Here is a 144,179-nt window from a genome sequence, read left to right on the forward strand (position 1 = left end):
GATATTAAAAAAAATCAGAAATGAAGAATACAATACTGGAAATGAGAAATTCACTAGAGGGACTCAATAGCAGAGTAGAGGAAGCAGAAGAACGGATCAGCGAGCTAGACAAAAGACTAGAGGAAACCACCCAAGCAGAACAGAAAAAAGAAAAAAGAATTAGAATGAGAACAGTCTAAGGGAACTCTGGGATAATATCAAGTGTTCTAACATTCAGATTATAGGTGTCCCGGAAGGAGAAGAGAGAGACAAAGGGGCAGAAAATTTATGTGAAGAAATAATAGATGAAAATTTTCCTAATCTGAGGCAGGAAACAGACATCCAAGTTCAGGAAGCACAGAGAGCTCCAAACAAGGTAAGCCCAAAGAGGCCCACACCAAGACATATTATAATTAAAATGTCCAAAATTAAAGATAAAGAGAGAATCCTAAAAGCAGCAAGAGAAAGGCCACAAGTGACATATAAAGGGAAGCCCATCAGGCTATTAGTGGACTTCTCAGCCAAGACCCTACAGGCCAGAAGAGAATGGCACGATGTATTTAAAGTGCTAAAAGGAAAAAACCTACAGCCAAGAATACTCTATCCATCAAGGTTGTCATTCAGAATGGAAAGAGAGAGAAAGAGCTTCCCAGACAAGCAAAAATTAAAGGAGTTTATCAACAAGAAAGTAGTTCTACAAGAAATGCTGAAGGGACTTATTTAAGTGGGAAAGTAATGACCACAAATAGAGATGAAAAAAAAATTATCATCAAAAACAACAACAACAAAACAAAACAGGCAATAAAATCACTTGTAAAGGTAAAAATATAGTAAAGGTAGTAGATCAACCACCTGTGAAGATGCTATGAAGGTTAAAAGACAAATGTACTAAAATCACCTATTTCAATGATAAGAGGGTAATGGATAGACACACACTAAACAAGAGACTATATACGATTTGAAAAACATAAAATGTGGGAGGAGGGGAGTGAAAAAATAGAGCTTTTAGAAAGAGATCAAGCTAAAGAGTCTAGCAACTCGATATAGACTGTGACATATGTAGAATATTAAATAGGATCCTCATGGTAATCACAAATCATAAATCTATAATAAGCAAGCAAAAAAGTAAGAGAAAAGAAATCAAACATATTACTAAAGCTAGCCATCAAATCACAAGGGAAGAGAGCAAGAGGAAAAGACAGGAACAGAGAAGAACCACTAAAACACCAAGAAAAAAAATAAGTAACAAAATGGCAATAAATGCATATTTATCAATAGCTACTTTAAACGTCAATGGTCTAAATGCTCCAATCAAATGCAATAGTGTGGCCAACTGGATAAAAAAACAAGACCCATGTATATGCTGTATACAAGAGACACACTTCAGACCTAAAGACACTCACAAACTGAAAGTGAAAGGATGGAAAATGGTATTCCACGCAAATGGCAAAGAAAAGAAAGCGAGGGTAGCAATACTTATATCAGACAAAATAGACTTTAAATCAAAAACTGTAATAAGAGACAAAGATGGGCATTACATAGTGATAAAGGGAACAATCCAACAAGAAAATATAACACTTGTAAATATCTATGCACCCAACATAGGAGCATCTAAATAGATAAAGCAATTATTAACAGACATAAGAGGAGAAATAGACAGTAACACAATAATAGTAGGGGACTTTAACACTCCGCTTACACCAATGGATAGATCATCCAAACAGAAGATCAATAAGGAAACACTGTCCTTAAAGGACACATTAGACAAAATGGACTTAGTAGGTATATACAGAACATTCCATCCAAAAACCACAGAATACACATTCTTTTCAAATGCCCATGGAACATTCTCCAGGAGTGATCACATTAGGCCACAAAACAAGTCTCAATAAATTAAAGAAGATCGAAATAATACCATGCATCTTTTCTGACCACAAAGGTATGAAACTTCTGTAATTTTAAAAAATCTAATAAAGTACATTTCAAGAGGGTTATTTATTCATAGGTCTTAGACAGTCTGAAATGCTTTTATCTATCCTGACAATGTCTGGAGCCAGAACATTCTCTTAGCTGGTCACCTGTGACTCTGACAAAGGACCAATCCCCTATCACACAACCCCATCTCCCGCACTCTAAGTGGGAGAATTAGAATGCTACAGCCTGATTCCTAATTTAAAAAGCAGTCGCCATAAATCCACAAAGGACTGAATTTAATTTCACAGCTATGATGCTCCTGCATAGCACTGGCAGAGCCGGACACCCGGCTGCCTTTTATGGATAGTCCTTCTGTCACATCTTACCCGCTCGATAATGGTTCTCAAACTAGGGTCTATTTCATGTTTCTACTCACTCAAGGCCTGCCATTTCCTGAAAGCCCAGATCTCTTCAAAAGTGCCACATATCACCCAGACAAAAAAAGGCTGCACATGCTGGCGGGATGGCAGCTGTTAAGACTGAGCGCACTGGCCTCTGTAGAGCTCCTCAGCACAATCTTTTAATACCATATTACATGCCAGTGGGAAGACTACAAAACGCCTTCAAGTCTTTCTGGGAGGGCAGCAGTAGTTATGACTATTCTGCGGTTTTATATCATCACAGTTGTCATGGTTGAGTTGATAGGATTGTGGGCATCCTGACACTGACCTTGGGCTAGGATTTGGGAGGTTGTGGGGAAAAGGGATACTGGCAGCTTCAACTTAGGAATTTTTACTAGATCATTCACTTAGCACATATTCTGTATGTTCTCTTCAAGGGATACTTAGCAATGAGGTTAAGAGTAGGGGCTCTGAGGCCACAAAGAGTTAGGGCTTCGAATCTTAGCTCTGTGATTATGAAGAAATAATTTAATAAATGGGATTCATAATTATATGTATCTCAAGGTTACAGCAAGGATAAAGTATGACATATCTTATGTAAAGTACTTAGCACAGTACCTTGCTCATAAGGAGTGCCCACTACATTTTAGTTTCTATACACTAAGCACTGAATAACCAGTAGAAAGTAGAACATTTAGCTGGATCTGTAGGTCCAAATGGGTGGTCTAAATATGCTTTACTCTGTTTGGTGTATGAATGCAAAGACAAAGCTTTTAGTGGAATAACTGATTTCCAGCTGGAGAACCCTGAGACAGCTGTCAGATATAAACAGGAGACCATAACTCAGAGCACCATCCTCTCGCCCAGACAAACCAAGACAAGAAAACACAGAAGAGGGAATAAAACCTCTAAGAGTAAGAATAAGGGACTCAGGGGCCTGCCCGGTGGCCTAGTGGTTAAGTTCTGGGATCTGCTTTGGCGGCTGAGGATTCCCAGGTTCAGATCCCAGGGCGGACCTAGAGCCTGCTCATCAAGCCACGCTGCAGCGGTGTTGTACATACAAAAAATAGAGGAAGATTGGCACAGGTGTTGGCTCAGGGGCCAATCTTTCTCACGAAAAAAAAAAAAAGACTAAGGGACCCAACTCAACCAAAAGAAAAATTAACAAAGCAAGAACATTTTGAAAAGGATTTTAAAATTAAAATATTTCAACAGTTTTTTTAAAAATAATTTTAATTCAAGAGTAGATTTGAAAGAAACAAATGAAATTTTTAAAATGAGAATTATATAGACAAATTAAATCTTTAATATGCAGTTAAAAAAATAGAAAATCTCAAGAGAGAATTTACCTAGTCAAGATAATCTGTGTTGGGAGAGAATTCTCCATGAATTTAATCACATCTCGACACATCCAGACATTAACAGCCCTTGTGTTCCAGGACTATCTTTTCAGGAAAGCTGATACAAGCAGGCAGCCCCGGAAAGACGGAGACAGAAACTCACCTCTAGAGAAAGATTATTGACATTTTGGATAAGTAAAGATAAAGACAGTGGCTCCTTCTGGAGAGATCTCTCCCTGGGCATATTCCAGAACATTAAACCTGGAGATAGTTCCTTCCCTCCCCAGAGACATTTGCTTTCCTGCAAAGGTGCTAAAAATCATGTCTCTCTCTAGAGGTGAAGAAGGGCATTTTGGCCAGCAGCCTCTATATAAGATCAGTCTCTTCAAATTAAGATTTCCCTCCTGTAACACAGCCCCGCTGCATATGCAGGTGTTACTCGTTCCTCCCCAGACGCCGTAAGGGAGTTGGGGCTTGTCAATCCAAAATTACAATGTCATTCTGGCTGTTGCTTTTGCTGTGAGTAACAAACTTCCTTTGTCTCTGACCCAGAGGTCTTCTGTTTTCCTGCCAGTGTGTACATAAAACTTGACAAGCCAACTTGATTGCAAACAGTGTAAAATCTCAGACTCTTCACAGTTCTTCAGATAGCAACCTCAGGGCATCCTGCAGAACGTAGCTCAGAGCTGTAAAGAAAGGAAAACTACAAGAAAGATATAGAGGCGTTATGAAGAACAGATTGAGGAGATCCAAATATATCTAAAAGGAGTTCTTGGCCAAAGAAATGAAAGAATGGGGCAGCGATGACGTTCGAAGACGTAATGCTTTAGAACTTCCCACACACGAGTCTTTAGATGGAGAGAGTTCAAGTCTTGAGAAAGATTTTTTTTAAAAAACAATTCATTTCAGTGAAACTGCAGACCATCAATGCAATAGTGGAAGTTGATGACACATGTTTCTGATGTAAGCTCTAATTTTATGTAGCCAGGATTCAGAACTTAGTGGAGTTGAGGTGGTCCCATCCAGTTACGCGAATTCAGCTTTCCCCTTGGCTCTGGGTGACACAAAGGACCCACAGCACAGGTGGCTCTCTCCATGTGGAGAAAGTCCTGCTAACCTGAGGAGGAAGGAAAACCTGGTACCCCTTTGCATTTTTACACTTAGTTTCACACCATATGTGAGTGCTAGAATTATAACCTATATTAACAATCCCTGCATTTGTGTTCAATGGTTACAAACACGAACGACTCTCTAGGTCCCAGTCTAATACGCAGGCACAGAAAGCTGAGTCAGTGCCCAGATATCACTTAAGGGTCATTCTGACTCCAAAATGTTTCCACTTATAGACTAATGGCTCCACTCCTGGACTAATTCAATCCGACTGTCCCCAAATGCTTCTAACACTACTTTGGTCCAAGGACCTAAATTCATAGAGGTACAGACTGTGTTTATAGATAGGAAGAATAAACTATCATAAATATATCCTTTTATCCCAAAGCAATCAATAAAAATAATGAAATATCAAAAAAAAGATCACCATAGGGGGCCGGCCAAGTATGTAAGTTCTGGCGCTCTGCTGCAGCGGCCCAGGGTTTCGCTGGTTCGGATCCTGGGTGGGGACATGGCACCGCTCATCAGGTCACACTGAAGCGGTGTCCCACATGCTACAACTAGAAGGACCTACAACTAAAATATACAACTATGTGCCAGGGGGGTTTGGGGAGATAAAGCAGGAAAAAAAAAAAAGATTGGCAACAGTTGTTAGCTCGGGTGCCAATCTTTAAAAAAAAAAATCACTATAGATTTGATGTGTGTGTAAAGTAAATAGCTGATTCTAAAATGTGCATAGAAGTTAAGAGCCAAAAATAGCCGAGCAATTTTGCATTGGAGAAAGAGAAAAGAAGGATGAGGGAACTATTTAATCTGATATCAAGGCATTTTGAAGAAGTTGAAATTAAAAGAGTTCAGTATGTTATAGGAATAAACAAACTGACATGTGGGGCAGAATGAAGAACTCAGAAACAACCCACTCGCACAAGGAAACTTGGCATGTGGCAGACTTGGCATTGCAGGTCAGAGATGAAAAATGAGCAGTTCAATAAATGACGTGGGGAAAAGCTGCTTACTTTTTTGTTTTTTTAGGAAGATTATCCCTGAGCTAATGCTAACATCCACCACCAATCCTCCTCTTTTTGCTGAGGAAAACTGGCCCTGAGCTAACATCTGTGCCCATTTTCCCCTACTTTATATATGAGATGCTGCCACAGCATGGTTTGATAAGCAGTGCCATGTCCGCACCTGGGATCTGAACCAGCGAACCCCAGCCCACTGAAGCAGAATGTGCAAACTTAACCACTGTGCCACTAGGGCCAGCCCCGAAAATCTGGTTATTTTTATGTGAAAACAAATATAAATAGATTCCTGTCTCATACTACAGAGAAAAAAATATTAGATGGATTAAAGGCTGCAATTAAAATGCTTAAAAATTTAGATAAAATAGAACAATCTATTTTAGATAACTAAGATAGAATAACCTTTACTAATCAAGGATAAGAAATGAATTCTTAAGAAAAATTCTAAAAGTGAAAATTATAAATAAAATGACTAAAATATAACTACATTAAAATTAAAATGTTCTGTGTGAAAAATTCACTATAAACAAAATTGAAAAGCAATCAATAGAGTGGAAAAAATTATTTACGACCCACATACACATAAAAAATCAGAATTCATAAAATATTTTTTAAAACTTGCCAATTATTTTTTAAGTTAAACAACTCAGTAGAAAAATGGAAAAAGTATATAAACATCCAGTTTACAACAGAAGACACTGGAAAAGTGATAATTAATCTTCTCAACCTTTCTTGTATTCACAGAAAACATAACTTGCAATAAAATTAGATACAATTTCACTCCTCTTCAAGTTGGCAAAAGTTTAAATCTACAAAAACAATTATTTTTTAAAATGCAGGGAGTCAGGAACTCATACTACTGGAGGGATAAAGAGTTTCAAATATGTTGGAGAATAATTTGGCAATATCTAGTAAAGTTGAATATGCACCAAACGATACAACCCAGCAATCTGACTTCAATGAAATAGATCGGAAACTTTAATGAACACAAAGGAAATATGTCCAATATGTCCATTGCTGCTTTATTTGTGAGAGAAAAAAAGTGAGCATAACTTTAAAGTTAAGTTGTGTAGGGAGGGATAAATATAATTTAAAATATTCAAACAATAGAATGCAGTATAGTAAGCAAAATAGCTGAATTGTGTCTATCCATGTATCTATTCAAATCATCATGAGTATTTCTTGGAAACGTATGAGAAAGACAACTTCAGAATGCTATGTCAACGTGATTCCATTTAAATAAAAGTTTAAATCACATGAGAACATACTACAGCCTGCTGACAGGTGTGCAGACAGGGCCAGCACGTAGGATTGTGCCCATGTTGGGCAGCAGGCTGAAGAAGTGATCAGCGGACAAAATTTAGCCCCTATCCTGCTTGCCAAGCCTTGTCCCGTCTCAGTCTCAGAGCTTCATCTGCCTGGAGGATGCAACACCATGTTACTTACTTGAAGATGCTGTCGCTCATAAAGCTATCCGCATTTGGAGGTGTGTCCACCTAGAGGAGCACCTTTTTACCAGTTTGCACAAAGGCACCATGATAGACTGGAGGAGTCTACAGACATAGCATGGTATATGTGGTCTTCAGGGGTGGATTTGCTATGACTCTAATGGAAACTTCACCTTCGGTCTTCTCCGTTATGGGCCCCTTTCGAAATCCTGGGAGGAACTCTAGCAGGCTATTCTTATGGTCATATGCTTTTGTAAATTTTGCAAAATTCAGATATTTTAACTGTACCCAGTTAAGACCATTATCTCTTTCCACTCCTCTTTTCCTTTCATCACATTTCCTCTGGAGCCACTGACTTGAGAATGGCCATGAGAAATTTTAGGATCCACTAAGGCAAAATTAAATTGGAAATGTATTTAGTCTGGGTTTAGAGAAATATGTTTTTGTGGTTCAGTCACTTCCCTGTATACATATTGCCATGTAAGGATGGCTTCCAGGAGCACTCCTACCACCCTCTGTGCTAACTCACCTGGCATCGGGACATAGACGTGTAGAGCCAGAGGTCATATGTGAATAGGAATGTCTCTCAAGGCATCAAGCACCAGAAGGCATGGGTAGTAGATTAATCAGTGTCATCAGCTTAAAACTAGTCACTACACAAAAATACTTGCTTCACCCTGAAATATTACGCCTCATATATGACAGAAACTTAATCAAGTTTTCCCCAAATTGGACAACAATCCCCCAAGTTTACAAGACATTACTATGACAATATAAACGTTAAAGAAATTATTCTTAAGTATGAATAACAAAGAAACAAGTTTTAATCAAGTATGGTGAAGAAAAGATTTAATTCTCTCTCTGTTCTCTCCATAGAAAATGGTATTTACAAAAGCATTTCAATTTGAAGTGTCAATCAAAGTATATGCAGGCAAAACTGTAAGGAAAAAGTATTATAGAGGTGAGTCGATAAAATATTATGTTATTTTTCTGCATTTTGTCATTTATGTAACATTTGTCAGTTTAAATTTTTTCAATTGTTTTAAGTTTCACTTTCTAAATAAATATAAACTTTGGTGCCTAACTTTGAATTCTTAATTTTGTATTATTTTTCTTTAAAAAATTCCCCCCCCCAGATTGCATAACTTTTAGGCTCCATAACAATTGGATCTTTTCCTGGTTCCAAAATTGGAAAGACTAGCTTGGAGAGCTGTACTTCGGTGAGGGGAGGAAAGGAAATCAAAACTGTGAGATATACAAATTGAGACTTCAATAAAAATTATATTCTGTTTCTTGAAAAGCTATCTGAAGCCAATGACAAAATTCACATTTGTTCACTCTGAATATAGTTACATATGTTTTCTATTATTTTCTGAATTTTCTACATGTTTGAAACATTTCATAGTTTTTTAAAGGACTAAAAAAAATGTCAACATACCCACTTCATGGACTGAATGTAAGGAGACTAATTAAGAAGCTATTGTAATGCTGGTACCCTGGGCTAGGGCAAAGGTAATGGGAATAGAGAACAATGGATGAATCTTAGAAATGTGTTGGTAACAGAATCAGACTGATTGTGGGTAGACACTTAGGTATAAGTCCAGGTTGATGCTCAAGTTTCTGGTGTAGACAACCAGGTGAATGCTGGTACCACTGGGAAGTCCTTTGGCCTTAGAATAACAGATTATAGAGATGGGAGGAAAAATAGGTACCATTTGATCCTAGCCCCCTTCTCCACACATTATAGATGGAAAAACTGAGAACCAGAGGAGTGTGGTCTCTCACTCAGGGGATGCTATTTACAGTTTGAGTGCTCTTTCTGCCATGGACTTTTAGAACATTTTAAATATGGAGTCTCTATATAAACCAATTAAGAGTTTAGAGTTATATGGATCTGAGATCCAAGAACCAAATGAGAAACAAATTAGCTATATACCTCTGACACATTGCTTAACCTCTCTGAGCCTAGTTTCTTTTTCTCGATCGTGGCGTTGTGATGCATACCTTTCTGAAGTGCAGGGGAAATTATATGAGAACAAAATAAAGAGCTCAATAGCTGGATATACCTTGAGGTCTCCCATCTTCTTCCTCATACTCAGAAAAATATTTCCAACAGATCTCATTGTTAAAGAATGAATTAGCAGAGAGCGTTGCAAATATGTAATACTCCCAATTCGATGGCAAGCAGTAGGTTATGAACTTCAGATGCAACTTCTTCACTGAAAAAATAGCCAGATCTGATGTTATCCTCATTAAAAATGAATGTAGAATATAAAAGTTTTTGCTAAGTAAGTAACAATCAATTCCTTCCCCATTTATTTTTACCCACATATTTACCGTTTCCAACTCTTAATGCCTTTGGTAGGTTTGATTTTTCATCTAATTTCGTTTTTCTTCAGCTTGAAGAACATCCTCTAATATTTCTTGCAGTGAAGGTCTGCTGGGGACAAATTCTCGAAGCATTTGTCTGTAAATATCTTTATTTAGCCTTAATTTTGAAGAATTTTTATCAGGATATAGAACTCTAGGATGACATTTTTATTTTTATTTTAGCACTTTAAAAATAGCAGTCACTCCCATCATCTTCTGGTTGGCGTTGTTTCTGATAAGTCAGTGAATTTGTTAACAATGTTCCCCTGGGTGTAACATGTCTTTTTTTCTCTAGCTGTTTTAGATTTACTCTTCTGATTATTTTCATTAATTTTATTATAGGATGTGCCATGCTTGAAAGTGTGGTAAAAGCCTGGAAATATTATCAATGTAAGGACATGAGAACTGTGAAATTGTAGATTCTGTGATATCTAGCAGGTCAGAAGTTAACTGGGGGGAAAAAGGGAGGATTTACTTAATCCAACATTCTGATTGACAGAACATGATAACATAGACCACATTCAGATCATTGCTTTTCAAAGAATAAAAGACTCAAAGTTTATATTTGCATTTTTTCTCCAACATCGTAATGGTACAGAGGAGCTTAGAGATCACCTGACACAATTCCTCATGTCATATTGATATTGATAACAAAACTGAGGCATACGGTGACTAACCAGCCAAGTCAGTGCAGCTAATCAGCAATAGAACAGTAACTCAGTTCTCGTTTCGTAACTCCTTTATTACCAACGTTTCTAATCTCAAGTCATTCACATGCCACCATTTTTATCTCTTCCACATCAGTGTACCCACAGGGCAATGGTTGATATTTTTCTTTAAGTTAACTTGAAATCTGCTTTTAAATATTAGTCTTATGTTGAGCAAAAATATCCCTAAAATCATGTATGTTTGAAGTATTGGTAATATTTTTCTAATGTCTGTTAAAATAAAAGTGTAACTGTTCAAATGAGTCTGTTGAGATCATTCTGTGTATTGTGCTGTGTATGCCATGCCGTGCCACCCTGGGCAATGCCAGTCTGCCTCTTCCTGGGGAGTCTGAAGAGTAAAGCATGTTTTCTTTTTCTCCTGAAACCAAGGGGAAAGTCGTTTTACGTAACACTGTATCTTTTCTCTCGCCAGCCTCAGGTTCCCAGACCTAAGGTTTCTAGACGAGTTGGCTTTTGTTCTCTTTTCAACACTAGGATGCCGTGTGGCTTTGATCGTCATTCCATTTTTCTGAACATCATTTTCCTTATGAACAAATCAAAAGTCATTCTTGGAAATGGCTTTCAGATACTGTTTGGATCCTACTTTCTGGGAGTTAACAATGCATACAAGAACAAAACAAATGAGCTGAAGGCAAATATTATTTATATTGTTAATCTGGGTCTGTATATTGTAAATTGGAGGGATTAATAGTCAGACTCAAAATAATATGTATAGAAACAAGGTACCAAAATGAAGACTCTTAATGTCAAAAACAAGAATGCAAAATTGTATCTGTGCAATAGTTTCGATTATAGAAAACTTACGTAAGTATGAAAAAAAGAAAAAAAACCCAGCATGAGCAAATAGAAATTCTTGCTTTATTTGGAAACTTTTTATTGACATTGTTAGGATTGAGACCTAAATAAAAACTTTATTTTTTTGTCTGTTTTAGCAGTCCTTATGATTCCACAAAGACTGAGATGCATTTTAGATCTTCACCAAAACAATAAAGAGCCATCAATAAGCTTCAGTCCTTCAAAATATTTTTGTAATTCAGTCAATTAATTAAGTTCAGAGTAATCAAGTGACAAGAAAATTGAATCTACCTCAAGGAAAAGAAAAGCCAGATCTTTCAGGATTCTTGCTAAAAGAAATTTCTCCAGTGGGACGAGGCACCTGTTCCCCTTGTAGCTCCTGTGGTGATCTCTTACTGATTATTGCTGTCAAGACTATTTTGTCTCTGGAATTAAAGAGTAGTAAGGGAGAGAAAGGGTCATTTTCATGCTCATTATTGGCTTTATCCTTCAATATTATGCTTTGAAGCTTAGCTGAGACAAAATTCTAGCAAGCAGGCAAAATGTTCCTCATATTTCAGCAGATAATAGTAAGACAATAAACAGAAAATCATGTGAAGCTGGTTCATTAGGTTTCCCAGAGAAATTGACTCTCGAATACTCTTGGGTACGATCATTTCCTTGCTCCCAGCCTGCTGTCAGGGGAAGAACACTGGCTTAGTATCTTTATCCAGGATCACACACTCAGAATTCACCCTCTTTGTTCTAGACACAAGAGATTGAAATACAGAGAAAACAGGGAAATCTCATTTCTCATATCACTAGGGTTTGTCTTCTGAGTTATAGGTTTACCCTTTTTAAGAACCTGACTTTCTTCAAGTGATTAACGGTGGAAATTTATGGTGCACTTCAGCAGACTCCAGACTTCCCCTAGGGCCTTCCCAGAGCGCATCAGAGTAACCCCAACATTCACACGAACGGTATCAGAGTATGCATGAAGGCGAGGTGGAGGTGGTTCCAGGTCAACATAGACCAAGAGCTGCTCAGGAGTTAACCCAAGGAAATCTCCCAAATCTCTGGAGTTGGCAGTGCTTGCTTTTTCTTCCAAGTAGACATTGGAAGGAGGTTGTTTCTTGGTAAGATCAGACATGGGTATGGCAGTGGTGAATGCCAATTGGGTTTATTGACAATAGGAGATTGGCCTCACATTTAACATACTGTGGCCTAAGGGACTATAGAGTATAGGAGTAGCCCTGGGAAAGATCAAGGACATGCCTGAGGGAACTGCTTCTTGATCAAGCATAGGCTGCAGGTGTTAGGAATCATATTTCCCCCATCTGGATGGCACCTGGTATTCTGCCATAACAGCATCCTGATTTCTGTTGGCAACTGCAATCTAGGAAGCAAGATCTTGGCCATGGCTGAGGCAAGGTCAAAAGAGAGCTGGGAAAGAAATCACCAGCACACAGCAAAGGTCATGACTATGAGGACTTTAGGACCCCAGACACAATAGTCACTTTCCGCTGCCTGTGATTCAGTTACTCCTTTCAGTGCTCCCTCTCAGCTACCAGGTACTCCCATTGTTTATTTACAGGAGACTACATATTACAGACTCTGACCCATTCCAGATGGTTGGTATCGACATGCCATTAACTTGGGTCTCTGTGGTGTCGTTCTTTGGTTCTTCTCAAAACTCTTTTCTCTAAATTTTTAAAAGATGCTATTTTTCTAGAGCAGTTTTAGGTTCACAGCAAAATTGAGAGGAAAGTACAGAGGTTTCCCATATAGCCCCTACCCCCACATATTCATAGACTTCCCCGTGATCAACATTCCCCACCACAGTGGTACATTTTTTTAACTGCTGTGAACCTACGTTGATGAACCTGCATTGATGCATCATAATCCACCAATGTCTATAGCTTACATTAGGGTTCACCCTGAGTGTCATACATTCTATGCGTTTGGACATGTATCCATCGTTATAGTATCATACAGAGTATTTTCACTGCCCTAAAAATCCTCAGTGTTGTGACGATTCATCCCTCCCTCCTAACCCCTGGCAACCGCTGATCTTTTTCCTGTCTCCATAGTTTTGCCTTTTCGAAAATGTCATGTAGCTGGAATCCTACAGTATGTAGGCTTTTCAGATAGGCTTCTTTCACTCAGTTATACGCATGTAAGTTTCCTCCACGTTTTTTCATCACTTGATATCTAATTTCTTTTTCGCACTGAATAATATTCCATTGTTTAGATGTATGAAAGACTATTTATCCATTCACTTATTGAAGGACATCTTCGGTGATTCCAAGTTTTGGCAATTATGAATAAAGCCACTACAAACATCTTTGTGCAGGTATTTTTATGGGCATAGTTTTTTGGATTCTTTGGGTAAATACCTAGGAGTGCAATTGTTGGATGGCATGCTAAGAGTATGTTTCGTTTTTTAAGAACTTGTCTTCCAATCTATGTGTCTATTCTTTCACCAATACCACGTTGTCTTGATTACTATAGCTTTACAGTAACTTTGAAGTCAGATAGTGTCAGTCTTCCAGCTTTGTTCTTCTCCTTCAATATTGTATTAGATAATCTGGGTCTTTTGCCCTTCCATAAAAACTTTATAATCAGGTTGTCTATATACGCAAAATAACTCGTTGTGACTTTGATTGATTGAGATCGCCCTGAATCTGTAGCTCAAGTTGGGAAGAACTAACATCTTGATAATATTGAGTCTCTCTACTCATAAACATGGTATATCTCTCCATGAATTTATTTTTTATTTCTTACATCAGAGTATTGTAGTTTTTCTCCTATATATCTTTCACATATTTTGTTAAATTTATACCTGAGTATTCCATTTTGGGGGGTGCTAATATAAATGGTCTTTTTTTCAAATTTTTAATTCTACTTGTTTATTGCCAGTATATAGGAAAGCAATTGAGTTTGTATACTAACGTTGTATTCTGCAACTTTGCTATAATTGCTTATTCATTCCAGGAGTTTTTCTGTTGATTCTTTTGGGTTTTCTACATAAATGATCATGTCATCTGTGAAGAAAAACAGTTTTGGGTCTTTCTTCCCAATCTATATACTTTCTATTTTCTTTTCTTGCCTTATTGTATTATCAGGGACTTCCAGTATGATGTTGAAAAGGAGTGGTAAGAATGGGTATCCTTGCCTTGTACAGATCTTAGTGGGAAAGATTCAAGTTTCTCACCATTAACTATGATGTCAGCTGCAGGTGTTGTGTAGATACAGTTTCTGCCTGTGAGTCTCTGCTCTGGTAAGCTATTATCCACTCTATTCTCCTAGGACCTCTCTAATCTTGAGGGCAGTGGTTTGCCTTGTGTCCTCTCCTCTCTTGAGGATCCTAGAAGTGTCATCGATTTTTTTCAGTCTGTTTAGCTTTTTATTTTTTAGGACAAAGTGGTAACTTCCAAGCTCCTTACATGTAGAACTGGAAATGTAACCTTTCCACATTTATTTATATTCTTATTTTTCTTTTTTAAATGACACTTTATGGCTATTTTTCCAAAGTGTAGACACAAGTGCCTCGTAATAATGATAAGATGTTGCTCATTACTTATAACTCCATGTTATTTCTGTATTTGATTGATATTCCAGGGTGAAATTTTGATAAAATACGTCCTTCTGTGGGCTTCCTTAGCATTAGGACTCTGTTAAAAGTTATTTTTACTTTCTAATAATATATTGTCTTGAAAGCAACAAATCATTACCATGGATTTATTAACAAGTGCTTGATAAACAAAATCTGTTTGTACTTATTTTATAGTAGAAATTGGCTTGTTAAAACATGCAACTGAGTTCTTTCAGAGAAAAGTTTGATGAAAAAGCTCCAGGGTTATATATAAATCACAGCTAAACTTTAAATCCTATTTTTATAGCAGTTGACATTTTTCCTTCAAAATGCCATTTTACATGATTCTACATTTCAGAGCTTTAGAGAATAGCAGTGTCCAAAGGAGTATTTAATGAATATTATTTCTGTTTGAAAATTTGTGTTTTCCATTGTTCTATTGTGTCTCATTATACCAGTTAACCTCTCTGATCCTCAGTTTCTTTATCTGTGAGGTGGAGATAATAGTACCTACCTAATTGTGAAAATCAAATAGAATCATGTAAATAAAGGCATTTTATGTATGAGAAATGATCTTACACCCAAGGGATGACCCTATGGAAGTAATTACTATATTTGTTTGTTTTTAATCTTGTTTCTAATCTAGATGAACTGTGGAAATTGCTATAATAGTACTTTGAATTATACTTAAATTCACAATGATGTAAATTACATATCTGCCTACTGTGTATTCACCATTAGGGTAAATATTGTGGGGAATTTTTATAAAGTGATTTTACCTCAAATGTTTACCATCTAGTTATAGAGACAAATCATAGTGAAATAAAACAACTTAAAAACACTTTATTGCAGAAGAGGCAATATTGGAAAGATACTTGACTTTGGAGTCAGACATTCCATTGTTCGAACCCCAGTCCAGCCACTGATGAATAGTGTGAATGCTGGTGACCGAATCCCTGAAACGGGATGAGAAAACTACCTTACAAAGTTTCTGTGGGAAATAAATGACATAAAAATTAATACCCTGGGATGAAGCCAGAGAAAAAAGACACTTCACTCCCCCTCACCCAGCTACCCATCCCCACCCCCAGACGTAGATCAGATAATGTTGCATGGGAGAGTCCTACTGAGAAAGAGTGATCAGGGGAACTCCCATTTTGGGGTCAAATTGTCTTAGTTTGAATATCCAAAAATATGAAGTGGGAAATCTACCCCTAGTAAGAAAGGGAGGAAGCATAGCCTAAGAAAGGAACCAGAGGAGACTGAGGTATGATGCTTGTGTAGCACACTGAAGAAATTGTTCAGACTGGAACAAATAAATACAGGTGAAGGTATGTGCTGTTTGCCTCGCACAGTCCCCGTTTACACTTATTGCCTTGGCAATGAATACATTTTTTAATAGCTTTAATAGCTCCCCATTTCATTCTTTTTAATTTTTAATAGCTCCCCAGTTTTAACAGCCTCCCATTTCATTCTTAAATATATACCAGGTTTGGTGATAAATTATGGGGTTACCCTAGAGAAGATATATAATTGAGAAGGTCCAAGAATAGGGTTGGATAGGTTGAGAGAGGTGAATCATGAGATCCTTTTTAAAAAAAGACAATTAGAGTATGCTGGCTACGTAAGGAGCCATGATTTATTATTGAGTTAGAAGGTGTCCAGATTAAAGATAAACCATGATTTACATTATTTCTATTTGAGCTGTTATTCACTTAACTTGACAACTCATTCAAAAACACGTATTTGTTATTAATTTCAAAACCCATCCCTCCCGCAACTCTGAGGTTAAGGGTCCTGGAATAACATCGAGATAAATGCATTATGTTGGAGTAATATTTGGAGATCTGACCAGTGACATTACATCCATCCTATCATAGGAGTCAGGTTCTCTGAAGGCTAAATTGTCTCTAAATTTTTGAAGTATTACAATGTAATATATTCTCCAATATAATTCCTGCAGCTTTCCCTGTCAACCTACACAATGAATTCTAAAGAATCTAAAATGCCATCAATTGTAGCTTGCACCATCAATTATTTATGTCCAATAAAGAAAAAAGATGTCAATTAAATGACACTACAATGTTTTCTTACCACTTGAAATTTTTATTTTGTATTTATTGAAAGATGGTTTTTTATATTTTAAAGAAATAGGTTTTTATCCAACATCATTCGTGTGCATAAAAACAAAGGACAGAAGTAAAATACACTGGTTAAGTTTCTCCTAAAGTTTCTTCACACTATCTGATTTTTCAAAATCACATTGGGACCCAAGACATTGGAAACAAATTGTTTTCTTCTTGGCACAATCTCATCCTCTTTAACTACTATGTTGGAATTGCAGCATTTCTCCAAAGATGCTCCACTGTTGTTTCTGGAATTTGCTTCCAAGCTGTTGGCACCCCTTCTGTAAGTTTTGATGCGCATTAAGAGGTTGTAAGATCTAAGTCATGACCATTGCCTGGCTGTTAGTAATTTTGAAATCCATTCTAATCCAGAGATGTTACAGTTGGAAAGCGATATGTATCTTCGAATTGATGGACAGGAAGAATAGTCCAAGTGGCCCTTTGGTGTAGCAGCCTTGGCTTATTCATGGCCTTTCACAGTTACATCATGACCAGGATGTGTGACTGTGTTTTAAAGATAATATTAATATCAGTTAACATTAACTGAGTGCTGAGCACCTGCCAGACGTTGTGCTGGATGCTTTTTACATTATCTCCTTATCTTTACAAAAACACCTATGAAGTAAGTATTCATTGTCATTATTTTATTCAGATGAGGACACCAGAGTCGAGGTCCCAAAGTTGGTAAACAGTTCAACCAGAATGAAAACCTGCTAATCTGATGTTGGCAGCTAAGCGCTTAATGGAGAAGCTCCTTTGCCCCTCGAGGTTACTTAAATTTGCATGTGTGTGGAGATGATTCTTCTCTCTGGCATATGGGAAGTAACAGCTGTTTTCTAAAACAATAAGGTGGGACTACAAAATGGATGACCATCAAAGCTATTCAAAATATCAGATATTGAGTGTAGGCAGGAAAATCAGAGTTCTTTATCCCCCTTCCCAAGTTGCTTTCAATTTTACTTTACCATTAAGCATCCCTACGACTAAGAGTTTTGAACTGTTTTTGCGTGTTTTCATAATGTACAGATTATCCTTTCCTTCATTCACTGCATATTCTTTGAGCGCCTACTCTGAGTCAGGCCCTGGGACTAGGGCAGTGAACAAAACAAAATCCTGCTCTCAAAAGACTTATAATTTTGTGAGCGGGTGAGAAAAGAGGGGTACAGTTAAAAAAATAAATATACAATGTGACAAGTAGTGATAAGTGCTATGGAGAGAAATAAATGAAGGTAAGGGGCAAAGGGGCCGGAGGAGGTGAAGGATGCTCTTTTAGACTGGAACTCCAGAAGGTGCTTCTGATACATGACATGTAATCAGACACCTAAAGAACTGAGAATCAAATCCTGCATCATCTGGGGCAGGAGATAGGTTACTGCCTCCTCTCTCAGGGAGGTCCCAAGAAGTGGGCGTAGCCCAGCATCGGAGAATTGAAAAGCAGGTGATTTTAATGTAGTGAACACATATTGAACGCTCACCCCAAACAAGTCACTCTCCTCAGTGCTTCATGTGCATCTCCTCCTTTAAACATCAAAAACTCTGTGCCACATTTAATATTGCTCCCATTTTACAGATGGGAGAACTGACACGGATACAGGATAAGTAGCTTGCCCAAGGTCATCCTGTAGTTGACCCACTTTCTCTCCTTGGAGTCTATTCCCTGAACCACTGTAAATCGTCCATCCCCTAACAAATAGATGGTGACTAATAAATAATAGTAATAAATAATAAAGATGAAGCATACAAGGCACAGTTAATAAGCAAAAAGATCATGACCTAGATGACGAAACATTCTTGGTAAGAGCACTATGTTGTTTTTTCTTCTAGAAAACTCCCTCCCTCTCTCTTTTTCTGTCTCTCTCTCCTTTTCTGAAGCATTTCCTAATCTTTTCATTTTTTGTGGCACCAGCCACAATTTTCTTTTTTCACTTTCTAACCCATTTTCATGACAGACTAAGCAAATATTTTCTGCTGTACATTCTCTCACAGATCAGAGACCTTAGCCATGCACAGGCATGGACACAGAGTAAAGACAGATGCCCCTGGGAGTTGGCATTGGCCATGAGTGCTAATGTCATATTTCTGAGCCAAACAAAGACTGTGTGCAGAGCATTGAGCCTCATGGTGAATAAAGTGATGAACATAGAATTTTCTAAACTGCAGCATATAAATCGTGAAAATGGGCATAGGTTCTCCTAAGATGATATTCCCATAAAAACAATGCCAACACTGACCAAGTGGGAGATTGTATAGTGACTCTTTGATAGTGCTGGGGGAGGGGATTCTGAAAGCAGATAACAGAGCTGGCGACGAGTGTGAGGTCAGAATGAGGACCCTGGCCTGGGAAGAAGGACGGGATTAAGAAAACCAGGCCACTGGTCCTTGAGGTTTAGGAGTGTTAGGCTGTTACTAAGGAATAAATCCAAGCGTGGAAAGAAAAGAAGGCTCCCTAAATGCAACAAGGAATGAAACTGAACTAGGTTTTGAAAATGTGCCATAGATGTGTTCATTCATTTATTTGACTTGTCATAGGTTTATAAGCACCTGCTAGACTCCAGTCACTCAGCTATGCACTTTCATGGATCTCTTTTAATAGTATGCACTTTTCATCTCTTTTAATAGATAAACCAATCTTGAGAGATAAGAGCTATTTTTACTCATTTTACAGATGTGAAAACAGGAGCAAAGAAAATTGGAGCAACACGCCTGAAGCTACACAGTTGCAGAGGCAGGATTTCAACAAATATCAAAACTATGAAAAGGTGAGACTTTTAGTCAGAGAGGCTTGGTGCCCAAATGGGTCCTGGGGCAACTTTGTAGCACATGCAATCCAAGAATCACCTGTGTTATCTGGGACTTGTCAAGAATGCAGATTCTGGGGACCAGGGTCTCAGACACTCCTGTTGGGGGATATAGCGGAAAGGATGCTGGCAATCTGTATGTTTAACAATCTTTTGTTCCTGGGGACCAGGATGAAGCTAACGCAGGATGTTGTGGAGAGAGGTGGCTAAGATCAGGCAAAATCGAGGCTGGGAGAATCTAAGTGACTGACACAAGGGCATGCAGCCACGCCAGGCCAGTCCCGCTGCTCTGTGCACCTGACATTGAGGGACAAGAGAAAGATGATGTAGACACTTCCCCAGTCGCTCTCTTTCATAACACCTGATCATTTATTCTGTAGCCTTTATTATTTGGAGAAATCATCCAGTTGGCTGTTCTCTTGTTTACATTGTTTATATTATTTTTTGACATATTTACATTTATTTTTCCTTAAAGAAATAAAATGTTACAGACATGATTGAATGTTTTCCCATTCCATTTCCATCCCTCCTTCCTCAGAGAACCCACTATCTTTAAATTGGTTTGAATCATCCCATCCAGGTTTTAAAATGATGCATATCTATTTATCTGTCTATCTGAATCTATAACGGATGCTATTATTTTGTGTTCTTAAAACTTTTACATAATAACATACTATATGTATCCTTTCACAGCTTGCTTTTTCAAAGTTTTGTTTTTAAGATTTATCTTTGTTGAAACCTGTATCTAACTAAGTTCATTTGTTGCACCTACTAGATAGTGTCTCTCTGTTTCTGTGTATGTATATACATATACATGTATTACTTATATAGTCTCCTATTGACAGAAAGTGACATAACTTTCTGCTTTGCATCATTTCAAAAGATACTGCCCTGACCAGTGTTGCATATCTGTTCTCGTAGACATGGGCTAGACTTTTCTAGAACAAATTCCCGGAAGTAGAATTGCTTGGTCCTAGGGCATGTGCAGATCTACAATTTTAGAAGACACTGTCAATTACTCTTCCAGGAGATTGTGCCAATTTACATTCTCATTATCTGAGGTTAAGAATTCCCATTTCCTTCCATCCTTAACAACTCTTGGTATTGTCAGATGCTTTGATTTTTGTCAATAAAAAATACTTTCTCATGGTTACCAGAAGGCAAGGGGGTGAGGGGAGAGTGAAAGGGGTAAACAAAGACAATTTATACAGTGACAAATGAAAATCACACTTTTGGTGGTGAACACAATGTGGTATATACAGAAGTTGAAATATAACGATGTACACCTGAAATTTATATCATTTATAAGCCAATGTTACTTCAATTTAAAAATTATGTTTATATTATTTCTACAGCTTCATTGAGGTGTAATTGATACACAAAAAACTGCCCATATTTAACGTATGCAATTTGATGGGTGTGAAGATATGCATATACTCATGTAACCATAAGCATATCCATCCCCTCCAAATTTTACTCTTGCCTCCTTTTTCTGTGTGGTAAGAGTATTTAACTTGAGATATACTCTCTTACATTTTTGTATTGTGTACAAGAGAGCATGGTTAACTATAGGCACTATGTTGTACAGGAGATCTCTAGAACTTATTCATCTTGCATAACTGAAATTTTATACCCTCTAAACAACTCTCCATTCCCCCTTCCTCCCAGCCCCTGGTAACCACCAAATTACTCTTTGCTTCTATGATTTTGACTACTTTAGATACCTCATATAAGTGGGATCATGTAACATTTGTCCTGTGGCTGACTTATTCTACTTAGTATAATGTCCTCCAGGTTCATCCATGATGTTTCATACAGCAGGATTTCCTTCTTTTTTAAGGCTAAATAATATTCCATTGTGTATACCACGTTTTCTTTATCTATTCATTCATCAATGGATATTTCGGTTGTTTCCATATTTTGGTTATTGTGAATAATGCTGCTATGAATATGGGAGTGCAGATACCTCTTCAAGATACTGATTTCACTTCCTCTGGATATGTACCCAGCAGTGGAGTTATTGGATCATATGGTAGTTCTATTCTTAATTTTTTGAGGAATCTCTACACTGTTTTCCATACTTGTGGCACCATTTTTCATTCTCACCAACAGTGTTCAAGAGTTACAATTTATCTACGTCATCTCCAACCCTTGTTATCTTTTGTTCTTTTGATAATAGTCATCCTAATCTTGACTGGAAATTAATCTCCATGAAGACAAAGACTTCCATGAAATTGTTTGCCTCTGTGTTGACAGTGCTTGGCACAGAGGAAGCAATGCATAAATACGGGATGAATGAATCAATGAACAAATAACATCCAGGAGTGTCAAGCTTTTTTTGTTTCTCCCCAAGCCTGATGTTTCTTGTAGGATCTCCAATGACTGAAATACACTTCTCCATTTTACTGTTTCTTCCTCAGAGGAGACAGAGGAATTGGTAAATTTGGGAAGCATAAAGCGGACGTGATCAGCTCAGACCCTCCCTTCTTGCAACTAAACTGTCTGACACCATATCTGCTGCTCCTCCTCCAGGGACAGGCTCTTCTCAGCCCGTGGACGTCTGCCGCCATCCAGAGCTGCCTATAACCCCATGCATAAATTAGCTTAATCCTCAAGTTTAGGCAGCAGGCCCATTAGGCGCTCACTCCAAGCTACGTACTCCAGTTCTGCCTTTATAGTAATGAAGGGGAGAGTTTGGTGCTCTATCAGCCAGGTGTTTGTTTTTCTCCTATCAATTTGTCTAGAACCTGGATAGAGAATAGGGGTGCTATTTATCAGGCATCTGCAGAAAGCTTCGGCATTCTAGGACTCTCAAATAATCTAACAGAGCCCAAATGCTCTCTAAAGAATCCAACAAGTTGGAGAGAGCTAATTTTCTGGAAGCAGCACATGACAGTGGGGAAAGTCTAGGGGTCAAAGTCATGGCCGCCATGCCCAGTATCACCATTTACCTGCTGGGTGGCCCGAAAACAGCATTTGACCTACGGAAGTCTCAATTTCGTGCCTGCTAAAATTGGGATATTCATTCCTGATAGCACTGTTTGAGGAGCAAATAAATCAAGTAGATTTCCATTAATGAAAGCACTTTGTTAAATGAAGAGCCACATATATATTCAAGGAAATTATTATTATTGTTGAACTAGGACAATGCTACATAGTTTCATAATCATTATTGGCTTAAACGCAATGATTAAGTTCTCTTTCCCTGAGCAGACACAGATAAAATAGTGTGCATATTTTACAGGTGTACCTCAGACTTCATAAACTGATTCATTATCATAAGAGGATTATTCCTATTTTTGGATATAGAAGAAGTATATTTTCTGAATTGTCTAAAATGGTGCTATTTTCTTAGTTATGGAATGGGGTTTTTTATCCCGTACTTCAAACTGAATGTTATTTGGATCTTTTCAAATTTCTTCAATATGTGGATTTCTTCTGTAAAAAGCCGTCCATTAATAAATTTGTCCACATCTAACTTCAGGAAGCACAGAGGTGGCAATGAAGACATCATGAGGATTCAAACTCATTGCTATATTGGGCCCATTTCACATTTTAAACTGAAAAAATTTCATTGGGGTCAGTATTTTATTACTTGGAAAGAACATAGGTTTTGAAATTCTGATTTCAATTTTATGACATTTTTGCTGTGTTACTTCAGGCAACTCACCTAACCTCTCAGAGCCTTGGTTTCCTTACCTTAAATGAAGAATAAGGGAATTTAATGAGGTAATGTATTTCAAACCAAAAATAAGGTACATATTAGAAACTCCATAAATATTCACTTAATCCCCCACCCTTGGGCACTGGGTAAAAATCAACTTGTAATAATAAAATTTCTGAATTTCATAGTTTAAGTACATAGAATAAGAAATAGCAAGAGAAGTCTAAATCAATAGAATTGTATTGGCAGGGATCTCTGCGTCATTTGCCAGAATTGTCTAGAGCTGCGTTATTTTGGCACCATTGGGAAGTCATTTTTTTTAAAGTTGTTTTAAGAAGTATTGAGCGATCATTAAGCTTAGTAGATCTATCATTGGTTTTAAGACATAATTAACTAGATACTCCTGGAAAGCCCCAGAAAGTCATTCCAATCAGTTGGAAAGTAATTTTAACTCTTTTAGACAATAATGGGATAATTTTAATTTTTTCACTGTGATTCCCACTATATGGCCAAACCTTATTAATTGTGTAAAATTGAGAAAAGGCCCATTAGAATCCCTCAAAATAGACATCTATGGTATGGTTGGCTGAGGGATAGAAAACCCCAGCCAAGTGGTTCATTACGAGTAAGGTCTACAAACTCAGAGGCATTGTGTGAGGTCATGATCTCTGCCAAGTCAGAGCCCTGGAGGGTGAGCTGTCATAGAAAGGGGAGTGTCTTCGAGGGAGCCTGTGACAGAGCAAGAAACAGAACAGCACTGAAGCGCTCCTTCTGTTAGTTGAGTAACGCGTTCCCTCTTCACGTAAATTAATGAGGAGAAAGTTGAGTGCGGTTGAAAAGGAAAATTGAACGCACGTTTTGGTGTTTGAAGGGGCTTATGAACACTAGTCCTCTCTTTCTCATCCAAGTTCCAAATAAAATAAGATGTAGATACAGGAGTCAGGCAGGTAGAGATGAAAATTGACCTACATTAATAAGATCCAAAAACTCGGTTTAGGGGTGAGGTTAAGAGGGTTTCTGAATACTTTATCTAAAAAGTAAACTTAGTTCCTCAAACTATGGGTCAGTTCTGCAGGGAAAGAAGCTCTGTGCTAACTTTGCTGCGGAGCCAAAAGCCGATGAAAACCTGCGCTGAAGGAAAGCGGGAGCACCCGTGAATGTGCAAGAACACACTCAGTTAACAAGGACAGACCTACGATGCATTCTTGACTCCACCCACTCTATCACCTCCACCCCCCACAGACTAATTGGTCACCCTGTCCTACATCCTAAAATGTCCCCAGTCCCCTGAGTTTCTATTCCTACTATAACTGCCATAGTTCTTGTCTTAGTCTGGACTCCTGCGTCAGGGTCCTCTCCCATTCCTCCTCCTGCCCAAATTGAGTCTTAGCATCCTCTCCTATCATGGCCCCTCTCTTGGCACTTTACTCTGCAGCCGCAGTGAACCAGTTATCATCAGCGAAACACCAACCTGTTTCATGCCTCTGTATCTTTGCACTTGCTGTTCTCTCTCCCTGAAGCACAATCATAGCCTTGCTGTATTCACCTGTTCCACTTCCTTTCTCTAAATGCATCCCAGATGTTGCTTCTTCCAGTTCCTCCTGCTGCACAGACCATCAATCCTTCCTCTGTGCAATCCCTGTACTTTCACGGGCCCATTTCATTGCACTTGCCACGCTGGACTCTAAATCTGTGTTTAGTTGCTTTTCTCCACTATCAAATATTGAGCTTCATGAGGACAGGAATCACGTCTTTTTTATGTTTATATTCCCAGCCTCTAACACAGAGCTCAATAATGCTTGAGGCATTGAATCAAATGGAATGTGTGGTCTGAAGAGTATGAGGCATGGCTTCATTAAGCAAGTATGGGGAGGGTTTCCATCAAGTCTGTATCATAAAAGGAGAGAATTATTTTCTTGCTTCCAAATGCACTGGGGCTATAACCCACCGATTACTGCTGTGCATGAAAACATAAGCACAAGACTTTCAATTCCATTCTGTGGATGTTGCCATATAATTCAAACGAATCCACATTTTGCACCAGCTGTTAATAACCTTCCCATGTTCTTATCGCTTTAACCAAAGGGAGAGACACAGGTAATGCTATGCAGCATGTTGCAAAGGAGCAAACGCGTATCTTACCTCCTGTCTGGGCAAGATTGAGGATTCAGACGCACTCTTCCGTGAAGATTAAATTCACTGTCTCTTCACGGGGAGTTATGAACCTTTTGGGGCGGAAGAACTGAGCACTTGAGACCCGAAGCACTAATGAATTTTTCATGGAACAATCTTCTTTATTGTGAAGGGAAGAGGATGTATAGCCAACTCTGGGTTCTCATGAAGTTCTCATGAATTTCTACAGAAAAGGGGATAACTGGGGAGCCAGTTAAAGTTTCCCTTTAGCTATGAATGTCCTACCGGATCTCAGCTAAATTTGAAGTTTTCTGCTCAAGGACAAACCAAGAAAACTGTGGGAAGTGCAACTGGGTGGTGAGGAGGCATTTTCAGTCCACGTGACTGCAACAAAGCCATCAGCACTAAAGTCAGCACTGCACGCAATGTTAGACATGGAGACCCCTTAAAAGTGATCAAACCAAGTCCATTTTACAGATAAAGAAGTTGAGGCTCAGAGAGAAGTGATATGGCAAGATACAATCTAATTCAAAATTTCGTGATTTCCTCTGGCCTAGAGTATTGCAAATGGCTACTGTAGATGAAGATGCTTGAAGATGCTTTTACTGTCCTTTCTTTTTTTGTTCCCCCGTATGAAAGAAATTCCAACTTCAATTTGAGCTTAAGAAAAAGCTGAAACATATTAGTTGAGTAAATGTCCTGAAGGGTTCTCAGGCATGACTTGATCCAGGCACTGAACATTGGTACCTGTCTCTCTTGGCCCTGCTCCCATATGTGTTGCCTTCTTTTTCAGGCTCCACATGGTGACAAGAAGGCTGCCTTCAACATCAAGCCTATATCCTCCTATACTCAAACCCAGTAGAAAAAGCATGCATCTCACTAAGCAGACTTGGTAAAAATCTTGTGGTCTTTGAATGGCATCTCGTGAACTTTGAATGGCTCCTGTGTCCATCCCTGTGTCCATCCCTGAAATTACTGTGGTCCAGAGTGGGTAGTGCTCTGATTAGCCAGACCAGAGTCACATGCCCACCATTAAAGTGAAATCAACACCAACTAAAGCATGTGGATTGGGAGTGTGAGAAGAGGTGATTTTTTAGAATGAATTGGGGTAGGCCTATCCAAAAGAGAGTGAGTGGATGTAGGGGAGAGAGAAATGCTCTTACACTTTAATCACACACATACAGAGAAGTTCACAGAAAAATGCGACTCAAAGGGGCAGTTAGAATTTGGGGCTTCTATAATATCTCCATAAAGGAAAGGGATGGGGAGAAAGGGCACTTTGGAGAAAACAAATGGCCTTTTGGAAAAACAAATAGGCTCATAGAAGAATAAATGGGAGATAGTTTTGAGATGGTCTGTTTAAGTTTGGTGTGCAGACTCCACCTATCTAAGGATAAGAGTTGATCTTCTCTGCCCACTCTGGGGAGGGGATTGATGACAATTGACTTCTTCAGGCAAGGTGCTTTTAGGAAGATAAGGGATTTCAGGAACTCAAATGCTTTCTGCTCAAAACAATTTTTATGCCACAATGGCATATTCTGGGCCCCCCAATACCCATCCAGAGAGGCTCATTGCCAAAGATGAATCCCAAGTGTACAAAGTATTCCAGGCTCCCCATGACCTTGAACACTCACACAGCCTCTCCATGACCTGGCCTTAGGCTCTTTTTCAAGTTTCATCTCATCTCCTGGCACTCACTTCCTGCCTCATCCACCTTCGTTTTCTCACCAAATCTCATTGATCCTCCTAGGGTCAGCTACAGCTTGATATTCTCCAAGAAATCTGTCTTGAAGCCCAGCTTAAGTTCATGTTTCCAAAGTACCCTCCTCATCACCCTCCATTTTGCTACTCCTTTGCATTGAAATTCTGCTTATGTCTGTGCATCTTTCTGTTCTATTTGCTCATCTAGAGCAAGAGTGTGATTTATTTATCAATAAAGTCCCAGAAACTCAAACAGTGCCTGGCACACTGAGACTCCTCAATCAATGTTTGCTAAATTGATTCTTTATTGAATGATTTGTAAAGCCAGCGTGGTTTATTGGAAAGTGCATAAAGTTCGGAAGCAGGCATGGAAGTGAACTCTGGCCTCCGCTAACTCCCAGTGCAATATTGGGAAAGTCATTTAATCTCTTGGCCTGAGTTTCTTTACCTGTAAAGATGGAACATTTATTCTTTACCTTGAAGGTTTATTGTGAGATCGTGTAAAGCTCTTAGCAGTTTCCAGCATACAGCAGATACTCAAGAAATGTACCTGTGGTGGGCTTAGAACCCAGATCTCCTGAGTCAATTCGCTGTATCCAGCAGCCTTCCACAAGCTCCTCTCAGTGTCTGCCGGTTCTTGTTGTGGCAAATTGGACCCTCACTGACCCGTTTTATTCTGCTATCTTCACTACATGGAAATACCCTTGCTCACTTGACACCAAACAAAGGCCCAGGCACACTCTTCACACAGCTTAACATCTCAACCCAGAATGGGGTGGGCCTTGGTAAGGGGAAGAGCATATTGCTTCATTCTTGAGAGTCCGTGTCTCCACGAGATTCCACTAGTAATGGAAGCCCAGTAAGGGATGGTTAAGTAAAGATGACCATCCTACCTGCACATCAAAGATCCCTGAAATTACATTATATATCTTTGCTATAAATGCTCATTCTACTTTCTGCCTCTTTTTATGTGTTCGTCACAGCTGTAATTGCTTATAGGAATACATGAGCACATGTAACACATGTGAGAATGGTGTTTGACCTATAGTGAGCATAGGATAAATTTTGGTTATTTTAATTTGTCTTAATATTTTAAGACACAGAAGTCTAAATTTTGTGTGGTATAAGAGGCTTTCCAAGAGACTTTAAGAAATGTAGGCTTTGTCCTCAAATAAGCACCTTAACTCCTCACGTTTTATCCATCGAGGAACCCTTTAACTTCCATCTCCTGGCTCTCCTCCTAAGCACTTTCCATTCTGATCACCAAGGGCCCGCTTCAGGCTTCCATTGTCTGCAATAACTTCTTAACTCATTTCCTCACTTCCAAGCTTGTCTCTTACAAATCTTTCCTTCTTGCCACTGGAGAGATGTTTCCAAAACACAGATCTGATCATTCACTCTTGGACTAGCTGAGAGACTCTCAGTGGCTTTCGTAGCTTAGGGATAAGGACAAACTCTTGCAGCACATAGAGTGATCTGTTCCCTTTTCATCTTCCTGGCTGCCTTTCAAACCTCATTTCTTACTCCCTTGACTCTTGTCTTACACTTTCTTGAATGTTCTGTGTTCTTTACCTTTTTGGTTCTGTCATATAATCCCCCCTCTGTTGAGAATGCCTCCATCCACTGCCCTTGTTGAGTGTAGTCCTCAATGTCCAGGACCCTGGGAGGGGGTGTGATGGGAGGGAGGGTTTTTCTGGGTCTAGGGCCATGGGACGTTGCCAAGACCAATCATTGCAAAATATCTCTTCATATAGTTGAAACTGTTTACGGTGTGTCTGATGCTTCACAGTAAAACAGCTTTCTAGAGGGCAGGACCTGGGATCCAATTCTAGGCCTTCCGTTTTCAGGTGCAATACCAGTTTTACAATGAGTCAGGAAATAAAAAAACCTGAGAGAAACAGAGACCGAGAAAGACAGAGAATCAGAATTCTGTACCTGTGTCAGGAATCCCAGAATTAAATTTCCCTTATCTGGGTGGTTCTTCCTTTCCGAGGGCAGAAGGATATATTCTGGATTGAGATGTTTGGAGGCGGATTCTCTGTCACATTTCACACACACTGCAGGAAAATAAAGGTAAATCTGACAAACCTGCTGCTTCTCCTCCTCCCCCACCCTGCCTTTCCTGAAAGAAGGACTCCAGAGGAACACCATCTCCTTCGCTAAGATAAGTCATGGAACCCTCCATGGTATTAGAAGACCCAACTTTCCCTCGACTACACTATAAGCTCCTGGAGAATAGGGAATATTTATTTCTTGCCCATTGTATCTTCAGAGCCTCACGCACTAATTAGAACATGAAGTGAGTCAAAAAAGAATGTTTTTCTAAATGAACGAATAAAAAGGAAGAGTTATATAAGCAGCCACATGTTCCTGGGTTCTTCTCTCTTCCTCTCTGGTTCTTCTGCCTTGCAGGCCTCCAGAAGGTCATTGCTCCCCCTCTTAAAGTACACAACCTTGTTTCTCCTCGGTGCAGCCTGGGAGGCCAGCACTCACTAAGAGAACCTGGTTAAGCACCAACTGGTAACAGAATAGTGCAGAGATGACAGGTAGATTTCTAAGGTCACGTTTCTGATGCTCCTTCTCTGCACTCCAGCTCTGAGGAGATAGAACAGCTCCTCAGTCACTGGCCGAGGTGCTGCCCTTCCTAGAACTCAGCCTGCTTTGGTGTAAACAGTACCGCTTTGTGTCTTTTCCTACCCTGTCCCCACTCCCGGATGTGTTGTCAGGTAACTTGGACTCCATCAAAGGCAAAGCCACAGAAATCAGGCTGCGACTCTCCCTTGCCTCCGTCTTCTACATCTGTGTCCTCTTCTTACCTGTTTCAAGCCTGGAATCTAATATGAAGGAAAGTCACATCCACAGTCCACTGGTAAATATCCCAGGGAATAAATCATCTCTGTGCATCATCTTCTTGTGTGCACCTGTACAAAAGGAGCCTGCGTGGCCGTTGGGTGTGCCATTCAGATCTCCCTTCAAGAGAACTTGCCATGAGAAATGTAACGGGGTGACAGCCTTCTGCTGTTGCATCTTCAAATCTGCTGCCTTCGTCTTCCCATCAAGACCATGCACTGCCTGAGCTGCTCCCAGTTCCCGGGCAATGACTCAGCATGATGGGATTACTAGAGTTCAGCCATTTCTGCCCAGCACAGGACTCCTCTAATGATCAGTCTTTGCTAGAAATCTTTCCATTGGCCCAGCCAAGACTTTCAGAACTGCCCTGGAGTTTGAAGCCACTCCTATCCAGTCATCCTTATTTCCCTCTCCCCTTTTACAGGTATCACACCTACATCTCATTCTGAAGGGTCCTCCTGGCTATTCCTGCTCTCTTGTCCCTTTTTCCTTCATGGGCATTTCCCTCAGTACATCTCTTACACATCTAATTCCATTTGGGTGTATATTTCTCAGAGACCTGAAACTGACACAAAGTATATCATTCAAAAGTCACAATTAGTCCTACATCACAGCAAGGGCAAAATATTCTTTCTGTTTCTTATGTAACTGGAATATTTGGTTTCATATTCCCAGGGAGTAGAATAAAGTCATAAAAACCTGAGATCAAATTCTTTGTCACTTATAAGCTGTGTGACTTTGGGAAATATAGTGAATCTCATAACATCAAAGTAATTCCCCAAATGGGGATGGGAGTAAGAGGGTTATTTTTGTCTGTGGTCCTAAATCAACAGTTAATTGGGAGAAAAATTAGGAAATATGGGAGTATTAGGAAGTAAGAGGAGGTATTAGGAATTAGGAAAATAGATAGTAGATGACAAATCAGTATTTGTTCTCATCTAAGTTTTATCACCAAGTCAGAGTATATGCTCAGCAAGAATGTGAAGAATGCAAAATGTGTGGATCGTGGCCCCCCGGAGCCAGATAGCCTGAGTTCAAGTCCGGATCTTAGCATTTTCTAGCTGCGTGGTCTTAGGCAAGTTGCCTAACTTTTCTGTGCCTCCCTTTTTTATCTGTGAAATGCGGATAACAATAGTGCCTACCTCCTGAAATTGTTTTGAGGGATTAAATGAATTTACAAATGGCAACACTGAGTGCGTGGCACCTGGAAAACAGACGTCAGTGTTCACCAAGGCAACTTGCAAGGCTTTTCGCCCTTCTTTATTTGCTTTCTCATCTTACCATGTCCCTCCTTCCCGACCCCTACCCCCAAAACTACACACAGTAAGTGGTCTTAGCTGGATGCCTTGATGCCAACAGCCACCCCCCTCTCTAAACCCGCGCCCCAGCACACATATTTTTTTAACATTTTGGCCCTGTGGATTGTAAATGATAATTCACTTTATCAAGGTCAGGAAGAAATAAAAAGATATTTTGGATGCAATCGGAATAATGTTGCCCCAGGGTACTTTTCTTAGTCTTTTTTTTAATAAGCACTAGATGTCAGCTCATTTTCTTGTGATTTTCCTCTTTCTCTGCAAATTAGAAGCACGTTATCCTGCTAATTAAGGAAACTGATTAGTTTGGTTTCAGCCTATTGAAGATTTTATTAAACATTGCTCTCAAACATTCAGTTCTAGATAAAATAGTTTCACTTCCTAACTTTCATAGACGATATGAAAATGTATGCAGTCCCTTTAACTGCATTGTCTCATTTAAAATCACAATGTAGGGGCTGGCCCAGTGGCTGTAGTGGTTAAGTTCATGTGCTCTGCTTCGGGGCTCAAGGTTCACATGTTGGGATCCCAGGTGTGGACCTAGCACCACTCATGGAGTGATGCTGTGAGGGTGCCACACATGCAAAGTGGAGGAAGATTAGCACAGATGTTAGCTCAGCGACAATATTCCTCAAGCAAAAAGAGGAAGATTGGCAACAGATGTTAGCTCAGGGCCAATTTTCCTCACCAAAAAACCCCCACAGTGTCCTTAAGAGGTAGGAATTTTTATTTTCATCTCATGCAACTACTGACTTTGCACAATTAGTAAGAGCCACAGCACGGCTGAAATCCTCAGTGATTATTAATAGGCTTGATTATTATAATAAATAAATATTGTTTATTATTCTTGATTCATCCCTGGGTTCAAATTTTACTCATTTTTTAATTTATTTTTGGTAAGGAAGATTGGCCCTGAGCAAACATCTGTCCCAATATTCCTCTATTTTCTATGTGGGACACTGCCACAGAATAGCTTGTCAAGCGGTGTATAAGTCTGTGCCCAGGATCCAAAACCTTGAACTCCAGGCCCCTGAAGCAGTGTGTGCAAACTTAACCACTACTGCAGTGGGCCAGCTCCCAAATTTTATCTTCAATGCTTCCCAGCTGTGTGAGTGTGAGCAAGTTCCTTAATGTCTCTGAATCTGTCAAACAATCCCTCTGGTGTCTCTTCCTCTTCTTAGGACAACAATTCTATCAGATTAGACCCCCAACCCTTGAGTTTACTTAACCTTAATTACCTCCTTAAAGGCCCCATCTCCCAATACAGTCACATTAGGTGTTAGGGCCTCAACAAATATAATTTGGGCTGACCAGGCAGCCATTAAAGGTGAGATGCAGATGTGCATGATCCTGTGTACATGCATGATGTATGTACGTAAATGTGTGTGTGTTATTCTGGAAAGATACACAAGAAGTGAATGAGGTGACTGCTGAAACGTGAGATAGAAAGGCTTTGTTTTAAATCCTTTCTTCTGCTCTATTTTATTACTTGTTTGAATTTATAATTACAACAGAAAAGTCTAATTAAAAAAGAAAAGTAAATTGATAAGAAAATTTAAAGAGTATGCAATTTTAAAGCCAAGTATGTGGAAGAAGTTCTAATATGCAGTAGGCAGTATTTTTTAATTAAATTTTTAATTCTGAGATTATTGTAGATTCCCATGCAGTGTGAGAAATAGCACATCTTGCCAAACTACAGTACAGTATCACCACCGAGATACTGACATCTGGACGGCCACTATCCAGAGCAGTCCCATCGCCACGGGGATCTTTGTGCTGCCCTTTCATGGCCACTGTCACCTCCCTCTCTACCTCCCTCACCCCTGACCTCTGGTGAACACTAATATGCTCCCCATCTCTATATTTTTTTCATTTTAAGAATGTTATATAAGTGGAATCACAGAGTTTGTGAACTTTTGAGATTGACTTTTCTCCACTCAGCATAAGCTCCTAGAATTCATCCCAGTTGTTGCATTAACTTTCTCTTCTTTTTATTGCTGAGTGGTATTCCATTGTATGGCTGTATCGCCATTTGTTTAACCATTCACCCACTAAAGGACATCTAGGTTGTTTCCAATTTTTAACTATTAAAAATAAAGCATCCCCAGGGCCAGCCCCTTAGTGTAGTGGTTTAGTTTGCACGCCGTGCTTCAGCGGCCCAGGGTTCGTGGGTTCAGATCCCAGGTGCAGACCTACACACACTCATCAAACCATGCTGTGTCAGCGTCCCATATGCAAAACAGAGGAAGACTGGCACAGATGTTACCTCAGAGCCAATCTTCCTCACCAAACAATAAATCAATCAATCAATAAAATAAAGCATCCATGTACAGATTTTTGTGTGATCATAAGTTTTCATTTCTCTGGGACAAATGCCTGAGAGCTCAGTTTTTGGGTTGTATGGTAATGGCATGTTTAGTTTTATAAGAAACTGCAAGAGTGTTTTCCAGAGTGGCTGTGCCACTTCGCATTCCCACCAGCAATGTATGAAGGATCCAGTTTTGCCATGTCCTCAGCATCATTTGGTGTTGTCACCAGTTTTTACTTTATCCATTCTAATAGGTACGTAGTGATATCTCATTGTGTTTTAATTTGCATTTTCTCAATGACTAATGATGTTGAATGTCTTTTAATGTGCTTATCTGCCATCTGTATATCCTCTGCAGTGAAATGTCTTTTTATATCATCTATCCATTTTTCAACTTGAATGTTTGTTTTTCTTCACTGTTGAGTTTTGAGAATGCTTTGTAAATTCTAGTCCCCAGTCTGGTTGGTTATGTGATTTGCAAATATTTTTCCCAGATTGCAGGTTTTACGTTCTTTCTCATCATACGGGTTCTTGCTGAGCAAGATTTTTTAATTTTGATGGGGGATATTTTATCCATCTTTATTTTTATGGGTCATACTTTTGACGTCACGTCCAAAAACTCTTTGCTTAGTCATAGATACCAACGTTTCCTCCCATGTTTTTTTCTAAAAGTTTTGTAATTTTGTTTTTTGCATTTAATTCTGTGGCAGATTTTGAGTTCGTTTTTGTTTAAAGTGGGAGGTTTAGGTTAAATTTTTGTTTGTTGGTTATGAATGCACAATTGCTCCAGCATCCTTTGTTGAAAAGGCTATTTCCTTCAATGAATTGCTTTTGCAACTTTGTCAAAAATTAGTTCTCTGTTTCTGGGTTCTCAATTCTCTTCTATTGGCCTATGTGTCTGTCAATTGATCCTTTGCCCAAACCACACAGTCTTGAATACTGTAGCTACTATAGGAGGCCTTAATATTAGATAGAGCGATTCTTCCCACTTCATTCTTCTTTGTCAAGATTGCTTAAGATGTTCTAAGACCTGTGCCTTTCCATGCGATTTTTAAAGTGAACATGTCTTTGTCTACAATTCTCCAATTACATTCCACCTGCAGATAAACTGACAGCTTTCCTATGTATAGTTTTCCAATCCATGAACACAGGATGTCTCTTTGTTTATTGAAGTCTTCTTTGATATCTTTCATCAGCATTTTGTAATTTTCCATCTAGAGACCCTGCACGTGTTCTGTTAAGTTTAAACTAAGTCTTTAATTTTCTTTGGGGCACTTGTAATTGATATTGTGTTTGTTTCTACATGTTCATCGTTAGTACATAGGAATGTGATTAATTTTTATGTATATCCAGGGTTTTTAATTAAATTAATCCATAAAAATATTTGGCTTAAAAGTATTCCCTCACTTTATAGATTCAGACTTCTTTTCTTCTCCAAAACAAGAAAACCTAAATCCTCGCGGCATTGGTTTGAACTTGAACTTGACTCCCTGATGGGGCAGTTGGCCCAGGGACAGTAGGGTGGGAGAGGGAGAAGAGGAGGAGCTTTGGAGTCCAGGAGATGTGGGTGTGAATTCTGGTTGGCCCCCTACAAGCTCTGTGACCTGGAACAAGTTAAGTCAGTCCTCAGAGCCCCATGGCTGTAATAATAATAATGAAACAACAACAGTAATAAGAGCTATTTCAATAAAGCATTTACTGTGAGATAGACTTTGTATAAGAGGTTTACATTTTTCTCATTTAAACCTTGTATCCCCTTATGAAGCAGAAATTAGAGGTCTGCAATGCGTTCTCTGCAATTTGTATTCTACAAGTTCAGAAAAAGAAATCTTTTAAAAATATAAGCTTGAGGGGGCCAGCCTGGCGGTGTAGTAGTTGTTTGTGCACTCCGCTTGGGTGGCCCAGGGTTTGCAGGTTCAGATCCTGAGCATGGACCTAGCACCAACTGTTAAGGCTTGCTGCATCAGCATCCCACAGAAAATAGAGGAAAATTGGCCTGGATGTTAGCTCCGGGCCAATCTTCCTCATAAAAAAAAGAAAAGACAAAAATGTATATAAGCTTGCTGCTAATTCTTTTGGCATAAAAACCTAGCCTGAAGTGATGTGAAACCAGTTATAGCTTATCTTTATGTCACCTATTGCGGATAATGGTGTTTTTACTGTGGAAATATTAATGCTTTTGATTACAGGGTGCTTTTTATTACAGATACGCCTCTCTACTTGCAATGTTACACAAGCTATTCTGTATATATCACATTAGCCTTCAAACTTCCAAAAAGGATTTGCAACTAGAAACATTTCTGGTCTGAAGATGATCAGATAAAGGACAGGTAACCTGTATGATTATCCCCTTGATTTTATGGTTCAGGAAACAGAGACACGGGATGGTGAAGTCCTGCTCATCTCACTCACACATCTAGATAGTAGAGAAGACTGTGAGGCCAGGCTGGCTGATCTCAGAGCTCCAAGTTCTGGTCACCATGCTCTCGGTATCCTTGGGCTTCATGTACTTCATAAAAAGGCCTGGGACAGAGTCCTTAGGGAGAATCCTGAAGAAACCTTTAAATTTGCCTGGAGCTCTTCAGGGTCTGCTCTCAAGGACTGGGAGATGCATAATGCAGGCAATGAAGGCAGCCACTTGAACCCATCAGCAGGGAGCTGGCCTCCCGTGACAGGCAGTTTCACACATTTCAGGAGACCTTTCACAGCTGGTGGTATGATGTCCCTTCGTTGTCTGCAGCCTGAGATTTCCCCCAAAGGTGTAGCTGAGTCAAGCTTCTGACAACTGCACTCTTCAGTTTGTTTACGCTGACTCACTGCCACTTTTCTCCAAACTCGGGTAGACTAAATATTATCTTACCAGTTAGCATCTCCCTTCCAATTATTCATTCTTTATGCAACTGAACACGCTATGTTCCCCCACACCCCCTCCACCCTGACAGAAGTAATACAAAACCTTATCATTTAACTTGGATTTAATTGCTTTTGAATGGGTCTGATTATGAAAACACTCTTGGCTCATTATTTCCTGTGGCCAAGATGAATGATATGTCACAGTGCCACCAACAGTGCTGGAAGAGGTCAGCGCTCAGCTGATACCAATGTCACATTGGCCACAGTGATGCAGGCGTCTGGACTCAGTGCCAGAGAAACTGGCAGGTTGAACGACAGAAGCCACTGGATGCTGAAAGAGATTTTGTAAACACATAAGGAAAATATTTAGAAGTAAAGAACAGAGGAGTTGGAAGAAATCTTAATGATCATTCAACTTTCTAATCTTACAAATGTGGAAACTGAGCCCAAAGAGGGAAAGAGACACACCTAAGGTCATATAGCCAGTTTCTAGAAGAATTGCTTGGGCGGTTACCCAGGACATGAACCCTGAAGTCATCCAAGATTCATCTTTTTAAAGTCACATTGCTTAGCTTTGCCAATTCTATTCTCCTAAGGATTCAATGGATAGCTCAACATTTCAACAGTGTTCATCTCAATTTCCTTTAAGATACTTAAATAGGATGCTTACAATTTCCTCAGATACTTAAAATAAATCAAGGTCAATAATGTATGCTCATCTGGAAATATGACGTTCCTCTTATGTAATATTGCTGCTTCCTTCCCTTTTATCCACTCTACATTACTTTTCCTCTAGCTAGTTATCCTTTAGGAGAAAAATGCATTTCTGTGGCACTAAGGAATCCACTATGATCCGTGATTATCTCTGCAATCATCCATGTATGTGTGACTGCTTTTATATTCTAGTTGAGTGGCTTTAAATGAGCAGAAGATGAAAAACAGCTTGCTCTTACCATCATGCCCAGCACATGTTGTGCCCTCAATAAATACATGTTGAATATAATAGATCGACTTATTAATAAATGTTTGCAGGGTTCAGTTAAAAAAAAACAACAACAACCATAGCATAACTCAGTAAAGAAACTGTTTTCAGGGCAAATTGTTCTTTGACCAAAAGATGATGGGCAGAGATCGAGGGGAGGCCTGAGGGAGAGAGAAGCTTGTCTACCAGCCTAGAAACTGACCTCTTTGGAATTCTATAACTCAGACAGTAAATACTTACTGAGGTTACGTTATTGCCCCGCATTTTCCTACCTCACCCCACTTCCTTGGAGAACGATTATAGATCTGCTCTCGTTGCCATGGGACTTGCAGCGTCCACCCTCACCAAGGAAGGAGTACGGTAGCACGCCCCTTATCCACAGTTCCACTTTCCGCAGTGTCAGTTACCTGTGGTCAACCACGGCCCAAAAATATTAAACGGAAAATTCCAGAGGTAAACAATTCAAAAGTTTTAAATTGCACGCCGTCCTGAGTAGCGTGATGAAATCTCAGTAGACCGGCTCGGTCCCACCCAGATCATAAATCATCCCTTTATCCAGCATATCCATGCTGTATGCTCTACCTGCCCGTTAGTCTTGGTTATCAGATCGATTGTGCGGTATCACAGTGCTTGTGTTCAAGTAACCCTTATTTTACTTAATAATGTCTCCCAGAGCACAAGAGTAGTGTTGCTGGCCAGTCTGACATACCAAAGGGAAGCCACAAAGTGCTTCCTTTAAGTGAAAAGTTGGAAGTTCTTGACTTAATAAGGAAAGAAAAAAAATTGTTTGCTGAGGTTGCTAAGATCTGTGGTGACTTTATTACAGTATATTATTATAACTGTTCTGTTTTATTATTAGCAGTCGTTAATCTCTCACTGTTCCTAATTTATAAGTTAAACTTTATCATCAGTACGTACGTGTAGGAAAGAACATAGTATGTATAGCGTTCACTACACTATCCAATGTTTCAGGCATCCACTGGGGGTCTTGAAATGTATCCCCCACAGATAAGAGGGGACTACTGAATTTCTCTCTGACCCCCTGGTGTTGAGGTTGGCCTTGTGATCTGCTTTGGACAAAGGATGGAAGCTTTGTTAGTCCCACCTGAAGGTAGTGTAATTTCCCACTAGATTTGTTTCCCTTCTCCAGGATAAGGGTATTCTCAAGAGGACCTGCTCGTTCAATCTGGGCCCCAAAATGAGAGGATAATCAAGAAGAGCAATAGAAGCCACCCCATAGCTGCTGACATAGAATCTGAGCGAGAAGTCAAGGCTCCTCATTATAAGTCACTGAGATTGTGGACTGTTTATTACTGTAGCAAAGATGACTAATACGTATATGAAATTTAAACCTTTTCATTCATCAATGGTCACAAATTATGTTTCCAAAGCAAAATGTGTTATGTAAGGAAGACTTTTTTGTTCGAAGTACAGTTATTAAAATTCAGTCCTTATTTACCCTGCTATTTTTATCACACAATTTTTCCCTGACTCATTTTTCTGTAACTGTCCATTCTATCAAGTCATGGGACACATGATTAATTGTTGCCTAATCTTTCAGACATCTTCAATAATTCCAATATTTAAATATGTTTTTCTCTTTATAAAAGTGCACAAGTTTATTATAGGGAAATTACAGACTCATAATGGAAAATGCAACAATGGGTATATTAACTTGGAAAGATCTGACATTGTATCAATAGTCAGTCTTTCTTTTCAACAATATAGTTTTTTTATTGCATTTACTGAAGCTATACTTTCTTGTTGAAAATTTCTGCATATAAGCCCTGAACATTTTCTGTGAAATATATTACTATGTATTTCTTTAAACAATGTTAGTGTTATGAGAATGGGGTTTTATTTATAAAATTTTCTGTCTGGTTATAGCTGTAGTATAGAAAAATGACTAGGTTTTTTATTCTGTATGAAGCCACTGCCTTGAATGTTTTTATTCATTCTAATACTTTTCAGATCACTCCTGAGTTTCCTTACCTCATTGCCTATAAATAATAATAATAATTTTGTATCATGCTTTAAAATATATAAACCTCTATGTTGATTTCATATCTTTGAAAGAAAATTCCCATGGAAATATTTACCAAAAGTGGCAATGCAGTTGTCCTTGCTTTTTTCCTTATTTTTGATAAGATGATTAAATAATATTTTTATAAAACCAAGAACATGTCCTTTTATTCTTAAATAATTATATACATTTTTGTTTCATTAGGAATAGTAGTTGAATTTCCCAAATGTTTTTCCAACATCTATTAAGATAACCATATTTATGTCTTGTATAAGGAGCATAAAACAATTTGCATCAAGTAATCAGACATCCTGTCATGCTGGAGTATTTGAAACGCTAATTTAAAGCCATTTAGAATAACCTGATTGGAACAGAACTGAGTCTTGAACAGACAGAGTCGGGGGTATGGACAGCCTTCCTCCTCCAGTTTACCGACGCTTCCTCCTCTCACTACCCAACCAAAGCAGACCCTGTCCAGTTTCCACTCCTAGATTCAGTCCAAACTGGCATTACTGCCTCCATTCTGAGCTGCTTTCCTGGTTTATTTCATCTGCTGCCTCATAGGAATAATTGCATTCATTTGAATATTGAGTATTACTCTCTTTCCCTAGAATCTAGGATTGATTTTTCCTTCATTCAAGGTCACCTTTTTTCCCCAAGGAATGTAATGTTTTCCTTTTTACCTTCCACCATCACCTTGCCTCTAGTGCCACAACCTTAATAAAGCAGAGTTCCTGCCTTCATGGTACTTAAGTTCTGAAAAGAGAAGACAAAAACGAAAGCATGTGTCAGATGATAAGCATCAAAAATAAAAATAAAGTAGAGGAAGGGGCCAGAGGGATGACACACTAGTGTTAGCAGAGAGCTCTATAAAGTAAAGAGGAAGGACAGAGATGTCTAGTGAAAAAGCATTCCAGACAAAGGGAACAGCTAATGCAAATACCCTGGGACAGGGCATGCTGAGCATGTGTGAGGAACAGCAAGGGGCCATAACAGACAGCTGCATCAGAATGAACAGTTGGAAGGAGCATGGGGATGTGACCTGAAAAACAGCAGAGGTCCAGGTAGCAATGGATCACTTAAGCTACAGTCAGGGCTTGGGTTACTAGTCTGAGCGTGGTGAGTAGCCTTTGGAGCATTTTGAGCAGAGGAGTTATTTAGTTTGCTGTGTGGAGGGTAGACTGGAGTGAGGCAGAAGGAGATGCAGGAAAACCAATTAGGAGACCGTTGTAATAATTCAGGTGAAACATCATGGTAGCCTGGATCAGAGTGACAGTGGTAGAGGTTGAGAGAAACGGTTGGATTCTGTGTATATTTCAAAGTTAAAGCTAAGAAAGTTTGCTGATGAACTGAATGTGGAGAATATGGAGAAAAGAGGAATCAATTACTCAAAGTGTTTCTGAGCAAATAGAAGAGAGTTTCTTTTTCTTGAGATAGGGAGTCATAGGAGGAACAGATTTGGAGTTGGTGGTGCAGGCACAGAGTTTGTTTTAAACATGTTAAGGTTATGATGCTAGTTGGACTTCACAGTAGGGAAATCACATAGTTTAAGTGTAGAATTAAGGGGAAAAGTCAGAGCAAAGTGTATATGATGGTTAATTTTATGTGTCAGCTTGAGGGCGTCATGGGGTGCTCGGATATTTGACTAAACATTATTCCTTGGTGTGTCTGTGAGGGTGTTGCCAGAGGAGATTAGCATTTGAATCTACACTAAGTGAAGCAAATTGTCTTGCTCAATGTGAGTGGGCATCATCTGATCCATTGAGATCCTAAACAGTACAAAAAGACGGAGAAGGGAGAATTCACTCTCTGTGCTTGACTACCTGAGCTGGGACATCAGTCTTGGTCTTCCCTCGCCCTCAGACTAGGACTTACACCATCAGCTCTCCAGTCCCCAGACCTTTGGAACTGGACTGGAATTATACCACGGGCCTTCCTGAGTCTCCAGCTTGCAGACAGCAGATCATGTGACTAACTCAGTCCTTATCATTGTGTGAGCCAAATCCTTATACAGTAGTCCCCCCTTATCCACACTTTTGCTTTCCATGGTTTCAGTTACTCATAGCAACCACAGTTCAAAAATATTAAATGAAAAATTACAGAAATAAATAACATATAAGTTTCAAATTGTGCACCATTCTGAGTACTGTGATGCAATCTCCTGTCCTGTCTGGGATGTGAATCATTCTTTGCTGGATCCTCAACCATCAACATCATCTGCTCCTGACATCCAACCATCAACCTCGCCTTGGCTCGACAACAGCAATCCTCCTTCTGACATATTGTCAGAAGGTCAATAATAGCCTAAAGCTGTGTCACAATGTCTACAGCATTTACCTCACTTCATTTCATCACATAAGCATTACATCATCTCACATCATCACAAGAAGGGTGAGTACAGTATAATAAGATATTTTGAGGGAGAGAGACCACATTCACATAACTTTTGTTACAGGATATTGCTATAATTGTTCTATTTTATTATTAGTTATTGTTGTTAATCTCTTACTGTGCCTAATTTATAAATTAAACTTTATCATGGGTATGTGTACTGTAGGGTTTGGTACTATCTGCAGTTTTGTTCATCCACTGGGGTGTCTTGGACTGTATCCTCTGTGGATAAGGGGGGCTACTGTAATAAATCTCTTTATCTATCTATCTGTCTACCTATCTATCTATCTCCTATTGGTTTTGTTTCTCGGAAGAACCCTGACTAATACAGGTTATAAGTTTGGGAATCATCAGAACATCAATGTTGTTTAAAGCTGCAATATTGGATGGGTTAATTTAGGGTGTGTGTAGAGATGGCCAAGAGGTCAGAGGGCTGAGTTCTGTGGCATCCAGCGTCTGGAGGTCAGAAAGATGGAGAAGACAAAGCAAAGATAACAGAGAAGGAACAGTCATCAGACAAGAGGTGAATCCAAAGAGAGTGGGACCTAGAGGCCAAAGAAAGTATATGTTCCAAATAGACAATGAGGCCACATGCGTTCTCAGAAGGCGCACCCTGGAGAATCCACTTTAACAATTTTAATATTGAAATGTGTTTATTTATTATTTTTTGTGCATAATATGGTCAAGAAAATAAAATCATTCATCAGGTAATTCACAAGCCACATTTTTAAAAGTTAAAGTGGAGCACAATTAAAACATATTCACTGGGGAGCTGCAAAACTAGGTTGTGGTCCTAGGGTTACACAAACCAAGTGTCATCTTGTGCAGAGCACTTCACTTCTGGCTTCAGAGTTTGGATGGTTCTTCATCCAGAGAATGAAAAAGTAGGAGGAGATGGTATCAAAGCTTTTAGCAAGCTACATAACGACTGGTCTATGATGATAGAGAAATAATATGATGATAACGCTCAGTAATAATTGAATAAAATCAAGGAACAAACAAATGTTCTTTCTAACTCCAAGATTTTATAACTAACGTGCCCTTTCCCTTTAAGAAATATGGGTAGAACTGAGTTGAAATGGTAACGGGGCACTTTACAGCTTTTTCCTTTATTCCTAGTGACTTGCCTGTAGAGATGCTTAATTATTTATACTGCCTTTAGGAAGTGCCACTGGGTTCAGCGGCTTTGGATGAGTTTCTATTATTATTCGTCTCAGAGCTATTTCTTATTTCCTCCAGCACAAAGAAGGTGGTGAAATAAGTAACCACACTTCCCTTTTCCAAAGCCCTTGGAGTGCTCAGCTCAGCAGTAGCCAGACTCCTCGAGCATTTAATGAGAACTATGGAAGACCTAATTTCCTTTGTTGTCCTTGGTTCCTGCGACCTCAGATGATCAGATAAGGAGCAGTACAAGAGGATCAGTGGGTTATTTCAATGATTTCTCGACATCATTTTCTGTTCAGGTGCAATCCCAGCATACCTGGTTTTTTTGTTAGCCTTTTTTCAAAACTTACTATACGGTAGCTTTCTCTATCTTTGCTGCAAAAAAACATCTGCAAATGCTAAATATTTGCTTGCTGGATAGTGCTAGGAGTCTTCATTTTTTGTGACTTCTTTCTTTCTTTCTCTTTCTTTCATTTTCCTCCATTTTTCAGGTTTTTTTTCTTTTAATCAGAACACTAATTTAAATTATGGAATGTTCTAAGACATTCCAAGACATTCCATAATAAATGTTTATTTAATAAATGTTTATTGCATGGCCCAGTGCTATGCACAGTGTTTACAGAGGTTAGAAGCACGTAACCTCTATTATGGAGACAAATGCACTCCAGTTTAAAAGGAAATGTCAGCGTATCTGGTATTCAGGAACTGTGATCATGATTTGGTAATAAATTTGATTTACGTAGTATATGTTGAGAGCCTGCTATGTGCAAAATTCGACATTGGTACTAGTAGTAAATGGTTGGCACTCTTTGGGGTCATTAATTAGTGGGAGGTGTGTACATATATGTGTTATTATTTTGTAAAGCTGACAGACATCAGTGTAGATAGTTTTTTTAAAAAAAAAATCAGTACTGAGAGTGAAAACTATTTTATTACAGTTGGAACTTGAGTTAGGATGTGAGGCGAAGGCAGAGCTTCAAAAAGTGCATATGAGTTTGTGAATATTCTAGATGATCTTGGTGGGAAAAAAATACCAGCCTGATAGGCACAAAGGGAAAGTTTTTGAAAAGGCAAGGTAGGTTAAGGATACATAGAATTTCTTTGTATTATTTCTTTCAACTGCATGTGAATCAATTATTTTCCCAAAATAAAATGTTTAACTTAAAAAATGAGTGGGAAATGGTGTCACTGAACGGCAAAGTAATAATGGCTGCCATGCAACAGAGGACTTGGTCCTTCCACCAAATCAACCATTGAGCTGAAAAGAGTGATTGGAATTAACTATATTGGAACTCTGGAACCTGATCTGACATCATGACTAGGACATCGCTTGGTGAAGGGAGAGGCTGATGATCTTTTATGAGTGAGTAGCATAGTGGAACCAACTACCATCTCTCATTCATCAGTTGTCGGCATAGCATCTTATACTTTGGAGTGGCAGGCAGCGGGACCTTGCCCTCCAAAAATTTACAGTTGTGTGTTTAGGTTGGTCTGGGAGTACCCTGAGGGACCTGTGCAGATACTTGCTTTGGTTTTGGCCCTCTTAACAGAAGCAGCAATTCCCAGCAGCATCTATCAGAAGAGATAGTACCCCTTCCTGTTTTCTCTCCCTTTTTAGAGCCAGACATTTAAGGAAATATTTTCAGGTCACTGGCTTATTACAGAGAAAATGGAACAGAAACTTCAATGACCACACACAACATGGAATGCACAATTTGAAAAAATAGTCTGGAACTATTGAAAGCTAAACTATAATTCAAAGCTAAAACTATAATACTCCTGGAAGAAAATACAGGAAAAAATGTTCATGACCTTAGACTTGGCAATGATTTCTTAAATATGACACCAAACCACAGCCAGTTAAAAAATAAATAAATTGGATTTCATCAAGATTAATAAAAGAAAAACTTTTGAGCATCAAAGGACACTTTCAGGACAGTGAAAAGACAACTGACAGAGTGGGAGAAAATATTTGTAAATCTTATATCTGATAAGAGACTAATATCTAGAGTATATAAAGAACTCCCACAACTCAATAACAAAAAGATAAGCGACCAGATTAAAAAGTGGGCAAAAGACTTGAATAGACAATTCTCCAAAGAAGATACACTGGTGGCCAATAAGTACATGAAAAGATGGTCAACGTCATGCGTCATTAGGAAATTGCAAATGAAGACTGTAATGAGGTACGACTTCACACTCACCGATGGCTATTATCAAAGCAACAGAAAATAACAAGTGTTGGCAAGGATGTAGAGAAATTGGAACCCTTGCAAATTGCTAGTGAGAATGTCAAATTGTGTAGCCACTATAGAAGACAGTTTGGTAGTTCCTCAAGATGTTAAACATAGAATTATCATTTGACTTAGCAATTTCGCTTTTAAGTATATACTCAAAAGAATTGAATATAGGCATAAACCAGATACTTGTACCCCAGTATTCATAGCAGCACTATTCATAATAGTCAAAAGGCAGAAACAACCCAAGTGTCCATCAAAAAGTGAATAGATAAGTGGTAAACACATACCTTCAAATATTATTCAGCTAAAAAAAGGAATGAAGTTCCAATACGTGCTATAACATGGATGAATCTTGAAAACACTCTGCTTAGTGAAATAAGTCAGACCAAAAGGCCAAATATTGTATGTCTACACTTACTCGAGGTGTCTAGAATAAGCAAGTTCATAGAAACAGAAAGTAGAAAGGAGACTACCAAAGCTAGGAGGAGGATAGAATCAGGAGTTATTACTTATGGGTATAGTTTCTGATTGGGATGATGGAAAATTCTGGCAATAATCTTGACCATTGCACAACATTGTGAATATACCTAACACTATTGAATTTTACAGTTAAAATGGTAAAATTTTACAGTCTGTATGTTTTACCACAATAATAAAAAATAGTCCTACTCCCGTTAGAAAAATAAGAATGGAACAAATGTAAGTCATTTAAATAAATAAGTGATGATTACAAAACATCAGTCATGGGTCAAGCTGGTTGTTTCTTCTCGGTTTGGCTGGGCTTGCTCATTCATCTGTAGTCAACTGACAGTAACTGGGCAGCTCTGTTTCTGTATGTTAGTTGATTGTCAGCTGGGCAAGCTGGGCACTGGGGCCCAGGTTTCTCATGTGTTCCTATGCAATCATCACCAGAAAGTTAGCCCAGCTCTCTCAGAGCTCCAAGAAGCGGGGAGGAAGTGGGCAAGGTCTCTGGGTGTGTAGGTTCAGAGCCAATACAGTCCCTTCCACCACATTCTATTCGTCAAAGCCGAGTCATAGAGACCTATGGGAAAACAGACTTCACCTTTTTATACAAGAAGTTTCAAAGTTGCATTGCAGGAATACAGAGAAGTGTGGAGATTTGTGACCAGTTTTTTCAGTCCATCAATATATATATGTCGTACAATAAAGGATTGAATAAATGAATGATTGAAATGTTGAAATAATAGCTATTGCAATTTTAAAAAGTATTTAATGAAATGTGGGAAATGCCATACGTAAAAGTAAATAATATACAAAATATTAATATATACACACATAAGTATTTGGTGATGTGTACAGATATATGAATACATATATTTATTCTCTGTATTTTCTAAATTCTAAACTCATAAGTTCTTGTGAAATTAGGAAAAAATTAACTTTCTCAAATTATAGTTTTATTAAATGCACTAGGATTTTTTTAATTCATAAATTCTTGAACTTGAACCTTGGGAACTAGTTTATAAAGATCAAAAATTTTAATATGGCCTTTGTTTTATCTCTCATAAGATTGATCATAAACTATTAGTAATCCAGGATTAATTTAGATCCTACTATACTGGTACTGTTCAAAAGACAATAATGGGTATTTTTAGCATTCTACAATCCACCTTTATCTCAACCTTTATCTTTTAATCTAGATATTCTCTGCTAGAAGCAAGAAGCTTAAATAACCAGGACAACAAATCAGAACCAATGTACTTTCTTGAATCTGACCGACAGGAAGGGAAGAAAAACATCACATTCTACTTTAAGTTCATTTGTTAGTGTTCAAACTTGGTTAAAGTTCACTTCCCAAATAATGTTTTACTTCATTCGGTGCATAAACGCTCACTGAACGGTTTGCCCAGTCCCTGTGTTTGAAGAGTGGAGAATCCAGTGGGAAGACAGGCAAATGAGCAAACTTTTTTTATTGTAGCATCTGCTTATTTGCTAAGCTAGAAGGCAGTGGATCGTGCTGTGCGAAACCCTCTTATTCAGACTTATTTTTGATTTCGTGGGAGAGGGAGGCGCTGGAGAAAGTTTAAGCAAGTTGACCTTTAAGAAGATGAATTTGCATTTCTTCTTTCACCATATATTTAGAGTCTGCCTACCTTGTGCCCACGCTCTATTATGTGCTTTTAGTGGAGCCGTGAACGAAACTAAGCTCCTTCCCTCATTCTGGGCACATTCTGGGTGAGGAAACTCACAGCAAACAAATAAATATATAATATATCAAGTAGTAATAAGCGTTATGAAGAAAAACAAGTGAGAGAAGGAGCTCAGAGAAGATCTAGAAAGTGTTAAAGGCAGAGAGGCAGGGCTCGGGCTGGCCCTGGCCACGCTTCTTTCTGCCTCTCTCCTTCCTCCTGTGCTTTGAGGTACAGGCCTCCCTCCAGTTATCTTCCATTCCATCCAGTATCTGGAGCTGAGATAGTCAGCTTACTCTTCTCTAGGAATCAAAGTTGATTAAGCCAACATAGTCTTTCTCACACATCCTGGTTTCTTCCACTGTCTGAAAGTTTGCTCTAGGCCACGTCGCTTTTAGGAAAGACCTTCATTAGTGCCTGTTTCTGCCAACAGAAAGCGATCCAAAGAGGATTTTCACTTTTACGAAAAAAGGCAAAAAGTGAAAATAGCCTTCAGCATTTGTTTTGCAGAGAGCCCTTACAGAGGCTGGGCAGTGGAGCATACTGTAGTATTTCCTGCCTTCCACATCAGCCACATCAGCCACAGCAGGCAACAAACCTCAACCTTTGACATGGAGGCAGGCAGACAAATAAGGTGTAGAGGTTAGTGATCTGCCTGCCCTGATGGATTCAGACAACGAGGCGATGTTAACAGGTGACCCTCTTCCTCTCTCTCCTACACCCTAGACTCCTGTAACTTTCATCACTCCAAACCTCTGACGACCCAGCCTAACACCCCATCATCACCACCACCACCTCTCAGCCTTCCCGCATGCCTGCTGTCTTCCCGACTCTGGTGAGTGAAACATCACTGTACATACATTATTTCTACTTTAGATAGGCTGTGTGTTTATCATGTCATTCCTGTTTTTAAAATATGTTAGTGTTATTTTAGGTTTCATGTGTCATTTGATATGATTTGGTAGGTTATGTTTTGGATCTAGGAACGCTCAGAATTTTTCCCATATAAATGAATGGTAATTTCTTCTTTGCTTTAAACCATTTCAACTTAGGAAAGTTTCGTAGAGATGCTCTACTTTCAGATAGCAGCGGACACCTGTGCCTGCCAACTCACCCATACTTCCAGGATTTCAATTTAAATATGTATGTGAACCAGATGGATAACACAAACGAGTGAGTTGGGTGAACTATAAAGATGTTACAGGCATTGTGGGACCTGAAGTGTACTGGATATTATGTTTCAAAGAAACAAATGCCCGTATAATTATTCATAAATCACCCCTTTTTGGGGCAGCAGTTTTGGATCCCTTCTATAAGAAATCTTTGACTCTTAAGTGGCTTAATCGAGGCGTGCATTAAATTGCCAAGAATGAATGAAATCTTCAGAGCTGCAGAGACAAATTACATTTGCCAGAGCCAGCGGAATCATTCTTTTGTTATGCAGATGAGAACTTGAGAGAGTAATAGTTTGTGGATACAGAGAATTAATCTCCCTTTAGATGCCTCTGCAGTGAAGAGCATTTGCTCCAGCTTCCTCCACTTCCTCCTGACTCTTCTTTAGGGAAACAACCCCTCCCCATTGTGATGTTCAGGGTGTGGTCAACGACCCAGATCCAGTTCTACTTTGCTCTTCTAACCATATCCCCCACTCTGCAACCCCAGCCCCAGTCAAGGAGTGGGCATAGGATCCAAGGCTATGCTAATAACAGCTTTCTCTCTCCTAGGGTATTCCCCCCTTCCTTTTTCTTATTGTTGTAAAATATGGATAACATAATATTTATCATTTTAACCTTTTTTTTTTTTTAAGATTGGCACCTGAGCTAGCAACTGTTGCCAATCTTCTTTTTTTGTTTTCTGCTTTTTCTCCCCACATACCCCCAGGACATAGTTATGTCGACGAAAATAATCCATAACCAATCTATAAATGAAAATTTGGGTGAGTTTATTCTGAGCTAAAATCTGAGGACCATGGCCTGGGGCCTTTCTTCCTGAAGGAAGAAAGGGCACCAAAGAAGTGAAGTATACAGAGTGGTTATATACCCCCAAACAGGACGTTTCACATATAATTGAAATGTCCCTTTCACAATAGTCACGAGATTGCCCTGTCGGCCCAGCGATTGATGGACACAGCAGGTAGTGGGTCTGCTATTCCAGAGGGCGTAGCAGGAGGCAAGTCTATTGTCTCGAGCTGGGTGGTCACAGGTGAGCGCAGCAGCAATCAGTTCCTAGCCTAAAGAAAGATGCTTAATCATTAAGGAAATGCCGATGTTGAGAGGGGGAGGGAAGTTGCACCTTTATCTCAAGGGCCTTTGCTCTTGCCATAGGGAATATCTAAAGCAGATATACAATGCATGCTCAACGGTCACGGTCAGGCCCTTTTGGAAAAACATGGTCAGGTCAAATTAGGTTTACACCAAATGGCTTCCTCATATTCTCCAATATATCGTATTGCTTGCCATTTCTATTTGTCAGTCGTATATTTTAGTTGTGGGTCCTTCTAGTTGTGGCATGTGGGATGCCGTCTCAACGTGGCCTGATGAGCAGTGCCGTGTCCGTACCCAGGATCGGAACCAGTAAAACCCTGGGCCACTGCAGTGGAGCACGTGAACTTAACCACTCAGCCATGAGGCCGGCCCCATAACCATTTGTGAATGTAGTATTTGTGTCTTGTGAGTGTAGTTTAGTGGTATTAAGTACATTTACAATGTTGTGTAACCGTCACCACTGTCTATACCCAAACTGAAACTGCAGACTCATTAAACAATTACCTCCGCATTCCTCACTCCTCCCAGCCACTGGTAACCTCTATTCTACTTTCCGTCTCTATGAATTTCTACTCTAAGTACCTCGTATAAGTGGAGTCATACAGTATTTCATCTTTTGTGTCTGGCTTATTTCGCTTGGTGTAATGTTTCCGAGGTTCATCCATGTTGTAGCCTATATCGAAATTTCGTTCCTTTTTATGGATGAGTAATATTCCCTGGTATGTATATACCACAATTTGTTTATCCATTCATTTGTTGATAGTCACCTGGGTTTTTCCACCTTTGGCTTTTGTGAATAATGGTGCTCTGAGCTTTGGTGGACGAATATCTGTTTGAGTGCCTGCACTCAATTCTTTTGGAGATATATACATATAGTTTTATCTCTTCGTTTCCAATTTGAATGATCTTTCTCTTAAAGTTTTGAATCTTAATCTTGGAATCTGAAATTAACTGGCACTGAGTTATCCCAGAAGCAATGCTCTCTAGAGACAGCACCTGCCACTCAGATTCACAAGGGTGACTGCTGGCCACATGCTTCCAAAGGCTGGATTTTGCACTCTTTTCTCTTTAATCCTGTGATAATTTTTTTAACAGAGTTTGTTTCTGTTGCTTATAACTCAGGAGCCCTTGTTGAAGTAATACCTCATCCTTACTTCTTTCAAATAAACAGAATTCTTTTAAGAAAAAAACCTAAAGGAAGAAGGGGAAATGTGGCCTAAAATGGGACTGAATTATCATCTCATCCAATTCTCCTCACTAAGTTCTCAGGTTTTAGATTACATCAGAATTTCCCTATTAAATTATTTAAAAGGCGCATTCCTGAACTGTATGACCAGAGATTTTAATTATTACTTTTTAAGAAACATCCCAGGTGATTCTCAAGTATATGAACTGTGCACCACACTTTGCGAACCGCTGAATGTTTTGCAGGGTAGACCTCTATATTTGCCAAATAATGGCCTAGTTTATGACTCAACTCCCCTAGGAATGCTAAACTCTCCACCCCACATAGTGAATCCAGTTTATTTGGGAGCAACGCTTCAAAAACAAAAAGTTTCCCATATTTTTAGTACTATTATACCCTGTATGAAACTGAATCATCGAGTTGTAGAATTTTATGATTATACAGTTATAGAGGATTTCTCATTCCCATTCACTTAACAGGAACAATTTTAAAGAATCAAATGAGCCTGATGAGATGTATATCTTCACATAAATGTTTTCCTCTGAAAAACGTGTTCACTTTTGTTCTAAATAATTTGATTTCACATAAGGATTTGTATAGGTGTCTCCAATGATCTCGTATCCATGGTCAAAAACAGGGTGACTTGCTGGGCAGATCCCCAATTCCCCAAATAGCGATCCTCTTGTTCCCATCAGAGGTTTATTTCCTTAGCTCTTGACGACTTTTCTGCCTTGAAGAGTGAAATCATGCACACCCCCAGTGAGGTGCTAAGCTCTACCAGCTAATGACTTGGATACCAGTGACACCAGGATAAGGGTGCTGAGAGGGAAAATGAAAGTGCTATTGCTGTAACAACTGTCAGATTGTTTTACATTTCTTAATTTCCCCTTATTCCGGATTTTCATTCACTTATCTGTTTCTCCATAATGATCGGTATTCAAATTCTTAAAAGAAAAGCAGCATGTGCTGCTGGAATAAGATGTTTCATTTAAATAAAAGGATAAATGTCTGATAATTTACTTGTGAGTTCGCCCAAAGTTATCAGCATTAAGACAATCAAAGCCTTACACTCATAGGATGAAATTCTTACACTGTGATGGAATGGTTGGTGTCAGCTAGTGTTTGAAATGGGCTTCTTGGTGGGCGTGGTGGGAGGTCAGTCAGGGGTTTTCTGTGTGCTGTCTGAAATCTCTCAAGTTCACTAGCTCGGTGTGCTAGAAAATAACCTAATAAGAGAGAACAGTTTAGCGGAATGAAAGTAGACTAGAATCCGGGACATCTAGCTTCAAATCCCAACGGCATCTCTTTCCACTCCAGGTAAGACACCTGATTCCATTGATTCTCACTTTCTTTATTTGCAAATGGCAAAAACTAAGAACCATTCTTCAATGGAAGAAGTTGATTCAATTCCATTTAATTTGATTAAACAGATATTTATTGAGCACATGCACTGTAAACTGGCCGGGACTGGAGATACAATGGTATTTGAGAGATTCCCCACCTTTGTTCAACTTAAATTTCATCAGGAAAGACAAACAAAAGAGCAACAAAAACAACACACAAGGATCAACTGAAATAAAATGTGTGCATTATACATCAGGGTAAGAATTTTGACAGGTGTGCCACAGATTAAATAAGAAATCATCTCAGTTTTCCTTCTTTCTTTTTACTCTGTGGAGCATGGAAATGGAATAGCAATTTAATAAAATGCCTCCTTAATTCTGATATACTTATTCTCAGAAGGGATTAGCACCAAAGCCTTCAGGGGTGTGTGTGTGTGTGTGTGTGTATGTGTGTGTGTTCTTTAGTCACTATTTTCGTCATCTGTTAAACTGCACAGTTGCACTAACAGTTAGAGCCTTCCTCTGGAATAGATTCTTATTTGAGATATATAAAATTAGCTTCATGACTAGAAAACAAACGAAACCAAAAATTAGACAAGTCAATAGACTTGTATTAGATTGAAGGTGTGAACTGAGAGTCATCAGGTCTACCCACCAGATCTTACTAAAATAGTCTTGGCTCAGGGAAGAGGGCTGACCCACCAAGGTCAATGAGTGCTAAGATGCTTAGCCATGAGTAGAACACTGGTCTCCTGATTCCCAGTCCAGGGCCAATTATGTCAGTCAAAGCCATGTTGTCGGAAATGCCATCTATCCCAAAAGTGAACCCCTTGAGACAGAACCATGACTTTATCTGCAAATAACCTATCTTCAGCCTCATTCCTAGACAAGGCTGAGACTTTTCAACAGGCTTTTTGTCTGACAAGACTGTCCCCAATCCAGAGAGAGCACAGGTGGGGGATCTGTGAAGCAGAAGTGCATAGAGATCTTTGAAAATAGCGGCTTTACTAGACAGAAGAACCCCAAGCTCTCTCTACAGTGCTGACTTGGATGAGTGTTAGCTAAGAGCTGATTGACCCTGAAGGGTTAGCATTTTAGCACGTCCTATCCATTTACCTGAGAACTTTGAGTGCTCTCTTTTCCAAACCAATGAACTCCCTTAACAGCCGCATGGCTCTCCATGGTTTATATCAGGAAGGAGGAAGTCCCAGAGTCCTCAGCTGTCAGTGTAGATAAGTCTTGTTAAGGGAGGGAACGTTGAGATAAGGTCTTTAGGAATGAAGTCATCTTACAATCACAGTCTTTCCTTCTACTCTACACAGTCACTAACTGGGGAAATCAATAAAGGCAGACTTGAGTAAGTCTAGACATTTTTGAGTCTTATTAAATATATGTAAGAAGCATTTGGAGGCAAACCAGAAACGACGATAACATATAAAGAAGCCAAGGAAAAACAGAAAGGATCAAACGTAAGAGCTTATGATGATTTGGAGCTCAAACTCTGACAACAAGCAGTGGAAAGGGGAGTAAAGAATGTTTTCACCGGCTCTCCATTGCCCACACACACGGCTCGAGGCCCTTCACAGGGACCAAGGGCATCCTCCTTCCAACTCTTGTCCATCACTATTCCATTGAGTGTATTGTGTACTTCAACCTTGATGAGCACGATGACGATCATGGGCATCAGGACTCCCTTTTTTTCCCTCACTTCATATGATGAGAATTTACAACCACATACAAAGTTAGAAGAGTAGCTCAAGGATTGGTAAACTGCCTGAGGGCCAAATCCTGCCATGCCGTTCCTCTGTGTGTTGTCTGTGGCTGCTCTGGCACTATAAGGGCAGCACTGAGGAGCTGAGGCAGAGACCTTATGGTCCACAAAGCAGAAAATGTCTATTATTTCCTGTCTTCATGATTTTTTGTAAACGGTATTACCTGTAAAGGTAGCATTTACATTTTACAGAAAAAGTTTGCTGACCCCTGGACTAGCACAATGAACGCGTGTATCTCCCAACAATTGTCAATAATTGTTAAGATGTTATCATGGTTGCTTTCTTTCTCTATATTCATCTATATGTAAACAAATATATTAATATATGTTTTCCTGATCCATATGAAAGTAAGCTGCAGATATCATGACCTTTCTTCTTGGAACACTTCAGCTTGCCTCTGCTAAGAATAAGACATTCTTCTACAAAGCCACAATGCCTCTACCACATAAATAAACTATTATTTCATAATTTCATCTAATAGACGGGTCCTATTCATAGTTCCTCAATTGTCCTCAGAATCTTTCTATACATTTTTTATTTGTTTTAATCAATATCCTTTCAAAGTTTTGTGCATTGTCTTTAATTATTACATTCCTCCAATCTCTTTTATCTAAAACAAACCTATCAACCTTAACTTTTTTTATTCTTTTCCCAACTAACATTGACTTCTGTAAGAGTTCAGGCTTGTGGTCTTGTAGGATATTCTACATCTGTATTTATCTAATGGTTTCCTCCTGGCATGATTAAACATTTTGAGATTTTTTTTTCTTTTTCCTGCCTCCCACACTTTCTATAAATTAAGCATTGATTCTAAAAGGCTTGATTAGATTCAAGTTAAATGCTTTCGGCAAGGCCATACTATATCACAAAAGAAAGTCTTTTGGCATCATGGAATTTCCGGTTTCCCCCCAAGCTTTTTATTTTATGATTTTTGCTTCCCTTGGTGATCAGTGCCTAAATCAATAAAAATGACTCTTGTTTTTTCTAATTCTGCAGTTCCTTCTACTTATTCAAGTGTATATTCTTCTGTATAGAAGAGTTTTTTTTTTCCTCTTTTGTTTTCCTCTCTTCCTCATCATTATAGATTTATGGATTTTTAAAAATTTAATGATTATAGTCATTATTCTGTTTGATGTTTAAACTTCCAAAAACTGGCCAGTAGGAGCCTCTTCCCTCTGCTCCTATGTTCTCTGGGTCTGGTCCACTGGTCTTCGAGTTCTTTCTTGCTTCCTGCTACAAATTATCCCAGGCTTACCTGTACTTTCCCTGTCTCAGACCTGGAATCAGCCATTTCTCCAAGGATGTCTGGCTTTTTATTGGATAACGGTATTCAGAAATCGAGATGTAGGCAATACAGTGCTCGGTACTATGGGGTGCCTTTTTTTCTAGGCTTTTTCAGTGTACACATGTATGGATACATACTTACATAAAATCATGAGTTTATATGAACCACCAGGACTTTTCTGGCTGCAAATGAAAGGCAACTAACCCCAAAGGCTTAAGGCATAAAAGAAGTTAGAGTATTGACAAACCCTTGTAAGAGGAAGTATGGCTTTAGGAACAGCTGGATCCAGGACCTCAAATGATGCTGCAGGTCTTACTTGATGTATTAGATTCATTCTGCACCACCATCACCTCCACCTCCACCTCCAACAGGTGATGGCAAGGTTGTAAAGCGGTAGTTCCAGTCTATTATAAACTGAAAGATTCAACACCTCCAAACCCTGGAGTTCTGTTACCATTACTGGGATGAGGTTCAGCAAAGACCATGAAGGTTTCCCTCTAAGTCTCTTTTGTTCCTCATAACTGATTAACTCCTGATGAAGGAAAGTCTCCACCCGATTTGAGTGTTCTCCAGCATCGCTTCATTGCTTTGATATGGCCCTGAGCCACGATTTTTCTTTCACACTAATTGCCCTATCGTAGTTTTCCATATCCTAGGCTCTGGCCTGTTTCTCTTACCTATAAACCTTTGAGCAGGTGTCTCAGAGCCACAGGCACGTCCACTGCTTTTTGCTGACATCTCTCTTAGAAGAACTTCAGTCTGCTTCTGGTTTAATTACAGTGTCTCTGAGGATCTGCCAGTATTCTTCCATTCACAGCCTGCTCAGTGATAATCAGCTGATTGCTTAATTCCCCCAAATCTCCCGTCATAAAGCTCTTTCCCATCCAAAGCTGTACAGTGTGACTCTTTCTCAGCAAACTCTAGTTACCCAGATAAACTTAGACTATAATATGAGCTCTGAAAGTCACTGTAGGGGTCCGTCTGTCTATTCTCCAATGCATACCATTTTACCTCGAGGAAAGGAGGGCGGGGGCAGGCCTAAGATCAAGCAGTGAATGACTGGAAATCATAGCCCCTAACTTAGGACTCTTAAGTCTTAGCCAGTTTGTGGCCAAGAAATGATATCAAGCAGACCAGTGACCCAAGTGGCTGTGCTATGTGTCGTCCTGAGAGGACAGTCTATGGGGAAGCAGCAGAAGAGGGTCCGAGGACGTGAAGAGAGGCTGGAGTTCTACTGCTGTCTCTGACTCAACCGGTTTTACGACTTCCAACTGTGCAACTTGACCTTCTGTCCATAGAAGGAAATTAGTGATATCCAGCTCATTTTCTCTGAGACCCTGTCTGCACGAGGAACCTTATTGCCAGAGAGGTGACACGATTTTCCCTGTTACCATCATCAGCTCTATGATCCATACTATTAAGAGAACCCCCTGCTCTGAAGCCAGATAGTCCTGGATTAAATCCCATCTCTATCATTATCATTGCATATGTAATTTATCTCTTTGTATCTCAGTTTCTTCATTTACCAAACAGGAATTTCTGTTTTATTGGTAGCAGAGTATGGTGGTGAAAGACGCAGCCTTGGCTTTTCTGTCTTTCTTTAGTCTTGGTCTTTCTGTACCTCAGTTTCCTCGTCTCTAAAATGGGGATAATAATGGTAGCTTACCCATGGTAGGGATTAAATGAGATACTACATGCAAGATGCTTAGAACAGCGTCTGACACATAGTACACACTGAGTAACCATTTATTATTGTTATCATTGTTGTTGTTGCTGAGATATAGGTTGTGTGGACTGTAATGTGCTGTGACTATCTGCTCACCTGTCATCTCCTCTCCTAGACTGTGGGCTCCTCCTGGGCAGAGATTGTTTAACTCACCTCCTTATCCTTAGAACCTAGCACAGGACTAGCACACAAAATACTTGCTTAACAGATGCTAACTATTACTGTTATTGCATGATTGCCACGAGGATTAAATTACACTGTAGATGCTCGTGCTTAGCACAGGACCAGGCACATAATAAGCACCGCCATCAGCACCATCATTGTCATCTTCTTCGTATTCCTCAGAGCAGTCAGCTATTTTGTGGTACCCCAGCAATCTGGCAGAGCTCAAGGTGGAAGCAGGCACTTCTGTTAAGACTGCTCTCCAGAGGGTGACACCCACTCAGGCCAGCAAAGGAATTCGCCTCAATATGAGGAAAATCTAAGCCCTCCTGATACGGCCGTGTTGAAGGAAAAGCTTTGTCACAGGAGTTGAAAGACAGTTCAAATCCTCTCTCTGCCTTAAGTCACCAAGTAAAGTAAGAACAAGTCACTTCCCCCAGTCTCCCCTAATATACCGTGTGTCAGTTTTCTGTCTTGCATAGACTTGATGAACTCAAAGTCTGTTACAACGGAAGGTTGGGCAGGAGGAAGAGGGCAGTGTGGGAAGCACGTTTACAGCAGGAGCAGACAAGTGCAATACTGAAGCCTTCAGGCCAGGAACTGAAAAGAAAATAAATCCTGATTGGTAGTCTTTGCCAATTTCCATGGAGTAAATACTCACAGCATCTTTAAGCTGCTAATGTAAGCTTAAAGGGCTCACAAAATTCTTCAAAATTTTAGCAATCAGTTCTTGTGAACTGATATGAGCCAGTTCCAGAGCATCAGGATAGAGGTAGGAATTGCTATAATTTAGAAATTATAAGAAGTTCCAGAGTCCAACCTTCATACTCCACCTCCTGGGGCCCCATAATCTTAATGAAAGGCTCCTATTCTTTCTTTATTTCTTTTCCATAATTGTTTTTGCACTATGGGCCTCCAGGATTGAGGACACATATTCGTTCAATAAACTTTTGTTGTGAACTTGATGCATGCCAGATATTGAGATAAGCACTATGGAATTGAAATGCTGCCTCCCCTCAAGAAGATAGAGGTAAACAAATGCTTTGTTAGGGTGAGAGATATGGGCAATATTTGTTAGAGGAAGAAGTGTCTCATTCTGCTAGAGGAAGCTGGAGAAAATAAAGCAAATTGCAAAGACAGTAATTAAGAAGATACATAACCTTCATTGACTGTCTCAATGCTCCCTACCACTCCATCACTCAACTCAGTATGTGACTTGGCAAGTCACTTAACCTCTCTAAATCTCCCTTGCTTGACCTAAATATGGAAAAAATAAGCTGGCCTTGTTCCTTATATGGAGAGTATTTGAGGTGAAAGAAAAGATCAGAGAAAAGGACCTTATAAACTCTAGGAGGCTATACACACAAAGCAGACTGTTGTAGCAGAAACCAGGGTCAATCAGAAATCACAGCTAGACGCAGGTGGACAGGAACATCCATCTACTAGAGCTGGGGATTGTGGGAACCTCACTCAGTATTTGCTTCACTTCAAGCAGCTTAGCTAGTTTTACCTAATCCCCAGGTTTTTCCTGTAACATGGAAATCCCAACTCACAAAGGACCAGCTGTGTACGAGAGATTTTTCTTTCTAAAATGGAAATAACTTTATGGTTTTATCTGTTTCTTAAAAAAAATAAACAATTCAGAACAGACAAACAAAAAGAATGGTAAAAGTTACTTGTGAGCCTGCCATTCAAAGATAAGCATTGCTAACATTTATGTATATACCTTTGGGAATTCAGGCAAACAGACAGGCACGCACATGCACGCACACAACAGATTTTACCAAAATGCAGCCATGCTTAACATACCCGCATACATGTCTATAATTTTTTTAAACCTAGTATGTAATGGAGTTATTGCATGTCATAATTATAGATTCTGCATCGTCATTCATTACGTAAGTTATTTTTTGTATCAGACAGCTAAGAAGTGGACTAACAGGTCCAACTGATTAAAAATGAAGATATTAAAAGAGCTATGATTTATTTGGCCAAATTCCAAAAGCATATTGAAACAAAGTAACATCATGGAAAATACATGGGCGTTACAATATGGGACCCCAGGATTTGAACCCCAATACCAAAACTTACACTGTACCTAAGGAGCCTGACCTCTCTGAGTCTTCTTTTCCTCACTCATACAATAGGAATAGTGGTGAAGAAAATCTCCACTTCACAGGTTGGTACGTTATCTCCATTTCCTCCACTATATGCCAGTGTCCACAGAGCTCTGGAGGTACGTGATGAATAAAACTTTTGACTAGTCTTCAAGAAGCACACAAACAACAAAAGAATTGTGATCCTTAAATGATAGATAAGAGAGTCTGGTTTCACATTGCATAGAGCTTAAAAGCATAGTTGAGTTATTTTAAAAGAGGTACCTCAGAAAGTGTCACAGAGAACAAATCCATTCACTCACATACTCCACAGCACTCACAGACTGTCCCTTAGCACATAGGGGAAAAGCACAGTTCCACGGGAGGTTTTAGAGTCAAGCTTCTTAATATGCGCTGTGCTATATAATCTCATGAACCTGCCCAGCTGACTCCTCTTTATTACTGGGTTGTGGCATCACTTCCAATGAGCGACTTGCCCAAATTTCCTCCACTGGAATAAGCAGATAATGAACTAAACCTTCTGTTTGGCTTAAGTACTCTCTGATAACAAGTTAACTCCATAACTCTCCTTCCAACCTCCCCAACCCCTCTCTGAATTATGTCTCCCTTTCCATAGCAAAGATGCACTGTAATAGGCATTTCTCTAGCAACACCCACACTCACCCCACCCACACATAGTCTCGATTGTGCATCCATCCTCTCTGCTCCCAGTCTTCTGTGTTTTCCTCCATCATTACGTAGACTATAATTGTCTGTTTATGGTTGGTTTTCCTCAAAGGACTTAAGCTAGCTGACAAGATTCACATTTTATTTATCTCTACCAGACCCTAGCACTATGACTTGCTCACAAAAACAACTTAATGGTGTTTCTTGGTCTGAATTGGATCTGATGCAAATAGAACCCCAATAAAACTGAGACGCTTTGTGGTCCTTGCACTTCTGAATGATGTTCCATTAAAAATAAACACAAGTTTGGCATCCAAAAGAATTGAAAAGCAATTGAAATATTTACAGTAGTCTCTATTAAAAAAATCAAGAAGAGTCTCCATCACGTGAACTAGAGTAAAATGGTGCAAAATCCTCTTATTGTTCCACCCAACCTGGTGGCACCAGGAACTATCATAATGTGTGCCCAATATGGAAGAAAATTGGAAACATTGAGTGTATTAGTCAGGTATATATGAAATAATGTTGTTTAACAAATCATCACAACATTCAGTGGAGTACGATAGTTATTATCTTGCTCTTATTATTTCTTGCTCTTGTACCTGTGGGTCATCAGAGCTTTGGTTAATCTAAGCTAGGCTTAGCTAGTTTTGGTTCCAAGTTCCAGCTTGGGTCTCAGTCTATTCCGTATGCCACCAATTCTCCTGGATTTACAAATCATAGAAAAGAGACAAGGCCCAAACACATAAGCACATTTTAATACTTTGCGTATATCATGCTCACTAATGTCCCATTGGCCAAAGCAAGTCACTTGGCCAAATCCACTATCAATGGGGTAAGGGTGTCCACTCTTTCTGAGAAAGTAATAGGGAAGGTGTGATTATTTGTTGAAAAATATATAATCTCCAACTGTTGCCCTCTTGTTTCTATGGGGAAAGTGTCTGATATATGGATTTGCATGTAAATAGCTTGTTGGGAGCAATCTCAGGAACAGTTCTGATTAGAGAGGTGGGATGCAGGATTGGATAGAAAGAGAAGATAAACTGTAATGAAGTTACAAAAAAGCCCTCGGTCCGTAGTATGAGGAGCTCTAAGGCTCAGATGGCCCCAAATTGAGACATGGAGGCTAGACTTTTGTACCACTGAATTGACCCACCATTTGGATTGAAGCTGCACACTTGGGTGAGGCAACTTCCTTAGGCTAAGGGAAATTCCTGGGAAGGGACTCAGCTGTGGGTTATAAGTAGGAAAGATTCCAAGAAGTTACAGGAATGGTATCTCAGTCCCGATTGGGGAACTCTGGGCAGCTCAGAACAACACCCAATCCAACCCATCCCTCACACCACACACATCCATTTGCTTCCAGTAAGTTCACTCGTATGGGAATAGGTTCTTGAGAATTTTCGTTCATCTCTCTTTCTGGGGAAACTTACAGAACAAAGTTAATAGGATATACTCTAGCTCCCACTGCCACAGCTGGTCTAAGAGCAGCAAGTGCCATTTTTCATTGCCTTCCTCTACTACTCTTCTGGATTCTCTGTACCCTCAGCTAGTGGTTCTGCTAGTCCAAATGGCTTACCTACTGTAGTAACCCAGACCTTCATCCATGAGGGGTTTCAACTCACAGCCATTCCATCCTTCTCAAACCATGGCTGCTATACTTCTCCATTTTTAGTCAAAGTTGAACAAGAGACAGATCTATGAGTCAGCTGGGTGACAAATGTATGTCTCCCTACCTCCGTTGTCTAGCAAGACCACTGCCTTCTCCTGGTGTTTAGGGTCAATTTCTTCTGCCAGAATGGTCACTCTTTGCCTGATGTTCTCTTGGCATAGGAGTGTGTAGTTACTAAGTAGCAGCCATTGCTTAAAGTCTAATGGAACTCTTATTATACCCCTTGGTTGATTCATTCACTCAATGAGAATGAGGATCTCTGATCTTGCAGAGCCTAGAATAGCCAGGACTGGAAGCACTAATTCCCAAAGTGTCCAATGCTGGCCAAAGTGCTGGGCCACTCCTGTTTGACCTGATTTATAAATATATGTATTCCACCTTTTGGAGACAAAGTACTATATAATGGTTATTGATTCAGAGTTTACACTGCTTCTTGGAGAATGGCACCCTTCATCACAGGGCAGTATTATCTCCAGAATAGCATCTCAGCTATGCTATCACTCTATCAGGCCAACAGGTTTGGGTTGTGTGCAGTATGTAAGAGGATGAGTGGAGCATGTGCCCACTGTCCACTTTCTTTGTTCTAAAGGGGGTTCTTTGGTCCAAGGTGATGTTATGCAGTCTCTCATGCCAGTGGATCAAATATTTTGTGAGTCCCTGGAAAATGGTGGTGACTGAGGTCCTTAAGGAAGAAAACACAAACCCATCCTCAGAATATGTGTAAAGTCAAAATTACTCACTTCTCTTTCCAGGGAAAAAGAGGTCTAATGTAATGTACTTGTCACCAAGTAGTTGATTGGTCACCTTGAGCAATGGTGTCATATGGTATCTCAGCATTGGTATCCATTACTGGCAGGTTAGATATGCGGCAGCAATAGTAGATAAATGAGCTACAGCAAAAGGCAGCTATGCTATTGGGCCCAAGCACAGACTCCACTTCTGCCATCTTGTCATTGTCATTCATGCATCCATTGTGCTGATTGATGTCAACTAGCCGATTTTTCTCTCTACTTGGTTGTTTAGTACTTCTTACACGATGGATGCTTTCTGGTGTGCATCAACATGTGAGAAAAGACTTTTCCCATTTGTGCCAACTCTCATAGGTCTATCCATCTATTGCTTCCTTTGGCCTCCAATCTCTGATCATTCAATCTTTCTCCATTTAGAAACTTGGTGAACCAGCCATTCACCACTGCCAGTGAGTGTGTGGTACATATACACATACTTTAGCTTATTTCTCTTTCCACTCAAGTTGTACTACTTTCACTGAACTTTTCAAATGCCCGAGATATTGAACTTGCCAGTGTATTCCTTCCCACTGCTATCCTACCCCAGTACAGCATTTGCAAAGGTTTTAAAAATTGCACTGCTGCAGCAATCTAGGAGATATCCACACTCCATCTACCACTACTGATTAGGTCCTCATTGTCAGGCAGACGAGGAGTGATCCGAGTCTCAACTCCCATTTTAGATTCTACTTTCTTAGACCACGCTTCACTCCAACTTTATTTGGTTGTATTTCTTGGCCACTGACTATGAAACAGATGTTTTCTTAGGGGAGGTTTATTGGCAGTTCTCTCAGGAATAATGCCTGTGAAAATAAAGGAAGTAGAGTTAGACAGAAGATAAATTGTGCTGCAGTTCAACAGAGACTGCATCTGGATAGCCCTTCAGAGTTGTCCCTGACTGAAACAATGTGGGCTGTCTCAGAGGAGAGAGTGTATATTTGGTGAGGCAGCTTCCCCAGGCTGATGGTAACTCCTTGAAAGAGCCTCAGCTGTGAGCCATCAGCAGGCAATAGTCTGGACAGGAGGGGAAATGAGTACTTTGGTCCTGCATAAGGAGATCTGGGTAGGGTAGTATGTCATCTACTAAAACCATTACTATTCACACCTCTCCCACCTACAAAATACATTGACCCAAACCTAAGATCTCCAAAACTCTATCCAGTCAAGACATCAGTATTGAAGTCCAGAATTGTGTATTCTACATTAAGTCCAACACGAGCTCCTCTTGATACAGTGACTAACGAACAAAAAGACAAGTCATTTGCCATCCTCAGACCCAACACACCATGTTGGAATGTGTACAGGATAAACAGCTTTGAACAGGGAAAGAATAAGAGGTACGTGGTAGCATATGGCTTTTAGTAATTCTGAAATCTCACCGGCCAAATAGTACCTTGTAAAAACTGTTATCTGATTAGGTCCTCATTCTGCTTTCTGGAAGTGGCTTCTCAGTCTACTGTTTACACTGCTCATGGTCCTACTTTGTGGGAGGTCCTCCTCCTTGGTGACTTCTTAAGAAGATGTGCAAGGATACACCCTTTGGTATCTGAGCATATTTCTCAGCCTGCTTCCTCACTGTAGAAATTGGGGGAGTGGAGGTATTTTTACATCTTTAACAATCTCTGTCTCCTTTAGTCCAGTGTGTGTGTGTGCGTGTGCATGTGTGTGTGTGTGTGTGTGTTTTCCAATACAGCTTTCTCAAAACGTTTGTGGATTTTCTGTCTGTTCAATTCCAGGAAATTTCCTGTGCCAAAAGTGTGTTCCACGACTCTTCTTGAAACTTTTCTCCTCCTCTTTCTCCTTCTCCTCCTTTTTCTCCTCTCACCCTCTCTCCTCAGTTGCAGGTATCTGCAACATCAAGATACTCTGGACCATGCTTTTAAGCTTTCTAGGAGCCCCTTTATCCAGCTAAAAAAGATGTGAACACCACATTAATTCCTTCAGAAGGCTTGACAAAACATATTACAGCAATGTCATTGATGTGGTCTTTGTAGACCATGACACGATGGCAGAACCCTCTGTTCTAAGGCTGTACTTTGTTGGGAAACCATTTTAATTTCTAACCATGCAATTCCTAACCCATCTATTTTCCTTTTAAATTATGTTTGTAGTCTAGCTTATACTTTGAAGAAATCATCTCTTTCTTGTAGTGCCTGATAAAATATAGCTAGCAAGAGCCAGTTCACAGACAACATTTTTCTCTGAAATTTATTTGCCTAGTGCAAAAATAAATTAGGTACATTTTCATGTCTTCCAGTTACCACAAGTGACTATTTTACTTAATGGTTTCCCCTACACAATATAAGTTAACATTTTTCCAGCCTCCTTTTCTGCTACTCAGTTCCAAAGCCAATTTCACATAGTTTAGATTTTGCTTATGGCAGTGCTACACATTTAGCTACCATTTTTCGTCTCAGTTCACTATATCCACAATAATGCAGCCTAATCAAACAACCCAAAACTCAGTGAAATGCAACAATAAGAATTTATTACGTGTTCGTGTGTCTATAGGTCAGTTGAGAGTTGGCTGATCTAAGTGGGGTTTGATGGCAGTTGGATTCAAGTTATTGATTAGGTACAGATCTGCTCTATAGGTTTATCTTACTCCTTGGGACTAATGATTACCTAAGCCATGTTTTTCTCACGGCAGAAGACAGGAATGCAAGATAAGAGCCAGACCACATAAGCACATTTCCAGTCTTTGCTTGTGCCATGCCCACCAACATCCAAAGTAAGTCATATTGCCAAACCTACTATTACTGGGGCAAGGAAATACATTTCTCTCCTGAAGGTGAGGGGGGTGAGAGTGAATATTTGCTGAACAATAATCTAATATGCCACATCCATCAAATAACACTAATGACTACTATATTCTTATGTATTTGTTTGTTATTGAGCTCATAATATTTGCCAGACACTGTGCTAAAAATACTGAGCCTATTAAATAGAGAAGGAATTCTAACTTGTTTGCATGAAAGTTAAGTAACTTGTATCAATTAAAATCCAGAAAGAAAGTAATGACAGATATGCTCAGGGAGCTGCAGGAACAAAAACGCACTTTTTGCCAAGGCTTGGAGGAGGGCGAATCAGAGAAACCTTGCCAGAGGAGGTGAATCACAATCCCTGAGCTAAATCTTGAGGGGAAATTAGTTGATAGAATGGCGAAGAAGACAAAGAAAAGCATTCCAGGAAAAGGAAACTGTATATGGAAGAATATGGAGCTGTGAGAGTACTGCAAAATCTCAGAAAATGATAGAAAGGAATTTCTAGAGATGCTAGCAGGATTCAGGTCATGCTGATATTCTAAGCTAGGAAACAACTTGATTTTGATAGACTGAGCATCATTACAGGATTGTCAACACCACTTTATTTATCTTTTTGCTCAATGGATTTCAAGCAACGCATGCATTCTCGCAGGACATTAATGTACTCTTTACTGCTCTTTTGAGCCACATGGGCCCCTACCATATTCACTGTTTATACAATCTAAATTTTGTTTAGATACTCAAGCACACCTAGCCCAGCCTAGTTATGTCACCTCTCCATTGTCTTCATCATCATCATCATCAATTAGCATTTCATTTTATCTTTACAACTCTATGAAATAGGAACTATCATTAATCCCATTTTATAGATGAGAAAATTGAGGCTTAGGAAGGTTGTATCTCTTTCTCAAAGGCACATAGGTAGTGAGTGGAGGAGAAAATAGGATTCACAACAGGTCTGTCTGACTTCAATGCTATTCATTATAGGTGGGAGGAAAGACTCAAACTATGAGATCATATGTTTGGGAAGCATCTTTAACATTGATTAACACAGCGACCAATAGATCAACCTAATAAGGCCATAGAAGTACAAAAGAAGGTTTGTATAATTCAGAAAGAGAGTCACTTATTTCTCGTCAGGTCTTTGAAGAAGACATGAGAGGACAGAGAATGGAATATTTCAACTGGCCCTTGAAGAATGGGTAGACCCAACAAGCAAAGTAGGAATGGAAGAACCTTCCAGGAAGAGGGTTTAGCTTAATCAAAGGCTTGGAGAATGAAAACCAAAGAATATTCTCAAAGAGACTTGAATAACCCTATTCGGATATAAGAAATAGACTAGTGAGACCGGATCCCAGAGACTTCTGAATGTTAGGCCAGAGAACATGTCAATGACAGATATTCATATGCTCTCAGAGCATTGCTCTCTTTTTCTCAGGGTTTTGCTGGTTTTCAAGGTACAAGGCAGATATCCATGACTGATATATATATTCAGCTACATAGAGGTAAAGGAATATCAACAGATAAAAAATGATATAGCTACAACTTTGTAAGTAATTCTTTACAAAGAGAAATGACTTTTAAAAAAATTCTCTCACTGTTCTAGAGGGTATATCAGAGATCCTAATTCATCGATCATATTACTGATGTATCTATCACATATGTAATATATTAAAAATAAATCTGTGCCACCTAATGAACCACTCTTTTAATATTCCACTTGATCCTTGAGAGCAATATGTTGCCATGGAAACCTAAGTCTGTCTAGTCATTAGCACCTTTTTTTTTCCACATAGGAATTTGAGTGTAATGTTATTTTCTTAGCAAGAATTAAATTAGCAATTATTCATCCAAAAATAGCATCAAGAAGATCTAAGCAAACACACGGCACTAATGATTTGTTAAATTCACATAAATTATCTTTGAATTATGCAGTGGTTATAGTAATCTAGTATAACTGGTAGCTACATCAGATGCTTGAAAAGGAAGACAAGGAAGGCAGACTTTGCTATCTTGGGTCAGGAGAGTGCATTTGGCGAACAAAAACCATCTTCTTCATGAATTTTTCCATGACTTTCCCTTATTGGATAAAATCTTCCACTCTATGGGCCTCCCTAAGCACTTTTTTCTGAACCTCTCTTATCCATTGATCACCTTCCCTGAGGCGTGTATCTGATAATCTTGTCTGCCCAGAGTCCATCCCCTCTTCTGGTAGCACCATCTTGGTTTTCCTCTGGAGACCTAGTCCTGGTTAATTCCTGCATCTTAGTGAGAAGGAGGGATGCGAACTTCTTGTAGCAGATTCTATTGATGCCCCTGCCCCACATCTCCATGACCCTTAAGGTTCTCCACTATGGGAGCTCAGTTGTTTGCAAACCAGAGCAATCCAGAAGTATGGGATAGTAGCGCACTTGGGAAAATCTTAAACAATGGGGCTTGGCAGTCTGTGAATAGACCTTTCAGCTTCCCACCCTCCAAAGGGATGATTCAGAAGTTGTTCTATGTGGTTTACCAGAAGATCTTTTCTCCTTTCCCTGTCTCACTATCCCTATTTTCTCACAGGTTTAGTTAGTTCCTGGCAGCACCTCCCAAATAAACTACAAGCACCCAAGTCTTTGACTCTAGATCTGCTATTGGAGAAATCCATACTAGGATGCCTCTTATGGCTTGGATGTTATATGTGAACCACATTCAGCCAGTTTAAACCCTCTCCCACAAATTTAAATCTGGAGTAATGACAAAATGACAGGAATGGTTGGAGTTGGTGACTAACATTGTTTTCCCTCAGACACTGCCCTGTGGTTGCTGCTCCCAACACCTGCAGATTGGTCTCTATCTATAGATGTGCTTTCCAAGATTTGATGAACCAACTTTTCCTTCGAGTATGTGAGGTCCAATTTTTTTTCCAAGAAATTCCTTCTTAGCTTTAGTTAGGTAAAATTGGTTTCTTTTCTTTGCAATCAAGAGCTCTAACTTGCATCTCCTGTATTTCTTGATTCAACAAACATATTCTGAACTCCAACTATGAGCCAAGAAGCTGTGTGTGTATGTGTGTGTGTGTGTCTGTGTGTGTATATACACTAAGGTGGAGCTGGGGAAGAGTAGATGTTTTCCGTGAGATGATGTTTATGGTCTTTATACAAGGAGACTATCAGGCTTTGTGCATGGCTGGGGCATATTGTATAATTAGACACATGGTAAGTGAGGAGGATGGAGACACTATGAATATGTCATGAAAGGTCTGGTCAGCAGTGCTTAGGAGTTTAAATTTTATCTGGTGTTGAAACTGAGAACTATTGGAATGAACAGGAGAGAAACAGGAGGTCGTTCAGATAACCTCTATCTTCTCAGGTTGGTAAATGATCAGGCCTTCTGCTGGGAGGGAGAGAATATAGAGGGGAATTAGCTACTTGAAGAGTATGACAATGGTTTAGGGCAGTCTCTGCAGAGGTGTGATAGGAATCTGCAGTGGGTAGCTAGAAGGCTTCGAGAAGATTACCAATTGTTTCCACTTTACAGTTCTTAATGCTGGCCATAAGCAGTGAATGAAAGATATATAGCTATGTGTGCATCAGAGCGCATCAGAGTCACCTAGAGGACTTATAAAAGCACAGACTGCTGGGCCTCACATCCAGTTTCTGACTCAGTAGGTTCACCTGGGGCCTGAGGACTTGTATTTCTAACAAGTTCCCTGGTAACTCTGATGCTGCTGGTCTGAGAACCACACTTTAAGAACCTCTTATATATGAACCCTGCCCTTGAGAACACTGTGTTCTGATAAGTGGATAAAATAAAGCAATGTAAATCAGGGAGACCTCACAAATTTCTTCAGTAACTCAAGGGCAGATGAAAACGCCAGAGGAGGGGCTGGCCCAATGGCGCAGTGGTTAAGTTCGCACATTCCCCTTCTCGGCGGCCTGGGGTTCACAGGTTCGGATCCCAGGTGCGGACATGGCATTGCTTGGCAAAAGCCATACTGTGGTAGGCATTCCACGTATAAAGTAGAGGAAGATGGGCACGAATGTTAGCTCAGGGCCAGTCTTCCTCAGCAAAAAGAGGAGGATTTGCAGTAGTTAGTTGAGGGTTAATCTTCCTAAAAAAAAAAAAAGGCCAGAGGATATTACCCAGACCCTGTTTGGTTACCAAAGATGGAGTCCTAAATGTCCACTCATTAACTTACCCACTCATTCAAAAAATGCCTAGAGATCTTGCTATGTGGCAGACATCATGATTGATACAGGAGCACAAATACAAACAAGATACATCTCCAGCCTACAAAAATCTCAGCTTAGATAGGGAGGCAGATGCACAAATGATCAAGTGTGACAAAAGGCTCCAGGTACTGTGGTAGCTGTCTATAGAGACTATAGCAAGGGTGTATAGTTGGCAGAAACCAATTCTACACAGGAAAGAAAAGAATTCTCAGGAAGAGTATTATAAGGAAGTGAGCCTTGAACTGAATTATGAAAAGCGGGTGTTGTTGTTGTCAGGTGATGAAAGGGGTGAGATCAGTTTTCCACAGAGAAGGAAGGGCAGGAGAAAAGGCACAGAAGCCTAATTATACTAGTCATATTTGGTAAGATGCAAGTAATCAGTAGTTCAGATGTGTGGGGTCACAGGGTGTGGGGGATGAGGCTGGAGCTGCAGGCTCTGATTCTGGATATCATCTGAATTCCACATGAGCACAACTTAATTCCTCCCACTTTTCTGCTAGCCACCTCCCTGACATCACCACCTTCATCTTCATAATTCCATCAACACCACCACCATCATCATCGTCATCAATCATAATGCCCACGGTTTATTCAGATTGTCTTGGTGTTTAACCTAATCCCATTTTTCTGCTCTAGAATCCCCACCCAAGATCCATGTTACATTTAGTTGTCGTGTCTCCCAGGGCTCCTCTTGGCTGTGACATTTTCTCCCACTTTCCTTGTTTTTGATGACCTTGATGATTTTGAGGAGTTCTGGTCAGGTATTTTGTAGGGTGCCTCTCTATTGGAATTTTCCTGTTTTTTTTGTGTGTGTGTGATTAGACTGAGGCTATAAGTTTGAGAAGGAAGATCACAGAAGTAAAATGTCATTTTCATCACATAATATCAAAGGTATGTATTATCAATACGATGGAATACTGTTGACATTGACCATGATCACTTGGTTGAAACAGTGTTTGTCAGATTCTCCACTGTACACTTATTTTTTTCCCACTTTCCATACCGCACTTGCTGGAAGGAATTCACTATCTCACACTGAAGGGGGAATGAGGAGTTATGCTTCCTTTCCTCTGGGGTAGAGTATCTACAGAATTTACTGTTATTTTTATCTGCCATAGGATTTAGTTTATTTAGGTTACTCTAATAAAGCATCGCCTCTTGATTTTTAATTCTCTCTAAACTAATTTATATGATAGCACAATTTAAGGTAGTCAGGGTTAAGTAGCTACAAGTAGTTAGAGTAGAAGCTGGTATCTCTAATTTGTGCTGACCTCTGGAGAAACTTCATCAATTTAGAATCCTGCTAGACTAACCTTCTCTTGGGAGAAGGAAGCAAATCAGACTGGGATCCATCTGAGCATCTATTTTGGGGACTTCGTCTGGGTATCCAGGATGCCTTGGGGAAACATGTAATCAGTGTGGCTCTGGAAACTCTGCTTTGCTCAGCTCTAAAGATTGGCTGGATCTGGGGAGCTGGGGTATGAAGTTATTTGCAGCTAAGCAAATTCATTTCACACAGGCCACACTTAATGAACAAAATAAGCTGCACACAAATGGTCAGCCCGATTACTTTGCTCCTTTAATGCTTCTAGAAACTATTTAAAAATCTAATTGTTAGCTGACTATTAAGGCAATTGAAAAAACGGCTTCAACCCTTAAGAGGCTGCCAGCTGATTTGCCTGTAGAAAATGCCTTAGTAGCTCTTCTGATACTAATCAACCTTCACAAACCACTGCTATTTTTGTTTTTTTAAAGCCAGGGATCTCCAAACTTAGGGAACTTGTGATCTAACTGAAAGACCACAGGGCTTGGTGTCAGAGAACCTGAAGTCAAGCCCTTGCTCTTCTCCTTACAGCTGTGTGAGTCTGAATAATTCACAGCACTTTTCTGAGTCTTAGTCTCTTCATTGTAAAATGGGAATAAAAATCCTTGCCTGCAAAATGCTTTATGAAGGTATGAATGGGAACCTAATATTGTAGTGGTGTTAATGAAAACAGAGACCTGTTATTTACAGAAAAACTATCCCGTGAAAAACAATGTTATTATTGATGATGAAGATGATAATGACAATGATAGGAGTGGTAATCATGGAATTATGATAATGAGGGTGGTGATGCGTAGAGATGACTAGGAGAAAAGTCAGGATATTTAACATGTATTTGTGTCATATTCAGGTGATATCCAGAATCAGAGGAAGAGGGCAGGGGTGGGAAGAATAGGAAGCAAGGAGTTGTAGTGGTTCTCAACCCTGGCTTCACACTGGAATCATCTAAAGGTTGAGAGCCACAGATCTCAGGCAAACAGGCAATGGCTACTGTTCTCTTCAGGAATAAAGAGGTGAACTGAACATCAAATGGCCACATTGGAATCTGCACCAACCTTGCTTTAGAGTATATGACCTAAACACAAAATAAATGACTATATTTTACAATCTTCTCAAGTCTATACTGTATGTTTAATCATGTGCAATGGAAGTACCTCAACTGACTTCCCTATCAAGGATCTAGCACTGGCAATGACATGCACTGAACACCTATTTTGTGCCAGACTCTACATTAAGTGCTTTTCAAATGTTACCTCATTCAATCCTTGTGAGGTAAACATCACTGTCCTCATTTCTCAGGAATGAAGGAACTGAGGTTGATGAGGGTACTGATGATGATGAAGCAGAGAAATATCATTGTGATATGGTGATTTATAATAAGAAATATATGTTTGATCTTGGCCCCATTTCTGGCACAGAGCTCCCAAAACCCTTGGAATTTCCTGGGGATCAGAGTGATGAAGGTGTCTTTAGTCATGTTAATAAGGTGACATTTGAAAAGCCCCTAAGGAGAGGGGCTGGTGACCAGTGGAGCCAACCGTGTGATTAGAAGGTTAGAACTTTCAGTTCACCCCCAGACCTCTGGACCTCTAGGGTAGGGAGAGGGGCTGATGATTGAATTCAACAGCCAACGGCCAATGATTTATCACTCATGCCTATACAATGAAGCCAACATAAACACCCAAAAGGACGGGTTTGGAGAGCATCTGGGTTGGTGAACACGTGGAGGTGCTGGGAGAGTGAGATGTTCTGAGTGGGCATGGAAGCTCCACACCCTTCCCACATACCTTGCACTATGCACCTCTTCCATCTCGCTATTCCCAAATTATATCCTCTTATAATAAGCTGGAAATCTAGTAAGCAAAATATTTCTCTGAGTTCTGCGAGCCGCTCTAGCAAATGAATCTAACCCAGGGAGAGAATCATTGCAACCTTGGATCTATAGCCAGTTGATCAGAAGCACAAATGACAGTGTGGACTTGCTGTTGGCATCTGAAGTCGAGGGGGTCAGTCTTTTAGCACTGAGCCCTTAACCTGTGGGATCTGGTGCTATCTCTAGGTGGATAGTATCAGAATTGAGTTAAATTGTTAGACTTCCAGCTGGTGTCTGAGAATTGCTTATCGGTATGGGGAAATGTTGGAGGAGGTCATTGAGAGCACGTGACTGCCAGTTGTCCCTTGAGATGGACCTAGGAAATGAGAGGCTTCTCACCCCCTCCCCTGCCCTTGGAATGTACGTTCTTCCTGTTGTTCCAGTCTTGAGAAAGCAATGTGTTGTTGAGACCATCTGGACAGTATACATGACTGAACCCAGTTAAGGCCTCTATATAAACTCTTAAGATTATGGCAGGCAGGTGCCGAGATCTACCCATCTTGTGGCCACCCAAGACAAGTCTCGTATGTAAGCTCCCTTGCTTATTAAACCTACCACTGACCAATCTGGAGTGGCCTGTCTCTTTCTTTAGTCTCCTTGCCCTCTATGTATGGGAGCCAGTTTGCAACCCAACAGGAAAAACAAAACCCTGTACATTGTGATTGGGTGCAGAATCTTATTTATGTTCCATGACGAAGGACCATATCCCCTTGGGAACATGTCTGCACATAAAGAAGGGATGAGATGGTGGGGCAGAAACCACAATAATCAAATACTCTACGTACTCTCCTTCACTTCCCAGACCGTGCACTATAGTTAGAGCCATGTGACCAGTTCTGGTCAGTGGACTACAATTGTCACTTTCTGTCCAAGAAGGTGAAGAGTCTTATGCCTCCTCCTTCTCCCACAGGCTGCCATGTTGCCCTTGAAGGCCCAGTGTAATAGATGGTAGAGCTGGAAGATGGCAGATAGCCACCTCACTCACACTAGACTTCTTGTGAATGAGAAAAAAAGTTTATTCTGTTATACCCATCTTAGTTAATTTGGGCTCCTATAACAGAATACCACAGACTGAGCAGCTTATAAACAAGAAACAACTTTTTGTCACGGTTCTGGAGGCAGGGAAGTCCAAGATCAATATGCATGCAGATGTGGCATCTAGTGACAGCCAGCTTCCTGGTTCTTGACGGCCATCTTTTCCCTGTGTGCTCACATGGCAGAAGGAGGAAGCAGCCCTCTGGGGCCCCTTTGTAAGGACACTTACCCATTGGCGAAGGCTTCACACTCATGATGTAATCACCTCACAAAGGCCACACCTCCCAGTACTATCACAATGGTGACTAGCTTTCAACGTATGAATTTCTTGGGGAGCACAAATATTCAGTCTATAGCAGCCCCTGAAACTTGAGGTTTCTTCCTCCTGTTTTAGTCATCCCATTCTGTTAATATAGCGCCAAGAACAATTCCGTATGCTGACATTTCATCTTCTCTGCCATAACCATTTAAGTGTAACCATTTAAGTGCCAAACCATAAGCAGATATTGAAATAGTCTCTTCTTGTCTCACTTTCTGCCAAATTTTTTGCATTATCAAGGAATAAAAGGAGTTCTTGGCCACCTGTCTCTTCTTCAGGCAGTGAGCTCCCATTTAAGTCAGCGACAATACCTCAACCATGACAGTAATGGGGACACCTATTCAGGCCTTCAGAAGCAATTAGCTTAAAGTAAGGGTGACAGTTATTTGCCCAACACAGTGGATTTACTGAAGACTAGGTGCTCTCCTATAATTCAATCTTAGAACTTGAGGTGTTATTTCTCAATTCCAGAGAGCCAAATTATATTTATAACCACCTCCACTCTCTGTCACAGCCAAAATACAGCCTGCTGAATGCTCACTCCTAGAAGAGCTCACCAGGCTGGCCCCCATGGCCAGCATGAAGATACTAAACAGCATTTCTTTGGGATGTTTTTTTAAAATAAACTGAGGAGATAGAGCCTGGGTAAGTATGTGGGAATTTCATAGCCCCAAAGGAGTCTAGCTGGATAAGTGTCCTAAAAAAGATTGAAAATGTAGAGGCAGTCAGTCTTATGTTTCAAAAGCAAAACCTTCAAAAATAATGGTGTTTTAAAATGCAGTAGATTTTCTTGGGCATGCATTGATTTGCTGCTAATTTATACTTTGCAATTACTTGCATTTGCATCACAATGCATTGCTAAAAATGCAATGGGGATAGAGATAGTACTTCCTCTGAACTTTCCCAACTATCTTGCCTAAATCAGGGGTGAACAGTCTTATTTTTTTTTAATAAAGTGCTCTAGGTTTGTTTTATTTTTTTAAAGATTGGCATGTGAGCTAACTTCTGTTGCCAATCTTCTTTTCTTCTTCTTCTTCTTCTTCTCCCCAAAGCCCCCCAGTATATAGTTGTATATTCTAGTTGTGAGTGCCTCTGGTGGTGCTATGTGGGATGCCGCCTCTGCATGGCCTGATGAGCAGTGCATGTCCATGCCCAGGAGCCAAATCAGCCGAAACTGGGCCGCCAAAGCAGAGCGCGCAAACTTAACCACTCAGCCACGGGGCTGTCCCCACAGGGTGAGCAGTCTTAGCAGAGGAGAGATGGAGCCTCTCCCTCCTGTGCCAAAGCTACAATGGTTGGCAGCGGATAGCACCACCTTTTGGACCTTCATTGACCTGGGAGGCAGGGATTACTGGGGTACAGGTTGACCAGAAACAAAATGGAAACTGGAGGATAGTTTTGTCCATCTTGTGTTTGCTTATTCACTCTTCGTTCACCCACTTCCTACTCTTCCCACCTCCAACTGGAAGCATGAGGTGCTGTACTATTGCCATCTGAAATTTCCATCCTGGGCAAAAATGGCCAACACACTGGAGGTAGGTCACTGATACTTCTTACCAGTATTGCTATTAGCAGTCATAAATGCCAACAGTAAAGCTTATAACATTTACTTTTAGAATATGATTTCATTTAGCTCTTTTCTCAAGTTTTCAAAGTCCTAAAGGTTAAATCATCTATCTACAGTCACACTATCTAGAACACAGGATCAAAATCTAGAACTCATACTCTTTCTATTCAGCTGCACTGCTTGCAACAACTTAATACTGACTGTGAGATTTATTCTGGCTAAATTTTTAATGATGGATAGGTATGTAATGTCATATCCACCCACAACCTTCTTCCACCAACTGGCAATAACATGAGAGGGTTAACATGGCAGGATGGGGATGTTCTTTCAGATACCTCTTGTGCTCTGTCTCCCCTCATCTTGTCTTCACCTCCAATTCCAGCAATGCCTATATCAAATTATCCTGTGCTGACTTTGACTCACTTTCTGCTCATAGCATCTCACCTCAAGCATGAGCCCTATGCCTTGGATAGTGCTCAGGGCAGCCTGCCCCAAAAGATGCCACTTGGGCATGTTGATTATTTTGAATTAAAGTTACTTAAGAAACAGTCAGTGCAAAAAGGACACCCTGACCTTCCTTTGTCCCCTGAAAGCAGGAAATAAATCTCCCATGTGAAAGTATGTGCCTTCCTGTACCAGGAGGTAGAGAGGCATTTTTATCACCAGAAATAGGAAATTCAGGGTCAAGAAGGGTGTATAAATAAATCTTGTTACTTCCTGACTAATCTTTACCACTCCAATCCCAAAAGTCTTTGCCTTGTAAATTCTTCACAAATTTATTGTTTCTTCATCTAAAAGGTATAAAAGCTGCCTGCTTTGGTCATTTCTTAGAGTTTCATATTTCTATGAGCTTCAGTACCTATGCAATTAAATTTGATTTTCTGCTGTTAATCTGTCTTATGTCAATTTAATTTATTAGGTCAACCAAAGAATCTAGAAAGGAAGAAGGGAAAATTTTTCCTCCCCTACATCTTTCACTATTAATCCAGGGCTTTCAAGACACTGTGTGGTATGGAACATCATTGGGGTCTAATCTGAGGCAAGCTTGTGCAGATCTGAAGGGTGGGGGATTCGACACTCTCCAGTGAAGACCTCAACCAATGGGGACTGGGCTCCTGGGGAAGAAAATTATTCTCCTTGTTGCTCAGGTAGGAAATTTTGAGAAGCATTTATAAGCTCCTCAGAATGACCTTTCAGGAGAGATCCTGAGTTGCCTTTGGGAGTGACAATCCTATAATGCATCGTTACGCTTGCTATTCCTTCTTCCTTCTCTCATTCTCTTTGATTCTCCTCCTTGCTCCCTGTGATCACCTCCCACATAAGGTACCTGCACACAAGTTGTTGTTTGAGACTCTGTTTGGTGGGGGGAACCTAGATGAAGACAAACGCAATGCAGAGAACATTGGCTATGGCACAAAAGACATTGTTCATGTTCTTTATCTGCACAACGGGAATGGTAATAGTTCATACCATCATTATAAGGATTAAATGAAGTAATGAATTTGCAACACCTGGGGCAAACCAGGGACCTAAGAGCTATTAATTCCTTCTCTGTTCACTCCCTTCATATTTTCATACTCTAACATGAAGAAGTAGCTGATGGGAGAATTTTAGCTTGGGCCAGGGGGAGAGCACTTGTGTCGGGGGACCCTTTCAACACCCCCCTGTGTGATGTGGGGTCTCATGTGTGGGAAGGCCTCTGCCCAGCTCTTTCAGGCTCTCTGAGCAAAAAGTGCTCAGACCTTAAGTAGTAGCAGCTGTCCTACCGTGAGCATCAGAGGGATTGCTGAGGATTAGGAAGGTGATATTTATACTTTCCACTTTGTAGGAGAGGAAGAAATTTTCTTCTACCCTTCTAGGTTCTTCTGCCTGATCTAAGAATTAAATTGACAGGAGACAGCATAACAGGAGAAAACCAAAGTTTCATAACAGGTATACATGGGAGAGACCCAGGAAAACTGAGTAACTTGCCAAAACGGTGGAAGCCACCACCTTAAATATCATCTTCAGCTAAAGAAAAATATGTTGGGAGTAGTGCTTGGGACTTCAAAGCGAAGGAAGGCAATTCACATGGAGATGGGAAAGCAAATGTTTGGTCAACAAATGTTTGCCCTGCCTTGCAGAAACCATGGGACACAGAGAGGCCTTTGATCAAAGGGGCCTTGCTAGGTTCCTCTCTGTCTACACACCTAGTTCATGTTACAGTTATCTGTGGTGACAGCTCCTTCCTGGGACAGGTCTTCAGTCTTAAATCTTTCAGGAAGTTAGAGGGAGGGTCAAAGTTTCTTGCTGAGTCTTTTATTCTTAAAAATAAACCAAAGAGACACATTTGGGGGTAGCACATTCTGCTCCCCTATAACTTGAAGGTATACAGGAGGTATACATTGTATTAAACTTCTGTGTGTTATTCTCCTGTGAATTGGTCTTTTATTACAGAGGAGTCTCTGCCAAGAACCTAGAAGGGTAGAAGGAAAACTATTTTTCCTCCCCTACACGTGCTATAGAAAAACAATGTTATGTAAATTCCTCAGTGTCTGGGTAGGCTATGGATGGGCTCTGATGAACAGAACGAATGCAAAGAAAAGTATGATGGGGGCTCGGCTAGCCGAGGAGTCAAAAAAAAGATTTCTTGGACTCTCAAGGTCTGGCAGTAGTGCTCCTTTATTCAGAGAATAGCATGGAGCAGCATGGGGACAGGACCCATGGGGAGTACAGAGCTGCAATGAGTTGAGGGTAGGGCTAAATTTATAAGGCATAGGTATGTGAGTTATTTCTTTACAAGACAAAGGAAAGATTATGCAAAAAAGTCATTAAAATGGTATCAGTGCAGGTGGGGTCTGGTTATCGGGTGGTCCTATAACTTAGGATACTAATCAGATTGGATCAGGTCAGGACGTCCTATGCTTCCCAGAGGATGATATAGATGGGTATGTAGGGCAGGATGCCTTGGGCTTCACTCCCTGAGGCAGCCTTGACCCTCCTCAAGTATAGTGAAGGAAAAGGTGACAAGAGGACAGTAATTGCCTCTGGAGAAAAGATCAATACCAGAAATACACTGCCCAGTGTTAAAATACATAAAGTAAGAAGGAAGCAGGCGGAATTCTAGAGTCTGAGGAGGAAATCCTCAGACTTCTTTGAGAATTTTAGGCTAGTAAGTTGCAAGAGGAAGAAATATTTTCTTTAAGGATTTAAAAAAGAGTCAGCGATGGGGGCTGGCCTGGTGGAGCAGCGGTTAAGTGCACACGTTCTGCATCAGCAGCCCGGGATTCGCCGGCTTGGATCCCGCGTGCAGACATGGCACCGCTTGGCAAGCCATGCGGTGGCAGGTGTCCCACATATAAAGTAGAGGAAGATGGGCATGGATGTTAGCCCAGGGCCAGTCTTCTTCAGCAAAAAGAGGAGGATTGGCAGAAGATGTTAGCTCAGGGCTAATCTTCCTCAAAAAAGAAAAAAAGAGTGAACAAGGGGGATGGTGGAGGAGATGTGGGAGAATGAGGAGTAAGAAATGAGAGAAAATAAGTGTTAGTCCCCGTCCTTCCCGGCTGAGAATGGGATGCATCGAATGATAGTACACAAATCAATCTTGACTGGTTTGGGGTCCTCATTAGCTACCTGTCACCACCAGGTTACATGCAAAAAAATAATATTTAGTATGGGCTTTATATGTGCAAGGCATTGTACAAAGCTTGTACATATTAGCTCCTTGAATCAAAATAGCCCTTTGAGTTGAGTCCTGTTATCGTTCCCATTTTGCAGACAATGAAACTAAGATTCAGTATGTTTGTAGCATCTTGCCCTGAGGCAGTACATTTAGACCATCTTGAGACAGAATTTGAAACCAGGGCTGTGTCATACCAGAGCCAGGCACATAACCACTGGAAAATCACACTTGAGAATGAGACTTTCTTTCATAAACGTGGTATCCAACTTGCCTGGAGTTAGCCTTGATACCTGCGTGCTCACTGGTCCTGAGCAACTGATCCCCTGCTTTTGCTCTAATGTGCGTACCTGCCATGCCTTGGTTCCCTTGGGGTTTTTATCTTTGTCTCAACCCTGAGCACATCCACTCTTTCTTGGGCCCTGTTCTTCCTGGGGTTGGGATGATATAGCTGATGAGCAAAATGGCGGAAAGTAGACTTTCCAATGCCTGCCTCGTCTTTCTTCTGGTGAATGTTTCCTATAAAAGTGGACAATAAACCTTGATTTAGTTCTGCCTATACCTTCTCCAAACCTTTCTCATCTTTGGGAAAACAGAGAAACTTCAAAATATACCCTTGAGACAGGGTTGAGAATACTCCCTTGTCCCAAATCCATATTACTCCATGTGAGCCCCAGGGCGACAGCTCTGAAGTCTGCACGTGCTATATGAAGCTAGCCAGAGTGGACTTAAATACAAGTTTTCATTTACTTTTTCTTAGTGGCAAATCTCTCAACCTCTTTCGGCCTCGTTTTTTCATCTAATAAAATAGAGATGAGAATATTTAACACTACTAACTGCTACAGTAGCCTTAGATAAAATATGCACCATAAAACATAGGAAGTGCTTTTTAAGTGTCAATCTCCATTATTTCCTAATTATCATCTCATTTCATCCACCTGCATGAGGGCCTTGGAAAATCCTGGTGGAGACTATGAATATTGCCCATTTTTAAATAAATATAAAACATCATCAATAGAGGAAAAAAGAACTTCTCTTTTTCTTTCCCTAGCAGAGATTATAATCGAGTTTCAGTATACGTCCTTAGAGCCACACAAATTTACAAGGCTTTCAAAAGGTAAGAAAACTCTGATTAATAAATTTGTATTATTTTCATGAATTATAAGCATTTTTATGTGTTTCAATTTTCATATTTCTTATAGTTTCAAATCTAGTGGATCTAGTCTGGGAAATGGTTCACAGGTAGCAAAAATCAAAAAATTTTAAAAATTTTCATTAAAAAAATAAAACGTCTCCTCTGAGAAAATTTGATGCTCAATAGCCCCACCTACTGGGAGAAGACGCACCAGACTGGCATTTCTGCCACAGTATCTTTAGAAAAAATGACCTAAGAATAGGAGGGAAACTTAGGGACGAAGGGGCCCCACTCTTCGTATTTATAAATGAAGTTACTGAATTTGGCCCAGAGAGATGTGAGTTTCCCAAATTTTCACAGTCCAGCAGAGAGTCGGGAGGAGAATTTGTCCTACTCCTTTGAATTTATTTCCTTTGACAGCCCACAGGCCAATTTAATAGATTAGAGTGATTGCTTCTGATAATGCTTTACATTTACCTAGCATACTATAGTTTAGAAAGAATTTGCACAGATATTATTCCAATTACATCTTGTAATCACTCTGCGCCTCTACTGTCATTCCCCAAGGTCACACAGCTGGAAAGACACAGAACTCAAACTCAGTCAACCCAAGACTCCGGGTTCTGCCTTTCATGTCAGGCTGCAGTCTTGTTTTCTCTAAGCTTCTTTCCTTTCTGGGCCTGCGCAGAAACCCCTCTAAGGAACCATGGGAAGCTGCAGTGGTAGTTTGGCCTACAGCCATTTGGATTCATTGTTCTATTGTCAAATGTCTACTCTGGTGGCGCAACCAATTGACATCTCTCTGGGTGGTTATAAAGGCTGCTGGTAGAAGTTGCTAGTTTTCTGAATGCAGATATGGTGAAATAAATCCAGGAACAAAGAGAAAGAATAGAAAGTAAGGTAGATAATGCATCCAGGGCTCAAATCAGACAGTTTTCTCATGCATGGGATTTTCACTCAAATCAAGGAAAAGATGCTTGCAGATAAAGGAGATTAGCCATTTGAAGACTGAATAACATTTGATTTTATAATTGTAACCAATCTCCTCACCGCCCTCTCCTGCCTCAGCTCAGACTGAGGACCCTTGGGAATTTCCCTGATTTGTTCACCCTGTGGCAGAATGGAGGCTGGAAAAGAGCAAACAGGATAATAAAAGCAAATAACTCTTGCTGTTTCTGAAGCATTTAACAACTCAATAAGCACTTTCCTGTGCATTAATCTCATTTGACTGCTAATAACAAATCATCCAAGAAGGCAAATCCAGTGTAATTATTAGCCCTAATTTACAGATTGGTAAACGGAGTTTTGGAGAAGTTAAATAATTTAGAGACAGAAAAGTAGGGAACAACTAAATAACCTAATAGCAATGCCTTCTTTACTAAAATTTTAAAATATATTGGCATGCTCTTACACATTTTTTTTCTTATACGTAGAAGTTTCCTTATAACTCTAAAATTGACAGAAGAAAACCTGAAAGTTTGGGGGTATAATCCCATAATTATGCAACATATGTTCATCAAGCACCTATCCTACTATGTATCAGGCACTGGTCTAGATGTTGAGAATATAGTAATGATGAAAGAGATAAGGTCCCCAATCCATGCAGCTCACATTTTTGAAGGATGTAGAAAGACAGTAAGTGGGAGCTGGCCCAGTGGCGTAGTGGTTAAGTTTGGCATGCTCTGCTTTGGGGGCCTGGGTTCACGGGTTCAGAACCCCAGGCACAGACCTACACCACTCATCAAGCCATGTTGTGGTAGTGATCCACATACTAAATAGAGGAAGATCGGCACAGATGTTAGCTCTGGGCTGATCTTCCTCAAGTAAAAACAGTAAGATTGGCAACAGATGTTAGCTGAGGGCCAATCTTCTGCACACACTCAAAAAGACAGTAAGAAACTCAACAAATAAATCTATAACTGCGTAGGATGAGCTGTAAATGGAACAATAATGAGCAGGTTGATCTGGTGAGAGAAAGAAAGAACTGGGGAGGCATTGTCGAAGAGGTGATCTTTAAGCTGAAATCTAGATGACAGGAAGTTTGATATCAACTGTATTAAGTTTGATATCATCCATATTTAGCAGTAAAGTGCCTCAGGTGGGAGAATAACATGCAAAGACTCTGAGGTTTGAATGAGCTCAGCCTGCAAGAAGTTAGGGAGTCTGAAGCAATGTGATTTCAAGGGGAAGATGGGTGAGAGATGAGTTCAGACAGAGACAAAGACATCTTTGTCTTAAACTTTGGCTTCTATCCCAAGGCCAGTGAAAGGTCATTGGAGAATCTTAAATGGGAGTGATATGATCTGATTTATGTTTTAAAAGATCACATTGGCTGCTTGTGAAGATTAACCGTGGGAGGTATGGGGAAAAAGTAGAAGCAGGAAGAACATTTAAATGCTACAGCAGTGGTTCTGGAGAAAAATTACGATGGTAGGGGTTAAGGTGATGGACATAGAGATGAAGAGAATTATACTGATTCAAAAGGTACAACCGACAAGAGATGCTGATGGATCAGACATAAGGAGTGAAAGATACTCTTAGGTCTTTAACTTGAGCAACTAGGTTGATAGTGATGCCATTCTCTGACGTGGAATGGCTGGGATTGAACATGTTGGGGCAAGGGAAAGGGAGAATCAATGTTTTGGTTTGATCATACTGTGTTTGAGATGCACACTAAATATGCAAGTGGAGATGGCAAACAAGTGAGCCTGGAGTTCAGTGAGAGGTCAGGACCGGAATGCAAATAGAAATTTTGGAATAGTCACCATATATATGATACCTAAAGCTGTGATACTGGATGAACTAATTTGGGGAGAAAGGGCAAAGAGAAAAGACAATAAGATCCAGAAACCAATGCCTGGAGCACCCCAATATTTAGAAGACAAGGAAAAGAAGAAGAGGTACCAAGAAATTTGAGAAAGAGTAGTCAGGAGGACAAGAGGAGCATCAGGAAATGTAGTATCAAGTTCAAAAAGGACTTGATGCTCAGCTCTGTCAAAGATTGATGAGAAGTCAAGTAATAGGAGAAAGGAAAATTTGCCAAAGAATAAGATATCGTGGAGGCCTTGACAGTAACTACGGGGATGTGGAAAGTTGTTTTCGGGTAGAAGATTCTACCACATCAATAATAATGATTACTTTTAGTACATTTATTTCTCATTTTTTATGTATGTCCAAGTTTTACAAACTATTTTGTATCTTACTTTTCCCTTGACACCATGATGGCATCAGCTTACCAACTTATTATAGATTCCGTATCCAGTTTTTAATGGATATAAAACGTCTCGTTAAATGAATTTGCCATAGTTTGTATATTATTTGAGCCTTTGTGTTGCCTCTAACTTTTCACTACTAGAATTGGATATTTTTGTGCATAGATGTTTTCCATAATTTGGACTACTTCTTTAGGTCAATGTCGCAGAAGTGTCCCCTGAGACAAATTGCCAAAAGCCTTTTCCAAACAATTGTAATGATTTAAAATGCTGCCTACAGCATATGGGATTATTTCACTCACCCCCCTGTCTTTACCATCGTGTCTAAGTATTTGGGCCAGGTGATAATTAATAGGTGAATCAAGCACTGTACTGTTTTATGTCATTTATCTCATGATTATTTACAACAGTAGTTTTTTTCTGTGTATTTTCTAGCTGAGACACATCTGTTTATGTTTTTTGCTTGTGTATCCGATTAGGCTCTTGACATTTTGTTTTCTTTACTTAAATTGTCAGTGAGAAGAGTCCCAACTTTTTATTGGATATAATTTCTTGAGCCCGTCATTTATCTTATCATTTTAGTTGTATTTCGCACTTTGGTCACTTATGGAAGCTTTTAATTTTGATGTAATTAGATATGCTGATCTCATAAGTGTTTGATTATCTTAATGTGCTTTTTCTCCTTCACAGATTGTCTATAATAAAATCTTCACCCCAAACTTGGGGACTCTCTCCCCCTTACATTCTTTGGCCTAGGCTTGAAGAAAGCAAGCTTGTTTAATAATATTAATTTAGAGTGCTGTATATATCAGCCAAGAACCAACTGTGCTGGCAAAATAAACATCTAATAAAATTCCTTCTAAAAGGGAAAAGTTGTAAAGCTTTTTTTTCATCTATTTTTTCTTATCTGGACAATGTCAGCGATCTCCTGGTTTATTGGGCTCAGGAACTTCCACAAAAGAAAGGACTACGTATCAAGGATAAGTCCACATCATCTGGAGGAGGAAAGGGGCATCCAGCATATTTCTCTGGGCCCCTTAGTAGAGTCTAACCAAGCTCCTGCTGTAGAGTCTGTTAATAACACAAGCCACAGTTGACTGAGCACTTACCATATATTAGATACTCTGCATACATTATCTCATTTAATGCTGTCAACAGCTTTCCCAGATAAGTGTTATTATCTTCATTTTATAAGTAGTGGCACAGACAGGATTGCAAGTCAGGTGTGTCTGACTCTCAAACTCATGCCTTTGACCCCTACGCTCTCTGCCTGTCTGGCACTGCCCTTGCCTGAGCTTCTGGATCTTGGCTCTAAGACCTTCCCTCATTAGTTCTGGTCACTATGGGGCTCAACTCTGATCTCTCTTCTCCAGAACTGGTCACAACTACCTTGGGCTTCTGACTTTTTCCATTCTTAACTCACTCTCTGGCTCTGCCCCTCGGTAGGGCACAAGAAACAATCAAATCTCTTAAGAGCATGGGATTGCTTCTGCAGAGATGTTTAATACAATTAAAGGTGCAGAAAATATTACTTTGTGAATTAAAAGTATTCTAATATGTTCAGTGTTGTTTTCATGGCAAATACATTTGTGATAAGTACCTCTTTAAAAACTGCCAAACAATATAAGGAAACTGGTAGTCTTAAAATTTTGTATTTTAAGAGTTGTCAGCAACCCTGGGAATCAAGGTCATCTCTAGTTCCAGCTCTGTTTAGAGATGGGTGCCATACAATGGGAAATAAAGACTTCCCCAAGGTCCCATAAGTACTTGCAGAGCTGGAAGCAGAACCCGACTTTTCTTCCTGTTTATGAATCTGGCTGCTATTGCCTGCTGGTTTCACCATTCAGACAAGGAGAAAAGGAAAGAAACTAAGATTTATGGGGCAACTCATGTATCTGGCACCTTAGTCAGCACTTTACATCAATCATCCCATTTAATCTTCTAAATACTATTAGTATACTTATCTCTGCACTACAGATGAAGAAAGTAAGGCAGAGAATTGAATCACTTGCTCATGATCAATAGTGATAGAGCCAGGATTTGAATCCGTGTCTGTGTAACTCTACACAGGACGCATTGGCACCCCACTAAGAGTAACTAGGAAAATCACAAGGGGGCTTTTGGCCACGCAGCTCACCCACTTCAGAATGTGACTCCTTGTGCAGCCTCTGCCTCTCCTGACTACAATATTCCAAGGATGACCTGTCCTTGACAAAGCACTGAAATGCTAATGGCCGTTGGCCAAGGCAGAACCCCACAATCTGAAGAAGAGAAACTAGAACAGTCAAGAGGACAGCGACCACAGTGGTGTGGTTCAGAGGCAGGGCTGAAACAATTGGGCTTATTTAGTTTGAAGAGAGGCAAATGGATTGACTTAATAGCAGTTTTCAGATATATCAAACATTATTATGCTGAAGAAGGTGACCAACTGCTCCTTACCGTCTTTAAGAATGACACCAGAGGAATCTACATTAAACGGCAGAAATGAAGAAAAGGTAGAGTTTCCTGTCTTCATTGCAGAGAAGGTGGACAGACCATGGGGCAGTGACGAAGTCTTGTTTGGAGAAGCACATTCATCAACTTCTTGGAAAAAGCTAGCGATAGTTCTGTACCAGGTTGTACAGAATTAATGATGAGATAATGTCCCTCCAGTTTACTCCTTTTAAGAATCTAGAAATTTATAAACACTAGTAAATTTGTCATAAATCTAATGATGATAAATAAAAATAATAAATATGATGATGATAGTGGGCAACTATTATTTTCTACTCAGCAAGCTGCCTTCTTATGTGGACATCTCTACTCTGCTGGTTCTTTTGAGATGACCTCCCCTCCCATTTAATTTGTTTGCCTGCAACAGGAGCAGCTCCTGTATGTGACCACACCGTCTGGACACATTTGATTGACCCAGGGGCGGGGCCAATGAGTCCCTTCCCTGGGATTTTTCGACTTGGAAAGCAGGGATTCTTGCTAGAAACAGTAATCTTGGGAAATATATGAGAAGTTTGGGAGCTGTCATTTGCCATTTATCACACATGGTGAACCTGAGAACAGGAGCAGAGATGAGAGTGGAGGGCACCTCACTCAAAAAGAGAGAGAAAAGTAGACAAATCAGATTCAGAAAGAGAAACAAAGACACTTGACCAAAGATCATATCACTATTGAAGTTTCTGCTTCTGATTTCTCCTAAGGTGCAGGCGCATTCCTGTCTCATGCAATCCCAAGGCTGTTTGTAATAAACTGTTCTTTTGTTTAAGCCAGTTTCCGTATTTACTAATATTGGGTGTTTACTAATATTGTGACAACAATGATGGTGAGAATCACTACAAAGGAGGCCACCGCTAATTATGTGATCCATGTTTACATTACGATTTCTTACTTTCTTTTTCTGTGTTTCTATAAACATCTCTCTGTTCTTTTGGATTCTGTAGTTGTCATATTGGGACAGAGAAGACTAAATTCAATTAACGATATCACTACAAGACATGTTGACTGGACTAGAAAAGAACAAAACGCCTTTCATTCTACCTGAAGGAAGATTCAGTCATTTTTGAGGAGCAGAACTCAAAATGATGCTTGACTTTACTTATTCATGAAACCCAACACATTCCAGCCTCATATCTTGCTTTTCTCCTTCTTGCTCAGGCTGCTGACTCCTCAAATATTCCTAGGTCCACCTGACCCCAGGGCCTTTGCACTGACTACCCTCTCAATGTGGTACTCTCTTCTCCTAATATCCACATGGCTCATTCCCTCATTTTCATTTAATCTTTGCTCAAATGTCAATTTCTAACCATCTTGTGATTTGAGTTAATACAAATGAAGTACTAGGAGAATGTTTGACACTTCATAACTACTCAGTATTCCCCAGGCTACGGTGGCTTGCTGGCATTGGAAATGGAAGGAGGTATACAATGAGGTTGTAACAAAATAATAATAATACCAACAAAAAAATAAATTTCTAGTCCTCAACAGTTAAATTGCTAAGCCCCATCCACTCTCAAAATCTCACATGAAAGAATTTGAAAGTCAAGTCCACCTGGATTATATCACATGTAGTCCCAAATGGCAGTCCTCCTGACTGCCATATGCATTTGTCATCCTTTCTCTCTGCTGCCTCCGGCTCAGGATGAGTGATTAACAGGTTTCTGCAGAACTATGTCCTGCACTCCTAACAGCCTCCTGGCGGGGTCCCCAGAAGACTCTGCACTAGGTCACGATAGGGGAAATTCTTCATCTGCTCAAGTATCCTCGGTGACAAGGCTACATGGCTGACTTGTGCCTTCTGAAGTAGGTTCATTCACTTCCATTTTCCCACACTTTAAAGTCATGTCAAATCTAGTTCATTTAGGAAGCCTTCACAACTACCTCAGAGACCAAGACTTTAGCACTACAATTTTCTTTTTTCCTATCTCTATGAGAGCTGTCTTTCCATGAGTCTGGTGGGAGAGAGTAAGAATAAGAGTCGATTGGGACAGAGGAAAATTTGAATGATGTTCACAGGGCTGTCTTCAAAATCACTTCTCCCTTTCAACCGTTGTTCTAAACAACCTTTGTACCTGGACAGTTTCCCTGTCAGAATGAGCTCTTGATCCACGAGGTCCACTGCTGGGGATGCTGAGGCGCCATCTTGCTTCCTGGTGTTTTAAGGAGAAGGAGAAGGGGGGTGCATATTATATGTCATGTGTCTGTCCAAACACTGGGCTAAACACTATATTTACAATTTAATCCTCACCATAATGCAGTGGTGTAGACAACTCTATTCCTTTTTTCTATAATGGACCAGATTCTCAGAGAGAACTTTCCCAAGGCAATGCAGCTAGGAAGTGACAGAGCTGGAAACCACATCTTTGTCCCCCAGATACTGAATTTACCGCACCATGCTACCTTCCACACCAGTTACTGTCCTTCCCACATGTAAGAAAACAGAGCCCTGGACCATCACCTCAGCCCCCCAGACAACATAGGACATGAAAAGGATTAGTAAGCCCCCAATTTAAGAACCTATCTGGTGCATGACAAATGAAGAGACTGAGACCTGGATAGAGGAAGTGACTTAGTTAAGGTCACTTGGCCAGCTGGTGGCTGAGATGGGGTCTCCTGACCCTTCCATCAGTGTTTTATTTTCCCCCAAAATCACTACAGTTGGTAGACAGGGAACAGCACAGGCAGAGAGTGTTTGCCTCTTTCTGAACAGTCCTGAGCCCTAACTTCACAAGCTTCGTTGAGCCCAGGGTGACAAATTATGGCCCCAGGAGCACCTGGCATCCCCTTCTAATCTGCTGACTGCTTCGTGTAGCTTCTGGGGCTGGAGGAGGGCTCCGGCTTGGCACACGTCTAGGGAAACTATGGAGCAAGTGACTCTGAGATAAACAACTGTTTATTCGCTCTTGAGATGACCTTAATTACACCTGTCAATAGATTTCCGCTTGAACAGATTTAACAAGAAAACTAGAGGGTCAGTGGACATTTAGAGCTCTAAATCCGAAAGGTTCAGCAATTATGTTCCTCTGGGGCCACTTTCTCTGGGCTCTTACCAGGTTCAAGAGCTGCCGGCAGCCAAGAGCAGGCAGAGCAGCAGTGGGGTCCAAGACAGGCCTCACTGGGGCAGGTGGCTTCTTTATCACAGACACTTCTCGTTCTTCCACCTCTGAAGGTAGGAGTCTCTGAGACTCAATCTCACAGACCCTAAATCCCGGATACTGAAGGCCCTTCGAAGATTATCTAATGCAAACCCAATCCACTGCTGCCCCAGCTCTACTTTATCCCTGATAAGATCCTTTGGCCTCTGCTTGAATTTCTCCAGAGACACGAACTCACTATCAAACCTCATCCCCGTTAGGCAGTGATGGGCACAGAAATGAGGGCTAGACTCTGCAGAGGTGTTAAGACCTAAGTTTGAATATGGGATTCCTGACTGATTCACTGTGATTTTGGCCCTGTGTCTTAGCTCTCTGTCCCTCAGTTTCTCTGTTTGTGAAATGAGGATATTAACACAATCAGAGCCAATGGGAGGATTCAGCAATAGAATGTCTGGACTGTGCCTGACACGGGGCCTGGTACTCAGCGTACATTCAACGAGTGCTAGTCCTTTTCCTTGTCTTCTCTTCCAATACAGTCTTTCTACAATATCATGCAGTGTTGGAGGAGGTCATCGAGAGGATGTGACCGCTGGTTGACCTGCAAGCTGGACCCAGGCAACTGAAGGTTCCTCCCCTCTCCCCTATTGAAATGTACATTCTGCCCACTGTTCCCACAGTAGGAGTCATTTTCAAGGACGTAGCCTTGAGAGAGTAAGGTGTTGAGAACATCTGGATGATGTATGCAACTGAACCCTGTTAAGGCCTCTATATAAACTTTTAAGATGCTGGCAAGCAGGTGCAGAGATCTACTCGTCTTGCAGCCACCCAAGATAAGCCTCATATGTAAGTTCCTTGCTTGTTAAACCTGCAACCTACCAATCCAAAGGGGTCTGCCTCTTTCTTTGGTCTCTCCTTACCAGTTTATGAACCAACATACAGCCTTGAATAATACTATGCAATTTAAATGTTTAACCTCTTTGGAGGTTACTTCTAAGTATATAACCCAGTCCTTGATATTTTTAGTGTCTTGCCTAATAGCCCTACATGTTTAATGAACATCTCCACCTGGATGTCCCTTTGGCAACCCCAGTGAGCTTGACTTGTTAGTTATCAAGTTAAGCACATGTAAGTACAGCCTCACTATATCACAAGCTCTTTTTCTTGTTTTTAGTGCCCTTCCTCCATGCTTAGCTCTGTTACTAGGCTCATAGATGGAGGTCTGTTCATGTTCGTTGACAGAGTGGACGAAAGACGCACATATTCAGCGCTAGAATTCAACAGCTCTATCCTGAGCACCAAGATATCTTTGCAACAGGCACCATATTAAGCACCAGGGAATCACTTTGTCTCATAAGATGCAAAACTTATAAACTATAAAGGAGAAAATGTAATCATGGTTTAAATCATTGACGTGCATACAATTCTTAACTGGCACATGGAGAATGCTATGTTTTTACCAAATCCTGTTTCATATTCCTCATTCCTTGACCAAAGAAATACTAGGCTTCTCAGTCCTTGCAGCTAGGTAAGGCCATGTGGCTATTCCTTCCCCACAAAATGTGAGCAGAAGCAATATGTATTTCTTCCAGGTTGAGCCAGTGTGAAATACCGAGCAATTCTCCAGTTTTTCTCTTCCTCTGCCATAGCAAATTGTCAAGACAACTGTTGAGATAGTGGAATCTCCATCAGCTTGGGTCTTTGAGTGGCTTTATGGAGTAGAATCCTCCCCCACCAATTTGCAATGAATATGAATGTATACAGGAAATAAACATATGTCTACTTATACCACTGATATTTCAAGGTTTATTTAATTAATTAATTAATTTATTTGGTGAGGAAGATTGGCCCTGAGCTAACATCTGTTGCCAATCTTCCTCGTTTTGCTTGAGGAAGACTGGCTCTGAGCTAACACCTGTGCCAGTCTTCCTCTATTTTGTATGTGGATCGCTACCACACCATTGCTTGATGAGTGATGTAGGTCAGCACGCAGGACTGGAACCTGTGATCCTGTGTGCTGAAGTGGAGCATGCTGAACTTAACCACTACACCACAGGTTTATTTTTCACTGCAGCAAAATCTAACTTATCCTGACTAATGCAACGCTTGTTAAGTAACTATAACAAGGGTATGAGTGAAGGTGAGTGAAAGAAAACACGTATTATTGTAGGAAAAATACATGCTTTAGGAAACTTCCCTTTTTAAAGGTCACTATTCATCTCAATTTTCCTAACTAAATTATGTTATTTTATAACTCAGACTGATGGTTAAAAGGCCAGGCCCCATAATGAGGGTCCCCTAATCACAGCCACTAATAAATACTAATTAAAATCATGTAACATTTATTTCCTGAGAAACCCAGCATGAAATATTTTCTTATTAGTGCAGATTTATAGTCCCTTTTAACTTCTTAGACTAAAAATCTGTCCCCTTTGACTTCTGCCACGTGTCATGAACCATTTCATCTCCCTTTCCTGACCCCTCACGTGATTATTTCCTCTACTTTGGGTTTATTTCTAAGTTCGTCTTTGGAGCTGAAATTTGAGAGCATATTAAAATATTTTCATGGTGCAATAGGGCACAGAAAAATGTAAACTCATGTACCATGCTCCGGTATCAGGCACTCTGTCTCTTCTTTCATTTAATCTCGCCTTCTACCAGTGAGAGAAATGTCATAGCTCCTGATACACCTTGAGAAAGCTGAGACTCAGTACATTTAAGTGACTGACTGGAGTGACACAGGTAGCAGAGGACTGAGCCAATATCCCAGTCTGTAAGCGTTTGGTTCCAGAGCCTGCAAGCCAGGGATCCAGATTCTAGTTCTTGTACCTGACTTCACCTCTACCCAGCTATCTTCAGTGGTTAGAATCCACTCATTCGGCCATGGGACAAACATTGATTGAGTACTTAAACTTTTACAGAATATTTTAGATCTTGAAACTCCCTTCAACTTATTTTCCTTTTATTTGACCTTTACGACCTTCCCTTGAGTTAGCTTAGCGTGAAGTTTACAGTTTGAGGAGGCAAATGGCCTGGCTCATTAACTCAGTAACTGTGAGGCTCAGGCTCATTTCAACGTTCCTTTGAATCTTGATTTTCCCTTCCATACAATGGAGGCCAGCATTGACTGCATCAACATAGTAGGGTCATTAGCAGAATTAAATGAGATCGTTGATGCAAAGCACATCTGGTGCGGCCTGGAACTTGGCACATGCCCAGGTGGTGTCATCTTGTGTTGTTAATGCTGCTTAGTCTTATTTACTGGAAGAGATGAAGACTCGAGGATAGGAGAAGTTGGGAAAGGAGAGGAAAGAGAAGTTCACCTTCAGTGATGTTCCCATACCGCGTAGAAGTAAATGGCAAAGCTAAGACTCAAAGACACGTCTTCTCCCTGCCTGTCCACTGTTCAGCCTGCCAGACCTCAACTTTATGGGCCAAGTTACCTCCATAAGGAGGCTGGGAATCCTATTGCCTGGTACATCTATCTTGCAAGACAAAGGGAAAATAAAAAATAAAATTATATAAAATAGATTTGCAAAATGTTGGCAGTATTACTTAATCACAAATTACAATAACTGCAAGGGAAAGCGATAGAACAAGGCAGCTATCGAGTGGAATCAGACGGACAGGAGGCTGCATCTCAGCTCTGCCGCTTACAGTCTGTCTTTTGGGGCAGGTTACTTAAATCCTCTGATAATCAGTTTCTTTATCTGGAAAATGAAGATAATAATTCTATTTACTTCATTGAATTTGTGCAAGAAGTAAACGAGAGAACATAGTCCACTGCTGCTAGATGCACAGAAAAGATCTAATAAGGCTGGTAATTGTTATTCTCATTCTAAAGATTTAAGCAAAGTGCTTAGCTCATGCATATTACAGCACTAACTCAATGCCAGCCCTCACTCTTGGTACAGGGTATGTAAGTCAGGGAGGGTTGGAGACTCAGGCCCCAACAGAATGATGTTTGGTGACATGCAGCTCACTTCCCCTGGTTAGCTGTGACTCAGTAATAAATGGGTTACAGGAATAGGAAATCATCATTATCATAAGCGTATGAAAGCCACAGCCTCTATCACTTTGTGCAAGTACCTCTGCAAACACTTCTTAATTAGTCTCTGTACCTCCCACTTTTTGTGCCTTTAGTTCACCTCCTTCCTCTTCTTGGGGTGCCCCTTGCTTCTGCAGCCTGCTTTCCCTGACCCTCTACATGCTCACCGCCCAGCACCTTCAACCTTTAAGGATCTAGGTAAACTCTACGTCCCTACGGGGCTTCCTCACTGCCCCCTGCTCCCCCAGCAAAAGCGGGCTGGGTGTCCTCCAGCTTCTCTGAGCTTGTATCCCTTTCATACTCCATTCATTACCGCACTGTTAATGCTGTGTTGTCACTTTCAGTTTTCCACAAGGCATCAGTTGCGATTTCAAAAAATAAAAGTCAGCAAAAATTCCTTGCAGAATTCCAAAAGAAAATCCTTGACTTGAGGAGGGATAGAAAATGTGAATAAAGAAAATGGCTAGCTGACACCTTGGTGGGAGGTTGTACTCAATAATTATATACATGCATATGCGTGTGTGTGCGTGTACGTATATGCATTCCCCAAGAATTCTGTAAGGTACGCTGTGAATGCAAGGTTGAACTGCACGTGGAATATTTTCCTGAAGAATACTCAGATTAGAGATCAGCCGCATGCTATAAATGACCACTTAATACAAACGATAAGTAATCTGTGCTCCAGATTGTAACCATAGATAAAACGTTGATATAGGAAGGGAGAAGGAAGAGAGAATTATAGTACCTGTGTATGTGGTGGAGAGAGATTCTAGAAAGGCTTCTTGGGAGAGGTAGCTTTCGGGTTGGATCTTAATTAATGGATAAGATGTGTGTGTGTGTGTGTGTGTGTAAATATATGTTAATATGAGCTGGAAGGGGATTCCTGGAATAAAGAATGCAATGAACAAAGAAATCTGGTAGAACAGGAGTGGGAGTAAATGAAGAATGAGTTGAGTGGTATGGTGGGGCAAAAAATGCACGTATGCGTATTTGGATGCATGCATGTATGTGCACATGTGTGTATATTGTGAAAAACAAAGTTGGAAAGAGTCTGAATGTGGGGGATTATTTTTGCTTAATGACTTTTCTAATTTATTCCATAGAGCAGAGAAGTTAACCTTTTTAAGGATGAGGTGACAAGATAAGAGCCGGACTTTAAATCTGGGAGCTGTGTGGAGGATGGTTCGGTTAAGGGAGGGACTGGACAAATTAAGATGCTAATTAAATGAAATTTGGTTTAAAATATGGAAAATATCAATGCCTTAAGTCACCACACTATAGACGCTAGCAACGCTTAGTTTTGCCAGATATTTTGGGCATCCACTTCCTCTATCAGAGCCTCAGCATTCAGCACTGAGTCAACAGGGAGAAATTAGGAAGTTACAGATTTTGTACTAACCAACTGATGTTTTAGAAATGAAGTGGAAAACACTGTGAGAAATTGTTTCTAAGGTGTTAATGCATTCCAATTATTTGGAGAAATGCTGAAATTCAGAAGTTAGGCATGGGGCCATCCTTCTCCTACAAGCCAAAGCTTTGGCTTCTGAAAATCATTGTTAAAATTGAGTTTCATTTCCTTATTGGGAATTCACTGTATCTAGAAAATGGATCAAAATAGAAAATAGCTTTTTTCTGGAACTTTTAAGTGCCCTTTACATGGATTGTCTGAGGATTACATGAAGTAATTGAAGCAAAACAATTTGCATATATGTCATAAACACCAGATAATTATGAACTGCTATTAATTATATTGTTGCTATTATCATCTCTAATCCAAATGCTTCATTCTGAATGTGTGGCCTCTCGGGGGTTTTTTTCTCTCTAAATCTGTGGTTGTGGAGACAGGTGAGTGGATTTCTTCTTTTGGTAGGAAGAGCTGCTCCCTGCTTGAGGCTTCCCCCGTTGTCCATGAAATGCTGCTTCCTGTGTCCCAGCATTACATATCTTACTGCTACAGTACCTTAGGGGTAGTGCTATTGAATCATTTCATACTCTATCATGTGGGCTACAGTTTCATGCAATATATTCTCATTTAATCATCTCAACATTGTTTTTGCAATACTTGAAAATGTTAACATTGTGCATTTTTTTCCAGAAATCTTACTGTTATTTAGGGAAAATATTAGGAAACAAATCTAGGTTTTTCCTTTTGCAAGTGGAGTGTTTTGCATTCTTCTGGACATGGCAGTGAAGTTTGTTAAATTTGGTATGAATTTAGTGCTTTCCACACATCTATCTCCCCAGAATCTATCCCAGCTCTTCACCTAAAACCAGTGGTGTGCTGGAACCACCTCAGGAATTTTGCAAGTTCAGTTGTTACAAACAATTAGCTTGAAATTGGGCATGGCAGGAGTATTTTCACCACACAAATTGCTAAATGCTAAAATTCTGGGCTCCCCCACCAAAATAAAAGATCTGGTTATTAAACATATACCAGCAAACCAGTGGAAATAACTCAATAATTCAATGGTGAATGAATATCCTATCAGCTAACCAATTCCCCTCCATTGAACACATCAGTAAATTTTAAATCTGAATCCACATTGTCAATTACAGGAAATTCCACAGAATTGACCGAATCTGATCTGATAAAGTTCTTATTATTTTTAGAATAAATGTGAACTATTAACTATGTTAGTGGTAAAAAAAATAAAATCTATTCATTTAATTAATATTAAAATTATTAATTTGTAATTAGCTGTACTTAGAAGATTGTAGTATGACTCTAACGCCTGTTTGCCTCATTTTTCTTTGCCAAATTAGTACTTTATAAACTTACTCAGATGTCGATAATGGCTCCTTCACCATGAAGTCCACCATAATATTTTCATGCTGGAGGGAATTTTGGCGAGCTCGGTCCTTCTCCTGGGAGTTCCCTGCCCTCAGCATGTGACAATAAACTTGCACGCATCCTACCAACACAATTATTTCAAATGGTATCATGAAATATTAAAGTGATCATCTGTGCAGCTTTGGGCCTGGGAGAGAGGTAGTTGAGCTTGGATTTAGAAGATTATTGCACAAAGAGATTTGCATCCTCTCCTTAAAATAGTCTGAGTGCTCTTTTATACTACTGGAGGATTTCTGTTGATTTATTTTCCATAAATGTTGCAGCGCACATTTCCTAGGCTGAAAGAATAAGAAAGGAAGAAAATAAGCATTTATTAAGCTTCCGATATGAGGTAGGTACTTTACACGTATTAGTTACTTAATCCTTATTGCAGCCTTGTGAAGTATTACTATCATCATTTTACATGTGGAGTAACCGAAGCTCAGAAAAGTTAAGTGACTCATGCAAAGTTATGCAACTATTAAGTGGAATAAGGGATGCTAAGAGCAAAGATACATGGAAGAATGGGAATGGGGAGTACATGGGGAATGAGTTAGTGGTATAGTGGGGGTAAAAATGCATGTGTATGTAGGTGTGGGTGTGCATGTGTGTGTGTATATTCAAAATTAGTCCTCTTTGATTCCTAAGGTATTAAGAGAATGTATCAGACACATATTAGGCACTTGCACACTGCATTTTGTTTAAACCTAACAGCAATTCCTATTGGGGTGTTACAGTAGTACCTTATTTGTTTTTTTTTTTTGCAGGGAAAGATTCGCCCTAAGCTAATATCTGTTGCCAATCTTCCTCTTTTTTTTCCCTCCTCCCAAAAGCCATAGTGCATGGGTGTATATCCTAGTTGTGAGTCGTCTTAGTTCTATGTGAGCCACTGCCACAGCATGGCAACTGACAGACAGGTGGTCTGGTTCTGTGGCCAGGAAACGAATCCGGTCCACTCAAGCAGTGTTAGCGCTGAACTTTAACCACTAGATCATCAGGGCTGGCTCTACAGTAGTACCATTTTAGAGACAAGGTCATTGAGGTTCAGAAAGGTTAAGTAACTCGCCACCAATGACACAGCAAATACAGTATTTAATACTTAAAACCAGATCTGTTTAATCCCATGCTATTTAGAAGACGTAAATCAAAATAGGGGCAATACGTTTCATGATGATTTTACTTTATTTATTTATTTATTTATTTACATTGTCCCCCACCACCCCTCAAATGTAAGTTAGGAATCATGCCCACTTTTGGTGTAATTCCAATGCATAACTACAATGCCTGCATCATGGTAGGCACACAAAAACTAATGTTTGTATAAATGTGTGAAGCAGAAGAATATAATCTTAGACCATCACATTCAGCAGCATTTCTCTCTGATGAATTGGGCGTAGTATTAGAGTAGGTTCAAGTTTGGCAAGGCCCATTGAGGGACAGGACTACTGCCATGTTTGGCTACTGTGCATGTACAGGCAAAACAAGCACGTCCAACAGATGGCAGCCAGCCCCAAACTCCATGAACATGCAGTGGGGACAGCGGAAGCCGGGCCCTAAACCGTGAGGTTTCTCCCCAGAGAGAGGAGCGTGACAAGAGAGAATTGGTGGATTGTCATCTGTTTCCTTTATTGGCTTCATGACCTTTGCTCCTGAACATGAAGGAGATAGGCAGGCTCCAGTTGACTTGATTCTGGAAACTAGGAAATAGGAGAGAGCTGCATTATTGCAGCTAGGCATCCTTGTGCAAAAGGACAATGTTGGGCATACTGATAGTTATCACTGGGTAAGAAGGAATGGGAAAAGGAAGAGAAAGAGGGAGGAAAGAGAGACATTTGTTGAGTTATTACCCCACACCAGACACTGTTAAGTAAGTTAGTGCATTTGATATTCATGACAGACCCATAATGTAGATATTATCTCCGTTTTACTTAGAGGGTACTCAGGTTCAAAAAGCAACTTGATCACATAGCTACCAAGTAGTGGAGCTGGGTTTGAATATGGGGCACTATGGCTTTAAATAATAAAAGAAATAGTTATTATTTGTAAGCACCATCAACACGAGAGATTCTGGATATTTAACTCACATTTAAGGCTCGTAACCACGTTGCAAAGTAGGAATTGAAATCCCTCTTTATGGTAAGAAATCTGAGACAGAGAGGGCTTCTGAGGCTTTGTCAATGTCACAAGGATAAGTGATGCTCCCAGGATTTGAAAACTGGTATATCTGACTCCAAAGCTTATGCACTTTCCCCCCACTCTACTCCCACCCTTGTGTATGATCCATTTCAACAGGCAAATTGCCCTGTAAGACCATAGCTCTGTTTTCTGAAATTGCAAATACTTCTAGCAACTTGGGACTCTTAAAGTCAATGCCCCATCCATGTGTGTTACCTCAAAGCATTTCTATTATTAATGATACTGTGGGGGACTGGCATTGGCCATCCCAAAATATGTCTTTGGCGTGGGGATTATTTGGGGCTGGTTGCTTTGATAAACTGGGATGGGGAGGGAGGCTCTGAGGAGTGGAACTTGCTTGCCCTTTGTTAAGAAACATTTACATTGTGAAGGAGATCTCCACCTGTAAAGACATCTCCCTCTGTACCAGGAAGAAGCGGAGATGACCTTATCTCTAGAAACTCTTAATCAATGGGGAAGGCAAGGACTTAAATCTGCATTTGTTTATTGTGCTTGTCTGGTAACCTCCTGTAACTGACTCCCCCACCCCCAACATCCTCCTTTGTCTTTGGCTGGATATGATGTTTAATGTGGTGGTTTCAGCCATTTTGGCAAGTTGCTCAGCTTGCCTGAGCCTCTCCCATGTATACATTGAGAGGTGGAAATGGCAAGCAATAGGATATATTGGAGTACATGAGGAGGCCATTTGGTATAAGCCTGGTTCGGCCTGACTTTGCTTTTTTCCAAAAGGGCCTGACTGTGGCCATTGAGCATGCATTGTATTTCTGCTTTAAACATTTCCTATGACAAGAACAAATGGCCTTAAGATAAAGGTGCAACTTCCCCCCACATTGGCATTTCCTTAAGGATAAGCATCTTTCCTTAGGTTAGGAACTGATTGCTGCACACACCTTTGACCACCCAGCTCACCTGTGACCACCCAGCTCGAGACAACAGACCCGCCACCCTGCTGTGTTCACCAAGACAGCAGACCTATCCGCTGTTTCCATCAATCGCTGTGCTGACAGAGCAGTCTCACGACTATTGTAAAAGGGACATTTCAATCCTATGTGAAACATCCTGTTTGGGGGTATATAACCAATCTGTGCACCTCACTTCTTCAGTGCCCTTACGTCCTTTGGGAAGAAAGGCCCCAGGCCATGGTCCTCAGATGTTAGATAAAGCTTTGTTTAATTTTCTCCTGTTATTCTGTCTCATGTGAATTTAATTCGTTCTCTGGCCAGAAGAACGCAGAGAGGGTGGAGGAAATGTCTTCCTCCCCTACAATACCATTATTTTCTCCATAGCAACACTCCCTTAAATTCTAGATCTTATGAGTGAAAAAAGATTAAAGCCACTTAGAGAGAAGATGTAGAATAAGAACAGAGTGACTTCTTTTTCCAAAGTGTAATTTTGAAAAAAATCAGAATTTTAGAAATACCAAGAATGTAAGAATTATAAAGCTAACCCAATCAGATTGTTAGATAGAGATTTGGGGAATTTATAATGGATGTATGTATCATTACATGGTGGGAAGTGGAGGAAAGAGAGCAAGAACCATATTCTCTGGTGTTTGCTATCAATGACACACAACACACTTCTGCACTTGACATGCTTACTTATCAAGATAGTAGCACTTTTAGATGATGTGCATAGAAGGCCACCGACAAAATGCAAGTGTTTTGTATATTTCATCTCGTTCAGAACTTACAGCTACCCTAGGAGAAAGCTGATATCCAACGGAGTTAACTCCTTCCTCCCTCAGCTTAGGTGGCAGGGCTGGAATTTGAACCTCAGCTTGCCTGACATCAAAGTTCTGCACCCACAATGCACACATCTAATTAAACCAGTCACCTAAGGATTATTCACATATATTTATTTTCCCCAGTCCTCTGATCTACTGATTTAGCTACTGACAGCATAATATGTATACTCTTGACTGAGGCAAAGAAAGAACCATGAAAGGGCACAAAGTGTATGAAAAATCAACCGGGAACGAGCTCTACTCCAGCTCTGCCACTTTCTAGCTGTGTGCCTGGGGAGAAGTGCATCCCTCTGTCCTTTCATTTCCTCAACTTTAAAACAGGAATAAAAATACCTAACCTGCAAATTACTGGGAACTTAATGAAAAACTGTGTTGCAAATGCCCAGTGAATCTCCTGGAAAATATGATTAACACATCTAGTTTTCTTGTCATTCTTGTTTCTCACAAAACAGGAAGCTTGTGCAAGCCAGAATAAAGAAGGAAGAAGGCAAACTCTTTGGGAGGAATCATAAGACGTAGACCATGGGCATGTTAAAAGATGCCAGTCTCCTTCCCTGGTCTTTGTTTCTGTTTTCTCTGATAAGCAGAATAAAAAGGAAATAAATCTAGAAATGAGAATGTGACATGAGTTCCAAGAAGAAGAAAAGCCCTGAAGGAAGATCATGAGGGAAGGCTGGATCTTGTCCATTTGTCACCCAGCTGAGCTCCATCCCTACTCACGTGAAGTCTAATTACTCATTGAAGAAACGGGAACTAGGAACCTACTAAGTGCCAGGCCCTGCTTTTGGTGCCAAGGGTAAATGGGACCTTAGACACAGCTCCTGCCTTGCCCTCAAAGCCCTAAGGGTAAAGGCAAAACACATTTTCATTTTAATGCAGTGTAAAAAAGTGCTCTTACAGGGAAAGACAACCTGCACGGAGCTCATCTTTTAGGGCCATGGGGAGCAGTGACATCTAAACTGAGAGGGGAAGGTGGATTTTCTTGAATTAAAAATGGAAGATGGACAATGAGGCTCTAATGCTTTGGTATGAGGACTGGGATGGATGGATGGGAGAGCCTTCTAAAGCTAGGCAGAACTCTGGTCTTCATTTCAGGGTCACGAGGAGTTGCAAAAGTAGACACACAAGCAGACAATGTGTGTATAGGAGGGGTGTGTGTATTAGTGTGTAATTGCATGCTCATACATACACACGCATGAATGTGACAGCAAAGTTCGAGTGTATGTGGCACGTCTGGTAATAATTTTCTCTTGGGAGACCACTACTTCTCTGGGCTCTCACTTACTCACCTGCTCTGGTCATTGTTTTCTCAAACAAGCTATTTCCACTCCCTTTGTACTTGACCACTTTTTGCTCCTTAAGAGCAGTTTCCACGGCCTTTCTCCTGGAGAGTCCCTTATTTATCTCTCTGCAGACACCAGCTCATCTGCTTCGGCACACGTTTTCAAGATCCACCTTCTCTCTCCCAGTGCCAATTTTACTACAGGTTTCTTATACCTCCTTTTGAAAGCCATCTCAGGCACCTTATTTTCTTCCCCAAACTGTGCACAAAGGCTGAAATGGGCAAAGATTCATCAAAAAGTGGTTAATAGGCACAGCTGGAAAGGTTACATTGAACACAGTCTTTTATATAGCTCATAAAGCCCCAGGCAGCTCTAGGAAAAGGGGATACGATCCAAGAAAAAATGGCCAAGTATCTTGTGCAGAGACTGCCTCACATGGAAGACACCCTAAAGCCACATTAGGAATAGTATCCTCTTCTATACAGGTTAGACAACACAGTTTTTAACTATACACACACATATACGTATTTAATTTTTATTAAAGTAATGCGTGATGTTTAAATACACACACACACACACACACACACACACACACATGGTTGAGAACAGTGACCAAGAGCTCTTTGCTCCACACTTTTCACCCCCATCCAGCTCCACACAGATAGGCACTTTTAATTATTTTAGCTTTCTTTATATTTTTTCTAGTAGTTACTTATCTTTAAATATGGCTATACGATTGTTATCACTTTGGGTCATGTTGAGTTGACTTTAGAACTCCAGGCTGCTTCTCCCCCGCCTTCTCTCCCTGTTTCCTTCTCTGGGTGTCAGACATCCCTTGCCTGCCCTGGCTGCCTCCCCATTTTCTTTCACAGGTATTTCTCCTACTTAAATCCTTCCATGTGGAATTGCATTTTGGCCTCTGCTTCTCGGAAGACCTGGGTTAACGTAGACTGTTAACCTTCCGTGTCGTTCATCCTTCCGTGTCAGCTGCAGGATGACGTTCAAATTCCTCAGCAGAGCATACACAGCCCTATGAGACTTATTACCAGTGGAAACCCATTTCAAACTGTATCCCTTCACACATGAAGACAGACACCCTGCTAACTGTGACCCCTTCTTCCTCCTCTGTCCTTTGCACCTGCCATTCCTTTCTCATTTCTGGAGTTCCCTCTCTACTCTTGCCTCCTGGGAAAACTCCTCATTATTCAAGAGTTTGCCCAACCACCCTCTCCTACCCTGCATCTGCACGACGGGTACAGTGTCCCCTCACTCTCAAATCATTCTGCCATCTTCTACTGTAGCCTGACCACAATGGGGGTGACTTTCTGTTTTGCACTTGAATCTCCAACTGGACTACTGATCTTAGATGGCAAGTAGCATCCCCCACCTTGCCTGTTACTCTGCCAGTTGGGAATAAAGTAACAAGTCTGCTGTGAAGAGAGAGACCTGGATTTCAATCCCAGCTCTACCACTTATTGGTTGTTTGACTTAGATCAAGTGACAACTTTTTGAAGACTGTTTCCTTCTGTGGCAACAACACTGAGGTGACCACTAGACCTGCCACAAAGAGCATCATTCTTAATCCTTCATGTGGAGACTCCCACACATCCCCAAACTCTGAAGTTTGATTTGATGTACAACTGAAAGGGACTTCTGGGTTTCTCATTTGGAGGAGATGATGGGGCAGTGTATTTTGTTTACTAGAAGGAAAGTGAACCAAATATTTGGAGTTCAAAGGAAGAGCTGTGTTACTTGTTACTTCTGCCTCCCAAATATTTCTAGGTCTCCTTTTTTCCAGGCCGATGGCAGGATTACACTTCCTTGGCCCCTTGAAGGTAGCCTGGCCATGTAACTTACTTTGCTCAACGGAATGTGATCAGAAGATATGTGTCTGCCTTCTGGGCAGGAGAGTTAAGGACTGGCCTGCACTCCAGCTTGTTCTCACTCCCATTGCTGTGCAACTGTGATGCTCCAGATGGCGACTGCTCCTTCAGTCTGTTTCCTAGAGTGAAGGCATTGAAGAACAGGGCTGGAGTCAACCCATGATGGACTTGTTCATAAGTGAGAAATAGCCTTTATTGTTGCCAGTCACTGGAACTGTGGAGCCATTTATTACATGTGGTAGAAAGAATTCTAGATGGTCCCCATAACCTTTGTACCCTGGTGTTACTCCCATGATGATGATAACTTATACAGCAAAAAGGATTTTGCAGATGTAATTAAGGTTAATAAGTGATTGATAGGGAGATTATCTGAGTAAGTTCTATCTAACCACATGAGTCCTTTAAAAGTGGAGAGTTTTCTTTGCCTAGCAGCAGAAGAAGTCAGAGAGATTGCAGGTATGAGAGAGATTTGTTGAGGTGGAGATTCTCTGCTGCTGAGATAGAGGGGGCCACGTGGAAAGACCTGAGAAGAGCCTCTAGCTGCGGAGAGTGACCCCAAGCCAATAGCCAGCAAGGAATTGGCTTCTGCCCACAACTTGAATGAACTTGGAAGCGAATTCTGCCCCAGAGACCCTAGACAAGAGCCCCACCTGGCTGACAGCTTGGATGAAGTCTTCGAGACCCTAAACAGAGAACTGAGACTTCCACAGATTTCTGACCTACAAAAGTGTGAGCTAATAAATGGGTGAGCTTTAAGCTGCTCAGTGTGTGGTTGGTTGTTACACAACAATAGAAAACTTGTACATTGCAGCTCCATAACCTAGCTCACTCAGACTGACCCACAATTCAGATTTGTGGTGAGGACCATTCCACTGTGAATTTTTTGAAGGCAGAAATTGTACCTTAAAGCCTTTGTTTCTCCAGAGCCTAGAAAAGTGCCTGATATGTGATTTTTATCAGGCTGAGAAAACAAGATTAATGCAATGTCTTTAACAAAGTACCTGACATGTACTTAATAAAGAGGGTTTTTAAAAATCGTGTTATAATTATCACTCATATGTAAATTGAAAAGTCTATCACAGCTCTGAGAAACTGTTAGGGATGACGACTCTTTCCTTCATTCCTTCCAAATCACATAGTGGCATCTGAATAAAGAAAGTGGCAACGAGAAAGCCTGCATCCTTGGGAGTCTGAGACCACTTATATTTCACCTCCTCAAGAAGCTTTCCCTAAATCTTTAAACTAGGTGGGAATCTTCCTGGCATATTTGTTCAAAGCATTCTCTATTTCTCCTTCAAGAAATTTCTCAACTATAATTAGATAATTATTTGTATAATTGATTGCTTAAAATCTGGTTACTCTCTCCGAGGACAGAAACTACGCTTGGTTGATTAGAGTTGTTTCTCTATGACCTCACATAGCCCCTGACAGTAAAATAAGTGCTCAATATACAATTCCAGCAGAAAGGAGGAACAAGCCAGGAGGTACCAGAGTCATTCTTCAGTGATGTAAATGCTACACAGGGCATGTAAATGCTTATAGGACTTATTGTTCCGAGGATATGGACTCAGACAGAGGAACACTGGCCAGCATGCTAGGGACGTGGCATTAGGTTGTCATTCTGTGGAAGGGTTCTGGCAAAAGCCAGTTGTGTTTCTAGAATTTCAATCCAGTGAGTTGGAGTTTAGGGGAACTGGAAGGCAAGCAAGGAAGTTCTAGGGGGTAAATTCCGGCTTTAGGATTGGGCTGACGCAATGAAAGTTGTAGGGAAATCAGACTGGGAACCAGGTGGACTCCCAGAGGGACTCATTCCAGAGATTATGGTGTCAAGTCTAATTGACAACTGTGCCCCAGCACCAGAGAAGCTAACATTGCTGGATCAGATCAGGTATAGGCTGGGGAAACGGAATTAATTCTAAGATCCGTAAGATGCTTGATAAATATAGACAGCGCTTACCTAGCGCTGATTTTGTTCTAGGAACTGTTGAAGCGCTTTACATGTATTGTTACAGTTCACCTGCAGAGCAACTCCTAGAGGTAAGCACAGATATTATCTCCATGTTAGAGGTAAGAACCTGAAGCAAAGGTTCTCAAGGTCATAAAGCCAGTCTCAAGGTCATAAGGCCAATCAGCGTTCGAACAGGGCAGTTTGAGCTCTGAGCCCACACTCTTTAACATTATGGCAGTCTGATGTGGTCAAAAGGGAGTATATGTTGGAAGTCATAGACTGAGGTTCAAATCTGACTGTTCCATTTGGCAACTGGGCCGACTTGAACAAATTTATTAACCCCTCCGAGTTTCAGTGTCCTTTTTACAAAGTAGACACAAGTATACTTACCTCCAGGAGTGGTGATGGAAATTATATGACAATAGTCGTGGCAAGTATCAGAGTAGATTTTCAACATATATTACATACCCCCTTTACTTTCTGCCTCTTTTTGCAGTTGACTTGGGCACCAGAAGGGGACTTTATCTGCATGTGAAGATCCCCAGAACTTGCCCCAGCTGGGAGGGTCAGAGAAAGGCAAGGTGAGAGAATCAAGACTTGCCTGCCTTATTCTTTCTGTGCCTGTTTGCTTGCTGCTGAATGAAGATAATAGTGCTTAGCTTACAGGGTTTTTATGAAGATCAAATGAGATCATTTTTGTGAGTGCTTTACAAATGTAATGTAAGGGCACGTCTGTCTCATTCAACGGAATAAAGGCAGGAAGAATCCCAGAGGCTAAGCATTGTTAGGAGATAGATTCGTGTTTTCAATTGTTCTTCTTGGAAATTCTAAAAGTAGTTTCAGCCTGAATGAGTATTGAAGTGATTTCAATTTCCCTTGAAGGTCTGAAACCTATTTTATCTCTATCCCTCTGCCCTTCTCCTCCAGTTTCCAATCCCAATTCTTATTTCACAGGATCTACTCAGTTAATACATCATTAAATTCCATACCTCTGTGCTTTTCCTATACTTTTCCCTCTGTCTAGAATGCCCTTACCTCCACCAGCCTCGCACCACCATATACAGACTTCTGTGTTTGTGCTGAAATCTCACTCATCATTTAGTTATAACTCTAACACCCCCTACACTGTGAAGTCTTCCTTCTCTGTCTGACTCTTGATAAACAAATGGCAAGCAATAGCATATATTGGAGTATATGAGGAAGCCATTGGGTGTAAAACTAATTCAGCTTGACCTTGTTTTCCCAAAAGGGTCTGACATAGCCACAGAGCATGGGTTGTATATCTGCTTTAAGCATTTGCTATGTCCCAAAGACAAGAACAAATGCCCGTAAGATAAAGATGCAACTTACCCCGCATTGGCATTTCCTTAAAGAAAAGCATCTCCCTATAGACTAGGAATTGATTGCTGTGCCCATACCATGACCACTGAGTGACCACCCATCTCAAGACAATAGACCTGCTACATACTATGTCTATCCACACAACAGACCTGCTACCTGCTGTGTGAATAGTTGTGCTGTGCCGGCTAGGCAATCTCATGATTGTTGTAAAAGGGATATTCCTATCATATGTGATGTAAGCTCTTTGGTCCAAGATGGTATATAACCACTCTGTACACCCCACTTCTTTGGTACCCTTCCTTCCATAGGGAAGGAAGGTCCCGGGATATATGGTCCTTTGATCTGTCTCATAATAAATTCACCCCAATTTTGATCTATAGATTGGCTATGGATTATTTGTGTTGACACTCTCAACCTGAATTTCTGTCTTTCTCCCCTTGGAGTCATTTATGTATCCATCTCTCCATCTCTCCTTCCCTCGCTCCATTCCTCCCTCCTTCTATCCCTCCATCCATCCATCCCTCCCTCCTTCCACGCATTCTTCTCTACCTCCTTCCTTTCCTCACTCTCTCCATCCATCCACCATTCAACATCTTCTAGGCACTGTCCAAAACCTTAAAGTTCTAAAATGAGTAAAAACAAACAAAAAACACTAAGTCTCAGTCTTCAAATATCACTTTATTTAATATTGAAAATTTCAAAATATTGTAGTTGCAGAGTGTAAATGCGGTAACAGTGACAGATGAGGATGGAAAATGTTTTTTCATGGGTGAATCAGAGACTTCAGATAGGAGGTGATAACCACACACCCATTTGATGGATGAGTAAGAAATTGTCGTGTGGAACACCTGCACTACAGCAATTTTCATACTGTTATGTGCTTACTTGTATATGTGGCTTCTTACCTCCACTATTCTGGGAATCATGCGAGGACATAAATTATACACTCTTATTCATTCTTAGTCCCTTTAGGAATGCCTGGCACACTGAAATGACTGAATGGAAAGACACATGGTAATGTTTATGAAGAAGAAAATGCTTTCTTTTTTTGAAACAAAGGACCTGATGATGACAAGACAAGAGGAATTCTAGTCTTAGAGACTAGCACTGTGAAGGCTAATCTCATGCTTCATTGTGAAGCAATACTAACTAATGCTTACTAAGCACTTTAATATATTCCAGACATTTGCTGGATATTTTCTTGCATTGTTATAATCAATCTACAGAATAATCCTGGCATATAGGGATTATTTTTATCTCTATTTTTAAGGCTAGAAACACTGACATACAAAGAAATAAAACAACTAATGCTAGGTCACATAATCATGATTCAGCTGAGATTCAACTCTAGCTCTGGTTCCAGAGCCCAAGCTCTTAGCTGCTGCAAGATACTACCTCCGTGACAGTCCTTCTTCAAGTGCTTCAGGGAGCAGCCTAGGGCATTGTGGGGAATGCTCCCCCATCACATCAAAGCAAACCCATACCATGCATCTCTACCTAAAAATTTGGTTCAACCTTAAGGGACACCATGAATTGGATCCCTTGACTCACTCTACATGGTACATAAAATCTCCTCTCTGGGATTTTGATTCATAGCATATTAATGGGTGACATATTCTGTATTGCATTATGGTTAAGCATTGTCTTTGATGCTAGGCACCCCAGGGTTCAAACACAAGCTCTGTCATGCCCGAAAGATCTCAGACAAAAGCAAAGAAACAAAAATCTGTTCAATATAGGTCTGCTTACATTTCATCATGTATAATAATAGTATGATGACACTTAATGTGTCAAAATTAAGTGAGATGACATATGTTAAATGCTTATCATAGTACCCATCTCATGGTCAATGCTTAGTAAATGTTGGTTAACACTCAATATTATTAGCTGATATTGATATATAATATTTATATTGTATATAAACGTATAATACCAAAACTATAAAATATTACATATTATGTAATATATAATATGTTATATGTATAGTTATATATTTTTCCTTTCACTTCCATCTCATCTTTTAGAAGCTGCTGTACAGCGTACTTATCACGAGTACCAGTTTTGGGGTCTGACTGCCTTCGGATGAATCCTGTTCTTTCATTCATTAGCTATGTGACCTTAGACAAGTCATTGAACGTTAACAAGAATGACAATGCTAGGCCATCTCAGAGGGTATTGTGAGGATTAAATGAGGCACAAATCACTAAGCAAAGTGTTTGACAAATAGTAAGTACTTCATAAATGTTGTTGTCATTGTTGTCATTAGCATTATCACCACTATTTTCCTTGTCTTCTCAAAATCCCTGGGCATATCTGAAATGCAGGATAAGACTTTTTGCCACAAGAAATATTTTGAAAACATATTTCTTAAGGAATGTGCTAGAGCGCATATACGTTACCCAGGTACATAACCTGAACATAGGCATGTAGGGTTCCTGAATAACTTTTGCACAGAAAGCAAATCAATTCTTTCAGAACCATTGCACTTTATTTCATTCCTTGACCATATAAGCTCTTAATATCTGTGCATTTTCTTTTCTTCCAAATTTTCATAATTCCACTGACTTCCTTCCTCTCCCTTCCTTCTGGGTACTATACAAAGGTGAAAAGAAATAGTGTAGCGGTAGAAAGCAATATTTATAGGCAGGAGCATAAGCAAAGATGCAGAGGAATGATAAAGATGATGACACATTTGAGATACAAAAAACAGACCAGTATTCCTGAAGCACAGAGTACCGACAGCAATTTGTGTTACTTCCTCAGTAATTTCTTTCTTTCTCATAATGGAAAAGATTTATGCATTTTTGAAAACCTATGCATTGTGTCTGGTAGAGAAGTACACATTGACTAGATAAGAGAGAAGGGCTGGTCAACAGTGTAAGCTCCTGAGAAGCTGAGAGACATAGACCTCGGCTGGGAGGAAGGATGGAGATTCTGTTTTCATGAGGAGACACAGGAGAAGAAAGAGACAGATAAAGCTAAGCGTGAGAGAAGTCATGCGCCATACTTACTAACTGCTATTTCATCCTGGAGCTTGTAGACAGTCAATAGTATTCTCAGACTGGTTTTCTCTACTGGTCACTCTGGTGGCAGTACAGAGAATAGAATGGAGGAGGTGAGGCTAGCTGAAGGGAGCTCATGAGAGACCTGTTGCAGTCATCCAGGTACAAGGAGAGATCATGGCCTGCAGCTAAAGTAATGTAGTGGAGAAGTCAAGATGGGGGCCATTTGAGAGACACTAGGAGTCACTGCAGCTTGATAACCGACTGTTTGCAGATGGTGGAGTGGAAGTGGGGGAAGTAGTTGAGGTTGCCTTTTGGTCCTGCCTCAGGCAATGGCAGACAGCCGTGTCAGGATGAGCAACACTGAGAGGAGCAAGACAGATGAGACTCCTGTGGGACACTCAATTAGAGATATACTCCTGGCAATTATGCATATAGGTCTGGAGTTATGAAGGGTCTGGCCTTGAAATAAAGACTTAGGTGTAGTTAGTAAATAGATGGGAATTAAAGCCATGTGTCTGCTGGAGTGACCCAGGGAAAGGAGAGAGGATGCAGAGAGAAGAGGAAATTTGGCGTGTATAAATGACAAGGGGAAGGAGCCAGTAGAGATGAAGAAGTTGAGGACAAATGAGGATGGTGGGGCTAAATCATTGAAGCATGGCACATGAGAGGGGGATAAAATCCACAACATACAGAGCAGGTTAGCTTTAGATAGCAAAAAACTAATTGTCTGATGTTTAGAAGGGAATGAGAAAAACCCAGATGCAGATACAGGTAAAATGTGCGAGTTGTCACTTGTATTTTCTCAGGGTAGTAGGAGGCAACGGGATATACCAAGATTGAGAAGGAAAGGTTTGGAGGGTCAGAGGTTTGAAAAGAAAAATGATTTGAAATAAAATTGTTCTAAGGCAGTGTGCAGGACCTGGTTAGAGTGAGAGGGAAAAAGCTCATTTTAATTTCTGGGTGACTGGCATGTGCAGTAGAGAATGACAGGAGAGAATGAAGGATGCTAAAGCACCTGCAGCGTCTGTATTCCATGATTTTAACATCTGTCTTGTACTAATGAGGGTTCTTCAGAGAAACAGAACCAATAGGAAAAGATGATACAGATATAGATACAGATTTATTTATTATAAGCTATTGGTTCTCACAATTATGGAGACTGAGAAATCTCATGATCTACTGTCTACAAGCTAGAGACCCAGGAAAGCCAGTGGTGATAGCTGGAGAGCTGGTGGTGTAGATTGCACTTGGAGTGTGAAGGCTTTAGAACCAGGAGTGTCCAGGGCAGGAGAAGATTGATGTCCAGCTCAAGCTGTCAGGTAGAGAGGGGGTGAATTCAGTCTTGCTCCACTTTTTTGTTCTATTCAGTCCCTCAGTGAATCGAATGTTGCCCACCCGCACTGGGGCGGGCCGTCTGCTTTACTCAGTTCACCAATTCAAATGCTAAGCTCTTCCAGAAACATACTCACAGACACACTAAGAAATAATGTTCAATCAGATTTATTGGCACCTCGTGGCCCAGCTGACACATAATTTAACCATCACCGTCCTCATGCAGCCCCCACGAGCATCCAGTCACCGTCTTAGGGGCTTCATCTAGGAATCGCACCAACTTCCAGACCATCGAACATTTGTTTTTATTCACTTCTAGACTCCAGCTCCCTTTTGAGGCAGCACTCATGGGATATTTTAGAGGAATTGAGACACAATCAAGCCATCATGTTGAGTTGACATAGGTCTTCTCAGTTACCTTCTTAAGTAATGGGATGAGGCTTAAAATAAAACTCTTTCGATTATATTAGCACACCACTAGGTTAAAGCTGACCCATTTCTATTTAGCTGATCAGGAGTTTAAATCACCTTAAATCTTGATCTTTGTATAGTCAGGCAAATCTCATTATAGCCTTTCATCCCATGGCCAATTAACACAAGAAATGGTGCGAGTTCTCTGAGCTTTGTAATTAGCCCTGAGTTGGAATCCTGGCTTTGCCACTAACCAGCTTTGAGACTTCGGGCAAATTAGTTAAATGCAAATGCATTATACCTTAATTTCCTCATCTGTAAAAGGAGAGTGTTGAGGTATTCTTTGGAGTATTGTAAAAAAGATCAGAAAAAAATACCTTTTTAATGTCTAGAATAATACTGAGTAACAGATACTTCACAATATTTTCTCTTTATAAAAAAGAGTAAGTCCCGATAAAAGGGAGTGATATGCTCCCAAAAAGAATAATGCGTTTTCTTTGTAAGAAAAAAGAAGCACCTTGTTTATCCTGGAGAGGAGAGTAATGGCAGCTGAGTCATCATGAAGTGAAGGGAATAGATTTTTCCTCTGTTCTTCTTGAAACCAGACCAAGAACAGGAGAGCTAAAGTTCTGAGGGGACACATTTAGGCTTATTGTGATGATTAGCCAAAAGAGAATAGACATCCAGCTGCGACGCTCTGGCTGGCAACAGAATCTAGCTGGAGTTTAATAATGCCGTCTTCTCTTTGTTGTTTTGTGTTTGCTTTATTCATTAACTTATTTTTAAGTTTGCATTTCATTTATGCTAAGTGATTCTTATTTTCCATTTAAGATGGTAATTGATGTTTGTTTTTCAAGAGAAATCTTTGTAGAAAAAAGTGAGTCTGTTAAAGGGAAAATATTAAATGACAGTATTTTGTACATATAGCGAACATCCTGAAGGTGATGCAGAAATGACTGAAACTTGGGAAATACCGGCTCAAGGAAGGGGCAGTCTGCCTGCTCCTAGATCCCTTCCAGCTCTCGCCCGCTCTCATTTGACTTTCCTAGGGGAGTGAGATGCAATGCTTGAGAACCTGGTGGCAGTGGTTCTCAGGGGAAGCAATACAACTCTTCAAAGCGCATTTTGGAAATTTATAGGGTGCATTTTTGTTTGTCTCAAGAATTGGGCATAGTGACCAATATTGGGAGCTGAGGATGCTACACGTTCTGTGTTGTCAGGGACACTCCTTCATGTAAAGCATTATTCTACATCTCATATGATTTTCAAAGGTCCTGCTGTATAGCCATTAATAAATTGTTTATAATTATTACACACACACAGAGTATGCTTTTCATGGTTTTAAAATAAAGGTAATTGTCCAGGAATGCAACTACCATGTAAAGTGACAAAAGATTTTAATTTGATATTTTTAGAATGCTACCAAGGGTTGTTACTCATTGGAAAAAATCACTGACGTTAATAACTTTGTGATGTTTGAGTTGCCAATTTAACACTCAGGGTCCATGTTTGTAGCTGTCACAGTCCTGGTGAGCCAGTGATACTGGCAAAATCTGACCGTTTGTTAAATCCTCTAGAGTGTTCATGTGCCAGCAATTATACATGATTAAATAAATAACAATAAATAGTTATGTACATAATAAAATGTTTATAATGCAATAATGTTTTATCTATTGTACTGCAGATTTTATTTTACTAGAAATTAATTTTATTTCTTCTCTATGCTATGTTCAGTTCTTTCTGCTGGCTTTTCTTGAAATCATTTTGTAACTAGGTTATATTATCTATGAATTCTGTTTCATGATTTTGCCAGGAGGCCTTGCAAAATATTTATTAAAAGTGGAAGTGTTGGGACAAATAGCATTGAGCAACCCGCATGACACTGTGGAGTTCTCCAGTGTGGCCTCACCACCGTCTCCCTGTGTGATCCTGGGTAGTCCTTGACTTCACAGCCTGGGTCCCCACCTGCAAGGAGGGGATTCTATCAGTGTCCTCAGGGTTATATTACACTCTGTAAGTGCTTAGAAGAGCACCTGGCACATGTTAAGCACTCAGAACATGATAGCCTTTCTTTATAAATTGTAATTTAGCATGGATTACTTATCCCTCTGAGCCTTGTCTGTGAGATGGGCTAAAAACCTGATCTCAGAGGATGGCTGGGAGCATCCACAGATATAATGTTTGTAAATTCAGCACAGTGCTTGACATATAATGGATCTTAACCTATTAACTCACTTCTCCTTATGCGTGTTAATCCTAACTCTGCAGTCATATAATTCTTGTTCCTAAAACCATAGCCCTTAATACGGTGTAAAGGACCTAGAAGGTGCTCTATAAATTGATTGTATTGAGGAAATAGATGACTATAAATGGGTATGCAACTCTAAGGTTGGCTTTTATATGACAGTTGCATTTCTAAACCTTGTATGCTTCTCTTTGGTCTCCTTGCAATGGGAAAAGTAAGCTTCAGATATAAAAACCAGATTGGAGGTCTTCAGGTATAAACTGTTTGCGTTTTGGATTACAAAAGCATTTAAATGGCAATCCAGATAGTAACCTCAAGATAAAACGGAAACGATGTGCATTTTTCCACTCTGGCTTCTTCAGAGGGTCAGCATTACTCACACACTTCGCTAGAGCTCTAAGTACCCTGTAAATTACAAATGTGCTTGTACCGTGAAGAGTCTCAGATCTTCAGTAAATAACAGAATCATTCACATCTCTCTGTTACCTTGTCCGTAGTCCACCTGTCCAGGGCTAGGTACTGGTGGTGCAGAGGCTGCACAAATTGCACCAGTGCTGATTAAGGACCCCTGGAGTACACGGACTTTCTCATGATCGTTTCCCCTAGGCTGCCTTTTCTCCTCCTCTGAATTCCCACCTCCTCCTTAGCCATCAAGGCAAAGTCACAAGGAGCATAAATTCTTGGCTTAGACGTGGGTTTGAATCCTGATTCAGTCACGAATTAGCTATATAACATCATTCAAATTCTTGTCGCTTCAATTTCCTCATCTGTAAATAGCTATCCCTACACTTGTAATTAAAGGAGACAGTAAATAATAGAGACGTGAAATGATGAGTACAGCATACATAAACTTTTCTTCCAATTGGTATTTTCTCCCCTAATGAATCTTTCTTTACTTTTGAATCTATCCCCCAGCTAAACCAGAACCAATTGTCTCTTCTTACATACATCGCCAAAAGTTATCCACACTTACCACGGGGTACTCAACACTGTCTACCTGACATAATAGTCATTTCTGCTTACTCTCCTCTTCCTCATAGTAGAGAGGAAGCTGATGAAAGTGACCACGTCTTTTGTTTGTGTATCCCTAGCCCTAAAAGTTTCTGGCATATAACTGAAGACAAATAAATGATAGGTTTTATAGATATGTATTCCAGACAAACAAGCATAGCAAACATAGCAAATAAACAGTCAGCAAAATTAAATATTCAAGAGAATTTACATTGACAAGAAGCAGTAGGCATCACCTTTAATTTATACATCAGTTGGTTGTCTACTGAAATACTTTTCTACAACCTTTAGCACATTGAGACAAGAATTAATATTCCAATTTGATAGAGGGAGAAACTGAAAAGGGATATGGGCAGATCACCTGATGGGCCTCTGGTAGTGAAGCTGGTGAGTGTCCGCATCGGTTAAGACTCTTTCAGTTGCTGGGGCAGAAAACCCGATTCAAACTAAATAAGAAGGGGAGTGGCTGCTCATGTAAGCTAAAATGTTCAGGGGTAGATCTAGCTTTAGCTGAGTCCTGTTTCAGGGTCCAAATGATGTCACAAGGCTCCACTATTTTGCACTGGTTCCTCTGGGTGGAACACATTAATGGGTTCTGCCTGGTGACTTCAGTGGCTTCAGGTTATCATCGCTGTAGCATCTGTTCCAGCAGAAGACATCATTCGCTTCCCTGAGCATGGCGACACAAGTCAGAGAACTGAGCTTTGGTGACAGTGAGTGGCCTGACTTGGAGCCTGTCTCTGTGGCTGGGGGGTTGAGTGCATTGACAGCATAGCCTACACACCCGGACTCTGCAGGGTAGGGTATGGGGAAGGTCAAGTCAACATTATTCACCTATGCATGTGGACCAAAAGAGGAGTGGTTGTTCTCCCAAAGTAATGAGGATATTGCTCTCAAAAGAATGATATTTTGATGGGTAAAAATAATAAAATTCTACTCCAATTGCAGAATCAAGAGAACGCCCTTCTCCTGCATGGAGATACATCGCCAGACCAACAGATAATTCTAGGATGAATCAAGGAAAGGACAATTGTATATATGTGTGTATGTGTGTGTACATACATATATGTATGTGTGTGTATATATATATATATATAAATTATATAGTGCTATACTCTATATGTCACTTTTGGTTAAAGCTTCAAAGGTTAGTAGCAAAAATGCAAAAACCTGGGCATATGGGGCCAGAAAATTAACTGTTACCCAGGAAACTGGCTCCAATATATAGTCTAAAAATATTAATCAAAGACGCCAAATAAGGAAAGGACACCAGTGACTATTAGGTCAATATTTATCCTTCCTGAGAAAGAAAACTAAAGGTTCAATGTCTTACCCACTATTACATGGCTATAGCCTATATTTTTTTCTCAAGTTATATTACCAGAAACCTACTTATGAGCTATGTTGCTTTAGTTTTCTGCAGAATTAAAAGTTAATATATACTTTATATTAATAATAGCCATTATGCTAACTTTTAATGTTGGATCAATTAAGGAATAATTGTCTAGAAAACGCTTCTGAATTTTCATATATCAGTTTCTTAAGACGCTGATTGTTATATTCACCAATGTGTCCTAGGTAAGACTTTTGAAATGAAGTGAAATAAATTCCTCCAAGGGATTAATGATCAATCAAAAAGCTCACCTTTCTTGAAAAATTAGATGGAGTTCATTTTATTGGGAAAAAAAATTCTGCATGATGAAAATGATGCTCATATCTAAGCTTAGTGTTCACTTACAGTGATCATTCATTCATTTAACAAATACTTATTAAATATCGAAAGCTTGTTTTCAGAAATGTGAGCATGACAGTGCCAAAGAAAAAGTCTCTCTTCTAATGGAGATTTTATCCTGGTGGCGGATAGAAAAATACAAAAAAATGCATAAAATAATATCAAGTACCAATAAGAATATTGAAGAAAAGATATGTTTAGCCTCAGTTTTTGCAATTCCTGTTTCTTCCCTAGTACCTCACTGACCTCTCAGTAAAGTTTCTCCAAGTTTCTCATTACTATGAATCCTTTGAAATACAGATTTTTGATTGTGAACTGCCTTATTTCATTTTGAAATTAGGCTTAGCATAAATGTAAATATCCCCTTAACTTGAATCAAGTGGTTAGATTTGTTCCTATCATAGCCAACCAAATGCACTCATATAGAGTCCCTCTTATGGACTGAGCATTGTTGCTTGTGACTGACATTGACACAGTCAAGAGATACAGGAATATGACTAATTGCAATAAAGTGTAACGTGTTATGCTAACCAGAAGCAACATGAATTCCAGAGACAGCTGAGGGCACTCTAGGTAGGCAGAGGAGCGTGGGTGGTGAGATGGGGTGATGAGGGAGCAGGGGCAGAAGTGATTAGACTGGAAAGCGGTGGCAGGGACCACATTGAGATGAGCCTTGAAGGTCATGCTAACAAGCTGAGATTTGATCCTGTGGATTTAACATTAGCCATCAAATCTGAGCGAACAAAAGACAAACAGAATGGCATACAAGTGATATCAACTCATTGCTCAGTCTGATCAAAGTCCCAGACGTTTTCCCTAACAACACATAGATCTCTTAATCAGCTTTCTGAATCGATAGCAGACTGAGTTACTTCTCTGTCCAATAGCTCCCCATTTTACATACAGAAAACCAAGGTCCTTGAGATAGCTTGCAAAACCCTACATAATCTGACCTTCTGTTATTCCTCTACTTGTCTCCTCTACTCTTCCTCTTGTTCACTCCACTCTTGCCATACTCACCTTATTGTTACGTAACAGGCCAAATAATCTTCCTCCTTTGCACCAGCCCTTTCTTTTCCTTGGAATGTCCTTTCCTTAGATGCTCATATGGCATACTTTCTCTTCTCTTCAGTCTTGGTTCAAATGTTATCACTCAGTGAGATCTACCATTGAAGCACTCCTCATCATTCTCCCTTCCCCATATCCTACTTAACGTTTAGCCATAAAACTGAAACCCTCTAGCACATTATATAATTTACTTCCTCTCCCTACTACAATATCAAATCCAGGAAGGCAGAGAGTTCTGTCTCTTTTATCCTCTGCTCTATCCCCGGAAGTCATGCCTTTTGGTAAGAGCTTAACAAACATTTGTTGGATGAATGAAAGAATAAGTGTATCTCTCCAACTCTAGGACTTTTCCCCAAATCTCTGTTCAAAACTAAAGAACTACAGTTCCTTCAATTTTTCCACATAAATTCGCATTTCATAATCAATTCATGCTAAGGGTAATTTTTCATTGCACACAATTTTATTGTTACATTTCCACCATTTATGACCAAAGTGCCAAAGTGAAATGAACATGATGAAAATAGACAAAAGTAATAGACATACTTTTTAGATGTGCAATTTTCTCTTGAATCATTTGTCCCTTTTTAATCAGGAACTGATGGTGCACAAAAGCAGTCAACAGATCTGAAAGAATTCAGGGGAATCACAAAAATCAATGTGCTGATGTCCAATGATGCATTTCCTTTATGTCAATTACTTTCATCGCTTGGACTCTAAAATTATTCACTAAAAGCTCAACTTGATGGGTTTTCTCCTTTCTTCAGGTTATATAACGGCATTCTTTCAGGCACTCATTTTCCTGTGTTCTTGTTTCAAGATTGTCTAATGTTTTTTCTCCTTCAAAAACAACCCAACATAGTAATTTGTTAATGCTATCTTTAGTATCTCCTCTTCAATTTTGGTGGCAAGTAAGAGTGTTTTTATTTTAATTTCTCTCCAAGAAGTTTTTTTTTTCTCTTTACTGTTAAAAGTTGACATTACTTTCGGAGTGTCTGAGTAAGGGGCTTAGCAAATCCCATCTCCAAAAATCAACAGTAATACTGCACAAAAGTGACCAAAACAACCATTTCAGGACTCTGGAAATTGATCAAAGGCATACATGAAATTGAGAAGTATTTATTCAAGAAATAACTACTATAAAAAACCTGCTAACCCTCGGTAAAAACAGTGATTTACTTTTCCTGTTTTCTGTTTGTAATTCTTCCACCTTACCTCTGCTTTCCCCGGCTCTTTTCTACAGAAAGAAATCTTGTTCCTAACCAGGTAAGTCTTACCTAACCTGGCAAGTGTTTCTACCTGAGTTTTAGCTACTGTTGCCGTACAATTTATAGCAGGGACTCATTTTTTCAGCAAAGACAAAAATACACTCGAAAACACATTCCACAGTGGGTCACTTCTCTAACTTTTGACTCTCCTCCATAATTTGCCCACTTTTGTTTACCTTTAAGAGTCATCAAATAACTGTCCTTGTATTTTGTTCAGTTTTTATTTTTAATTAGAGGAGGCTCAGGTGATAGGAAGTTCACACTTCCAAAGTGGAACAGAAACTGCCCAAATCAAAGGTTGGCAAACTTTTTCTGCAAACGCCAGTTAGAAATCATTTTAGGCCTTGAGGGACACATATGGTCTCTGTCCCATGTTCTTATTTTTTAAACACCCCTGAGAAATGTAAAAAACATTTTTAGCTTGTGGGCTACTGAAAAAGTGGATAGGATTAGGCCCTTGGTCCGTAGCTTGCCAAATCCTACCCTAGATCTTTGCCTTTTTAAAATTAAACTTTTTATTATGGGATCATTGTAGACTCATATAAAGTTCTAAGAAATAGTACAGAAGAATCGCTTGTACTCTTTCCCCCTTTTCTCCCTATGATAACATCTTGAAATTTGACGGCACTCTGTCACAGCCAGGATACCGACATTGACACAGTCAAGAAAAAGTCATTGAGTTTTAAACCTTTCTACTATTTTAATACAAGCATTTAAATTCAAACGTTTTCCTCTAACCGCTGTTTTGGCTGTTTTTACCATAAATTTTGATACGTTTTGCTTTTATTATCATTCAGTTTGCAATAACTATTTTCTCATTTCTCCTGTGAGTTCTTCCTTGACCCATGGATTAATTATGTGTATGTTGTCTATTAATATAAATTTGGGGATTCTTTTCAGAATATCTAGTGGCTATCTAATTTCATACTGTTGATGTCAGAGAATACACTCTGGAAGATTTCAAACTCTAAAATTAATTAGGCTTTTGTTATGACCCATGATCTGACCTGGCTTAGTGACCATTCCATGTGCATTTGAAAAGTTGCACATTCTTCAGCTTTTGGGTTTATGTTCTGCTAATGTCAATTAAGCCAAGTTTATTGACATTGTTGTTCACGTCTTCTATAGGCTTACTTGTATTTTTATATACTTATGTTGTCAAAAATGAGAGAAGGATATTAAAATCTCCCATTATGACAGTAGACTTTATTTCTCCTCATATGTCAATTTTTGCATATGAATTTTGAATTTCTGTTACTAAGTCCATATATAGATAGAATTGCTATTTCTGATGTATTCTTCCTTTCATCATTATGAAATGTAATACTCTTCATTTTGAAATATATTTTCTCCGATATTAATATAGCCAACTCAGTATTCTCCTAAACAGTATTTGCATGATATATCTTTGTCATCCTTTTATTTTCACCTAATCTGTATCTTTTATATACAGTACATCTCTTTTAGACAGCATATAATTGTTCTTGAGTTTTTATCTAGTTTAACAATCTTTCACTTTTGATTGGAGTATTTATCCATAATTTAATGTACTTACGAATATGATTGAGTTTGTCTATGTTCTTTTGTTTTATTTTTCCCTTGGGTTTCATTTTTCGCTTCCTTCTTTCCTGCTTTTTTTTTTTTAGTGTTCCATTCTATTTTGTCTTTTAAATTTTCAGCTAGACTTATTTTTTGTAGTTTCCCTGAGGTTAAAATTATGCATTCTTAAATTATCAAAATCTATTGAGTCAAAAATATTTGTAGCTATGTGTGGTGATGGATATTAACTACACTTATTGTGGTGATCGTTTTGCAATATATACAAATATCGAGTCATTATGTTGTACACCTGAAACTAATGTCATATGTCAATTATATCTCGAGAAATAATCTATTGAGTCAGTATTATACCACCACACATTACACCACAGATCCTTCACACACCCTACTTCACACTTCCTACTTCACGCTTGCCATTTGCACTACCCATTTCACAAATGCAATAACCTAAAATACTATAATTCATTTTCCCACCTCTCTCATTCTTGTACCATTGTTGTTACATCTTTTCTTTTGTTATAAACCTCACCCTACATTGCAATTATTTTTGCTTTTAAAAGTTAGTTATCTTTTCCGAAAACATAAGAATGAACAAGTCTTTTATATTTACCCAGATATGTGTTATTTCCAGTGATCTTAATGTTCTTTCCTGTAGATCTGAATTCCTATATGATATCAATTTTTCTCAGCTTGAGCAACATACTGTCATATTGCTTATAGTACAGGTCAACTGACAATGAATTCTTTCAACTTTAACCTTATGAAAAGATACTTATTTCACTCTCTTTTTTTGAATTTCACTGGCACTTCATTTTTACAATGTGATGGAATTATACTTGACATAGACTAAAGCGAACATATTTAGAGTATATAATTAGATGAGTTTTGTCATATATATACACCCATAAAACCATAATTAACAAAATGAATATATTCATCACACTCAAAATTTCCTCATTCCCTCTTGTTATTCATCCTTTCTTCCAAATCTGTAACTTGTCCTCTCACTTTTCTAACAATGTCTTTGAAGAACAGTTTTTCATTTTGGTGGGAAGTTTAATATACCAATTTTTAATAGCTCATGATTTTTGTGTCCTTTATAAGATATTTTTGCTACATTCAAGTTACTAATATATTGTCCTATATGATACCGTAGAATTTTAATAATCTTAGCCCTTTCATTTAGGTATATGACCCACACCATATGGATTTACCCCTTTTGTACATGGTGAGAAGTACGGTGCAATAATCTTTTCTTTTTTTACATGTATGCCCCAATTTTATCAAATACTTTTTATGCATCTATCGAGAGGACCTATGATCTTTTTTCTTTTGTCTATTAATATGGTGAATTACATAGATTTGCAAATGTTAAACCAGCCGTACATTCCTGAGATAAATCCTACTCAGTCATGGTGCATTATCCTTTTTAAATATTCTTGGATTAGATTTGCCAAAAAATTGTTAAAAATATTTATGTTTATGTTAATAAGGGATATCAATCTGTAATTTTTTGTTGTAATTTATCCTTCTGATTTTAATATAAATTATTTTTTCTGCTCCTATGTCTTCTCATTCTGTACTTTAATTGCATGTATATAGACTGTCTCAATTTATCTTATGGTTTACTTTTGGACTATAAATATTTTAGACTCTTTTTTTCCATGATAATTACTAACTCTTTGCAACATATTAAATAAAATAATAAACTATTATTTGGTTATTGCAATAAAATCAAGAAGTATCAATTATTATTTACATCAGGAACACTTGTTCCTCATTATTTATGTTTCCGTGTGAAGAAAATTCCATTGGCAGGTTCTAACCTGAGTCATCTACTCAGAAAATGTGCAAAGAATACACTGAAAATCTTGGTGCCATTATGCTTTCAAAGAGTAAAAATCCTTTGCTTCATTTACAATTTTGATTAAATTAGCATCTGTTCCTGGAAATTGTCCAAGGCGTTTATGTGAAGAAATAATACAAATCCAACAACAAAGAGTAGAAAGTGCTTGCAACCTGTGTGTTAAGTTTCCCAGCATCCCATTTATCAACCTTTCTGATCTGTAGTCTAAAACTTAACCCACTGTGATTTTTTCCATTTATTCCATTGGGGTGCCCCAGGGAGTCCAAGTGGTTTAGTGAAACTCTGACCAGAGCCTCCCCAACTTCAAAGTTAAGGTTGGCCTTAGAGTTTCTGGATTGTTCTCTATAAATTTTAGCCTGAGATGCTTCATGAAGCCTTACCACTGCCAGTCTGCTCATTCTCAGAAAAGGAGATAGATTTGTCATCAACATCTACTTCCAATTGTGTCCCTGTTGATGACGACAGTGACATTGCAGGATTTTCTCTCTAATTCCATGAAGATTGTAGGGTATGCTTGGTCTTCCAGGAGATAGAGCAGTGGGATGCAAAAGGTGAGTTGTGGCATGCAAATCCAAGCCAAGTGCTACAGTAAAGCTTAAAGATCTGAATCCAAGACCTGCGTACAATGATTACTGCTATGTGACCAGGGGCAAGTTCCATAGCCTCTCTGTGCCTCAATTTCCCTCAAATGGACACAGTGAGAATTAAATGTAGTAAGATTTGTGAAAAAAAAGTTTAATCTATGAGGAATTATATTATTGTTGTCATCTTATTATGTATAGGAATTCTCACTAACTATAAAATGAGTCAATGGAAATACACTGAGGAATGTTTAGAAAATAGAGGTAAAAAAGAAGGAAGATGTTATCCAGGCATTCTTCAGAGGAGTCGTGAGGAAGAAGAGGGAGGGTGAGAGAATCTATTATCCTTATGGAAGGTAACTGGTGAGACTACCTCTAAGTAAGAAGGGCTGGTCACATGCAGTCTACCAAGCAGTTATCACATGAAGAATTAAAACCATATAAGCAGTATGCAATTGAAGCTTACACACGTCAGAAGTGTGGAAACATGGAGGAGATAATTTGGAATCATAAAAAAATTCAAGTAACCAAATGAATGCAGTGAAAAAAAAAAGGGGGGGCAAAAAAATAAGATGCTATCTTTTAACCTAAACATCAATAATTGCATTGAGTATAAATGATATAAATACCCCAATTAAAATCAGAGATTGATAAATTGGATAGAAAGGTCACAAGACCTAGCTATTTTCCGCCCACAATAAACATAGTCCAAATATAAACACACACCAAGGTTAAATTAAAAAGAATGGAAAAGATATACCACGCAAATACTAATCAATAGTTTGGAGTAGCTATATCAATATCAGACAATGTATATTTCAGAGTAAGGAATATTATCAAGCAGAAAGAATCTTCTTTCATAATGAAAATTGGTCAAGTCATCAAGAGGACCTAATGATCCCAAGTCTTTAGCCACTTAACAAAATACATGATGTACAAAATGCATAGAATTATAAGAAGAAATAGACAAATCCACAATTATAGATGAATATTTCAATACCCCATTCTCAATAATTGATAGGTCAAATAGAAAATCACTCAGTATGCAGAAGACTTACAAAACACGGTCAACCAACTTGACCTCATTGACAGTTTGGAAAACTCTACCCCAAAACTGCAGAATTCACATTTTTTTCAAATACATATGGAATATTTATCAACATAGACCATAAAACAAGTCTCAATAAATAACAGAATTTGAAATCACACAAAGTATTCTATCTGGAATCCTGGAACTAAATCAATAACAGAGCAAGATCTGGAAAATCTTCACATTTCTAGGTATTTGGAAAGTAAAAAAACTACTTCTAAGGATGGATGAATGAAATAATCAAACTGGAAGTTAGATAATTACTTTGAACTACTGAAAGTAAAAACATAACAGAATTTGTGGGAATAGAATACAGAGTCAATGAAATAGAGTACAGAAATCAATTGAAAAAAGTAACAAAACCAAATGTCAATTTGACAAAATCAATAAACTTGATAAACATCTAGCCAGACTTATCCAGCCAGAAGAAGAAACAAATGACCAATATCAGAGTGACAGGAGTGAAATCAGTGCAGATTCTTCAGATATTCTTAAAAGTTAATAAGAGAATATTATGAGGAAAAAGCAATTCTTGTTAACTTACTATTCCATAATCTGGAGGGTTTAGAGATCTTGACATGATTATTAATATACACACATTTGTTTGTTTAAGCAACTACATTGTTTCACGGGAGAAATGCAGTATGTTTGCTATGAAAAGTTCACCTAGCAGCCTTCTAGATTTAATAGAGAATTGTCTATGATAAGAAAGATTAGGGGCCAGCTCAGTGGAGCAGCAGTTAAGTTCGCACATTCTGCTTCAGCAGCCCGGGGTTTGCCAGTTTGGATTCCAGGTGTAGACCTACGCACCACTTATCAAGCCACGCTGTGGCAGGCGTTCCACATATAAAGTAGAGGACGATGGGCTCAGACGTTAGCTCAGGGCCAGTCTTCCTCAGCAAAAAGAGGAGGATTGGTGGCAGATGTTAGCTCAGGGTTAATCTTCCTCAAAAAAAAAAGAAAGATTACAGCAAGAATGTCTGAACTAATATATGAACAATCCACAAGTACTAAGGTTTCAATATCATCTAAACTTATGTGCAAAAATTAATTTAAAATTAATTTTTATAAAATTCATATAGCCTTTTGTGTATCAATATGACTGTGGACACTATAAAAAAGACTATTATGAACAACTTTGTGACAAAAATGCGATTTAGATGAAATTGACAATTCTTTGAAAGGCACAAACTACCAAAGCTCACATTGTGGCCCGAATAGCCCTATGTTTATTAATAAATTTAACTTTGTAGTTAAAACCCATTCAACACAAATTCTTCCAAAAAACTGAAGAAGAAATACCTCATAACTAATTCTATAGGGCTACATTCCCTGAAACCCAAACCAGACAAAGACACTACAAAAAAAGACCAGAACAATATTCCTCATAAATGTCAGTGTAAAAATTCATAACAAAATTTGAGCAAAAATACGTAAAATTATAATATATCATGACTAAGGAGAGTTTACTCCAGGAATGCAAGGTTGGTTTAACAGTCAAAAATCAGCAAACGTTAGGCAGAATCTAAACAAAATAAACAAAAAGTCATATAATCATCTTAATAGGTACATAAAAATCATCTGACAAAACGTTACATCCATTCCTGATTTTTAAAAAAAACTCTCAGCAAACTGCAAAGGGGAAAAAACTTCCTCAACTGATAAGCCTCTGTGGGAAGCCAACAGCTAATGTCATTAATAAAGATGAAAGAAACAACACTTTCTCCCAAATAGGAGGAACAAGGCAAAGATGTTCGCTCTAACAACTTGTATTCAACATTATTCTAGATACTTTAGTCATGGCAAAAAAAGCATGAAAACAAAACAGCAACTAGATTGCCAAGGAAGAAGTAATAGTGTCTTTATTCACAAAGCACATGACAATCTTTGTATAAAACTGAATAAAACCTATAAAAACATACGCTAAAACTAATAAGCGGGTTTAACAAGTGTGAAGGATACAGGACAAATATAAAATTAATTATAATTCTACATAGTAACAGTGAGCAATCAGAAAATTCAATTTAAAAAGCAACCATTTAACAATGTATTCTATTATAAAGTTGTATCCCAAGGGGCTTGGCCTAACAATTCTGATACTTTTATACATGTGTACCAGAATTGAACGTTTACTTAATATAAATAGATGGTGGATAGTGGGAGCCAGATTTGACACTGTTGGAGTGAGAATTTATCGGTGAGCAAGGGGAGGAGGGTAGAATGATCCATAAGAATGGATTAGAATTGGAGACATCAGTATTAACTCACATTTAATTTTATATATATATGTGTGTGTATATACAGATGGTTACATATAGGAATATAGATACGTGTATATGCACGAGTTAGAATACACACATATACTTACTTATTCCGTCACTTGAGAGGGCCTAGAAGCAATGACACTCCAGTAGCAACACCACACCTGGCATGTGGATTTTGATTTCTCCCACCATTCTCCAACAGAAGGAGCCAGGTCTCCTTGGAGGAACGACTGATTCTACGTCTGGGGCAGGAAATACACAAGATGAGTCCAGAGTGTCTTATAGTGCCAGAAAGTAAGAAATTGCTTAAAAATAAAACAAGAAACAGCACAATCGTGGGGAGGGGTCACAAAGGAACACAGGAGCCAACTGGACATACTTTCAATGGCCAAGGCTGGAATAATCCTAAGCAAGAAAATAAATAAATATTATATATGTATATGTATAGTATATACACTACAAAGTAGAATCAGATTGTAAACCAAGTATAAAATAAATATCTGCGAGTCTATATTGATATATATAAATGATTAAATAATAATAAATGAATTACAAGTAGTACACCTTGGTTCAATTACAATTTTTAGACAACCACTCTGTGGCAGGCATTGCATGATATGCATTATCTAAGGAAGCTCATATAACCACACACAGCAACTCTTTAAGGTCGGTGCTATTGTCTCATTTTGTAGGTGAGAAAATGTAGATTTAAAGAGCTTTAGCTACTTGCTCAAGTTTGCTATGCTAATAAGTAGTGGTCAGATGTTACTGAAAGAATATTGGCGTTGATGAACTTATCTAAGTACAAAGTAGGTGAACTCAGACAAGTCCCTTGTTTGATCTGAACTTTATTTTCCTCATCTGAAAAAATCAAAGGCAAGGACTGCATTGTGTGTTATCTCTACCACCATTTGCAGTCAAGGAGTCTGGGGCTGTCAAGTTTTCCCATTTCATGTGACTTAGCCTATAGACAGCATGGCTATCTGAATTATATGAATGATAAGGATCCTGCTTTGATCCATTTCAGAAACCCTGTGCTCCTCATCACCCACATCTTTTATTGCATCCTGGTTCCATAGCTAAGTGTCACTTACCTTCTCTTTCACAGACTTTGGGACCTTGTGCAAACACTGCCACAAACATCTGAGAAAGCAAAGCCTTGAGCAGAGACAGGTTTCAAATTGTGTACAGAGTGAAAATAAATTTTCCCAGTTTTAAAACTGACCGCAAAAAACCCTTGGGAATAATGTAATGGCAACAACTGGTCCAATTATATGTAAAGAAACAAATACACACACTCTGAGGGCATTACAGGATATGCCAACAGGACCCCCAACTCAGGCCAGAAAAGAGGAAACAGTAAATAAGGTAATGTATTGTGAAGTTGGTGGCCTTGATAAAAAGCAGCATTGTGACAGTTATAAAAGGTTCTTTTATTATTTTTTATTACCTTAGGAGGAGAGGAGGAAATGTCCCTTGTTCCTTTTCTTTCTTGAAAGGCATTTGTTCACTCCCCTCTGCGGTGTGGAGAACAAGGACGTAGTCACCTTCAGGGTTCCACCTTTGACTAAGCACGTTGTGGTTCTTGGGACCGTTACAATCACATTTTTTTTAAAAGAGCCTCTGGGTTGGAGCATACAATGTTTGATTAATTGAACAGGAACCAGTTTATCAGTAAGAACAATCAGACCACTTTGATTCCGAAGAGAACGAGTACCGTAGAAGAGGACGGATGGATCCCAGGCTCTGGGCGCCTCCCTAGGACCACGAATACCTGACTTAAGCTCCCTCAGCCTCAGCTGACCCACTGGTTAAGTTAGAAGAACATTTAGAAGTCAGTGTCCACTCTCAAAACATCCTGATATTTTGGTTTATTAAACGTGAAATAACTTCTTATGTATTTTGCCCTGTGAAGATAATATTAGCGTTAATTAAGCCCTTAAAATATGCCAGGCACTAGGCTAAATAAATGCATTGTCTCATTTTTCGGCCAGCTTTATTGAGGTATAATTGACAAATAAAATTGTAAGATATTCAACTTGTACAATGTGATGATTTGATATATGTATACACTGTGAAAGGGTTCTCCCCATCTCGTTAATTAACATAACCACCACCTCACATATTTACCTTGTTTTTTGTTTCTTTGAGGAAGATTAGCCCTGCACTAACATCTGTGGCCAATCCTCCTGTTTTTGCTGAGCAAGATTGGCCCTGAGCTAACATCCGTGCCCATCTTCCTTTACTTTATATGTGGGACGCCTGCCACGGCATGGCTTGATAAGCGGCGAGCAGGTCCTTGCTCGGGATCTGAACTGGCAGGATCCGAACCCGCAAACCCCGGCTGCAGAAACGGAGTGTCTAAACTTAACCGCTGTGCCACTGGGCTGGCCCCTTTTTCGTTTTTTGGTGAGAACATTCAAGTTCTACTTTCTTAGCAAATTTCAATTATACAATGCAATAGTATTGCTGTAGTCACCACCTTATATATTAGTTTCTCCAACTTCATTCATCTTTCACCTTTTACAAGGGTAAAAGTTCATATCGTTTTATCAGCCTCTCCCTAATTTCCCCAACCCCCAGTCCCTGATAACCACATTTCTACTTTGTTTCCATGAGTTTGACGTTTTTTAAGACTCCACATGTAAATGATACCATGCAGTATTTTTCCTTCTCTGGCTAATTTCACTTAGCATAATGCCCTCCAGGTTTGTCGATGTTATTGGAAATGACAGGATTTCCTTCTCTGTTAAAACTAAATAACATTCCATTGTATATATAGGTATACCACATTTTCTTCATCCATTCATCCATTGATGGACACTTAGACCACTTCTATAGCTTAACTATGGTGACCAGTGCTGCAATGGACATGGGAGTGCAGACATCTCTTTGAGATAATGGCTTTGTTTCCTTTAAATAAATGCCCAGAAATGGGCTTGCTGGATCATATGATAGTTCTGTTTTTACTCTCCTGAGGAACCTCTATACAATTTCCATGATGGCTAAACCAGTTTACATTCCATCAAAAACGTACAAGGGTTGCATTTTCTCCACAGGCTCACTAGCGTTTGTTACCTCTTGTCCTTTTGATAATAGACACCCTAACAAGTTGGAGGTGATATCTCATTGTGATTTTGATTTGCATTTCCCTGATGATTAGTGATGTTTAGCAACTTTCCGAGTACCTGTCGGTCATTTGTATATCTTCTTTGGAACAATGTTTATTCAGGTCCTTTGCCCATTTTTAACTTAATTATTTGATTGTTTAAGTTGTGTGAGTTCCCTGCATTTTTTTGCATATTAACCCCTTATCAGACACATAGTTTGCATATATATTTTCTCCCATTCCATAGGTTGCCTTTTTATTTTGTTGATAGTTTCCTTTGTTGAGCAGAAGCTTTTTAGTTTGATGTAGTCCCACTTTACTTTTTCTTTTGTTGCCTTTGCTTTTGGTGTCCAAACCAAAAAGTTATTGCCAAGACCGATGTCAAGGAACTTACGCCCTACATTTTCTTCTAGGAGTTTTGTGGTTTCAGATCTTACATTCAAGTCTTTAATCCATTTTGAGTTGATTTTTATGTATAGTGTAAGATAGTGGTCCAGTTTCATTTTTTGCATGTGCCTGTCTAGTTTTCCCGACAGCACTTATTGAAAAATCTATCTTTTCCCAGTTGTATATTCTTGGCTCCTTTTTTGAAAATTGACTGTATATGCACGGGTTTATTTCTAGTCTGTCTATTTTGTTCCACTGATCTATGTGTCTGTTTTTATGTAATACCATACTGTTTCAATTACTGTAGCTTTGTAATATAGTTTGAAATCAGGAAGGGTGGTACTTCCAGCTTTGTTCTTCTGTTTCCAGATTGCTTTGGCTGTTCAGAGACTTTTATGGTTGCACACAAATTTTAGGATTGTTATTTCTATTTCTGTAAAAAAAAAGTCATTGGAATTTTGATAGAGATTGCATTGAATCTGTAGACTGCTTTGGGTAGCAGGGACATTTTAACAGTACTAATTCTTCAAGTCCATTAACATGGAATAGCTTTCTAATTCCTTATATCTTCTTCAATTTCCTTCACCAATGTCTTATAGTTTTCAGTATAACATATTGCCATCTCATTTAATCTTTACAAGAACCTTGAGAGGTGGGTGTTATTCTAAGTCCCTCAGGTTATTTATGAAGAGACTGAGGCTCAGAGAGATAAGTCCTCTTACTTTAGATTAAGGTCCTAGATCACACAGCAAGTAAACTGATAGAGCCTAGACTTGGCTCCGGGCAATCCGAGTGAGCGCGAAATGGGTAAATAGGGAGCCCCACAAACCATGATGAGCGACAGAAGAGGAAGGCTTACCCACGTCCCATGAAGTGTCTCTCGACATCCATGTAGACAGGTCAGCATTTCCCAAACTGCACTTATAGGTAAACCTACTTCTCCATGTTGCAGTGTCCCCCTTAACTGGGTAGCCTGGCGGTGCTGGTAGTCTGCATAATCATCACAAGATGGCGTTTACCTGGTCCTAAGTACTAATATCTGTAAAATCAAGTTTGGATATGCTACTTATATTTTTTACAGAAAAAAAACATTTGAATAGAATTATTTTAAAAAACAATAAAAACATAGCCATTGAAAAGTGTCCTTCTTCTACCTAAAATCATTTTGAATACAAGCCCTGCACTTTGGGAAGCTCCAGACTTGCAAATGAGAAGCCCTCAATAAACACTTGTTAAATTGCATTGAATCCATTTTCAATTCCCAATGAAAGAATTTGGGCCCAAATTTGGGAGTTATATTGCCTACTCCAAGTTACACCCTCTCCCTTCACACAGTTCACAGGAGAGAAAGCAGTAGATAGAAAGGAGGGGTCAAGTGCTAAGATTACGGAGGGGCAAGTCCAGCACAAATTCTGCCTAGAAAGCAGGATGCATTTCTCAGTTCAGGTGCAACCCAAGAGTCAAGCATTTGCTAAAGTTCCTGGAGGAAGTAACTCTCCGATGACAAAGGAAATTAAACGTGAGATTGTCCAAGTGGAAAATGGACACAAAGGCTAAGTGTATCCTGAAAAAGTGTCATTCCAGAATAGACCAGCAAGGGCAGGGAGAGCGTGAAACACAAGAGCCAATTCAGTGCACCTGGAAGATGTCAAGGTGACCATCCTGAGAGATGAATCCCCTGCTCAGAGTTTCTGCTAATTCCGTGAGGAAGAGTAACTCTTACCTTTACATCAGATGCTCCTGTGGAACTTTAGTATATGGGGCAAACATTTGCTTACATAAACCAAATAGGAAGATATATTGAGCCTTCAGCCCAGAAAGTGGATGACAAAGTCAGGCTTTATAAAATCCGCGGTTGAAGAAACCCCCGAGGCATTGTAGACAGAAACATGAACTGGACAAAGTGTGACCTTGTTGTACACTTGGTGGCAGTGCCCAGAACAACAAATCAATTGAGAAACTTCCCTGATATTAAACAATAAGACCTGTTTCTCCTTGGATTTGCCACACACAGCCCTGATATAGACAAAAGGTAGAAATTACCAAAGATACCAGAACATTTTAAGTTAAAAAAAAAGAAAGAAAGAAAAGAAATTTTGACTTTAATTTGCGTGAATTGAGAAAAACGAACTCAGAGAGTGCTGCTAACAAAGTCAAGTTTGAGAGTCTGGCCTGGTTCATTTCTGACTCAATCACAGATTTTTAACGGATCTTGACTAGCAATTCAACTTCTCAAAACCTCAATTTACTTATTTGAAAAATGGATACAAAAACAACAGCAAACCTCATAGAGCTGTGGCGAAGTTTAAATGAAATAAGTTCTTGATAAAGAGCCTGCAAATAGTAACCATCCATGAAATGTCAAGGTTTTTCCTACTTTTGCATCAGAACACTTTGGTCCACACTCTTTATCAAGATTCTAAAGAAGCCTGGTATGCAAATCACAATGGTTGTTATAGTAATTGAGTTCTACAACTTTATAAATAGCAGTGTGTTCTCAGGTACACACTGAGAGTCAGTATCAGTAAATGGTAGAGCTGGAGGTGAAGGGGAAATGGAGGAGATTCCTGTGAGCTCACTTAGGAATCCTGAGCTTCATTTTACAGATCCACTAACTGAGGCTCTGAGAGCTTAAGCATAGTGAACTAGTCTCTGGAGTCACTGTGCTTGGGTTCAGATCTCAGCCGCTCCACTCACTACCTGTGTGACCTTGGGCATGTCATTTTATTCATCTACAAACTGGGGATAAAATTGGTGTCTCTACTCATAGATTGTTGGGGGGATTAAATGAAGTATTTCACGTAAAGCTCTAGAACAGCACCTGGCACATGGCAAGGGTTTTGTAAACATCAGCTGTTGTTGTTACTATTATTTTATTCCTAGTGTCGTGACAGGGCTCCCTCCTAGAACAGCGGTCCTCAAAGTGTGGTCTCTAGATCAGAAGCACCAACATCACCTGGGATTTTTTAGAAAGTTAGAAAGGCAAATTCTTAGCCCCAGACCAGATCTATTAAATGAGAAATTCTGGGATAGGACCCAGAAATCTGAGTTATCAAAAATTCTACAGATGCTAAAGTTTGGGGACCACTTTGATAAAGGACATTCTGAGCATCTTCTTGTATGCCGTCATTTCCACCTGTGACTGGAAGGATGAGGCAGGATGCAGCCCTCATCCATGTACCTACTTTAGCATACGTATTTAAAACACTCTGTTGGCCTAGTTGTCTCTCTGTTCTCCCTCTCTCTCTCTCTCTCTCTTTTCTCTCTCCAGGCATGCCTAGGTGTATAAAGTCTTGATTTATAGTTGGAGAAATTCTCTAATATAGTTTAATTTTTACCAAATACTTGCCCAGATTCACGAAAATTGATATTTTGCTTCTCGTTTATCTACCACACTGTGTTTTATGCTCCATCAGTAAGACCTTTGGAGGAGAAGAGTAAATATCCAACAAAAATTCATTAATATTTCTATTTTCCCATTCCCCCAGACAATACTCCTTAGGGGAACAGGTTTTAACTATTTTCTCTGGTCTTCTTTCAGGAAGGTGGAGAAGCATGCATATTATTCCACTGAAAATACCCTCTGGACCTACGAGAAAGGACTAACCTAAAGTCAAGCACAGAGAAGAGATAGATATCATCAAATTAAAAAGTACAATAGAATTGTGTGCTCTTTTTCCCCAATAAAAAATAAAGAAGTGGGGGCTACAACCTCAAAGTGAACAAACAGAGAGAAAGCAGAGATCCTAATATCTGATGACTTTGAAAGATCTTTGAAGAGGAACCCATCTCAGAATTCAAGAGAGATCTGATTTTAATTCCCAGCTCTACCATCAAAAAGTCCAGTCTGCTCCCCAGTGTCTCTAAGTGTAGAGAGAGAAATTCTTACCTTGGCTATCAGCTATCACCAAACTTACTATAGTGAAGAAATGAAGTTACAATTATGACAGGAATATCACAATGCCATGAGGATGCAGGATTTTATGATCTATTCCAAGAAATAAGATGATAAGGAAAGTTTGTATGCAGTAGAAAGAATATGGGATTTGGAGTCAAAGTTATGTCCAAATTCTGAGTTGACCCCTAATGAACTGCGTTACCTTATAAGTCATTTAACACCTCAGCCTTATTTTTCACAATCTTACAATATCTACTTCATGGAATTATTATGAAATATCAGATAATACATGTAAAGGGTCTACAATTGTGTAAGGCCCAGAGTGGGTACTCAATGAAGATTAGGTATTATTGAAAAGTGTTAAATAAAACATATGAGGCGAAGAAGGCAGAATGCAGAACTAATATTATGATCTAGTTTGTGAGAACTTCATCCTCCTAGCTCCATGAATAGATTACTTACCGTGGAGAGGAACATAAACTTCAGGATGTAAGATCAACTTTATTTATCTTTTTTTTTAACTATTTAACAGTTTTTTTAATTTTAACTTTTTTTCATAATAGTTTACATCATTGTGAAATTTCAGTTGTACATTATTTCTTGTCTGTCACCATATAAGTGCTCCCCTTCTTCATCCCCTATGCCTACCCCCCACCCCCCTTCCCCTGGTAACCACTGAACCGTTTTCCTTGTCCATGCGTTTGTTTATATTCCACATGTGAGTGAGTCATATGGCGTTTGTCTTTCTCAGTCTGGCCTATTTCACTTAGCATAATTCCCTCCAGGTCCATCCATGTGGTTGCAAATGGGATGGTTTTGCCTTTTTTCTGGCTGAGTAGTATTCCATTGTATATATATATATATATATGTATATATACCAGATCTTCTTTATCCAATCACCGGTCAATGGGCACTTGGATTGTTTCCATGTCTTGGCTATTGTGAATAGTGCTGCAATGAACATAGGGGTACGTGTGTTACTTTGGATTGTTGATTCAAGTTGTTTGGGTAGATGCCCCGTAGTAGGATAGCTGGGTCATATGGTATTTCTATTTTCAGTTTTTTGAGGAATCTCCATAGTGTTTTCCACAGTGGCTACACCAGTCTGCATTCCCGCCAGCAGTGCATGAGGGTTCCTTCTCTCCACACCCTCTCCAACATTTGTCATTTTTAGTCTTAGCAATTATAGCCATTTTAACAGGTGTAAGGTTGTATCTTAGTGTCGTTTTGATTTGCATTTCCCTCGTGATTAGTGATGTTGAACTTTTTTTTTCCTTTTCATGTGTTTATTGGCCATCTGTATACCTTCTTTGGAAAAATGTCTGTTCATGTCCTCTGCCCATTTTTTGATAGGGCTATTTGTTTTTTTGTTGTTCAGCTGTGTGAGTTCCTTATTTATTATGGAGATTAACCCCTTGTTGGATACATGATTTGCAAATATTTTCTCCCAACTTGTGGGTCATCTTTTTGTTTTCATCCTAGTTTCTTTTGCCTTGCAGAAGCTCTTTAGTCAAATGAAGTCCCACTGTTTTTCTTTTGTTTCCCTTGTCTGAGAAGACATGGTATTCGAAAAGATCCTTTTAAGTTAGATGTCAAAGATTGTACTATCTATATTATCTTCCAGGAGTTTTATGGTTTCAGGACTTATCTTCAAGTCTTTGATCTATTTTGAGCTTATTTTTGTGTATAGCATGAGATAATGGTCTACTTTCATTCTTTTGCAAGTAGTTGTCCGGATTTCCTAACACCATTTATTGAAGAGACTATCTTTTCTCCGTTGTATGTTCTTAGCACCTTTGTCAAAGATCAGCTGTCCACAGATGTGTGGATTTATTTCCAGGATTTCGATTCTGTTCCATTGATCTGTGTGCCTGTTTTTGGACCAGTACCATGCTGTTTTGATTACTATGGCTTTACAAAGTACATTTTGAAGTCAGGGATTGTGATGCCTCCAGCTTTGTTCTTTTTTCTCAGGATTGCTTTAGCAATTTGGGGTCTTTGGTTACCCCTTATGAATTTTAGGATTCTTTGTTCTATTTCCATGAAGAATGTCATTGGGATTCTGACTGGGATTGCATTGAATATTTCTTAATACTTTAAAATGGTTTCCTTATGGTATGAGGCAGGAGATGTCCCTCTTTAACAGCTAACATCTTCCCAGGAAAAGACCTAAGAAATGTGAAAAAGAATCCAAGATGCTGATCTTGGGGACATTTAACTGGGTGATCTTGGGTAAGTTCTTAAGCTCTTTGAGCCCCATTTTCCCCTCTGTTAAATGGTGTTAATGGCCTGCCTCAAAAATTAGTTGCACAGGTCACATTTAATCATGTATGTATAAGCTCTGAATATAATGGTGCAAATACTAATGTCACTGGGTTGTTGTGGTGGTGGTGGTTGTTACTCTTTTTGTTTTGACTATTGCCTTAAGAATTCTGTAAAAGAAAGGACAAAATTCCAGCTATCTTTATAAATTATTCGAGGAAACATAGCTTATCTTTACAGGTTATCACTATAAGGAACCATAAATCCTTTAGGTATAAAACAGGTTATGTATTCATAGAAGAAACAATAAAGTCACAGCATGCTTTTTAAAATTAATAAGATAAGCCCACAGCCTACTGGAATCACAGACTCTGTGGGATGGAAGGAGGAGTGTGGTCAATTAGAAAAAAATGGCCAACATGTTTTATTCTTCCATTATCTACACCCTTTGCAGTAAGAGGTTGCAGTTCTTCTCATTGAGGAGGCAGAGTTTATTTCCCCACTCCTTGAATCTTGACTGCTCTTGTGACTTATTTTGGTCAATGATATGCAGTAGAAATGTCAGTTTCAGAAGAGACCTCAAGAGGCCATGAGCTTCTTTTTCTCTTGGATTCCTGCTATCGCTATATGAACAAGTCCTAGCTAGCCTGCTGGAATACGAGAGACATCATAGAAGAGCACCTATTTGTCCCAGCCAATGCCATCCTCAACCAGACTACAGCCAACCACTCCTAAATATATGGAAATGCCCTGCCGAGATCAGCAAAGCCACCTCACACAGATCAGCTGAGTGTAGACACAGGAGGGAGCCCCAAGACTGAAAATCAAGGCTGAAAGAACCATTCAGCTGTCCCACAGACAATGTGAACAATAATATATATTTATTGCTCTAAGCCATTGAGTTTTGAAGTGGTTTGTTACACAGAAATCGTTAACTGATACAGGAACTTTGAAATCTCTAATCCAATCTCCCACGTGATATTGGAGCTCCATCTCCAACATACCTATCAAATGCTTATCTGGCCTCTGTTAGATGGTGATTAGCAACATGTCCTTTCTTGATGTATGGATCCTCTCCTGATATAGATCATTCCACCTCTGAACAGATCCAACTGCTGTAGGGTTTTCCTTAGATTGAGCAAAGTTGGTACCCCAGAAACTTGTATCCCATGGACTTAGTCTTCCCCTTGGGGTTGCCCAGGAGAGGTCTAATGGTTCATCTACATTTCACTTAACTGAAAGAACTCTCAACTGAGATTATAAACCAGAAGTATTTCTGAGCCAGTCCTATGTCCCTAGAAGATGAGAAAAGTTTGTTTTGTTGTGCCCGATTTCCACTTTATTCCACTTGGTCTGGTTTCCGCTGGAAAGGAAAATTACGACATTCCGGAAAGTGTTTCTTCCTTTATTGAAGCCAAGAGATGTGAGAATCTTCAGAACTAAATCTGTCCTGGTGAAATTGAAGGGAGGCAGCTTCCTCTAGAAGTTCTGGATCAAGGATGAAGAGTTAATAAGGGCAATTAGCTGTTATGGGTATGAACTGACTCTACAGATCTTTGAGAGGTGAGCTGACCATTAGACTGCTAAGGTTCTTCACTGAGCTGCTTTGTAGACCCGGGAGAGAAGAGATGTGTTAAAGTGTGGCGACTTTTGCAGGACCCTCCAGTGACCACCTCCTGAGCTATCCTAACAAGGCCGCGCTTTGACTGTAGATTCAGACGTATCAACAGACTGCCTGAAGTTCATTGTTCATGTGCCGGGTTGAGCTCTGGACATTCACTCATTTGGTATCTGAACTGAAGAATTTCTCATCCCTTGAATTAATTTCTCCATTCATTCAATCAGACTTCTGCCTCAGTTTTCTGTTTAGTATTCTGCTTTCCAATCCTCAGCCTATTTTGTTTCCCTCATACATAAGAACTGTTTTTTTTAATCCCATACTTGCAGTCAGAGCTTAGAGTCCACTGCCAATGAATAAATAATCCAGAATTCAGACTTAGTGATGATGTAAGCACAACTTCACCAATATCTGAGACCACATTTGCCAGCGTTATATTGATGGTAGAGTGATTAAAAGCAACAGGATTTAGAGAGAAACAGAGTACTTTTGAGTTGTGTAACCTGTAGCAAGTCATTTAACCTCTCCGATTATTTAGATTTCTCTTAAGTGAGGATCTCTATTACCAATTCATGAAGATGCGGTAAAGGTTAAATGTGATGCTGTGGGTAAATCTCGCAGGAAAGAGCCTAGAACATAGATATTCAACACCTGAGAGCTGATGTTGGGATCAATACTAGTACTATTGCTAGTATTAATATTATATAGATTAACTCTCTTTCGTAAATCATAAATCAACGCTACTTATAATCTCAAAGCCTCCAGACTGATTTTTCCCTTTTTAAAAAAAGGCTCACGTAGCTAAGACTGCCTCAAAACTGAGCTCATTTGAGTCCTGATGAAGTTAGTGGATGAAGGGTGTACATGGAGGGATGGCAGGCTCCCATAGAGACACTACATTGCATGGAAGCAAGACAGCTAAGTATTACTTTTTTCCAAAGTTACCCAGAGTCCTCTTTGAGTCACAGTGCAATACTGCTACAATATGTTGTCCTTCAGGCTTTCCAAGAATCAGGAATGTGCAAAACAATAGACATGCTCACAATAAGTTCCATCAATCGAATTCAAGCACAGTCATATGTGCAGTGGAGCTCCAACTTGGCAGCCCAGAGTATATTAACTCTGAAATTCACATTCAGGCGTGCCTTAAGACAGCTCAAGGACTACAGAGGAGACTTGGTAGGGAACTATTTGCATGCAGGACCAAGAGGGATCTCAGAATATAATTTGTCTGGAAGGAAAAGAGAGCCGGAGAACTTGCATCTGCTCCAAGGCCATGGGGCAGTAACAGGGTTGTAGTACTTCCGAATACAGCTCAGGAAATATTAAAAAATGTCCGACAGCCTTGCTCTAATGAACACACTGCTGGCTTCTGTAGAATTCTGTAGAAATTCTGTACAATTAAATAGAGAAAGAAATCAGCATGGACCTTTGAAAGGAAAAGTAACAGGTAGATTCAGCAGTTTCTGGTGAAGGGGGACATGGCTTCAGCAGAAGTAAGAGACCCTAGGCGTCCCACTGTTCCCTGGGTCACATTCCTGATAATGCAAGTATATGATTCCTATTAATTGAATCTTTTTTTCCCCAGCTTTATTGAGATATAATTGTGGTAATCACTTTGCAATACATAGATGTATCAAATTAGCACATTTTACACCTTAAACTTACACAATGTTACACATGTATTGATTGAATCATTTCTTTACATATCTGAGGTGATCACCTGAAAACGGATAGCCTATCAATAATATAAATGAATATTATACTTTTTAGTAATTTTTTCCTGATTATACGAACAACATATATTCTTTGTAAAATTGAAAGAATGGAGAAAATTATAAATAAGTTAATTAGCATTTCTTTATTGAGCTATTTGATTATAAAATTAATAGAAATCTTTCTATGTAAACAGGATATGGGAGACTTTCAGAATTACTGTACAATGACTAATAATACAAAGTAAGAGAGGCTTTATTTTTACTAGAATTTCATAAAGGGTGATGTCCACATGCCAAAAACATTGAGCACTTGCTACAACATAAACTAAAAACAAGACTGGATTGAAGACAGTGTCAACATGACCAGTAATTTGCCACATGTCAAGGAACAAGATGCTTCAGAGTTGCAAACAGGGACCCACGCAATCTCTCAGAGAAGCTCGCTCTCATCCCATTCATGGAAAATACAAAGACCTCAGTGGAAGGACAGGAAATGAAGAAAAACCGGGGATATGAAGAAAAATACTATAGTTCAAAAGATTCTGAAAATGGATAACTAGGAGAAAAATTTCACATCCTTAAATTAATTTTCTCATCAAGAGTCAGGAAGACTTAGAAACTTTAAAACTAGAGCTTGCAGTCATAAAAAGGAAATAATTTCATATCAGGAAAGACTAAAGAGAAATGAAAAGCACATTTGCCATCTTAAAAAGAATAATGGAGGGCCTGCCTGGTGGCGTAGGGGTTAAGATCGCACACTTTGCTTTGGGGGCCCGGGGTTCGCTGGTTCCAATCCTGAGCGGCAACCTACGCACAGCTTATCAAGCCATGCTGTGGCAGGCATCTCACATATAAGTAGAGGAAGATGGGCACGAATGTTAGCTCAGGTTAATCTTCCTTAAAAAAGAAAAAAAGAAGAAGCAATGGAATTAGTAAACATTACTTTGGACCAAAAGAGAAAACAAGTCCACAAATTGTGCCCAAATTCATATTCAGAAATGAAGCCAAGGTGAAATTCACAATAGAACAAAAATGACATGAAAGACAAAAGAAAGCAAATAATTTCAATAACGATAATGATGAAGAACTTCTCTAACCTAAAGAAAAATCTGAAGCTTGCAAATGAGAAGTACACTGCAGGCAATAGTAATGAAATGACCCTAATCCCTTAACACAGTCTGTTGTAATTCTTCCTATTTTCCACATATAAAGGGGGGAAAAATTTCCTTCAACATTTAGGGAAGAGAAAACAAAACAGTTTCCCTACAAAGGAGCATAAGTTAACCTGGACTCAGAATTCACTTCTACCACAAATGAACTTTTATAAGTTTAAGTATAACGTGGTCTTCAGTCCTGCTTTATTTTCAATTGCTCCACTCAGCTCTCAGCCAGTTGTTAGATCTTAGAAAAGCCAGAATGTCTCAAATAACGTGAAAAATAGTTGGGACCCAAAGAGGGACAGTGCACATCTTTCTCCTCAATGAGTTCATAGAAGAGTGGGAGTGGTAGAAACATAGATAATGATCAAGTCAAGTGTGGAGGCAGGGATGAAGATATGCTCAGACTGTAAATGGGATCCAGAGTAGTGGCATGTAATCACGTGGAGGTGGAGAGTGGGAGGGATCATGAAGACTCTCTGAAGCAGGTGATGCCTGAGTTATATTTTAAAATAGATGTAAAAGTTAATGAGACAAAAATGGTACGGGCAAAGCGAGGCAGCCCACACAGTGGAACGAGCCTGAGTACCACTGGACGTTGAGATTGAAAAGACAAGCACAGTTTGACTGAGGGATCTTAATTATTCCCAGAATTTACCAAACCTCTCTAAGCCTCATTTTCCTCACCTATAAAACAAAGACAATCCTAGTATGGTTGAAAAAATAAATGAATGTAATGTGCTAAAAGCCTGGTGCCTGGCACTCAGTGAGTATTTGTTGCTATTAGAATGATGATGATGGTGATGTTCTTAATCATCTTCGTCATCCTTCTCATCATCATCCAGTCCAGTAGACATAGTTATATTTGAATTCCAGTGTTGCCACTTCCTGCTTCACCTAGGGCAGGTTATTTCTCTTTGCCACAGATTCCATCCTATTAAAATAAGGATAATCATGACTACCTCATAAAATTCCTGGAGAAATTCAATGAAATAATATATGTAAAGTAATATGTAAAGTACCTGACACATAGAAGGGGTTTAGAGAGGTACATTTCCTTTAACAAGCCCTATGTACTACTACGAGTAACAAAGCTCTAAGTACAAAGAAACTCTCAAGTTTGCATTCAACTCTGTTTGAAAAAGCCCAAGATACTCTTGGGATCCTATCAAACATCTTAAAGTGGTCTATCTCTTCAAGCTTATTTCTCTCCACACCTCTTGTCATTCTCCTTCCTTGATCCTAAGAGTCAAACACAAAGAATTTATAGTTACTCCAACTCTCCAGGACCTCTCTCCCTCTGGCCTTAATACTGGCAATAAGCCTGGCTTGGATTGACCCCCTCATCTCCCAGGATCACAGAATCGGATGAGGTACCTCTTGTCTGGGGCCCAACAGACCCTTCTACCCCCATCACAGCATTTACCGGGCTGTTTTGTGATTGTCTAATTGATTATTGTCATCTACATTGATCTAAACTCTCAGTGATGGCAGGATAAACGACTGTTTTGCTCACCATTACAGTACCTGGAACACAGCACGATGTCTAGCAAATAATAGGTTATCAACAAATATTTTTGTAATAGATAATTAAACAAAAGAACTCCTGATCAAGTTTTTATTTTTAGGATAAAGGCAAAATTTTTTATCAATATGTATAAGTATGTAAATTCATCATAAATACACATTGTCACTCATCTCAAGGCCATATAATTATCTTAATTCCCATGTTCTATTGGGGGAATTTGTGATTTCTTGGATTTTCTGCCAGTTTCTATAATGACAGACTTTAATGCTTGGTATTTATTTCATTTTTAGTAATAATTACTAAGCACTAAGTTAGCTTTATTAATTATTTATGCTTTCACAAATTTTCTATATGTTATTGATACTTATATTGAAATATTCCTTCAAATGGCTTAACCTATTTTAAGACATGTCCTTACATGATCTTAATTTCCTTGAGAAATTATCCGGATGGTTTTTTCATAGAGATCATATTAATAAAATCAGCTTCATGGTACGATGAGTTTAAAATCTGAAACATTTACTATTAAATTAACATTAGATAGGCATATATTATTGTTGTTGTCTATATATTTTCTCCTCTATAGCTGTCATCTTTTTCTCTTGAAATAATCATCTTTCCTTTGCATTTTTGTAGAGCTGCTCAAGTTTGCCCTCCACATCATGAATTTTGTGTCAATTTGTGCCTTACCTACTTCCCATAGGGATTTTAATTCTGCTATTGAATGGTTAGTTCCTTTGCAGTCCTTGTTTATCTCTCTTAGTTCTCATGTCTTCTCAGCCTGCCATCTTTGTGCCTCAACTGGTTCTCTGCTTAAGCCTTTCTGCCCGTTTCATAAAGGTCATTACTTCTTGCATTCTATCAAAACATTTAGTTTTCTAACATTTTCCTCCAATTCTTGTAAAAAAAATTCATAGGTGTGAAGATCTCCTGGATGTTCAGGATATTTCTTTTCACTTGTTCTGCAGTAGGCTTCATGTTTATTTTCCACTTTATTCATTTTCAAATGTGATGAAATTTATCTGCACTGTGTTCCTGTACTGTATATCTATACGCCAAATGTTTGCCAGCCTTAGTTTCCAGGCACTGTTCATTTGGATGATGGTTAAATAGCCTTCTCAAAGAAGAAATGGAGATACGCAGCTCTAAAGCCATCTGCAGGTCTGCTCGACAGAGGTTAAAGTTTTTCCTATGCCCGCTGTCTGGTTCATTGTTCTTTGAATCAATGGACTACAGTGGGGGGAAAAAATCACAAAATAATCTCCTAAATAATCTCTTTTTCTTTCCCAATCTATGATTTTTTTACATGAAGCGCTCCAGCTTCCAAACGCAGTGTAGGACTGCCAACTGTCTTTTTTTTTAACCATAGTTTTTTTTTTTTTTGTCAGCAAGGGAATGGTTGCAGTCCAAGAACAAAGCAACGTTGAGCACATACTACCTCCTGGGCTCTCTGCTAGGCATTAAAAACACCATAATGAACACAATAGACATAACCTCTGCCCTCCTGGAGGCCATAATTTCCTTAAGAATCAGATATTGAACAAACACAAGTGTGATATGTTCCACATATACTAGACAGAGCTAACCGTAGAATAAGACGAATAAAATGGAAAGGGCAGGAGTGGAAGCTTCATGGTGACTACTTTTAACAGAATGCCCCAAATGAAAAAAAAGATACCAGCTCCAATTCCTAATGGTTTCAGCTTGATATTTCAGCATCACAGACTGAAACCACAGAATTTCCTACTGTTTTTTCACAATGGTAAATTTGATGTGTTTCCACTGGCTCCATAGGAATTTGTTAAAAATTATTTTTTTAATTTTTTTAATCTCTGGTAACTTGTTAAAAATGATTTGGACTCTAGTAATTTTTAACACTTTTAAAACCTGATGCTGTTGACAAGTTTTATCTTTTTTAAAAAAAATGTATTTTCACAGATATTTTTAGTAATAAGTTGGAGAGAAACTACATCAAGAACAGTTAGCCAGAATCCATTTTAAAATTAAAGTGAGAAGTCATATTTAAGAGACATTTAAGAGGTAAATTCTATAGGGACTGGAGACAGATTAAATTGAGAAATAGAGGGAGAAGTTTAACAAGACTCTTAGACTTTGGCAAATGAATATATGGTTGTAGGCTTTAGGAGGAAGTCTCGGCTAGAAATAAGAATTTGAAAGTCGTGTTGTAGCCAGTTGCCATCTGAAACCTGAAAGTCAGGAGTAGAAGATCTCAAAGCATTTATTTTCTTCATATGTTGAGTCTTGAATTATGCCAAAAGATAACACAGGTGAATCAAATTTTGCTCTGTGTGACACAACTTACACTTTTTAAAAGAATAATAATAATAATGCCTATATTTCTCCTATACCTACCAAGAATCTCTTGCCTCACTCATTTTTCTGGAACCACAACCCATTCAAAATGAGTCCCATTCACCTTCAATTCTGGTATACTCTATCCATTTTAGAATAAGTCAATTAGTTTCCCGACATGATAAAATGGGGACTTTAATGAGTAGGTGACAATGCAGCAGAGAGTATGGTATAAAGCAAAGAGCTCTGTGACTTCCATCCCATCTTCTTGTCGCCATCCTCCTCTTTTACTTATTTAGAATCTCATCTCTTGCCATCCAACTACTGTGACGATCTCTTTACTTGTCTCTAATAATTTTTCTTTACTCCTGTCTAATCCACTCTCCACTCTCTCTTTAGATTTTTTCTGTTTCTCCTAAAGCAGAATGAAGAGCTCAAGGCTT

The sequence above is a fragment of the Equus quagga genome, chromosome 16 (assembly GCF_021613505.1).
Source record: "Equus quagga isolate Etosha38 chromosome 16, UCLA_HA_Equagga_1.0, whole genome shotgun sequence".
Taxonomy (NCBI): Eukaryota; Metazoa; Chordata; class Mammalia; order Perissodactyla; family Equidae; genus Equus; species Equus quagga.